This window comes from Aulonocara stuartgranti (genome assembly GCF_965226115.1).
Source record: "Aulonocara stuartgranti genome assembly, chromosome: 16".
NCBI lineage: Eukaryota > Metazoa > Chordata > Actinopteri > Cichliformes > Cichlidae > Aulonocara > Aulonocara stuartgranti.
Window position 1 is genome coordinate 21,169,501 of NC_138952.1, and position 141,527 is coordinate 21,311,027.

Consider the following 141,527-nt stretch of genomic DNA (forward strand, 5'->3'; position numbering starts at 1 on the left):
CTTGCGGCTTGTCCCGGAGTGGCAGACCCGCACAGCTTGGAAAGAGGCCCTGTCGGCCGACAGGACCCCTGCAGCCGGGGCACCTGAAAGGACCCTCATCATCCCGCCTGTGGCCGTGCGCCTGCACAGGGACAGTGCGGCTCTTCCTGGGAGAGAGTTCATGCTGCCAGAGGGTAGCAAAGACACAGAATACATGCTGTGAATAATACGGGTTCAGCTGATCCTGCACTGCAAGAGAGTCTGACCCGGGTCACCAACTAAGATAAACAACAGGTGCTCCGGTCTCAGCAGACCTCACACATACAGTGATAGCACTGAAATGAGTCAGTGATGAAGACTAAAGCCGCTGCGATAGGCATGTTTTTACAGAAACCTTGCTCCGTGGCGCTAAGCTAACAGCAGCTTTTCTTTACCGGCGGAATGCTGTCAAGCTGCTAATGCTAGCTAGCATGTGGCTAATACTTCGTTAGCCGCTGCCCTCACCTGAAATCTACGAAAAGCTGCTGTCCACCTGACTTCTGTCTTCACAGGCAGACGCTGTGTCTTCTCTGGCCGGGTACTCCGGTTGTTTTTTTTTGTTTTTTTTTACTTGACGCTGGGGAGGGTGGTGGTGGTGAGGGGAGGAAGGAGGATCGACAGCTAACAGCTGATCCAGACTCACTTCCCTCCTTCAGTCAGCCTCTCCAATCAGCTTGCAGCCTAACCCACTTTCCCCCCTCACAGTCTCCATCCTCACAGCCTCCATCTTCAGCATCTGCACATAGAAATGACACTTTAAGCTCCGTGGATTGGATTACCAAGGAGAACCGCAGTCTGTTTTTAATAGTAGAAGCATGCGCATAAAGTGAATGTTTGCACTTGATCTTCCTGATCACCTATACGCAAGTACATTGAAAGTCACTGTAAGCCACATTTATTGAAAAAAAAAAAAAAAAAATCAGTTCCCTGGCACCAACTGACATTTCAAAAGCCTTAGTCACGACCAGTGACTGTGTAAATAAATATACATGTTTTCAACAGTCACTGGTCATGACACCGCGCGAAAATAAAACATAGAAGATAAAACCATCTGTGGTCACAGGTCATATTAAAATGTGCTGGCTCCCTCTGCTGCAGCCTGACAGTATCTACAAATCTAGAGCACTTGGGAAAGACTTCATGTAGTGAACAACATGCTTTACCTGAGTGGTGATACCCCGGAGCACTGTTGCCTACAAGTACAAGATACACAGCAGTATAAATGGAATATTCAGACCTCCAGTGAAAGGATCTACCACCATTTTCTGGCTGCTCCTGGTAGTAAATGCTACAAGTAGCTCATCTGCCTCCATCCAGGCCTTGATGAGGGATGAGGGAAGGTTTATTTTGATTGGTATATTACCACTTTTGCCTTCAGAACTGCCTTAAATCTTTGCGACATAGAGTCAAAAAGGTGCTGGAAATATTTCTCAGAGATTTTGGTCCATATTAACATGACAAGATCACACAGTTGCTGCTCGTGTTCCACCTGATGACAACGGTGCTCTACTGGATTAAGGCCATTTAAGTACAATGAGCTCACTGTCTGAGATGATCTAAAACAAAAGCAGCCATTAGAAGATGGGTAAACTGCTCATACAGGGATGGACACAATCAGCAACAATCAGAAGTGCAGCTTGCCACCAGAGGAGGCAGACAACATCTTGGGACCCCAGGTTAGTGGGTTTGACTTTAAACGTCAGCAGTGGCAACATATAAAGTTTCCAAGGACAGTAGAAAAGACCTTAAGTGGGTTGAACAAAAAGATTGCATAAAAGTGTGAAGAACTAGTTTTGTCTTCAACAAGTGAAATGCATATTCAATTGGGTTAAGATCAGGTGACTGGTCTGGCCATTCAAGAATATTCCACTTTAATAAACTCCTGGGTTGCTTTGGCTGTATGTTTTGGGTCATTGTCAGTCTGTATTATGAAATGGCATCCAGTCAATTTGACTGCATTTAAAAACCTCAGAATTCATCTGGCTGGTTCTGTCCTGTGCCACATCATCATAAATACTAGTGTCTTAGTGCCAGTGGCAGCCATGCATGCCCAAGCCATCACACTGCCTCTGCCATGTTTTACAGATGTTTTGGTATGCCTTGGATCATGAGCTGTTCCATGCATGCTTTTTTCTTGCCATCATTCTGGTAGAGGTTGATCTTGCTTTCATTTGTCCAATGAATTTCTGTTTTCCCATCTTAAGGATGGCTTGTTTCACCTGCATAAAGAACTCCTTTAACCACATTTTTCACAAAATCTTCCAAATGCAAGCACCACACCTCAAATCAACTCCAGGCCATTTAGTTGTTTAATAGATAATGACATACCCTCAAATCAAAGCTGAGAGTCTACACATTATGTCCATTTGTTTTAGCATGTATTTAATGTTTTGGCTGCTCTAGGACAGTAATAATAAGGCATATTTTATTTCATTCATTTATTGTAGTGTGTACCATTTATGCACGCATGTACAGTAGATGATTCTGTGGAAAATTAAGTTGGAAAAAAGTTTGAATTCAATTCCTACTATGCTACATTTCTTTGTACAAACCTCAGTATCTTCAGTTACATTTGGTTAGACAAGTACAACTACAGAGAGCTGAAAGCCACTTCTCTCTGTCATATTTTCAGCAAACCTGCCTATGCATGCCCACAGTGGCCAGGTGTGGATGGGTTTTATGGGCAGGGCAAAGCCAAGTTGTCCCTCGCAGACCACAAATGGGTGTGCCCACACACAGCCCAGGGGTTTGTGTGGTTTTGGAGCCCCTGTGTAGGTTTTCTGTGGGCGCAAGTCAATATAGGCTAGGTCATGTTTTCCTCAATTTATTATGTTAAGATTAAAATGTTGTATTTATGTTAAGACCAACTTAAATTACACTATAACATAAATAATAACTGCAGCCAGATGCCTCTGGAATATTTTTACATTGTTGTAATATGAATGATCTGAGAACTTCTTCCACCACAGGCTTCAGTTTTGATTGAGAACAGTTGAGAAATACAGTGGGGCTTTTCAAAACAGTCCTCTCTGGTGACATCTGGTGGCCAAAAATATGAAGAACCGCTTGAATCCACAAAATAAAACCAACTGCTTCATTAAGATTGCCCGCTGTACAGAGTGGAATTCTATCTGATATTGGGCCGCCGTTGTGTTGCTTTGAACGTGTATTTTTTTTTTTTTTTTTTTTGGTGGTTAAAAAAAAAATGGTTTATTTGTTTAATAAATAATTTTGACCAGTAAACTCTCCTTGTTTAAACATGCACCATTGTGTGGTCTTTCTTTGCTTGAGACTTCTTGATGTTGGTAAATACAATAATTGAAAAATACCACGTTACATATGATAATGTACAACACATTATGGAGTATGCTTCTGCTGTGAGGTCCTGCCTCCATGCACTTATGCAATTAACCGCTAGACGGGTATATATATAAATAATATTATATTAGGGAAATTTTCCCAGACATATTTTTGACCTGGGGGTAGAATTGATTGTGAAATGGAAATTGCTTATGAACTTGCAAATGAAAAACATGATGCATTTAAAGTAGCCCTTTTTCATTTTTATTTAAGAAGAGAATTTGTTCCACTGTGCGATGGCCGAACCTGTTCCTTTTCGTGGCGATAATTTCTCCTGCCTTAAGGAAAATCCCTTCACATGGCCCAGAGGAGGCTGGAGCGCACAGAAACTGGTAGAGATGCAGTTATACAGTCTAACTGGGCCCCACCAACTATTAGCTAAAGAGAATAAATAAATTCAATCGCTGCACATTTGGCAGACTAACATTTTCAGATTAATTAAACAATAAAATATATATTTTACAACATTACATGTAAAGAGTCAAGTGAAAGTTTTTCTACCGAAGCAGTTAGGTTCTAAATGAAGCTTCGGACGTCACTGATCACATGACTCTGGCCAAACGAAGCAAGCTTCGACACAGTGCTTCTGAAGCAGTGTGCTGATTTTTTTGACACACGCACCGGAGCTTCAAGCGGGCCATCACTACCTCAAACAGTCAGACTCCAAACTCTGCCATGGCCAAGACCAAAGAGCTTTCGAAGGACACCAGGAAAAGTATTCTAGACCTGCACCAGACTGGGAAGAGTGAATCTACAATAGGCAAGCAGCTTGGTGTGAAAAAATCAACTGTGGGAGCAATCATCAGAAAATGGAAGACATACAAGACCACTGATAATCTCCCTCGATCTGGGGCTCCACGCAAGATCTCATCCCGTGGGGTCAAAATGATCATGAGAACGGTGAGCAAAGATCCCAGAACCACACGGGGGGACCTGGTGAATGACCTGCAGAGAGCTGGGACCAAAGTAACAAAGGTCACCATCAGTAACACACTACAACGGCAGGGAATCAAATCCCGCAGTGCCAGACGTGTTCCGCTGCTGAAGCCAGTGCATGTCCAGGCCCGTCCGAAGTTTGCCAGAGAGCACATGGATGATACAGCAGAGGATTGGGAGAATGTCATGTGGTCAGATGAAACCAAAGTAGAACTTTTTGGTATAAACTCAACTCGTCGTGTTTGGAGGAAGAAGAATACTGAGTTGCATCCCAAGAACACCATACCTACTGTGAAGCATGGGGGTGGAAACATCATGCTATGGGGCTGTTTTTCTGCCAAGGGGACAGGACGACTGATCCGTGTTAAGGACAGAATGAATGGGGCCATGTATCGTGAGATTTTGAGCCAAAACCTCCTTCCATCAGTGAGAACTTTGAAGATGAAACGAGGCTGGATCTTCCAACATGACAATGATCCAAAACACACCGCCCGGGCAACAAAGGAGTGGCTCCGTAAGAAGCATTTGAAAGTCCTGGAGTGGCCTAGCCAGTCTCCAGACCTCAACCCCATAGAAAATCTGTGGCGGGAGTTGAAAGTCCGTGTTGCTCGGCGACAGCCCCAAAACATCACTGCTCTCGAGAAGATCTGCATGGAGGAATGGGCCAAAATACCAGCTACTGTGTGTGCAAACCTGGTAAAGACCTATAGTAAACGTTTGACCTCTGTTATTGCCAACAAAGGTTATGTTACAAAGTATTGAGTTGTATTTTTGTTATTGACCAAATACTTATTTTCCACCCTGATTTACGAATAAATTCTTTACAAATCCTACCATGTGGATTCATGGATTTTTTTTTTTCACATTCTGTCTCTCACAGTTGAAGTGTACCTCTGGTGCAAATTACTGACCTCTGTCATCATTTTAGGTGGGGGAACTTGCACAATCGGTGGCTGACTAAATACTTTTTTGCCCCACTGTAGCTTTGCATTTGTTATAAGAAAGGAGGAAGAATAGAAGAATTGTCCGCTCGTTCACCTTGACATAAACAGATCACAATGTTCAGTTTGACTCAGTAACACCTCAACAGCTTCTAGACCAAAATGAACAATCTTGGACGCTATGGACAGGAGACACCTGGAACAGTTAGGGAAATATCCCCATCATCAGACTAGGGATTTTAAATTGCTTCCAGCTTATTAGAACTATTAGTTACAGAGTAAATAACACTGATTCTAAAAATCAACCATATTTGAGCCGACATATATTCTGCAGGACAGCAGCTTGATTTTTTACTTCTTTCACCATGACAACCTTCAAAAAAAATGACAAAAGGTGTTTCAGTGATGAACACATACCAGTAAACATGGATCTGTAGGGCAGAAACTGTTTAATGTATGAGCTATTGAGTTTGACTATAAGTATTGGGACCAATGAATGTACTACTTAAGCCTTTTATTTTTTAGCCAGCTGCTTATACTTTGGTGGAAAAAGTGACTCATATACAATAATGGATGCACAGCAGGAACAGGAAATAACAAGCTTATGGCAAATCTTATAATATTTGTCATTTGTTGTGAGAAGAACAAAAACACCATCTACATATTATTATTATTATTATAAACAGTTTATTGTCTTCTTTTACTAACAAATTGTCATTATTATTGCTTTTAATCATATTTTTTTTTTGCTATGTGTCCTTATAAGATACTGTATAAATAAAGGTTGTGCTGCATGATCCTTATATGACTTTTACACAGTCTCTGTGGGAATGACAGGCCACACATGAGTGATATCACTACAGTTAAACACAAACATATAGTATGCAGTAGTTACTCGGTTATTTAGCACACGGAGCGTCTTCTCTGCAGTCCCTTCTGCTGAGCGTTGATTGTAAAATTGCCTTATGGTGAATCAGCAGGGGTCGCTGTGGAAATTGCTCTCTGTGGCAAAGTATCCCCGTGTTATGAAAGCACACACGTGAGTTTGTAAACACGAGATAGAGAGAGAGTGGAGGAGGACGGCCATTCTCCCAGCTCAGTAATATGAGGCCTTCTTACTTTCCTTTGGCGCTGTTTGCCAACATCCTGTGTCTGTGTGAGAGCTACACCCTCAGGAGCTCCGTGTCCTGGGTGGTGTCCTCCAACGATGTGGTGGAGGACGGAGACTTGTCGGAGGAGGTCGCCCCGGCGCTGCTGGTGGACAGTGCGGGGCTGTGGAAGCAGGCGTATCCGTCCTCCAACGTCCTCGGAGACAGCGTGGAGAGCCCCGGAGAGCTGGTCAAGCCCGAGGGCGACAGTGCCGCACAGCTTTCCTCTCGCCTGTTTTCATATCGGTTAGAGAAGGTGAAGAAGTCCGCCAGCAGCACTCCTCCCCCGCACCAAGACACAGCAAAGACTGCCAGATACATATCTCATTACAGTGACTGGGGGTACCTGGCCACCATTTCCACTCAAGAAAAGGTAACGCACACAGAGGGGATAGTGGTCCCGGTTCAGGATTTCTTTGCGCATTTAAGCGTAATGGGACAAGCTGAGGAACACGCCCATGTTCTCACCATATTATGAAAAAGATACCCCTCTACCTTTGTGCGTGGACCCTTTGATTTTACACGAAACACGATCAGCTTTTTAAATACACTGATGAAGATTTGAAGAAAATTCACCAGTGAAAATCAAACGCATATGCAGGAAATCACACCGAGTGACAAGTACTGAAAATAGCCTTAAAAAAATCTCCTTACGCAAGACCAGAACTGAGATCAGCCCGAAGTGCCCTTGGGATACACCCTGCGTATGTAATGTGAATTTAACTGAGAAATAGCTTCAGTCTAATGGGTGAAGCTCTGCATGGATGGGTGTCCTTCTCGAGCTTCTCCCATCTCAACAAACGAGCTCCATCTGTTTGTTATTTTAAAATGGAGCTCATGAATTTGCTGTTGCACTAAAAACTCTTCCGAGTGATCTCAAATATCAAAGCTGAAGGCATAGCTGTTCTGTTAAGCTTTTGGAAACTGCTGATTTCTGGAACTGATTGGTTGTCATTGGGATATTTCATGTAAAAACTTCATTACATTTTTTAGGATCACGTTTATTTCATTTTAGTGTAATTTTATTGGTTTTATGCGCTAAAATTTACTTACTTAAAACAAGCACAAAGGATCTGTGTTGCTTAAAACCTATGTCTTTATAAATGCATAAAAATATAAGTTTCTATATACTGTAAAAATATAGCACATTTTTTTTATGTGTGTGTGTACAGATCAAAGGTCTTCCTTTTGGAAACATCTTCTCAGTGAGTGATGGACCACTGGACAACAGCACTGGAGTCATCTATTTTTATGTGACTCCAATGGACAACACTGTGGCAGACCTGAAAAGCAACCCCTATGCTTCTCTCACCTTCTCAGAGGCTGAGGGGGAATTCTGCAGGTAATCTAAATGTTGTTCTGTGGGGGGGAAAAACACCCATCTATCTGATTATTGAGATTCTCTAGCCAGATGCTCTTAGGTGTTGATTTAGACACAGAGGGGATTGGCCTTTTTTCACTCACAGCCTCTAGACTGGCACTTGATAATCGTACTGCACAGTCTATGCAGTCTTTAAAGTCCCATATTAAAGCTCACATTTTTACCTTGGCTGTTAATTTCAGTTAACTTTGAGTCTCATTAGGTATTCTTGTGTTGTTGCTTCTGTCAGTTTGTTTTAGTCACATTTTATTGTATTTGTTTTTTTTTATGAGTTATTTTATTGTATTTATTTTATTGATCGCAGTTTTTGTCTCGTTTGCATTTGTAAAGCATGTTGGTCAACCTTGTCGCTTTGAAATGTGCTGTAGAAATAAAATTGACATTATTGCTCATTTAATAAAACACAAAGTGAAATAACAGTTTTAGATATGAAAGAAGCTTTCTTAAAAATATGCCCTAATTACTTCAAGAGAAAGATCATGGATGTAGTGAAGCAGGACATGCAGAGGAGGATGGAGAGGTATAGAGTGGCAACCCTTAAAGAGAGCTGCTGAAAGAAGATGTTTTGAGCTTCAAACAGTTTCCACAAACTAGTTGACACAGTAATCTTGGGGATTTTGGGACAGTTTGCTTGTTTGGTCTAACCTCAGCTAAATCACTGCTGTAGCTTTCTGAAACACTACATACAGCTGTGTGTCTTGCAATGTTGAATGCTCTCCTGTGTGTGTGTGTGTGTGTGTGTGTGTGTGTGTGTTCTTTTTAAGGCAAATGGTGTACGATCCAGAGGATCCCAGATGTGCTCGACTCACGCTCACGGGCAAGATGATCGAGGTGGCCCCGGAGGAGCTTGCGTTTGCGAAGGAGGCAGTGTTCTCAAGGTAACAGAGCATGTAGAACAGGGGTGCCCAATCCCGGTCCTCGAGAGCTACTATCCTGCAGCTTTTAGATGCATCCCTACTCCGACACAGCTGAATCAAATGGTTTGATCTCTTCAGCATGCCATCATGTTTGGCAAAGGCCTGATAACAAGCCATTCATGTGATTCAGGTGTGTGGGAACAAGGATGCATCTAAAAGCTGCAGGACGGTAGCTCTCGAGGACCGGGATTGGGCACCCCTGATGTAGAAGATGTATTTTCCTTAGGGAAACACCATTTGGCATGCGTGACATGTATCCTGATATTTTGCACAATGTTTCAAAGGCATCCTGTTATGGCAAAGTGGCCAGTGGGACACAAGTGGTTCTTCATGAAGCTGGAGTTGATTCAGATCTGGCTGCAAGACTGGGTCGGGGGTACAACGCTCATTCCGCTGGAGGACTACTTTAAAGCTACTCCTTTCTGAGAATATCCCTCACAAATGCTATCTGCCCCACAGATATCACTCCAGTAAGGTGTTCGCAAATTCACAAAGCAGAATGTGCAAAGAATGTTTTACATCTTGTTTAAAATCCTGTTTCAATTCATCTGTAAGGCAGGGGTTGTTCTTCATGCCTACATTTTCTCTTCTTTCATATCTTTGTTTGTCACACAAGATCAGTTACTTGTGTTTGATGCGTGAATGTATTTATAGTCAATAAATGACTTAAACTCCTCACATCTGTGAATGCAGTTTGTATGAAACATAGATTGTTTGTTGATTGCATCTTGGGTTCACACTAAGATGCGTTTTCTTTAAAGAAATAAAATTAATATTGTGCATATTATTTAAAGTAAATATAAATTTGTTGTCTATTGTTAGTATTAACTGATTCACACTCCTAAACCTGTCATTTTCATTTTTAAACAAATATGGTGATTGTGTTATTAACAACAGAACATAGAAAACAAATCTAATGTTTAAATTGAGATATTTTACTGCTGCATGAAAAAAACCAACTCATTTTGAATTTGACAGCAACTTGTTTCAAAAAACATTGGGCAGCTACTTTTTGCACAGTTAAACCCTTTTAAATTTCATATTCGAATATGAATATACTTCTTGTAGTTTAAGTCTTATTATTTGCTTGCATTATGTTCTGCGTTGAGAGGGTGCCAGCTGAGGTTGCATACAAATACAAGCTAAAGTTTTGGGCACTAGATGGTGCACTTAATGCGTGTTGGGGGGAAAAAATAGCCGGTTGGTGGAAAAAGCACAAGTTTGACATTATAGAGTTTTCTAGTAATTTCACAACAATTCCCACGTCAATAATGCTGGTTTATTTTATTTTTTAGGTTTCATCTACAGTGGGGGATTTGAAACTTAAAAATGATTGTGTTAAAGTTGGAGTGAGAATTTAACAGATTTTTTTTTCCAGGTGCAGCAATGATAGCTTTAAACAAAGATATGAAAATACCAGTCCTTTCAAACGCCTGGAATGACTGCATGCTCGTCCCGTCGTGAGTTGCACCACTGTTGTCGACCACAACAGTGAGTCGAGTGAGTGCTTTATTTTGAAGGTTCTTACCGGAAGCCCAGTTTGCATATACTACCGTATGGGGCACGTTAATTTCCCTAAAAAAGCACCCAAGGTAGACCGGTTTATTTATATAACATGTAAAAAAAAAAATCATTTGCGCTTGGTTAATTTTAGGGGTTGTGTTAATTGAGGTGTGCCGTAGAACTCCTCCGCGACAGTCAGCGCAGAATGAGCCCCCTGTCCGCTTGGCTTTAGTTTACCCGGGTGGTTTCAACTTCGTGTTAGCTCGTCAGCTAAGTAGCTAACAGACGTTCTGTCGCAGTATGCGGGTCGACTAGCAGTGACGGTTAAAACTTGGTTGTTTTGTGGAAGAGGCTCAGTGAGTTAGCCGCACTCTACCGTGTTTATTTGTGTATGTTTTAACCCTGCTCTCCGTTAAAGCGAAATCAACGTGATTCGAGGCGTAGCCTTTAGGACACCGTCAGCGACCCATCAGCCTATCCCGGACGATCAGTAGTCACACTGTTGAGATGACATCTACTTGTAACTTGTAGCTTAACGGCTGGCTTTGAAAACACTATGGATTGTATTGGCAACTAGTTCGTTCTTTTTAAACCCACAATGTAAGCTATATTGTCTCACAAACAAAGCAGCCGACTGATAACCGATAGGCTAGGTTAGCACGTATGTTTTTTTAGTCCCGCGAACAACGAAAAGAGAAGACGCTCCGACAGGGCTACAGCAGCGCCCTTGTTTCCGTGCGGAGAAGTCGGTGTTCACCCTCCCCGTTAAGCGGAGCGTTTTTACGGGTTGAAGCACCCTATGCCCGTGCCTACGCCCGTCTCCACATCCTGAAGCCAGAGAGAGAGAGAGACGGAGGGAGGGAGGCAGTGGCAGCTCCGGGGTCCCCGACACTCAGCCGAGGAGAGGCATCGCTGAAATGAGATGAGGCTCAGAAATGGAACTGTGGCCACTGCACTTATCTTCTTCACGTCTTTCCTTAGTCTCTCTTGGTATACAGCGTGGCAGAATGGCAAAGGTAAGTTGGACATTTATGTCATCTCGGTTATCCCCCCCACCCCGTATAAAAAAATGTCAGAAGGATCGACGGTCTCTAGACGAGGCCTGGTTAACAAGCTGGCAGGCAGAAAGCTGAAGCATGACCAGCAAGCAGCATGTCTTAAGACACAGCAGGTGAAGTCACCCATCCCGTGGAACTGGTTTCAACGTGGTAATGCGTAATAACCCGTGTTATTGCTATAATAAATGGATGGAGTTCTTTTGTTTTAAGCTTTATTGTGCCCCATCTCCTGTCCCAGTTAATCATACCCAAAGTGCTGTTTCCAGCCATCCTCACTAACTTAGGGATAATCTAGTTTGCCCCTGCCAGGCAAAACCTCTAGATAATTACGCCATTCACTAACATTAGGTTTCTGCATACACGTCTTTTAATGACTCTCATCTGAGCATTACATGTCAGGCATCTGTGCCTGAGCTTATTACACAAGTGTGGCTGTGTTACAGTACACAGCTTATGGCTGAGTGCTTACTTTCTAGTGTGGTGTGGGCAGGAATATGGGCCTTGGTCTTGTTACCAGCAGGGTGTAAATAATTGCAGCCCGTATATAAATTTCAAACCAGGGATTCAGGTTGTGATTACTGCAGATCGTATCAGCTTGATGAAATGTTTTCTTTTAAATGGAGCAGGCTCAGACTGGTGATTATATGAAAGTGGGCGTATGGGGGGGTAGAGGTTATGAGATGATGCCACCATAAATGTTGCACCTGTTGATACAGTTAGTAAGTCTGTATGGGATAAAGCTATGGCAGGTCAGTCTGTTCAATTTGACAGTTGTCACAAGCCAACAAAATTATAATACTGGCTCCTGGTCTTTATATAAATCCTTAACATGTACTGTTTAATTGTGGCTCACAATGTAGATGATGTGCTCACCTGTACAAATTATAAACCATTAAGGTTGCCATTAAAAATACAGTGCATGTGTCCAACCATGGTTATCCAGTAGCAAGTGTATGAGACAATTTGTTATTTTAAATTTGACTTCACACTTGTCCACAAACCATCTCCACATCTCATCCCTGTGAACACAATAACTCAGCTGCTCTGTGAGGATATTTCCTCAAACTTGGCAGAAATAGTCTTGTATGCATGGATGAAGTGATTGAATATTTGTGCTCTGACAGAATAAAATAATGAAGTCACAACTTTTTATCCCAAAAGGTCACCTTCAATTTGACATAATCATACCCTGTATGAATACGTATCTGGACATTATACAACGGCGTAACTCAGGAAGACAAAGGTTGACTGTAAATAAATGTAGCCTGGGGTGGGCGGTTTAATTTGTTCAAACTTAAAATAAATTTTTTGCTTCTCAATTGGCTAAAATAACAGAAAAATACACAGATTTATTTTAGATAGTTAAAAATAGTTTTAGTTAAAATGACATTTTCCCTTCCCATTATCACCAACTGCGTACATTTAGGTGTTTGTCTGATTGTTGGAGTTTCACTTTTTATTTGTTATTCCAGGATTTTTACTGTACAATGAAAAGCGATTTGAGATGACCGTTGCTGTGATTTGGTGCTATATAAATAATTAAAATCCCAAATAACTATTTTGAACCTGGTAAATCTGTGATTGCTGCCAATAGTCTTCAATTGTAACACTGAAATTGTGGTAATTGAGTATTTGGTTGCGAGCCAGGTGTGCTTTAGAATTTGTAGCTTCCTTGCAGCAACACTCAAATCTGACATTTTTTATACTGTTATTGCCACAACTAAGTGTTCACACTGGGCTTTATTTGTGAAGCTTGTAAATACCTGCAAGGAATTTGACTTTTGTGTTACTCACAATAAAATCACTCCCTAATTGTAGACATACAATTAGAACAAGAAAAAAAAGCTCAGCAAAGTTATTTCCGGTGATTGTTCCTGTTTCACACATTAAAGTCTTAATATACAGTCAACGTCTGTAATGAAACAGAAAAATACAGATATGAAAATGTGACCTGTCTGGCAAGTTGAGCTGATAGTTCTGTTTTTCCTAGAGTCTTGTGGTAATGAAATCCAAACATTGCTCAGTATGGAGTTATTATAACATAGATTTGATCTTGTCCTAGAAGGAGAAGAACTGGTGTCACTTAAAACACAAACCATTAACTTAAGGGCGATCGTGGCTCAAGAGTTGGGAGTTCGCCTTGTAATCGGAAGGTTGCCGGTTCGAGCCCTGGCTTGGACAGTCTCGGTCGTTGTGTCCTTGGGCGAGACACTTCACCCGTTGCCTACTGGTGGTGGTCAGAGGGCCCGGTGGCGCCAGTGTCCGGCAGCCTCGCCTCTGTCAGTGCGCCCCAGGGTGGCTGTGGCTACAATGTAGCTTACCATCACCAGTGTGTGTGAATGGGTGGATGACTGCATATGTAAAGCGCTTTGGGGTCCTTAGGGACTAGTAAAGCGCTATATAAATACAGGCCATTTACCATTTTATTGTATTCAGCTCGGCCTTCGCAGCGGCAGTTAAAGCTCTATGCTCAAAACAAGGATCCTGAAACTGACCTGAACTCCGCTGTTGTCAGTTTTATTACAGCGCTTATGACTTTCTTAGTGTGAAAACATCTTTGTAGACGAGGGCTACACAGACGGATGCAGTAATGCTGCTATTTAAAGAAAAATGCTTTGAGCTGAAAGATCTCAACATGCTAGAGCTTAAAGGATCCCTGTGGAGCATTTGACCTCTGTGCTTTTTTTTCTTCTTCTTCTGAGTGGCTCCCTGTTTTTGTTTGTCACATGCACGAGCACGAGTGTGTATGTGCAAGACCTCTCATGCACAGTGTCAAATACAATTCACACAAGTCCACTCATCTATGGTTGCAGGAAGATGCCAGGAATGTGCCAACAAAGGCTGGGAAAAACAAGATTGCCAGCTAATAGACGTGCATGTAAACGGATGTTGGTTTTTAAGCTTTATTTGTGCCGTGGTGGCCTGGGGTTTGTGTGTTTGCTTGCAGTTTTGTATATGAAACAAGCTCTTCTTTATGCTTTGTTGGCAAATTGGCCTTTAATGTGATTGTGCTTTTATTATTTGGAGCATTCCTTTCCTAAATGCCGTCTTTGTGTTGAAGTTTTGTTTATGTCTGCATATGCTAAGCTACAGCGCAATAACATGATCCTGAAATAGGGGGGAAAAAATGCATATTTTAAAGAAAATTAGCCGTGACTTTGTTGTTTGTGTGCATCTGTCTCTCGTGTTCTATCTATTGTTAAAAACACCAAACTGTGGGAGTGGGACAGATAAAAGCTATTTAGTTAGAATTAATAAAAATAAATTGTAATTAAAAGCTATATAGCACTTACATGTACACTTAGATTTTTTATTTTTAGAAAGTGATCTAATCACTCAGGCTGTATAATATTTATCAGATCTGTTCCTATAGTGCATTTCATAGTATTAATTCTCCTGATTAGTATGTGGCTTTTACACGTGTCTTTAGGTATTTTATCTTGTGTTTCACTGGCTCATGGTCTCTGTCCTTTTTCTTATCTTAACACGTGATGCTTTAGCACAGATTGCTTTTCTGTTTTTAATCATATTTTTTATATCATATTATTTCTTACTGTGGGAATAAATGGCTTTTACTCTTAACTCTGGCCAATGTGAGCACTTCTAGTGTTGAACATGAACTCAGGCAGTGAATAATTTTAAAAATGTAAATGTTCAAAACCTCTTTAAGTACCGGTAAGTGTTTTTCAGTGGACTGGGTTGTATAGATAAATATTTGTAGCTCAAAGAGCAATTTCTTTATTGGAGTAGAAAGATTACCTATCAGTTGTTTTTTTTCCCTCTTTTTGTTTTGCATTAACCTTTGCTTCTGATAGCCTGTTCTGTTGCTGGTCACTTGACTGCTGTGAATGAGCACTGTGCCAGTCAGCTGTCCAAACACTCTACGGTGAATGACTCTCCAGAATGTGTACTTCTCTGTCAGTCTCCTTCTTTCCCTAGTGAGAAGCTGCTCTCTACTATCTCTTTGGTTATATCTCAAGTAGATCAAAACAACAAGAACAAGCTAGATAAAGACGAATAATATAGGTGAGCTTTGAGTTGCTCAAACAGTATGGTGAGGTCCTCTCTTTTTGTGTCAAAGAAGAAATGCGTATCCACATTTCTGTGTATTTCCTCACAATGAGCATGTCATTGTCGTTTGTTATCATAAATGGGTAGGGCTTTGCAAATATATATCATTTCCTTTCCATCCACAGCAAAGTTCACACACATTAATAACAACCTTGTTTGTCATGAACCTTAGATATGATACCATCATTGTGATTGCCCCCACATGTTGCTTTAAACATTTTTTTCCATTTAGTATTTTTTTTCCTTCAGGCATAGTCAAATCAAGGGGCCTTTGTATTCAAAAACTTTACATTTAGGGTGTTTATATAGTTTAATGCAGTTTTAAATACTGTTGGAAGAAAGGAAAATTAAAATCCTACTGATCTCTGTAAATGATTTAATTAATTCTGCTTGGAATATCTATGGAGGGAAAAAAACAAGTGATTTTTATAGTCTTTATAACTTTGTCTTGCATTTCATTCCTATTATTCATTCTTGTAGTATGTGACAGCAGTCTCCTTGTGTTAAGACATCACATGAGGAACTTTAAAAGCCATCTTTCAGAACCATCTGATCAGTGTTGTTCTCTTTGAAGCAAGTTGAGTGTCTTGGCTGCTTTTACACAGTTGAAGTTACAAAAATTATGTGTTGCAGATGTTTTAAAAGCACTCAGTGTTTCATACAGTTGTTTAGGAAGTAGTCCGTTATTTTGAGACTAGGATAGTGCCAGTTCTGTGCTTATAGTTTCAGCAGATTCGGTCAATCTTCAGTGTCACGCACAAAACACCCTTTAGTTATGGAAATGTCACTTCCTCCTTGCCTTCCCTGAGTGCATTCCCCTCCCCTCCTCATTGTTTAAAGGCATGACTTCTTCCATCATTGCATCAGTCCAAACACAATGGGACAAAAATAGCTTGTGCTAAAGGAGAAAAAAGCAGGCAGATTCTATAAGGTGGGCTAGCGATGTAGTTTATTAGTTTGATTGGGAGAAGATACGGCTTGCACATTTTGGTTCTTCTTTGTGATATCTGGCTGTGTGTGCAATTGTGTGTGTTTGCTTTTTGGCTTTTGGACTTTGTGAGGTAGGGCTGTCTGCCAGACAAAAGTAGCCTGGAAGGAAGAAGAGTATAAAGACTAAATCTTAAAAGAGGGAATAGAAAAGCCTGAGGTGGGCTCTTATTGTGGAGAAAAAAGGCAGATAGTGCTGACATAGCAGAGAAACAGTAAGATGCTTTTTTTTGTGGAAAGTTGAGTGTTTCTTGGGGGGGGGGGTGTTGAGCCTACAACTAACTTTCAAGATCACAAAACAGGCCTTTATATTTCTGAGGTACATAGCATTTTATTTTTTAGATATTGCAAATCCCCGATTGTCCTTAACTATAACATACACGTAATTTAAGCGTTGAGCTCACCCTGAAAGCACGACTCACAAGCACGACTGCAGTGTTTGCTACAGTCATCTTGATATCTTTCCACTTCACCCTGTAGTCCACTGATTACTGGTCAGACTACTTTATCAGATGCATTATAATATAAAATACACTATCATTTACCGTTGCCAAAGGCGGTGTTTTCAGACTAAATCTTTTGCAGTGCCAAGCTCGTTCAGTTTATTGTCATGTCGACTGTAGCACTGAATCTTAATAACATTTGAGAAGAGGTTCCAGTAAACATTTGCTTGAAAAATGAATTGATTAGACAGCAGAGTGTTTTATGTTAGTCAACTAATCTGTATATCAACATATTCTTTCAGCCCCCCAAAAAGCTTTTAATTGACTCGAAGCTTCAAGTCCCAATGGATATCATTAAAAAATTGATTGGACACGACTCTGAAAGTGGAGTTTCCAAAAAAGAGCGCTAGCCTTGGCTGAACGTGGCCTTAAAGCAGCCAAGAGGAGGCAGAGGAGTGGAAGTGAGCCGAGTAAGGCTGTGCTCTGAGTTCAACGCTGTCAGACAGCACGATCTTCCATTAAGAGAAACGACCGGCTGCCAGAGTTTGTCATGACTTTTAGCACAATGGAGGGAGAATAGTGGGTGGAGGTCAGGAGCAACTATGAGGCCATGGCGAGGAAGCAGAATTGAAAATATGGGTGGGAAAGTTGCCAAGGGGGCAAACATTTGTCTGGCTTTTTCAGATACTAATTCCCTACAACTTTTTTTTTCTTTTAATCCTTCATTTTAGTGAAGTGAAATGGGCTGTGGTATTAAAAAAAACACACACACCAAAAGGATTAGAGCTGTGCCTTCTTTTTGTCTTCTAACATTTGAAAACTGCTCAGGTAGTATCACTTGCCTACTCAAGGCTTGACTTGCAATTCTTGTCAGAAAAATACTGCAAAAAATCTATACTACAACTTTGTGTTTGTGTGCCAAGTATTTTTTGTGTGGCTGTGTGTGTGTGTGGATGTGCACAAACTGTTTAACCCAAAGATGTTTTAACTGGTGTTAACTAGTGTCACTTGAAAGTAACATCTGTTTGATCTGTTATTACCCTGGTATATATAAAAACAGAGCATATCATGCCTAATATGAATGTGGTCAAAACCTAAATACTCATAAGTTGTGCCAACATTCGGATCGCGTTTAAGCAAAGCCACAAAATTTTGTAATGTTGCCTCTCATGGCATCTGCCTCAGTGGATTTGAATTAAAGCAATCAAAATGAGATTTAAGTGTCGAGTTTTAACTTTATTTCAATGGGATTGACAGAAGTACTGTATTAAGTGTTTAAAAATGTGCTTTCTGTATTGTCCCCAAGTCCTCAAACTAACATTTTAGTATTGGTACATGGCTTGTTTCCTACACTCGTGAGCAAATTCTTTGCCATCAGTGGCTCATATCTTGAACTTGTGCAAATCACCAGATGTCAGGTTTCCTCCCCTGAGAGTATGCCAGGCATCTTATGCTGCTATGTTTTAGCCTAATGTAGGTAACTATGTAAGTAACTATGTATAATCAACACAAAAACACTCGGTCACCAGATTGATTTGGGTATTCATTTGTTTGTACACAAATCATCTTTTGATCCTGTTGACATGCGTATTTGTCATGTAGAAGGAGAGCCGTTAAGTTTGCTTTGACGATTTATCACACTGCTGTATTATCAGACATAGACTGCGTGTAATTTACAATTTGACCATATTCAGTTACTGATGGCAACAATCATGCCAGGTTTTAGTGACAATCTTTGTCGTGCTTGACAGTTTAGTTTTCCACTACAACTTCAGAATTTATGAACAACTTAAGTGGGCTAATGTTATCTTATTGGATAAAACGGTTGTTGACAGTTTAAATTTTAGAAGGATAATTTGAAGTTGAATAAAAAGTAATAAATTACAGTAATTGTTATTGCAAAACTCACCGAACCGCTAAACGTTAAAAATTGCAGTATTATGGTATTATGAGTAAAGTATTGTGATAATATTGTGTCGTGGGGTGTCTGGTGAGTCCCACCACATCACTGTTCAGATCTGGCTAAGTCCTTTGTCTTGCACACAGCAGCTGCAGTATAGAACCACATGGCTGACAGGTGCACCACTGCAGGGGCTTCATACATGCATAATGCAAGTAGACATGCTTTTCCCAAAGACTCTTCAGTTTGTTATGGTTGTTGGTTGTATAGCAAAATATGAATGAAAGCTAAAGTGCTTTTAAGGTAAATTAGCAACTGTGTAGAGACTGAATGGCCTGTGGGATGCTGCCCTTGGTTTTGTGGCATATGTGGATAGCCTATAATTGTACGCTGCTCTGTGGTTGGTATGGCACTTGTATACTAATGCTATACTGGTTATTCACCATTTTGTATTGCATGTAACTTAATAAGGGCTATACTTTCAAGGGAATTTTTGTTTTTTAGGAAGCAGTTCCAATGAAAACGGTTGATGGATGGATCCGTTTTAACAACTTTGGACAAGGCCAGACATGTTCACAATACTGGCAGCACTCAATGTTTAGACCAGGAAGGTGACTAGGTAGAGCATGTTGAAGGCAGCCCATTTCGCCTACTTGCTAGCAATACATGCATCTAACTATTAGCTGTGCTATTTGCACCTCGACACAATCTGTCATCACAGTCTTTGTGCTAGGGAGCTGTCAGTGTTATCCAATCTCAGGAACTGACGTGTCGGGTAAAGGTTGTGATTTTGTATATAAAAATGGTTTCGTTTTGAACATTAGTAGCAGGGAAGCTGCTTTTGTACTTTTGGTCCACAACCATATTTCTTTTTCCATTTCATTGGAAAGGGTTATATCCCTAAACTGCAGAAAATAAATCCAAACCATTACTATAGTGGGATATTGTGATGTGTGTGTGTGTGTGTGTGTGTGTGTATGGGGGGGTCTAACTGCACACACATGTGTAACTGTGTTAAATTACCCTTTAAACACAATTTCCTCTTAACAGCTGTTGTATCATCCTCTAGCTGAGCTTGTTTTGAGCAGAATGATTCACGACAAGCCTTTCAGTATTTCGCAGAGTCAGTTTCCACAGTTTCAAAAGCTCCTTTTATCAGCACAGAGTTTATCCTGTGTATGGATTTCTTGATTATTCCTTTATAAATGGTAAATGGCCTGTATTTATATAGCGCTTTACTAGTCCCTAAGGACCCCAAAGCGCTTTACATATCCAGTCATCCACCCATTCACACACACATTCACACACTGGTGATGGCACCAGTTTATACATGATTGCTGTTATTAAGTGCTGAACTGGGCTGCTGTGCCTTTCACAGTAAAAATATGCTTTAACAGGTGCATCTACATATAATGCACTGCAGTTCTCGTACTGGTGTGGACATAAACTGGACAGTCTCCTCATCAGCACTCCTGAATTCGCTGTTGGCAGCATACATCAGCAAGGGAAAATCAGGTCAAGGACAGCATCACTGTGAGGGCTTTTGATGAGCTAATAGACAGGCTGATAAAACTCTTTAACACTGCAGTGAGCTCAGGGATGGGTTTTTATGAAGTGTTTCTTAGCACTAAGATCATCCTTGCCCTCACTTAAACTGATATGTGCAGGAGTTCTCTCTCTTCCTCATGAATTTAGTCAGATGCTTAAATTACTGATGGCAAGATAAGTAACAGCACTGTCACAATAAATTCAACAATTATCATGTCATGACTGTGACTCGCTAAGTGCTGCTAAACATTGTTTCCAAAAGAGAGTTTTGAGGGTTTTTTAAAAAAGAAATATAATAAACTGCAACCTTGATGTAACTACTGATATTCCTTCATTAAACTGTAGTTATTCCTACAGAACCAACAGTATGTTCCTCTTTCTTGGTTAAAAATAAAAATTAATAAAGTTTAACATTTTTGCTGCTTGACATTTTCTTTACTTAACTTCTTAAACCCCATGTGGTTTAACGGGATGTTATTTAACCTCCTAGGACCTGGCGTCCACATATGTGGACATCACATTTTGGGTTATTTAGACCAAAATACTCAATTTTGCTCTACAAGGGCCTGATATCCACTTACGAGGACATTATACTGCTACTGTTCTATCAAAATTTTAAGCGAATATCCTCATATGTGGCTCTCATTTTTCTTAGAAACAAAAATTAGGTTAAAAAAATCTGGTAATTCTTTGTTTTTACATTTATCAGGTCCCAATCAGCCGAAATATCAAAGAGAAATGAAAAATACATGCCGTGTAAGAGTTCGGGTCTTAGGAGGTTAAATATAGTTGTCAAAATTTCAGCTTAAAGCTCACAAAAACCATTTCTATGTCCACCAAACACAGCTAAATAAACAATTAAAGTAGCAGGTAAACAAATTGCACAAATGGGTGTAAACACAAAGCACCGATTCCCCTGTTCGCTCAACAGCATGCACGCAGACAAACGATGCCGCTGCTCTCTGAGGTTTCATCACGCTCCAACCAAAACATATTGAACCAACAGCAAAAAGAGACCAACTCTTCACATTTGAAAAAGCGTAACATGAATTCTGTCCTGCCTCAAAATTATTATTATTTTTGCCTTATTTGCTTGTTTACATACTTGAAGCATTACTCACTAGACTACTGTTGTGCATAATGTTGGCCTCCAAAAAGAGAGGCTATTTCTTGTTACCTAAGAAAGTTCAGCTTTCACAGGTGGTGTTAAATTGCAAAATGCCTAGCTACATTATTAAAAAACCTCTGTAATTTTGCTCTGTTTCACTTCAGCAGCATCAGTCTTTCCACAGTAAATGCCCATGTGTTCATTTGTAGTTTTCTTGAGTTTACTTTGTGTTGCTTTAACACAATGGCACCTGCTGTGAAGCTTACACGTCTTATGAAGTCTCACAAGTGTTAGCTTTACTTTGATAGCAAGATGGTTTACACACTTTGTAATTGCTGAAAAATACTCAATTTTATGCGCTGTCAGTTTTGGCATGAAGTTTGAAGTCTGAACTGTCTTTTCTCTTTTAATTCATTTTAACACAGGGTCCTTTTTGTGTGTCTGTCTGTGAATGTGAGGGCTTGATTGAGTTAGTTTTAAAGAGTAGTTGCCAAATTTACATACACCTATGATTCATCCAGCATTTCTCATTAATAAATAATATAAACCAAGCAAAGGAATCTAGGATGACAAATCAAGACGATATCTCACAGGAAAGGCCATTACAAGAAACTGAAATATGAAAAAAATTGTATCAAAACATGAGGCAGGAATAAGAAAACAGAAAAAGGAGATCTTATTTAGTTCTCAGGCAGAGCGTAGCCCTACCCCCACTACCCATGATGCTAGAGAGCAGAGAGGAATAATGATATTTTATAGCTGTACTCCAGACCCCAGGTAGGTCTAATTATTTAATGCATCTTGTGCACCCGTCCTTCATCCAAAGGCTCTGTAGCATGGCTGTGAAGTATGTCAACCATTAACCCTGTAGACCATTTGACCAGTAAAAAATTAAAGTCCTTTCTATAGATTAGGCAACATTTTTGAAGCCGGGGCTAAATTTTCTTTAACAGTAATGAGATGTGTAATGAAATGTCAAGAGGGTTGTGTGAAAACTGTCTGGCGTATATATGCGTTACCTACTAGGTAATGTACTTCCAAATAAAAAAAGACCCATAGTTTTACCACCTAATACAACTGTGGATGAATAATCCAGTTAAATAGAAACCTTATCCACACCTTGTCCCCCTTTCTGAGGTATTTGGTGTATCTTTTGTCTGCACTGTGGGATTACAGGTGTGGTTTCACCTCAGCAGACCTGGAGTCCTCCAGTCAAAGAACTGATGTGAAGATGAAAGTCTTGTTTTAGTTTGAAGCTGCCCTATTCAGGAGTATTGGACCAAATGACAGCATCTGTCTGTGTGTCTTAGAGATCAACATTCAGGAGGAACAACATGGTTCTGTGCAACAGAGTAGCCAGGCCAGAGTGGATGGACAATAGCTCAGTGAGAGAGAGAGCGATGGAAAGGGAAAGATAAAGGCAGGGGTTTTCTTTTTTGTTGAAAGGGCACGCTAAACCTATGAGAAGAAGAAGATCAGAGACTAGCCGACGCGCACGCACGCACGCACACACACACACACACACACACAAACATGTTGGGTGTTGCTATCCTTTGACATAATGCTTTCCCTAGCCTCTTACCCTAACCATCAAAAATGAATGCCTAATCCATAACCCACATTTTGAGTCTGAAAAATGCCTTCAAACTTGTGGGGACCTGGATTTTGGTCACTGTGAGGCACAAATATAGTCAATTTCAGATTTTTGGTCCCCACCAAGAAAGGAAAAACCGGTACACACACACGCCAGATATTTTCTTTGTAGCCTCTCTCTAATCTTATAAATTTTGAAACAAAGTAAAGTCTTTACTGCTGCTTATACCAAACTATAGGACTTGCAATGATTGGCATAAATGTAGATTTTAACCAACCAACAGACAACTAAGGGTGTTCGCAGACTGACTAACTTGGTTAACTCTGTGCTTTAGTCTGATTGCACAATAGGAGGCATTTGAGTTAGAGAGAAACCTGAAAGTCAAGCTGGTGCAGAGTAAGCTTTGCACTGTGACTTCTGTATAATGTGGTCTCAGTGCAGTTTGCGGTGGACTTGGAAGTCTTCCTACACACCACTCAACTTCATTTGTTTTCTGAAAGCAAATGGACTGTTGTGTGCTGTTTGTGGGCGGCTCAAGAAGGGATCTGATCGATCACTTTCAGAGATGTTGATGCAAATCCTTTGTTACCGGTAGTTCTAAAAAAGCAGATGGCAATGTTATCTAAACCAGAACAGTCCCCATAAAATATAATGTAAAAACAGTAAACCTCGAAATACACACTGTCCTGCTGACAGTCAACCAGAATTAGATTTTCAGACACAGGTCCTGACCGTTTCCTGTTAAAGCAAGGGGTCATCACCACAACAGTCCAAGAGCATTACCTGTCAGTCTACATTACATCATGTCATACATACGTCATCTGTAAAATGTCTTTGTGAATCGGAAATTTACCAGAGGTATGGATCACATGAACACAGATTCTGGTTAAAACTGTGAGGCTTTGTCAGTGTTGTATCAAGAATGTTTCTTACAGACAGCTGTTCCCTTTTTCTTTCCAGCTTCTTGTTTCAAACTCCTACACACACTACTCAAAGTCTGCCCCATGATGAATGATTAGAAAGACAGTTCTGTTCAGTTTTTCGCAGTAAATTACCTCTAAACTTCATGAGTAAGCATGGGGGTATTTCCAGTAATGGCGTGATCATGTGTTGGTCACAGATTTGAAAGCTGGGTTCTTTTGCAAGTTCTTTAGGTCCTTGCACCATCGGAGCAAGCAATTTTTTTTCCTGATTTTGTTTTTGCTCTCGTTTTTATTTTTTTTTGTGGTGTCTCTTTTCCTTCCTCTTGAAACTTAAACATTCACCGACCTCTAAACCTGTTTGGTAAACCAATTCAGAAAATGATCAGATTAGATCTGTCTTTGCTGGTCAATTTAAAGGTTTTATGTCTGTAACTATGCACATATTTTCAGTTATTATTAACAAGCTTACCTCCTTGGTATAGGAATTGATGCCTGGGGTCGGCATTTACTCATTTTTAACATCAGTGCAGGTTCTTGCCTAGCTTAGCATTAGCATGTTGTCTGTGCAGATGTTTTCAAAGAGTGGAAGTTGTGTTAGCAAGTTGTGATTAATTCAGTGAAAAATTCATTACATTTCTGTATATTCTCACTTGCTAATGTCTCCTAATTTTTTCCCCTTCATGTAGAGAAGCTGATAGCGTACCAACGGGAGTTCCACGCTTTGAAAGAGCGCCTTCGTGTGGCAGAGCACAGGACGCTGCAGCGTTCGTCGGAGCTCAACAACATTCTCGAGCAGTTCAGACGCGCCATTGCTGAAACTAACAGCAGCAAAGATGCCCTCACAAACTTCTCAGGTAACAGAAGTAACTGTTTTTACTCATCAACATCCGGCTGAGCTTTCAGTCATTTGCGTGCAACAGATGTACGAGTGTTTGTGTGTAAAGTCTGGAAAATTTCAATAAAGCGTCACCTTTTATCTGCTCTGCATCTTCTGCTTATTGCGTTAAGCTTAAAATATCCTGCCCTTTTAGATGTTTTGTGTGATTATTATGACAGTGCTGTGGGAAAGTACCTTTCTTTGTCTAGCTCTAGACTTTTGAATGTCTCCACTCTTCAGGCTAGATTCCTAAAAAAAAAAAACAACAACCCCAGAAATAAAAAAACAAAACAAAACTCCTGCTCTTCTTGAGCACCACTAGTGTTAAGCAGGTTGGTGTTGTTCTGGCAACTGAACAAAAATGGGGAACATATTGAATTTTTACGTTAGTGCCACTTCACGCCCAAGCAAAACCAGCTTGTTGGAGTGGCTTAGCATCAGTTTCGACCTCAAGTGACTTTAGATTCATGGGCATGTGTTGGTTTCCTGTCTTAAGTTAGTGGAAATTTAATTTCCTCACTGATAGAAAGCTGCTAGACTAAAGTAACGTCAGACTTAAAATAGAAACTGAGTACAACATGTGAAATATTCTGAGATCAGGCTGTACATTTTCTAAGACGTACTTCATTTGTGAAATTTTCCTTGATCAATTTCAGATAGACAGACTCATCTCTCAAAACCACCAGGTGGGTTTAAAATCTAGGTGGGTGAAAGACAGCAGTCAGACAGAGAGATCCAATCATGTTGCTTATTTTATTTAGTTAAATAAGTAAGTGAAATTTGTTTTTGAAACACATTTATACATGGAAAAAAATCTGTCCAAAGGTGCTGTACAAAAGAATAAAAAGTGAGTAACGTACAAGATTACAAAAAAACCATGGATTAAATACAAAATAAAACAACATGGTCAACAGATTATGAACCCAAGAATGCCATAAAATACAAGTAGGTCTTTAACCTAGATTTAAAGATGGCAATATTTGGAGAATTTGCAGCTTTGTCAGTAATCCACATCAAAGTCATTTATTCTGAAGAGATGACGCTTCTGTTGCTTTTTTTCAGTCATTAAAGTGATTGTAATGGCAGAGATATGCTATCGAAGACAATCAAAATAAGGGATGACATACTCCCATCTCCCATCAAGAATATCATTGTTACATGATCTGTGTGTAAACAGTTGGGTCATGTCTCTTAAATGTTTCATGAAAATGAGGAAGAGCGCTTCACTTAATGTGTTTCTCTGTGCTTGTTTTCAGATGAGACACAGAAACTCCTGAAGGAGTTAGCAAACAGGAAACCTCTTCAGGTGCCAAATATCTACCACCACCTGCCTCATCTCCTCAACAATGAGGGCAGCCTGCACCCCGCAGTGCAGGTTGGTCTTGGCCGCACTGGAGGTGAGAAGTGCATACCTACACTGCAGATTCAGTTTAATGTTCCTAATTTACAAGGCTTTCTGTTTTGTTTTGTTTTTCTCTGCAATGTGCATTGCATGCTTATCCTGCATAAGCACAGCAAACCCTCCAGAGATCCTCATTACACCAGAGAGAAAATCAAGTCTCAACAAGTTTTCACTCTTTGACTAGTTCACAACAAGTACCCATCTGGACTGAGCTATGCAAAACAATATTTGCACAGTTGGAGATAATTGTAGTCCGTGTTTGATTTTTTTTGTAGTCTAACCGTTTAGATTCAAATAATTTCACTTTCACATTACCCTCCTTTGTTCCTCTGACTTATTTCTTCACTTGCTTACACATTTTTCCTGTTTACTTGTATAAGCCACCCGAGCTACATACATTCTGGGTTCTTATGAAAGAGCTTTAGAACAGTGTGAAGATGGTAATCAATAAACATGCCTGTGTGTATCAGCCCTGCCCCCGTGTGTGTCTGTGTGAGTACAAGGCGGATGAGTACCGTACATCCTGATGAGTAGGAACTGGAGAATTGTTGTTACTTTTTTACTTTCACTTATCTTTTTACTTTGGCTTTGTAAGTGTGATAGTTGGCCTGAGTGCCAAACAGTTCATTTGATGTTTTCACATTGCAGTTAATGGCTGGACAAATTTAGATTTAAGACATTTTAAAGGAAAACAAAACAGGGACAACTCGGAGAAATAGTTTACTTCTCTCTGGCTGCCTGCCAGGTCAGTGGTTAAGTAGCGGTAGGTATGGTGGCTCATAAGCACAAAGCTGATGGAACGCTAAAAGTACATTAAAACTAAAGCCATATGTTCCTTGATGCTAAACTACAGGAGAAAAGTTTAAAGCTGTTTTAATCTGCGTCCTTTGGCTGGTGAGAAGGTGACCCTCAAATTCCAAGTGCTGGTCAAATAAAGCACATGTTACATAATAAGGTACTACATTAAAGAAAAAAGTGCAAATTCTGATGTTGCCATCTCTTGGTTGTTACCACCCCATCTGATGTTTCACAGATTGTATATGTTACCTGCATTTTGGCTTTCTTTTAGACATGAGCCTTCCCACTGATGATGCTGAGTTTGTTGCTGCCTGTTGTCATCCTGTCACCAACTTTCCCCTCTAAAGTGCTGTCAGTTGTTTTCACTGGAATGCACAAATGAGCTGGAGTTGTTGCTGCTGGGAAGTAGTCGCTGATCTGTGCGGTTGGTGGGTCACAGAGACAAATGACTCCACACACGCTTTCTGCCCCTCCACTAACCATGCATGTCATATGGCATACTTGGCTGGCTGCTGAGAAGTTTTGTGTCACGATACCAACAATGCCTTTAATGCCCCTTCTTCTCTTAGTTTGTTATTTTTAATCTATCTTATCTTTTTTTTTTAACCCTTCCTTTTGTTTCTTTGCTACTCTAAGCATATCTGACATTGGGATAATTATAGCTATGAAAATTAGGACATGACACTGAGCGAGGATAAGAGATGAGGATGAGAGAAAGAAACCGTTGAAGGAACCTCTGAGACCTATATGATTGGAGTGAGACCTGCCTGAAATCCCTTCAGACAAAAGTCAACAAGAGTGTTACTGTAAAAGGAGCCGTGCCGGGTCACACATATGTAGCCTTTAGCAAGTCATCTGCTTGTCATCTTGTGCCGTTACACAATGACTGCTTTGTCCGTTGCTAAGCAACATCAGTTATACACTAGTATTTGCTTCTGCTGACCATCTATTTAACATGTCACAGGCTACACTTGAAGACCTCTTTTCATCCTTTTTTTCCAGAATGAGAAATTTCTTACAGTGATCTCTGTTGCTGCTCGGTTGTTGATCATAGGAAGTTATGTGTTTCTCTTAGCACACACGCTGTTGTTTTCTTCCTCACAACTGGAAAAAACAAAAAAGCAAAGTAAATTACCTCGAGGGCTAAACGTAACTTGCTTCACAGATCTCTCCGATACTGTTTGACGCTGCCCTGCTTGTCTCTGTAAACTAGGCGTGATGCAACAAAATGCTGAACAAACCACATCTTTGCATGTTTTATTCTTTGCTCTTTTGCCTGGATCACATTTTCATATAAACCATGTAAAGCGGTGGTAAATATCAAGTCTGTGTTCAGTGGGATCTTAGCTGGGATCGTAGTTCATTATTGTGGCTCAAGAGTTGGCAGTTTGCCTTGTAATCGGAAGGTTGCCGGTTCGAGCCCCGGCTCGGACAGTCTCGGTCGTTGTGTCCTTGGGCAAGACCACCAGAGGGCCCGGTGGCGCCAGTGTCCGGCAGCCTCGCCTCTGTCAGTGCGCCCCGGGGTGGCTGTAGCTACAATGTAGCTTGCCATCACCAGTGTGTGAATGTGTGGGTGGATGACTGGATGTGTAAAGCGCTTTGGGGTCCTTAGGGACTAGTAAAGCGCTGTACAAAATATAGGCCATTTGCCATTTAACATTTCATTAAACAACACAAAACCAATTAATTTAGTGTTAGCTCTAAAGATTTTTAACATCCTGTCATATCTGCTTCAGTCATATCCACTTTTACACCAAGGACTGGGGTTCAGCCAAAGTCCTTCTAAAGAGCACATCCTGTCACTTGGAACGTCTGCAGGCAGTTATTTTGAAGCATTATCTAAATTAGCTGATGAAAAAAAAAAAAACAGTTCAGGGCGTGTGCAGATTTTAACCCAAGGCAAGTGTTAAAAAGCTTTTTTTTTTTTTTTTTTCATCTGTCAGGCTAAGTGGAGACAATGCTATGGCATAGACATGCATGGCTGGCCCCAAAACCGTGCCATTGGTGTTTACTGATCATGCCGATAGAAGCAGCAGGATGAATTGTGAAGTATACAGGGCTATCCTGTCTGCACAGGTTCTGTCAAATGTTGGAAAAGTGATTGGAAGGCGCTTCTCAGTAAATGGATAATGACCCAGTGCATACTACAAAACCAACCCAAGAGTTTCCATTGCCAAGTCAGTCATCTTATCTCAAACCCAGTACGACATGCTTTTTAGTTACTGAAGCAATAAAAACCTGTAAACAAGCACCAATAAAAGGTGGCTGCAGTAAAGGCCTGGCAGAGGATCTTAAGCGAGGAAACAGAGCACTTGGTGATGTCCATGGAGTCTAGACTTATTTATTATTATATTTGTATTCTATATGTATCCTCTAAATAAAAAAAAATAAAAAAAAGGGGGAAATGACTGAAATCCCTGAATAGGTCAATTAAACATTTTGGGAAGTTCCTTGAATTAAAGCTTGAAGGCTTCACTTTGTCACATATTGATTGGTTGACTTTAAAGTTCACTATGACAGTGAACAGAGGCAAAAGTAGAAAAATTGTGCATTTGTCCAATAAAATATGGCCATAAGTGTACATATACCTTTTGTCCCAGACTTGGAGAGTAATGGAACAAATAATGCCTTATTTGTAGATATAGTTGAAGACCTGCTTTTCTTATATGCATGCTCTGTCATACGCAGTCCTTTCACTGCTGTGCCAGAAGCAGACAGAAATGCTTTTTTTACATGAAGGAGATGAAAGGGTGCCAGAATGATGCGGGCGAGCTGATCAAGGGACATGGGGAGGGGCGACGCTGGAGTCGGGCCTGTTCGTGCTGCACTCGCATGCATTATCACTCATTCACTGTCTGCCATCCTCTCTTATTCTGCCACTCTCTGTCTCTTTTCCTTCCTCCCACATTCTCCTTTCATCCTCGACCTACTTTCTTGGTAGTGGTGGTGGGTGTCGCTATATGACATGGAGCTCCATGTGAAAAACACAAAGCAGAACTGGGACAGATTCTCCACGCTCTGGAGCAATCTCACTCTGCTCCTCACTTATCCACACCTCAAGTTTGTTTTATGCTTTTGTTGTAGCCCCTCGTGTCCCCACATTGGCTCAGTTAGCATGGTGCTCCCTACAAATACACCCCTGCATACACACAGGTTCATGCACATAACATGACGTGCACTTCAGTCATAATTTTTTCTAAGAGGTCTCTTGTAACTTTCATGAGCACTGTAGCTCTCTGGGAGCTCCCAGAGAGCTCTGGGATGTTTTCCTCTTGGACATCATTGTACAGCTTATGTAAAATACCCCAAACCTCCTTTATGTGTGAACTTGGGATTTAAATGCAACATATGCAATATAGACATAGAAAGCTGAACATAAAAAAGGGGGCATACAGATGAATAGCCATTTTCGTGCTGCAGGAAAACACAAATTATTTGTCAGATAGCCAGCCTGATTACTTTCACACCAGTGTGGGCTTGCTGTACACTTTCTGCTCACTCATTTTATCATTATCATGTTCGCCAGAAAAGGTGATTCGTGTGTCCTTCAAAGTAAAATAAACTGCTTTCAGTCTGGTGTAGATATCGGCAAATATCTCGATAATAAAAAAATAACCCTGTTCAATATCAGCCATAAAGAGGTCATACAATTAAATTTCCTAATGATCTTAATGTTGTTAAGATATTAATAACAAATGTTAATAAATGTTTTAACGATTTAATTAATGTTGATCAGCTAAATGTAATGTTAGTTGATGTCATTTCTATTGTGGATGTCACGTCTCCTTCTAATTGAGGGCTCACTTAGCTTCATAATTTGTGACTGGTGTTTGTTTCTTTGTTTATTTTTAATCTTCTCCCAGCATATGTAGTAAATTAACTGATGACAGTTTAGGTTGGCTGCCATATATTAACAGACTGGATTTACCAGCTTATCAAAATGTGAAATTTTGTTTTTATATTACCATAACTATAACTTTTAGATTATTCATATAAAGCAAAACCCTAGAATATATGAGGTTATAAAAGTATATGATTAAATCATCAGCTCTACTTTGTGGCTTTGTTTCCTTATTTCTCTTGGCTTTGCCCTGCCTTACTTTTTTATTTAATGATTATTATTTTAACTTTAAGAGTGTTCTACAGATCCAATGTTGAAATTAATGTCACATAATAGAAGTTTATATATTATTTTAACCTATGTCTAAAGTCCACTAGTTTTTGCCTTCACACAGTAATTTGGGAAACCTTTGCCTTTGAGTTAGTGTTGATTAAAGAGAACATTTCGTTAAGAACACAAAGCATGGTATTGCAGATGCATTACAAGCCGTCTTCATCAGTCATCCTTCCCACTGACATCTGTCATTGTGGGCATGAAGTGCTGTTCATGTGGCTTCAGGCCAGTGTTGGCCTGTTGTCTAACAGCAAACTTTATTTGGTTTTGGATCCACTTGATTAAACCGCCACCTCTGCAGCCCTGGACTCTTCTTGTTTCTCACCTGTCTCCGTCTTCCTCCTAGTTACCATGGTGATGGGGATCCCCACCGTGAAGCGGAAGGTGAAGTCTTATTTGTCAGAGACGCTGCGCTCACTAATAGACAAGCTGTCACCGGAGGAAAAACTCGACTGTGTCATTATAGTCTTTGTTGGGGAGGTGAGATTTTCGCATTTATAAACCATGAGTCATAGCACCGTGTTCTGCACAGTGAAAGAAAAATTATTCTAAAAGGTCTCTGTCTGATATGTCTTTATGCTACGATCGATCCAGACTGACCTGGAATATGTTCACAGCGTGGTTGCTGGCTTGGAGAAAGAGTGAGTATATTTTTCTGCTTTTTTTTTTTTTTTTGATGGGTATAAACAAAAAAGTATAAATATTGTTAAGGACTGAAAAGACTGTAAATGCGTGTGTGTGTGTGTCCCATATTTGATGTCACAAATGGACTTCATTCCCCAGGTTTTCTACAGAGCTGAGCTCAGGCTTGCTGGAGGTGATCTCCCCACCAGCTTCCTATTACCCCGATCTCAACAACCTCAAAGAGACTTTTGGAGACTCCAAAGAGAGAGTCAGGTATGGAAGTCAGAGCTGTGACACTGAATGAGGGCAAAAATGTGATGGCAATTATTATGGAAACGGTGGAGAAATCAGCCCTGGGAGAATGAAATAGGGCAGAGCTGTGATGAGGATTGCAGAAAAACTATAAAGGATGAGTCAGGGGAAAGTAGGAGGGGAGAGAGCAGGCGAGAGCTTTTAGGTAGGTTGCGTAGGTACTTAGTATTCCACAGACATTTCTCAAAGTCAGATCAAGGTCATCAGCAGCAGCACCCTCTGCCTCTCTGTAGTGTTCAGCTCTTGTTATCCTCCCTACTCATCTTCGCTTTGTAGTAGGCTAACAACTGGCTTCATTAAAAATCTGTTCATGGTGCAGTTTGAGCCAACACTTGTGAAGACTTACAATACACACTTGAATAATAGGACTGTGTGTTAGGTTCATTTGTGGGTGTTTGTTAGCACTGATGCTTCTGATGGGGATATAAATAGTACAGTGTTGTTGAACATGCTCGCTGTGGTGTGTTGTATATTACACACTTATTTTCTGTGTGAGTGTGCATCCATGCCCTCAGCCTGTATCTTCTCTTGATCTTTTTATTAATAGTATGTGTATGTATATGTGACAGTGCATGTGCACCCTCAGGCACCTCCCACACAAGAACACCTGCTGCCTTCAGTCAATCTGCAACACCTTGTAGATCAAACAATTAGTGTGACAGTTTGGTTCATCAATTATTCAGAGTCTGCTGCTGCAACTTTGTGTGTAGCCGAGACTACAGCTTTGCTTTCTGCATGTAAAGCAAAGTGTCTGACATGCTGCGTGCACATATATGATATTCCTGAGAAGAAAATACAATAATCTGTTTGTTTGTTTTTAATGTTTTTTTTTAGATGGCGTACGAAGCAGAACCTGGATTATTCTTTCCTCATGATGTATGCTGTAAGCAAAGGAGTTTATTATGTCCAGGTATGTCTTTGGTGCAGTAGCATGTAAAGCTGAGCACACACTTTGTTCAGTTCTGGTATTGGTTTGTTACTGGTTCGGCCCGGGTTCGAACCCAGAACCTTTCGGTACATGTCCCTCTCTACTTTCCTCTCTACTTCATTGTTTTTATTAAACGTTAAAAATAGAAATATTTTTAAAAAAAAGTTCATCAGGAAGAACAGTGCAACATGTTCATATTGACCTTTGATTATCTGTTTTATCCAACAGTCCAGTTTGGGCTTTAGAATCAAAAGTGAGGCTTTACGTGCTCTGAAAGTCATTTAAAATTATTCTATTTTATCGACTTCCAAGACTAAACTTTCTCCTTTTCTCTGCTACGGCAACACTGAGGACACAGTCATCTTGGTTGAATAAACTTTATTGGAATTTCTGTGTAAGCCTTTGACCTCTTTCACTTCCACTCTGAGCTCCACGTCATTGTTGGTTTGTTGCCAGCAGAAAAGACTCCGGCTTTGGCCTTACAGGGAGGCCGATTAAAACGTGTAGTGTGTAATTAAAATTGGATGGTGTCTGCCCAGATTTAACAGTTAATCCTACTAGCATGCTATAGCTCATAGATAAGAACTGAAGCAGAGCGAATGACAGGGTGTACCAAAACAAACATGTATCACACTGGAAATATACTGTGCTCAACAATTTAGGCTGACTATGCAAAATGTTACACACTCAGTTCCCAGATTTGGATGGACTGCGATGTATTTTTTGCAAATGTGAAAGCCTGTTTTCATGCATAGTAAGGAAACAGGTTTTCTTTTATCAATGAAAACCAGGTCATTTTTCAGAGGCACTATGGTTTATTGTTGTAGCTAGGTTTACTTAGTAGGCTGATCCTCTTAGATTTCTGCAGCCCTGAAGTTAAAGTAGATGTCACATATGGGATTTGATTCTTATACAAGCCATTCAAAACTGAATGTAACTGCTGTGATCTTTTATCTCTGTCTTCTTTGTGCGATGTGTCATTTCCATACTGTGCTCTCACCTGAAGGCAAAAGGTACTGCCTAGCATAGCGTCGCGCTACTCTAGTTTAGTGCGCAAACTCAGAAGTGTTTCTTAACTGAGCTCAGAGAGCTGTGCTTGTGTGAAAATAGAAGAGTCTCCCTCCTACTATTCACCCTCTATGCCACAATTAAAGCCCTAAACTTTAAGGGTTTCTTCTGTTTTACAGTCTGATTTTCCTGTGTGTGTTTGTTTAGCTGGAGGATGACATTGTGGCCAAGCCCAACTACTTTGCCACCATGAAGAACTTTGCCCTGCAGCTGTCTTCAGAAGACTGGATGATCCTGGAGTTCTCTCAGCTTGGCTTCATTGGTACTACGCATTAAGCACTGAGCATCCACCAGTGTTCTGTCAAAACAAAGCACAGTCAGCAAAAACACATTTGTGATAAGGCATTTCCATCCTGTAGCACTTGATTATGACAACAGTGAAATGAAATGAAGCACATTGGGAGCAGCCAGTAAAGAAAGAGGAAAGTGATATTGATCACTATGGAAATTAGGTAGTTGCAATAAGCAGGAAAAAACAAAAGTAAATGAGGAGTGGGTACGTCTTTAGCTCATGTTGCATGCCTTTTAAGATTTTTAGAGAATTGAGGTTTCCAAAACAGTATTTTCACTTTCTTGCTGTATTAATTCCTGTTGATTTGCTCTGTTTTTCTCTTGTTTACTCTGTACCAGAAAGTCCCCTGAGCCCTTTTCATGCTTTAATCATCTTGCTGCAGATAATTTGTTGCTAATGAGCTTCTGTGGAGGATCAATGAATGTCTATAAACTTGTTTCCTACAGGAAAAATGTTCCAGGCTCCAGACTTGAACCTTATTGTTGAGTTCATTTTTATGTTCTACAAAGAGAAGCCCATCGACTGGCTGCTGGACCATATTCTGTGGGTCAAAGTCTGCAATCCTGAAAAAGATGCGGTATGCATTCTACTTCTACTACTTGTATGAATGAGAGAAATAGTCTAGCAAAAATAGGTCTTACCATTGTTCTCCTGCCACTTCCCCCCCAGAAACACTGTGAGAGGCAGAAGTCCAGCCTTCGTGTACGGTTTAGACCTTCACTATTTCAGCACGTGGGGCTCCATTCCTCTCTCGCTGGAAAGATTCAGAAACTTACGGTGAGTCACGGGTGTTTATTTTCCACAGCAGTTGAAATGTCTTCCTGTGTAGAAACACTTGTTTCCTCTTTGTGTAGGACAAGGACTTCCTGAAGCCCCTTCTGCACAAGATGCATGTTAACCCACCTGCTGAGGTCTCCACTTCAATGAAGGTATCACTCTGGAGTTTTGGTACCTTTGTATTCATTGTATAGTTACTAGTAATAATTACAGATAAAAATATAATTAGCTATTTGCAAAATGATGTGAGGAATAAAAGAGCGTGTCTCTTTCAGGTTTATCAGGGTCACACGTTGGAGAAGACGTATCTAGGGGAGGATTTCTTCTGGGCCATCACTCCTACTGCTGGAGACTATATCCTGTTCAAATTTGACAGGCCTGTTAGCATAGAGAGGTAAATAAAGAGCTGCTTTATTTGTGTGGTTTTTACCCCTTATTGCCCCAACAGGCAAGCCACGTGGACATCCAAATTTGCAAACAAGGTGTCATACTTTTCAAGTTTCAAATTAATACCATAGGTCCACCTAATAAAAATGACCTTGACCCCAAGGTTAGAGATCAAGTTTAGAGATAGTGTTTATTCAGATTTAGCTTTTGTGCTTTCTGTGCAGTGCAAATCCAAGGAACGGGATGAGCTAATGAGAGTACGAATGGGGGCGATCGTGGCTCAAGAGTTGGGAGTTCGTCTTGTAATCGGAAGGTTGCCGGTTCGAGCCCTGGCTTGGACAGTCTCAGTCGTTGTGTCCTTGGGCAAGACACTTCACCCGTTGCCTACTGGTGGTGGTCAGAGGGCCCGGTGGCGCCAGTGTCCGGCAGCCTCGCCTCTGTCAGTGCGCCCCAGGGTGGCTGTGGCTACAATGTAGCTTGCCATCACCAGTGTGTGAATGTGTGTGAATGGGTGGATGACTGGATATGTAAAGCGCTTTGGGGTCCTTGGGGACTAGTAAAGCGCTATATAAATACAGGCCATTTACCATTTACTCTAAATGAAGCATTTTCAGGCCGGCTTCCTACTCTCTGTGGAGTGAGGGTAGAAAGGGAACAAGGAGCTAATAACTATACTGGCAGGTTTAAGCAGAGCAGACAGAAATATTGCATTTTATAGTATTTAAAAATAATAGTAATGGCTTGAATATGAAATCTAAGTAACACCAGCCTGGACATTTTAACCAAGCTGGTGTACCCAGTTGTCTCAGCTCAGATATAGCGTGCAGCGGGTTTGTGTACTTTTGCATACCCAAATTCAGCCGTCTTGGCTCCCAGCTCCAATTTGACAGACTGTGTGCATCTGTGTGGCTGGTACCATTGGGGAGAAAGAAAGTGCAGGGATGCTTATCCATGAATGACGGCGCTAAAACATGTGCTTGATTTGACTGGCAGGTTCCTGTTTCGCAGCGGTAACCAGGAGCACCCAGGGGACAAGATCGAGAACACCACGGTGGAAATACTGCCCGTCTCGGTATGAAAACACCCACACACACACAGACTCTTACACACGTCTGCCACCTTTCTCTGGTGCGGTGTGTGAATGGCTCTGATTAGATTATATCGAATGGCTGCTCTGAGGGACGTGGGGTATTGATTATTGACAGGAATGTGAGTGTGACAGAATCGCATACTCTTCCAGAGGTGATTCATTCTGACACTGTGCGCCACGCTTTGAGAACTGTTGCCAACATGTCTTTGAATGCAGCTCAAATGAGAGTCATCATTAAGATTATAAGATGAGTGTTTTATTTCATTTCATTTCGCTGTCCATCTGTTGTTGCCCTCTTATGTTAGGAAAGTGGACTTCAGACCAAAGACAAGTACAAGCGAACTGAAGATCGCTTTTATAGGATCGGTATGTGAATGTAATGAATTGCTACATGCTGTTTAAATACATGTTTTCTAGTTAGCTTTAGCATATTGGTTTAGAAAATATGTGTAAATCAGTTAAGGTTAAGGATCGTTTTTGCCTCTGATCGCTTACAAGTTTTGAGGTGTGCCTGTTTATTTAAACACACAGGTCAGTTTGAAAAGGGTGTGGCCGAAGGGGCTGTAGATCCTTCGCTGAATCCTGTTGTTGCGCTCCGACTTTCGGTTCTCAAGGACTCTGCTGTGTGGGCCATTCTCAGTGAAGTAAGCCAATCACACTTGCCATCTGTTGATGTGTTGCACAATAAACAATGAATATCAATGCACTAACTCCATGGTTGTACCTGTTTCCCCACAGATACATATAAAAAGGGTAACAAGCTGAACGGTCCTGAGGGCCTACGTGAGTGATGGCCCCTGGGGAACAGAGCCCCCCTAGGCTGCTTATGCAGGGCCCCTGGCACCTAGCGACCAGCAGTAAAGTCATTAGGGCTTAGAGTTGCTCGTCCGAGCTTGTCTGACGAATGCCACCTGTTTGTCCCCCGCTCTCCCTAATATACTTTTGCTTCTCATCAGTCTGTTTCTCCCCTTCTTCATTCTTCTCTCCCTCACTCTTTTGCTCTTCGTTTATTTGTGAGAATGTGAATACTACTGTCTGACAAACAACAGCGGAGTGTGTGAGGACTTTTGATCCATGCTCTGTTGTTAAGCAGCTTTTAAAACAATCAGAAAAAAAATACTGGGACAAATTAATCAAGCATCTGAGGGAGAACCGGTCACCTGGCCACTGGTGTAGATGCTGCCAAATCCTTCAGTTACTCAATGCTGCCACCTTTTGGGCGAGCTGGGGCATTGCACTGTCACTAGCGCCTCAGCGAAGCCTGCCATGATCAAGAATGTTGTCATCACTAGTGGCCAGTTGCTCTCTGTTCTCTGCAGAGATGACGGAGCTCCAGATCAACACCAGCCCAAACATTAGAAAAAAATGTTTCCATCTAGAAAGGTGTGGGTTCCATTTAAATGCTCAGCTTATCCTGAAACACACACTCAGGATGAGCTTACCATTAAAAAGATCCTGCCTGTAACCAGACGGTGACACCTTTGACCACATGCCAGTATCAGTGGTAACTACCCTACTCCATGAAGACAATGAATACCAACACCTCTTATCTGACAGGCTGTGTATGACCTCAGTGTCCATTTATAGGAAATCAATCGGACATTGCCTTGGCACCATTTTCCTGAAGGAATATATTGTTATATTGATATATTATTACAGCTACGACTGACGATCTATGAAGGTGATTTAATTTATTTGAAATAAATCTTTAATTTGTACAAGAGGTAAAATATATTTTTATTCTATCAAGAGATGTTTATGGTAGTTCAGAGTCTGTGTCTTTGTGTACTTTTGTGCGTTTTTCTTTTCTAAATGCTATTGTACATATTATTTTCATTATAACAGCTACTTGCAGTTGCTTTCTCTGTCAGTACAAATAGCTTGGTTCAGTTTCTTATTGTTTCTCTCCTTTTGACGCAAAATGTCATAACTAATTTATTGGAACTGATAAAAAAAAACTTGATCGTAGGAAATCTGCTGAACAAAGCTGTAGCTGTGTGGGTCGAAATTGGTAATATGTGCCTTATATGTTGGTCCCTTGAAAGTATTTAACGTTATTCCCGCTCACGTTTGCCTACACGTCAATTGCTGGATATACTAATGTTTTGAATATTTTGAACCCACACAGTCCAATTAGTGATTGGATGTCAACGACAATAATTGTGTGTTGTGCTGAAAGTGGTAAATGAGCAGGGTTTGTGCCAGACGACCATCTGAAACGGCGTGATTTGCACTGCTTTCTTTTTTACAATCTTAGCCTTCATCGCTGTACCCAGTTTTCCATTTTTCCCACGTTTTTTTCCTCCACATTGCAATTCGTTTGTCCAGTCATGTGTCAGTTTTTTTTTGATTGGACATAATATTATGACTACTGATAATTGTGGAGAGTGCCACTGATTGTATATATAAATACAGTAACAATTTATGTCTCTCTATTACTTCCTCTTGCCTCTCTGATAGTTTCTAGAAATCAACTTGTATTTGTGGCTGATTTACTGAGTGGAAGCTGTTTTAAAGTGGAACTTCACTCATTTTTACTTGTTAAAAGGGTTTTTTTCAAGGGGGTAGTGAAGTGCCTTTTGGTGGAATCAATATGAATATTTTTTAATTGACTAATCACGCTTGTTCATGTGCATTATTATTATTTGTAATTCATTAAAAAATGCCTTTTGGGTCATAGCAGGCTCCTCTGCCCCCTGATCAAACCTGAGCTGACTAAAGAAAAGTGGTACATTCTTCACATTTACAGAGGAGATGGGAGAAAATGCAACTCAAGTTGCTCTTTTGAGAGTTTGCTGCATCCATATTTAAACAAACTGAATGCATGTAAACGGCATGAAACGGTCATTTGATCCTTAGGACCCCGCTCCTTCCTGCATTTGTAGAAAGTAGAAGGCAAACAGGAAAGGAGTGTTGCTTCACAGCTGCCGCTCACCTCCAAACATCCATCAGTTCATGTGCCTTCATCGTGTACATGCGTATGCCTGACTTGCATCATTTTTCATTGGACATCTTCCCAAATAAATGCTAAAGGTTGTTACGAGCCATGGCCATTTTGTGTTGATTTTGTTCTACTTGCATTATTCATGTCATCTGCATCACCGGGTTTAATTAAAGACATTGAAAACTTTGCAAATAAGACCTAAAAGTCCAGCGTGTTAAGTTTTCGCAAGTTGATGAATAAAAAAAACATACAAGGAAAACTACAATCGTTCCCAGCATGCATAGCTGAGTACTTCCGTTTTCCCATCATGCCATTTCAGAAAGATGGTAGCTTACAGCTTTCATAATAACGTCGGTTTTAGTGCTGTGAACTAGCTGATTTTTCTCACTTGTTAGTTTACTAGTACGGTGATAACTGGTGTTAAATTGAATTCCGAACAATGCCGAAATATTACGAAGACAAGGAGGAGGATAACAGAGCATGCGCAGGCATCAGAGAAGACTTTAAGGCATGTCTCCTTCAGCACGACTGTGTTGTTAAGGTAAGTTAATGTACCCTAGTTGAGGGTGCTTAGCTTAAAACCAAAGCAATCAATTCTGTTACACCTAAAAGACAATCTGGAGACAGAGCCATAAATAAAGCGCGGGAAAGAAATACTTGTGAAAGATTCCTGAGGTTAGCCATGCTTTGTAGCCTACCCACTGTCCTAGAGTACAGCCCATAGACAGTGCTTTAGTTTAACAGCTGCTAGAAACTATATGAATTACATATTACCCAAGATTATTATTGGTTGTCCTTCTTTCTTTCGATTGGCGACACTTGTTTACCTTAAAACTTACACCTGTCCTACGATCGTCATTTCGCTGGGTTGTCAAATGTTGCCAATAACAAGAATTAGCAGCACCACATTAGCCAAGTCGGCGCAGTCTCCCCAAAATACATGTTTGCTTGTTTTTTTTTGTGCCTTTAACTGACCGGAGCTGTGGTCGAATATAATAAATAAATAACAACTACTTCGTCTTTTTCTTGACCTCGATAAAAAACACCATGAGGTCGTGGAATAGCGAAAGACTTGGGTAAACAGGATCAGAAAGCCTGCAGGCTCTGCCTCCCATTCTACTTTTAAAAATACCTGTAATCACAAATTAACAGTCTGAGAGCCAAGCGATTCGTAACTTTCTGTGTTAAAAGGATTTAACGGGGAGCCAATGAAGAGAAGCCAGTATGGGAGGAATATCCTCTCTTTCTAGTCCCTGACAGTACCCTCGCTGCAGCAACTGAAAGCTTTTCAGGGAATTTTTAGGACAGCGTGATAATAATAAATGACAGCAGTCCAGCCTATAAATAATAAATGCACCCTGTGTCACCCTGAGACAGGATATTTTTAATTTTAGAGATATTGTGCAGGTGAAAGAAAGCAGTCCTACATATTTGGTCAGAAATGACTCCAAGAATCCTCACAGGAATCTTTCCCTGAGGCCGGGGTAACTCCTTCCATAGCAAGTATCATCAAAAAAAGAAAGCTCACAAAGTGAAATAAAATGTTTATCACTGTGAGGTTACATGAAAAAAACAGGTGGTGATCCTGTCCACTCTTATATGAGTAAAGAGGATCCAGTGTTTAATGGTATGTCACCGATGCCAGTTATACTTGTGTTTATATACAGTGTGGATATAATGTACATTTTACTAATAGGAAGGGCCCAGTGTATGAAGTGGTTTCTTATTTTTTCAGGAGGGAAAGAAACCCAGTGAGTGTCTAAAGGAAGGCCACTGCAAAGCCCTGCAGACATCCTTCTTTGAGTGCAAGAGGTCAATGGTGAGTTTTAGGAAACAGTCAACTAGTCATTAAAACAGAGAGCTTTCTAATTTCTGATAGGGGCTTATTGTGCAGTTAAAAAAAAAAACTTAACCAAGATCATCTGTTTACAGCTGGATGCAAGGTCAAGATTCAGAGGAAGGAAAGGAGAATGAGGAACCAGGCGAAATCTGATGCATCTTTTTAGGGTTCAAGCAGCTCCGTGTACGTGCATTGATGTCCAGGGAATGTTCCAGCGTTACAAATACCTGCTGTGGACATGTGTTGAGAAAGTTGGTGACGCACTGAAAACAGGATTACCGACTAATCAAGCGAAGTGCAGGACTGGGGACAAAACCTGTACAACTCTTCTGATCGATGGGAGTTTTTATTTCTTGGGAGAAAAATGTTGGATGAGTGTGTGTTTAAGGAAATGCAAACACTTGTAATAAATTAATGATTACAATGGACAAGATTTTGTTTCAAAACATTATATTGAACTTCTGATTGATAGCAAACTTGTCTACAGTATAAACATTATACAAATGAGGTGTCCTGCAGAGAGGCAGTGCTATGTCAGTCAGTTCCCAGGTGTAGCTGATGGAAGACTGGTGGTTTGATCAGAATACAGAATTAGAATACTTTATTAATCCCTAAGGAAATTATGTCAATTTTAATACTCGAACAGGGACTTGGACCCTCAATCATCGCATTCACAAACCTGGACGTCCATGTTACCCGCCCCATAAAAACAAACCTGTAAAGGTGCCGATTTAAATATTATTGTAAAGCTGCCATCATCATCTGCTTGAACTTCTCCAAGTCCACCTTCCTCATGAGACAAACCTCGCGAGCGTCCTTCAGGAAACCCGCAGTGTCTACTATCATCATGCCCCTGGTGTGCGTGCCTGACAGCTCCACGCTGACTGGGTATTGGTCGCTTTCTATGATGAACGAATCATCTATGGCGGCAGCCACTGCATACGAGTCGCAGGAAATGAAACCCGAACCCGCGACGCACTCTTTCTGCAAGCGTTCAGTCTGCGCCGCCTGGTAGCTGTGGTGGAATATCTTCTTCATGAAGCGAGCTTTACTGGTGTCCTGTGCCAACCATTCATCGCAGAACTCCTGTTGAAGTGCGAGCAGAGAAAAGTGTTTTGTTTTGGTCACTTGACGACAAACATGTAGCACGAATCAACTTCTAAACGCTAAAACGTGTAAACACAGGCATTACCCAGGTTAACTTGTTGTAGCAGGTGAACTCCCAGCCGGCCAAGTAGGTGGGACAGCGGTACTCTTTAAGCACGATGTATGCAGCTTCTGGATCCACAGCAAAATTAAACTCCCCACACACTGTGGTGTTCCCTCGAGCTGGATTACACAGGGTAGAGACAATAATGAGAACCCCACACAGACAAAGATTACAATTCTGGTGAAAAAATAATAAATTACCAGTTGATATTTGATGGACTATGTTGTAAACAAAATGTTACTGATAAATCCAATTACCTTGTTTTGTTTTGAGATTAATTTAAACTGAAAGGGTGGAAAGCAATACTTGGAAAACTTCATAAAGTTTGGTAATGAAAAGCAACAGCTAACGACTTAAATGTTCCATCAATTAAATAATTGTTTCTGCTGTTAGAATGGGTCCACTGGTTATTTAGTCACGTCTGTCTGGAAACACCATAGAATTCATTCTAACGTGTATTTCTTCATAAACAGTTTATATCCTCTGGCCCTATGTAGACTTATGAAGCGACAGTGTTTTACTGACATTCAGTGTTGCCTCCCATGATGTAGAGGCCTTTGAGTTTGCTCGGCAGAGATGGATCCATCTTCACAGCCAGAGCCAAGTTGGTGAGGGGTGCCGTGGCAACCAGAGATACCTGGGAGAAGACACACGGATTAAAATTTTGCAAAAAGCGCACTTGTGCAAGCGCAGAGAGCTTTCCCCCAGAACCTTTTACGTGATAAAGAAAATGTGATATTAATGACATTTATTGCTGACATAGCGACGTCATGTGTTTACTTTCCCTAGCGCACATGATGAGAGGAGCCCAGACATCTCAGAGAGCGAGACAGACTGTCATATTTGACAGCAACTTACAGGAGAAATATGGAAACTATCACAATCTCATTCTGAGGGTCTATCACTCACACATTCCTCACCTCTCCTGGGTTCTCGTTTACAATCCTGATCATAGCAATCGCAGCGTTTTCCTTCTGAACAAGCTCCAAACCGGGAGCCTTGGAGTCAGGAGCGTCACCCAGGCCATCCTTCCCGTGGAAGTGCCCCGAGCTGATGCCGCTGTCGCCGAGGATCGGCATAGCAGCGCCTTTAAACACTGGAATCTGCAGAAACATGCAAACGCAGAACCGGTTATAATTCATCCCTGCTTTTATTCCATCAGCATTCCCAAACCAACTTCAGCTTTTAGGCAACTGTAACATTCAGACTTCTGTTTCAAGCTAGAACATACTGCCACTAAGCAGCAGTGGCATTTTTATTTATAGAACACATTTCATTATGTTCAAACTCAATGTGCTGAACACAGAGGTTTAAATATAAAAAGCTTTTGAGTCTGTTTCTGTGTGTTGGCACAGATGTAATTGATCTCAGGTCAGCAGCTTGTTACAAAGAGCTGGAACACACTAACTGAAAGCACCTTCAGCACACTTAGATTTCATTCTGGGAACAGTTAAACCATCTGCTGATGACTTGAGAGGTCAGAGTGGCTCGTAAACAAGGTTGTAAACGGGGGAGCAAATCAGATTAGTCAATTATGAAACTTACGTGAATTTCAAGAAGTGTTTAGAGTTTATTACACCTTCTGTGTGCATGTGAATTGGGGTGGCTGTAGCTCGGGTGGTAGAGCAGGTCATCTGCTCATTAGAAGGTTTGTGTGCCAAATATCCTTGGGCAGGATACTAACCCCAATTTGCTAGAATGAATATTACATAGCAAACACTTAGAAAGAAAAATTTTTTTATAACATCTAATTTTCGGATTCATCCCTCTCAGCAGAGGTAAAACAGTGCTGTGAGTGACTTTCCACCTTCTGACAATGGTCATTCTGTGGTAAACATAATAAGAACAGTATGGGTTTACTTTAGCAGGGAAGCTAGTTAGTGCTGATCGCAAGGAAAAGCCCTCTCAGCTTTGTATATCAATAAAACCAAAATAATTATCTCTGGAGTAACATCTGAATATATTCTGTTCTTCTTTCTCCTAGAAAGAAAAAGCTGAAAGTATTCAGAGTGACCAGAAGCAGATGAGGGAGAGGCGACTACAGAGCTCAACCTAACATAGATAGAAGGATAGATAAAAATCTTTATTTCCTCCAAAGGGAAATTCAAATAAAATTTCAAGGAGCAATAAAAATAAAGGTGGGCTCACCACTGAGAGTACTATGCTCGCCATGCTGTGTGTATTTTAATAACAGATACAGCCTGGTACATCCTCCAGGGTAAAGAGGGTTAATAAAACACCTGATTTATGTTACTCATTTATCCCGAAGCCTTTTTGAAGCGGCCTAAACTGGCAGTCTTCTGTTTTGTATGTTTGGAAAAAAGTACAAAGGTACATCTCCATGTGGAAGGATTAACTTGAGAAATGGATGAACATAAATCCTGTAACTTTTGTGCTCATTTCTCTTTATTCATGTTATGAATACATGCATAAAAAAAAAACTAAGTAAATGTCAACAATTGACCACTTTGACAAATCTGAATTAACAAAAATATTCCTCTGAGTGAGACGAGGTGCTTTGTGTTTAACTTTGCCCAATTGTTTCCAAGCAGTAGCTGGTTTAATATAATAACTAATATGTGAGATGCTTGATTTCATTTTCAGAGAATTTGGACAAAACTAGAGAACTAAAGCCAACTCCTTCAAACTGTCCACTTTCTGCATCGGGTCATGTGGCATGAGGAACAACTCCTCATTGTTAGACAATTCTATAAAATGCAACCTCGCTTATCACATGAGGCCAGGAAATTCCAACAATGTCACACTACTTGATTTTAACACGAGTGTGCAACTACAGAGCACCCTACCTCGAGGTGACTGCAGGCTTGCAGGACTCGCAGTGCGTTTTTACACACATTCTCCACTGAGGTGTTTCCATGCACACAGGTAATGCCCAAGATCTGCACATTGGGGGCAGCCAGGGCCATCATGATGGCCTGAGCATCGTCCACGCCACAGTCCACATCCAACAGCAGCTTCTTCCTCATCCTGGACCCTGCGGTAAGAACACAGTTATCCAAGTGTCTGGTTAAACTAAGCTGAAAGAACACGGTCTTTGCACTGTGATAAAGAGGGCAGGAATCAGCTACACCGAGATCAGCTACACCATCTCAGTCAGTGAACCTGATATGAAACAGAAACGTATGCTATTTTCACATCATTACCTGTGTAACCCCTGGTCAGCTTCTCTTTCCAGCGCTGTGTGAATAAAACTCTCTGGACTCGAAGTGGGTAGAGCTCAGGCGTGATTTATTCCCCTGCAATAACATGGGACATGAATAACCATGGGTTTCAGCAACAGGATTCCGCCCAAACACAGCGAAAGCTTCATTGCTACTAACTATAGGCTTATGATCGTATAGTGGAACTCTTAGTTTTCCCAAATAAATAAAAACAAATATTGATTGAAAAATAAAATGGCAACAATACTTATCACGGAAAATAGAAACATTACTGCGTTGTTGTTTAGATAACAAAGAAAAATTAATTCACTTAAATGCACATTCATGTAAATATAAATAAACCAAAGCCAAAATTCCCTTTTACGTACAATAGTAAGTGGAACAATGCTGCCATCTACTGGGCAAACTTAATAAGCAATATGTCTTAAACAGAATTAGCCTGCAGCTCAACCATATACATGTTTCAAAGTACACATACCTGCAATAACATGGGACATGAATAACCATGGGTTTCAGCAACAGGATTCCGCCCAAACTATTGAGAGAAGTTTCAAAATTATTAGACACGACAGCCTCCTCTAGCTGTTAGCCGCTAGCTCCACGTGTCCATTTTTCTTACCGTCTAATCTATTAACTGCAAAACACGGTCATAAACCTGAAATCTACTCAAATACTACCGTATGGGCAGTTCATGCAGTTAGTGCACTGTCATATTAGCTTCAATGAGGATTTTCAAATATGTTTTAAACTCATGCTCTGTGAGAGCGGACGGAGAGGAACTTACCACAGCGAAAGCTTCATTGCTACTAACGATAGGCTTAGGGGGTAGCCCGTTTACCAGTAGCAGACTTCCGCTGCGGATTTTCAAAATAAAAGTTCCAAAATAAACCCATGGTTGCGATCCCAAGTTTAACAGGAATTTAACAACAACAAAACCATATCCATTCTTTTACATCGTTACATACACCCCCCTTAAATTCTGTTAAACTCCAAACCAGTTCAAGGGAGTATCAAGGGCCAGAAACAAAAGAACTATGAACAGCAGGTACTTCGGGGTAAAATCGATACACTAATATTAATCATTGTCGATACAGAATCCTTTTATATAAAAGTGTCGAGACATTGGGTGGTACCAAGCCCAATACCTTCAACAGACTAGAGAAGATGCCATCTACACCTCCTTAACATCACATATAAGAGCACCCGAAATAATACTCCAAATCACATCCTGGACCACACAAAAAAATAAGTCGAAAGATACATGAAACCAAGTCAATTCCCTCAGAGCTAAAACATACTAGTCAGAAATGCAAAAACTGACCCTGAAACAGAAGAAGTTTCCTCAACTCTCTGCGCTGCCATCTCACAAATCAGTCTCTTGGGAGGCCTAACACTTCTCCCATACCTAGTGATAGCTAGCCCATCCATGCCCGCCTGAATAGTCTGAGGCTGTGTGCAAATAGCAAGATCTAAGTCAACATCAGCCATGGGAACCACAGGAGCCACGGCAACAGGTTCAGAGCCTTGACGGAGAGCAGCATCACTGATCACGGGAGCAGGCAAGGGGAATTCACTAATGGAGTTTTCAAACACTTCAGCATTAACTTCAGGGGGTGGGTCCTCCGCTGCGATAGAGCCACTGCTGGGGTCCACAACGCAGAGAGAATGGTGTCCCACGTCGAGGGAACCTTCAACTTCCACCGGCTCATTAGCGAGACCCTGTATCTCTGGCGTTTTCAGCAGCCAGTCCAGTGTCCTGTCATGATGATCCATCTGTGTTGACCTCACAGACCCTTGGTCATCTCCACTGTTCGGGTTCCCTCCGTCCAAGTCAGCACGGGAGGCCAGACTCCCTTCCACACCTAAGCCCAGGAAGTTAACAGGGAGAAGGAGGTTCCTGTGTACAACTCTTTCCTTGCCTGTGTGGCTCTCTCTTATCCTGTACACATTGATCCCAGACCTAACTGACACAACATCATAAGGCGTGGGATCCCACTTGTCGGCTAACTTTCTTTTTCCCCTTTCACCACGACTGGCCAACAACACTCTATCACCTACAGCCAGAGGTGAGCCTTTGACTTTGCGGTTGTAGAGTCTGGCATGGCGCGCTTGCTCGTGAAAAGCGTGGTTCTGGGCAATCTGTGAGGCATCAAACAGGTCTTTCCGCAACCGTGAGACAAACTCATGGTGGCTGATCACATCATCATTTTGCAGCACATGTTGGAACATCATGTCAACAGGGAGGCGTGGGACTCGCCCAAACATGACATAAAAGGGGGCCAAACCAGTCGTCTCATGCACTGTGCAATTGTAGCAGAACGTGAGAGTGCGTAACATCTGAGGCCACCTAGCCTTGGCTGTAGAAGGGAGAGTCCTCAGCATATTCCCAAGTGTCCTGTTGAACCGTTCAGTGACCCCATTGCCCATAGGATGATATGGCGTAGTATGCGATTTCTGCACACCTGCCATCTCTAAGAGGTCCTTCAACAGTCTGCTCTCAAAGTTTGATCCCTGATCCGAATGAATCCTCTTGGGAAAGCCATAAACACAAAAGAAATCATCCCACAACCTGCGTGCGACATGTTTTGCAGACTGGTTTCGGCAGGGGAAGGCATGTGCCATCTTGGAGAAATGATCGGTTACGACCAGGACATCCACTTTCTTATTATCGCTGAGCTCAGCAGTCCAAAAGTCTATGCACACTAGCTCCATCGGCTCTGACGTCTGGATGTTCTCTAGTGGTGCACAGGCATGAGGTTCAGGTGTTTTTCCAACCACACATCTCTCACACTGTCGAACATGGTTGGTTATGTCTCTCTCCATCCCGACCCAGAAAAACCTCTCACGGGCGAGGGAAAGTGTTCGTGCCTGGCCCTGATGGCCTGCATTATCATGAAGGCTGAGGAGGACTTGAACCTTTAGGCTATCAGGAACAACAAACTGAAAAATCTTTCTACTCAAGCGGTGATGCCTTATCACCCTGTACAGGATGCCGTTCTGTACTTTAAGCTTCTTCCACTGCCTGAGAAGTCCACCAACACCACCTGGTTCTGAAGCTGCTTCTCGCCTCGTAGCCTTCCTTTTTCTTCGCACATAGAAAAGGACTCTGTTTATTGCCTGATCTTGTTGCTGAAGGCTCGAGAGCTGGCTTTGGGGAAGAGGAACGACCGGGTCCACCTCAGGGAGCTGTGATAAAGGTGGGTTGACATTGGTCAAACCATGGTCACACTGCGCACTCAGCACAGCTGACACCTCATCAGCATCGATCGAACCCCTCTCGCTCTGAAGGTCGCACTCAGAAACAGAGTCTGGTGAGTCTGGCTCTGTGTCTTGAACAATGTGGCAGTTGTTAGTCAGCCGAAAAGCATCCTGCACAGTACCTCTCACAACCCCGTTGACCTCATCTAGCAGGGCAACATAAGGTTCTTTCAGCAAACGATGACCAATACATGACTCGACAAATGGTTCACGGCTCAAAGCATCAGCAACTGTATTTCTAACCCCTGGCACATACTTTAGATCAAAATCATATGCCGCGAGCTTCGCCACCCATCTCTGCTCACAAGCATCTAAACGTGGCTTTGTCAAGATGTAGGACAAGGGGTTATTGTCTGTCCAAGCAGTGAAGTGCCTTCCTTTCAGCCAGTGGCTGAACTTGTCACACACGGCCCATTTAAGCGCCAAGAACTCTAGTCTGTGCGCTGGGTAGTTCATCTGAGACCGTGACAATGTCTTGCTGGCAAAGGCAACAGGTCGAGCCACTGTCTCGCCAGGAGAAACCTGTGAGAGTACTGCCCCGATGCCATCAAAGGAGGCATCAACCGCCAGGATGAAAGGCTCACTAAAGTTGGGATGAGCCAGGGTGACAACATTAACTAGTTCCATCTTGAGCGTTTGAAATGATGTGCGACATGCTGATGTCCAGTCACTTGGTGTCAGAGATGGTTTGGCAGAGGGTTGCTTCCTGAGCTTCTTTCCTTTCCTCCCATGGGGAATTGCCTGTCGTCCCGAAAGTAACCTGAACAAGGGCTTGGCCTTCGCAGAACAATCAGGGATGAAATGTTGGTAATAGAGGATCATTCCTAAGAAGGACCGGATCTTCTTCTGGGAGGGAGTCACACCATCGCTCTCCATAAGCTGTTCTTCCCTGATGTTGGTAATGGTGTTAACCTTGTCCTGATCAGTTCTCACACCATCCGCACAAATGACATGTCCAAGAAATCTAACTGACCTCTTAAGAAGATGGCATTTCTTAGCGGCCAGCTTAAGGTTGTGACTCCTCAACCGAGAGAAGACCATCTCAAGACGCTGAAGGGCAGTTGCCTCGTCAGGCGCAAACACCATCAAGTCGTCCAAGTAACAAAGCAAGCTGCTGAAATTCTCGTCACCAAAGATCGACATCATCATTCTCATGAATGTCGCCGGACTGTTCGACAGGCCCTGAGGCATCCGGTTGTACTCATGGAGACCAAAGGGCGAGGAGAATGCTGTGTATTTCTTGTGAGGCTCGTAGAGAGGCACATTGTAAAATCCAGAGGTCAAATCCATTGTTGAAAAGAGAACATTTCCACTGAGAGCAGCCAGGGCGTCGGCTTGGTGTGGCAGCGGGTGCGCGTCTTTAACAGTCTTTGCATTGAGCCATCTGAAATCAGTGCAAATGCGCAGGCTGCCATCCTTCTTCCACACCAAGACCAGCGGCGATGCATACTCACTGTTCGACTTCCGGATTATGTCCCTTTCTTCCATCTCATTCAGAGCAGTTCTTAGCTTCTCATACTGACTCGGCGGTACTCTGCGATAAGGCAAACGAAAAGGCTTCTCATCCACAAGGTGTATTTTGTGGACAAAATCGGTAGCTTCTCCACAGTCCATTTTATCCTTAGAAAAGATAGACTCATACTTTTCCACAAGCTGCAGAAGCTGATCTTTCCATCTGTCAGACACCTCACAACTGTCTAAGTCCAAGTCTTGTAGTCCTAGTCTGTGCAAGAGTTCCTTCCTTTGTTCAACAGACCTTATGGGAACAGAACCCTGTTCAAAAGAGTGGCTGTTAGACATGATCTTTTCAGGGGGAGACAGCTCTTCAACTGCGACACAGAGGTAGACATCAGCGATTTTACAGTTCTTCCTCAGAATCACACGCTTGTTGCTTGGGTTAATCACCTTGAGAGGAACCCATTTGTCACCCCACAATGATGAGACGGAGCGGCCAACCAGGATGTCTCTGGGTCTACACCGTGACTGTGTAGGCTCAACAATAACAGTGCAGCCTGCTGATAGAGGTGAAGAGGGAGGTAATTTACCCCACACAAGGTGTTCCTGAAGGGGTTCCAGCGTAACACGCTGTCTCAACTTCACTGTGCCAATCTTATCAGGCACCGCCCCTCCTCGCCAACGCTCAACATTGGAAAGCATGGATAAAAACTGTCTACAGTCATCATTGGTGACATCACCTGAAATAGATACAAGCCTCCAATACTCATCCGTATTCTTCATTACATGAATCAACGACTTAATAGCGTTACTGCCAATAATCATGTCGTCACTTTGGCCTGGAATAACCAGCGTGGGGATGAGCAGCTTGAAACCATAAAGAGTCACTTCCAAATCACAAACTGCTTTAGGTTGGAACTGGTGGCCCCCAGCACCAACAACAACAATGTCATTAGCTGGTTCGAGCTTCAGATCAGGGCAGGACTGTAAAAGCCGCGTAGCAGTAGCCTCACTAATAGAGCACGACATAGAGCCACTGTCGATCATGGCTCTCAGTGAAACTCCGCCCACAGTCCCCACAGTCGTATAAAACAAACTGTCAGATTTCTTAATTCTTTGCGTCATTTGGAAGACAACTGTCGTACCAGGTGGCGAAGTGGAGCACAGAGATTCATACATGGATCCCAGGTCATCGCTGTCGCAAGTGGGAGAGTCACTCAGATGATCCACACTTTCCTCCCTCAAATGTGGATCAACTAGTTTTCCGACCGTCGAGGGGCAGAAGACGACGAGGATCCAGGACAGGCACGCCTGGTGTGGTCAGGTGAGTGGCACAGAAAACAGAGTTTGTGATCTCGGCAGTGCATGAAAGCTGTGTGCGACATATCATGACAGACGGAGCAGGGCTTATCATGTAGGCCCTCAATCCTGGAACGTCTGGAGTTAGGCCGTGTGGTCAAACCAGGCTGAAAGGATCTTTGCAGAAGAACCTTCTCAAGCATGCCTATGAGCCGCTCCAAAGCAGCTGAATCTGTCGACTGTGGCTGAATGTGCTTCTCTGTTGGCTGGACAGGCAACGCTGTTGATATCTGCTGCGTATTCACTGCAACTCTCTCGGCCGTCGTGCTGCTTGAGTTCAACGTTCCTCCAGAGTGGGACTCACACAGGATTTCCTGGACCTCATTGGCTGTCCATTTATCAATTGTCTTTGATCTAAAGATCATGGCAAGCTCAGGGGAGGGACAGTTTTTGATGAACATTCGGGTGACCTCAGTGCTGGGGCTACCCAATGCCTGTCCTCGTTCCTTCAGGCGCTCAACAGCAAGATCAACAGCACGGTGCAGCCTAAGCCAGTAATCGAATGCACTTTCGCCTTTCTCTGGGAGAGTGGTGTAGAAGTCTGCCAGTGGAAGAGGTGAGCACTGAGCAGAGTCAAAGTGTCTCCTCAGGATTCCAAAAATAGCCTCAGGATCACGTGTGACATCTACGACACTGTTTCTAATGCCAACCTGGACCACATCCTTAGCCTTGCCTCTCAAATGAACAAGAATCTCCTCAGCCTGTTCTTCGGGTCTCAGACTCCCCAGCTTTATAAAGGCTCTCATCAGATCCTCCCACTCTCTCACAGAAATGAGATCAGAACCATCCCCTCTAAAGCATGGTGGGTCCTTAAGCTTCCTGTGGGACACAAATTGCACCGGCGCAGCATCAACAGCAGATGTAGATGACACAGCATGGAAAGGTGTGGCCGTAGGTGCAGGTAAGGGGGTACTAGCAGACGGGCTGAGCTGGGTTAAGATACTCTGCGCTACTCTCTGACCAACCAGTTGGATCACATCCCCCATCTGACTCACAATCTCCGTGGCAATAGTATCTGGGTTAGGAGAAGGTGAACTGTTGTTCTGAGACGTGTGTGACACATGGCTAGGGGGAGGGACAACAACCCCTTCACTGGACTGGGGCCCTGGGATCCCCTGACTATCCCCCCTAACAAAACCACGCCCACTAACAGGAGTGTCATAACGCAAACGCAAAGGGGAACATAACAACCCCCTACCCCTACCAACAACATTAGGAGTACTCGATCCCTCCTCTGTGATGTCCATCACAACAACTAGAATAAAACAAAAATGCTATATATGCTCCTTTTTAAAAAAAAATGTGTCAGAAAGAACAACAATGAATCACAAACGTGCAGCGCTGAAACTGGCCCACGTTGCTGAGAGGAGTCCACCGTCCAAACACTCGATTGACGGCTCACGGCACCAATGTAACCCCTGGTCAGCTTCTCTTTCCAGCGCTGTGTGAATAAAACTCTCTGGACTCGAAGTGGGTAGAGCTCAGGCGTGATTTATTCCCCTGCAATAACATGGGACATGAATAACCATGGGTTTCAGCAACAGGATTCCGCCCAAACACAGCGAAAGCTTCATTGCTACTAACTATAGGCTTATGATCGTATAGTGGAACTCTTAGTTTTCCCAAATAAATAAAAACAAATATTGATTGAAAAATAAAATGGCAACAATACTTATCACGGAAAATAGAAACATTACTGCGTTGTTGTTTAGATAACAAAGAAAAATTAATTCACTTAAATGCACATTCATGTAAATATAAATAAACCAAAGCCAAAATTCCCTTTTACGTACAATAGTAAGTGGAACAATGCTGCCATCTACTGGGCAAACTTAATAAGCAATATGTCTTAAACAGAATTAGCCTGCAGCTCAACCATATACATGTTTCAAAGTACACATACCTGCAGTAACATGGGACATGAATAACCATGGGTTTCAGCAACAGGATTCCGCCCAAACTATTGAGAGAAGTTTCAAAATTATTAGACACGACAGCCTCCTCTAGCTGTTAGCCGCTAGCTCCACGTGTCCATTTTTCTTACCGTCTAATCTATTAACTGCAAAACACGGTCATAAACCTGAAATCTACTCAAATACTACCGTATGGGCAGTTCATGCAGTTAGTGCACTGTCATATTAGCTTCAATGAGGATTTTCAAATATGTTTTAAACTCATGCTCTGTGAGAGCGGACGGAGAGGAACTTACCACAGCGAAAGCTTCATTGCTACTAACGATAGGCTTAGGGGGTAGCCCGTTTACCAGTAGCAGACTTCCGCTGCGGATTTTCAAAATAAAAGTTCCAAAATAAACCCATGGTTGCGATCCCAAGTTTAACAGGAATTTAACAACAACAAAACCATATCCATTCTTTTACATCGTTACACCTGCAGCAGTGTGACAGAAGGATAACCTGCAGTGGGTCACTCTCATAGACGGGAACCGGCCAAATTCAACTGGAAACAACCTTTGAACAGCAATAAAAACACGAAAAGCTGAATGGACAGTGGACCTTGTCCTAGTAGCAAAAGTTAATATTCCATCTACTTTATGGTCTGCTGATTAAAATTCATAATCTGTGACGGAACTACAATCAACCTGTGGAAAGACTGCTTCCTTAAATCCTTCCTACAAAGCGCTTTTTGCAGAAGAAATGTCCCTGAAATGACAGAATAAAGCATCGATGCTGTGTTTTCTAAAACTAAGCAGTCAGTTAAACGCAGTAAAATAAACGTAAACAAGCAAAGCCTGATTTGAGTCCAGCAAGAAAAAGTAACACGTTAATCCCTCACCTTTCCACAGAGGTCGACAAAACATCAGCCACTGCTACAAAGTCCCACAGAAACACAAATTGCTTCTGGGTCCTTATTCTTCGTCTTCTTCTGCCGCTGGTTCTTCTTCGGTGGTTAACACTAACAATCGGGTAGATTACCGCCACCCAGTGAGCTGGAGTGATATTCTGCAGCACGGGATAGCAGGTTCCCAGTTTATCTTTTTATTTATTTCAAATTTTATTTAATTAGTGACAAATTAAATTATTTAATTATGTATTTATTTAATTTATTCTGGCACAGCAGAGAGTTCAATTCAGTCTGCCAGACGGCTGTGGAAAATGTGAAGGAGGGCATAGATTTTTCATGTCTAACTGCAACAATTTTTTTTTTTTACAGCTTTTCTTGCTGAGAAAGATCTCTCTCGTGGGCTATTCATACCACGCCATAGTAATTACGTAATGAATAAAATATTAAAACAGAAAAATTCAATTTTTTTTCACTGTTTAGAAATAGAAATTTCTTTTTTTTGTACAATGGATCTATGTGAAGGAAAAAGGACATTTACTATGAATGATGTAGATTATACATCTCAGCAGTGAGCTACCAGAACTCTGTAATTTTGTATTTATTCATGCTGGCAGATTTCTTACATTTACTGCAGCAGCAGTTATCATCATTTGACTTCATCAGAGTCTTGAGAATTTAATTTCTCCCTTTCTATCTCATCCAGTTGCTTTTCTTTGCCCCATTTTTCCTGTATATTAAATATGCCTTCCCTCTGACCCTTGTCCCACCTCCAATGCTTTTACATTCATTTTACTTAGTGCCAGCTCCACTGTTCCCTGTTTAAGTGCCTGTTTTACCCCAGTGTCCCAAATTAGCTCAGTCACCTTGTCCTTTGTTTTTGACTAGGTGAAACTAGGTTGCTTCATACAGTAAATTTGGCTGGCTGTTTGAAGTAAACTGATGTAGGCTGGTTAAAGCAAAAGACCTCTTTTTCTTCATATGAGTTTTCTATCAATTTTTAATGGATTTTAATGGATGTCTTTTGACTGTGGGAGGACCAAGAAAGAACTCACCCAGGCACAGGAGCAGGCAACAGTGCTAACCACTGCACCAACATGTCACCGTACCATAAATTAACCATAATGCATAATTCACAGACACACCACTTTGCCATTGACAAGCCTTTATTCATTATCCAGCTTCAGTTCATACCTTTGTGGTGTGCAGGTCGCTGGTACCTGTTCATCCTGTTTGCACATACAACTGGTCAGATCAAAGTCATAACTTACTCGATAACAATGGATGAAACTAGAACAGCATTTGGCAGCACCAGCCATGTGAACATAAATAACATGGTCAAAATAAAACCCCTTTCTCTGCAAGTATTGCACATTATAGAATTTAAGCAAACAGCTAATAAACAGAAAACAAAAGAGGTGTTCGTTATCACAATAATGCAATATGCATTATTTCACTTGAGTCTAAAAACCTTTATCAACTTCTCATTGATAGTCAAAACTGCATATATCCCATACATCACTGCAGAGGTGTACAGCTGCAATAACATATAGCTGAAGATCTTTTCATGCAGGCAAAACGAATAAGATTTCTGATTCTAATCAAGAACTTCTGCATAATTTTTCAGAGAACTGAGAAAAACCAAGACACACATTGCTTTAATCAATAAAAACCTTTTCAAGTTTGAAGGGCTCTCAAACCACCATAGCGCTGCATATGATCCTGCAGAAATGTTTCCTTAGACATGTTAGAGTTGTGGAATAAAGTGATGGACCACTCTGAAGCCCACCATTTGTCCACAAGTTCTCCTTTAATGCTTCCAGTGTAGCATCAGAAGAACATCAGAAGTTAGGTAAGACATCATTTCAATAAAAATGCCAGAGTCGTGTCAGATATATGCCGTACTCGTCAAAGAACTGTGCTTGTATTGGAGTGATGTGGTGCAGAATATTCACGTGTTTGTAGAAAGACAAAGAGATGGCTGCTTAAGGAAAATAAACAAAATAAGCTCTTTGATTTTAACAACTCCTGCAGATTCTGCTGAGCAGCTTATCTCCAGAGAAACATCTCTAACAAGTGACTACACTTGCTCTGATGAACTTTATTGACCTGTATGTTGCCTAGAGTGGATTTAAAGTTAACAGCAGGAGATAGGTCATTAGCATCCCGTGACATCTTGCTAGCTTCTCTTGTCTTTTAAACTTGTCTTTATATGTTGATCAAAAAGAACAAACCTTAATATCTGTTCCCATATTATTCCCTGTCATTTGCCAAAATAAGTAGGACAGAGGACAAAAATCTATGAGATGGAAATTGTTTTACGTAGTGGATTTATATTGTACCTCAGTGCTTTAGGCTTGGCTTGACGTGAACCACACATGCTGTGTTTGTGGTGAGGCACAGATCAATATGCACATAAATTTAATGCCCCTTTCAGACATGCACTCCTTACAGTCTGGCAACATCTGAACCTTAGGCTTCCTGCCTAAGAAATAGCCAAGACAGAATCCAGAAATCAGCAGACTTCAGTTGTTTTAGGCTTTGGTTCACAACAGTGACTTCAGAAAAGAAGATATCTCCTTTCAGCTGACAACCTAAAACACCACAGCAGCATCTCCACACTGGTACACAAGCTCTGCCATGCAAATCAATTTATAATTTTTTATGAGTTTTTTTCTGGATTTTTGGTTCATATTCTGTCTCTCTCCATTGAGCAAGGGATCAAATGATTATTACCCCCACAGTATGTCTGAGGCTCTGTTAGTGTGGTGGTTTACACATGTGTGCTTGCCAAGCAAAATGTTTCAGATTCACATCCAGCTGGTGATACAAACTCCTCTTTGGAATTGAGTCAGGAAAGAAAACAGATCATACATCCAGAGCTACCTGCTGTGGTGAACCCTTTGGGATAAGGGACCAACCGAAAGAAGTGATTTATGTGATGAACATGAAAAGTAAAATGACTTTTGCGTCAATGACACACTAGGTAAAGCCAGTGGGAATCCAATGTCTGAAAAGGGCTCAATGCGTTTTATGTTTTGTAGATAATCAGCAGTCTCACTTCTTAACTGATGGTGTGATAGCGTCAACAAAAGCTGCTCTGCTGAGTACAAATACATCTGTGTGCCACATCTTTTTTCTTCTAAAACTAAAGGCTTTTGCACGTCTCCTTAAAATAAATCCAGAGAGACTGTACGCTTCCCGATGCTACAACTGGTACAGCAGCAAACACTGTCTGCACACTGGCTACGAAGTAACACAGAACGCCGACTGTGGCTGTGAAGTATGTGTGAAAAGTGTTTGAATCTAATACTACTGAGAGGAGAGGGGAGTCTGCTAGAAAATGATCTACAGTGAGCACTGGCACTTGGACATTTATTATCTTAACAATGACTAAGCACAGAACAAAGGGCTGCTGTTCCAGTTTGTGTTGGTGCTTTTGTTTGTGTGGTGCCATCTTCTTCATCCCCTTACAGTCTTTTGGTTTCTGCCAAATAGCAGAGTCCACTTAGGTTTCGACCTTCCCATATGTCCCCTCTGGAGGGCGGTATTGTTTGGGAAAGGCCTTAAGCTGGAGGGCGTTAAAGGCATATTTACGACATCCCACATTCTTCATGGTGTTCTCTCTCCTGCAGCCCTCGCTGTGAGACAGAAGTCATACTTTTTTTTTTCTTTTCCCTTTTTTGGCAAATTACTATTTTTCCAGTGTGTTTTAGGTGTAGATACTGACCTGCGCATACAGTCCAAGGCCTGATAGAAGACCTGTGGGGCCAGGGCGTGCTCCTGCTGCAGGATCTGACACTGTTCCAGGGTCACAGACATGGCTGTGCGGTCCTTAGCGCTCTTACAGCTGGTAAAACGCACTCCGTTCAAGCGGCGACACACCTTTGGGGATTCGGAGGAAGAGATTAGAAGAAGGAGACAGAGCTTTTACGCTTCAGGGGCTAGAATTAGAGGCAGTGATGATGAGTCTACCTCAGCTGCTTGCCACAGGATCTCCACGTTCTTGTTCTTCTTGGTGTTCACGTTCTGGCTCAGCAGTTTGAGCAGCTCGGGCACGCTGGTGGTACTACGAGAGCGAGGGAGACCTGAGGAGATGACAGAGGACGAGTGGTGAGCAAAGAACAAAAAAAAGGGAGGAAAATACACTTTTCTCACTAATAAATTATGTATTTCACTCACAGTCTTCTGGAAGGACCTCTTTAAACTGGTCGTAGTACGAGCTGAGGCGAGTCATGCTTTCCATGTTGATGACATCTTGCAGCGATGTGTCTCCGAACCTGCACACACGCATGATTTAAGAGTTAAAAGTTTTCATTAATATAACACATAGCCTGCTGCTGTCTGGCTTTTCTGTACTGAAGGAGGTTCACTTCCAGCACAGCCATTCAAAGTTTAATGCAACATCAATAAAAACGAGCACACATATGTATCAACCCAGTTTTTAAAAGTTAGTAACTTAAAATCTCGTCTTTACAGTCATTTTTTAAGAAAAATCTAAATTTGTTGTCTTGCAAGAGAGAACATTTATGCAGTGACCATGCAGTGAACAAGCCTCATTCAGCCAGAGGTTTAAAAATATGCTTTAAAGCCGAATGTGCTGCTCACTGGCCTTTTTGCGACTGACCTATCAAGCTTGGCATGGGTATCTCTTTCTACCTTTCCTGCCCTCTAGTCTCAGTGACTCACTTCTCAGCCAGAGTCTGCTGTTCGTTAATGCCAACGTTGAACAGGACGGGCTGAACTCGCAGCAGCATCCCGTTTTGGATCTCTCGTGGCAGCATGTCAAACATCGCCCCGGGCATCGGGACCCTGACGTTAAAGCCGCTCCTGTTCCCCGTAATTACCGGCAGCATGTCGGGGCTGAAACCAGAAGTTGCCTGGGTAACTTTAAAGGTGACATTTCTCAGGTCCATCACTCCGACGCTCATGTCCTCCAACATGGCCAGCTCCTCGCCTTCATTTATGTGGCAAAGGAAGAACAAAATCAGGGCATGGACAGGGAGTCAATTCTGATTGACTTTTAATATTAAAAGACATTAAAAACCACAAAACTTAGTTTGCTAAAGGAAGCTTTGTAACCAGTTTTATATTAGTTTTTCAGCAGCTTTTGAATTTTTGTACCTTTAAACAGATCCTAAGTCAACTACTACCTTTAAAAAAATTATACTATAGAAATTATAGTTTTTTCATTCTCATTATTATTTGAAATGCAATGCTTTAAAAATAATTTTACTAAAAATAATAACAATATTTTCTGTGTAATTTCATGGAGATCATTAGTGGAAGATGCACACAGTCTTTTGTGATTTTACATATTTCTATATACACAAACATGCACAAACAAAGTTACCATAAGTGCTGAGCAGGCCCTCATACTGCACCAGCAGGCCGATGGTGTGCAGCTGCCTGAGGAAGCCTGAGTCACAGAGGCAGTTCCTCAGCTTCAAAATGAAGCCGCAGATCAGAGCGGTGAGCTGTAAACGGCACACATCACATCATCACAATCGTTGAGTAAGGACAAACGTCCAAGCCTACACGTGCACGGGTTTCATGCACTGTACATGTAACAGTCATAGCAGTTAGCGGCAGACCGTCTGGCAGAAGACGACGTCGCGGCGGTACTGCAGGGTGAGGCTCATGGCGATGGTGGGGGCGCTGTCCTGCATTAGCAGAAACACCATGGCTTTCTTGGCTTTGTCGCTCATCAGAGACACGCAATCTGTCAGCGTGGTGAGGAGAGGATACAGGGCGTCGCTCCACTCACCTGCAGGGATTTGAGAGGACATTTCTATCAGAAATCCTGAAATAGCCTGAACAAATGGCTGAAGTAATAGCTATACACACAACCCCACAGTGTCTGCAAATTTAAAATGATTTGTGCAGTTTTCATTAAACATCTTTCTTTTTTATGGTTTATTTAAAAATAGCAATAATTTGGAGGACGAACAAAAGAATTACAGAGAAAATTTTTTTTTTTTGCCTGCATCAGTCAAACATCAGTGTAAAAGTGAGAGATCTCTCCTGATTCTATCAGATGTTGCTGCTTTTTGCAGAAACTATCACATCGCTGCTATCCTGGCTCTCTCCACAGTCTCACTATAGGCTTTTATCATTTAATTTAATACTGATCACTCTCAAAGCAGGTCTAGATCTGGGCCCAGGCTATGTAGCAGAAACATTTTATTTAACCAGTTAGCAGCCTCAGGTCCTGCAGCACTCCTGGCTGTTCCAAAGTTGAGACTGAGAATGTTGAAGACACCGTGTTTTTGCCTCCTCTTTTAAAGATCTGCTTACATGTGACATTACATGTGATGTCTTTTTCCTTCTAATTACAGTTGTGTGTGTTTTTTAATCTACTCTGCCTCTTTTTAATCATCGGTTCTTGCACTGTGATACTTTTTCATGTACCTACTGTTCGTAAAGGAAACAGTGCTCCTACCTGGGGATGACTTTTCAACCTCTGGGCTGCTTTCTGCAAATGAGAGAACATAAAAATGTTTGGATACGGACAGATTTCCACTTGGACTTGTATCTTAAAGATTTATTTCAGCTGTTAAACAATAGAGATGATTAACATGACTGAGACAGCATGCCAGGGTCTGCTTCAGGATAGTTGAGAGGGATGATAATGATGATGACGTCTGGAGACTCCTGAAAGTTTATACCTGTACCTTTGTTCGTATTAGACGGCTGAGCTCACTCAGTACGTGGATTCATGCAAAAATCTTGTCTACGTGCGTTTACCTTTCTTAGCGTTACCCGGCTCGTCACTGGCGAGCAGGAAGACGTCCTCAGAGCTGCTGTCACTCTGGAGTTTGTCCCGCTGCAGCAGCCTGTCCACTCTCTGGATCACACACTCCAAGCTTTTATCCACGTTTAGCCAAATCTTCTCCTGCACAAATAACCATCAATCAAATCAAACATATATACATGCATATAAAAAACATTATTAACCAAAAGTGGCAGATGGACTCCTCTCTTACCCACTCCTCTTCATGCAAATCTGCCTGCATGGAAGCGCGCTTGTTTTTAGTCCCTTCACTGCCCTCCAGAGGAGCTGTGTGGCGAGAGGGCGAGGTGGTAGCACGAGAGGGCGAGGTGGGGTGACGAGAGGGGGAGCGGGACGGAGAGCGAGAGGAGGGCGAGAGGGAGGAGGATGGCGACGGGGTGCTTTGCTGAGAGAACTCTGGGCGGGCTGCTGCCAGAGCCACGATGGCTGTGGACAGCAGCTTGGAGTCGCACACGGTCACGAGCTGACGAGTCTACAGGAGCAGCGGTGCAGGACAGACGGAGACGGATAAGTTATACTGAGAAATGTTACACTACAGACATTACATGAAAGCACGTTAACACATTAACATTTATTAACTGGCTCTTAAAGGTAATAAAATGAAACTGAATTAATTTTTCATCCTGGTCAGTCTGTGTTTGTGTGAGTCAGAGGTTGCCTGGCAGTCACAGTGCTGTCAGCATTGTCGTGATATATAGTGCTAGTGCACTGGCTGTAATCTGCAACATCATTCATTTATTATTTTTTCATTTCTCTGTGGTTTCAGTGCCCTCTCCTGTGTGTCTCTTCCAGTCACTTCCTGTTTTATTTTGAAGGTTTTTTCTTTACGTCACCTTTTATGTTTTTACTCTGTGCTTTTCTCTGCTTGGTGTGGATTTAATCTGTGTGAGTTCCCTCAGTCCTTGTTAGTTTGTCAGGTTTTTAGAATCCTTTCCTGTATTTTCTTTTAATTCTAATGAATCTTTAACTCTAATGACCTTTTTATCTTGATGTTGCAATTTTTATTAACTGGTCTTCAAAAATAGTTCTCCAGGCTTTCTGAAAGTCTTTCAAAGTATTTCTTTGGAGACTTTCAGTCCAGTCCTTGTACCTGACTGTTGACAGATGAATGTGTTTTTGGTTGTTAAGCCCATTAACACTGACCTATTAATCATTCAAGCACAAAAAAGGAACATAAATCAAGGGATGAACCGGTGTTGTGTTTACATATAACATAAAACTGAAGAGCTGATTCTAATTCGCAAATTTAGGCACTAATCACAAAACACATAATTTCTTTCCATTACTTTTGTTAAATTTTTCAATATGCCAAATATAACACTGTTTGACAGGCATAAAATAGCACTTTTGAAAATCTTATATGATTATATGGTGGCTTAAGACTTTTGCACAGTACTGTACATATTAAGTATCCCTGCAGTTCAGTCTTACCTTCTCTGTTAGGATGGCCAGAGTTCTCTCCAAAGCATTGGCTGAGCGCTCCTTGGCAGCTCGGGACAGACGTTCAGTGTAGTAACACACTTGTGTCTTAAGAGTGTTAATCTGACCAATCAGCTCCTTTGCTTTTACAACATCCTGAGGCTGGTATGCCATTGCTTTAGAGCTGGAGCCAGGTGTGCATTGATGCGTGTGCAAGAAAGAAAAAGAGGTTACTTGAGAAACAAGTGTGGTTTGGTTTTATCCACTTTTAAAGCTTGTAATAGGATTTAGAGAACCTTACCCCTCCTCTCCATGGGTTCTGATTGAATTTAAAAAAAAAAAAAGGTTTGTTATAAACTTCAAATGAAAAACAACCACCAAATCCTCACGCAAGCTTCAAACAACTCACTGTTTCCTGGCTTCTTCGAGCTTGTGCAGCAGCTTTCGGAGACCGCAGCCTTTAAAGCCTTGATGATGTGCTGCAGGCGCACCAATAGTTACTACGTCGTACGTCCGGTCTGATTAAAGGTTAGAAAATAAAATTAAGAAGGGAGGAAATCCATGAAAAACGTGAATATTAAGTTACAGAAAGCATGCATTAAACATTTGTGGACAAATTCGTACCGTAACCAGACTCTCCCTGTACTCTCATCCTCTGGATATGTAGGTTAGTGGGGATGAACTCCAACTTCCTCTCAGCTTTCAAGGTGCTAGACTTAAATGACGGACCTGTGGGGCAGCAGAAATGAGAAAAAGCAGTTGTTTGTGATTCTGTGTAAGGAAGATGGAGAAAATAATGATTAAAACCCGCTAACAGCTGTACATGATGTCAGAAAGGCTATATTTTCAATGTTGTAACATTTATCTTATTAGGGGAGTTAATGCTGTTTACTTCCTGACATCAGGAAACATCCCCAATTGTAAAACAATACATTTTGGTCACATTGTGCAAGACTAATTTTGACATTTAAAATCAGTGTGATGGCCCTTTACAATGTATATTATGGAACTAACCCTTATATTCATGCAGGTCACTTATGGTCTCCTGGTAGGTGAGGATGATGGTCTGGTACTGAGTAATGATCTGCCTCCTGAGGTTCTCCCAGCATGGAGACAGCTCACCCAGTTCTTCCAGCTCGCACACCCTGCACATGCAGTAACAATCAGTGCATCCAGCTGACGCACGGAGCAGCTCACAGAGTGCGTTTTGTGCTGCTCATTCAGTTATAAACTGAACGAGCAAATGAACATAACAGTAAAGCAGTTACAGACATTAAAGTCAACCATTAAGGGAAAGCCTGCGGATATCTCTTCAAACCATTTTCTCTAACCTTTGCCATTTTTGGGGTTCGGAGTACTAAGCAGCGTTTTACCCTCAAGCAGTTATTATTTAATCGAAACAATCTGTGAAAAGTACACGCTTGGTTAGATTCCTCATAAGTGTCATTTCTTGACAGGGAAAAAGGTTGTAAAAAAAAAAAAAAGTAAGATGCATCTAGAAGAGCTTCACAAATCTAACAAAAACACAATAAGAATGCAAAGTTAAAGGAGCAAATAACACCACAAATAAATAAATTACAGTAATTAGTAATTTACATGGACTAATTTATATGGGATGACCTGTGTCACCTTTATTGGCTCAAACACAAGTACCCCGGATCCTACAGTATCAGAGAGAAAACCCCCAACAATCAAATCCCCTTTTAACAGGAAGAAACCTCCAACAAAACCAGGGTCAGGGAGTAGAAGCCATCTGCTGTCACGTCACCAGTTCGGGTTGAGGGGAAAGAAACAAAGAGAGGATACAGCAGTGGCATATTAACATATGGGGAGTCTTGCAGCAGTCTGAGGATACAGCAGTATAACTAAGGGATGACCTTGTGAGGAGAAGGACTTTAAATTCAGTCGTCGGTTTAGAAGGAGCCAACGAAGAGAAGCAAATATAGGAGAAATACGATCTCTCATCCCTGTCAGTACTCTTGCTGCATCACTCTGAGAAAGGATGTTTCTAATTTTAGCAGCATTGCATAGGTGAAAGAAAGCAGCCCTGTATATTTGTGCAATGTGTGCAATGAAGGGCAAATCCTGATATATAAAAATAACTTCAGGATTTCTTACAGTGTTACTGAAGGTCAGGGTAATGTCATCCAGAGTAAGTATCTAGTTAGACGCCATCTTTCTGACTCTTTAGGGTCGAGTACAATCAAGTCATTCTTGTCTGAATTTAGCAGAAGAAAATCACAGGATGCATTTATGTCTTTAAGACATGCCTGTAGTTAAATAAGTGATTTGCATCGACTGGCTACTGCATTATCTGCATATCATAGATGATACTTACATATTACTGTGTATCATCTGCAAAATGTGTGCAATGTTTTCTAATAACACTGCCCAAGGGAAACCTGTATCAGATGAAAAGAAAACTACCTGTTTACATGCACAAACTGGAATCTATCAGATTTTTCCCCCCCAAGTGTCTGTATTAAATAGCTTTGTTTCATGTCTTAATATTTATGACCTAAACAAACTGTGATCTTAAAAGACTGCTTTGACTTCAGCATCAAATTACTGCATTTTTAGAGAAGGGGGATAAAAAGAGATGTATTCATATAAATTCATCAAGCTGAAGCCAAATCACTACTTACAGCCTTCAGACGTGAATGCAAAATTTATTTTGTGTGGATGATTACATTTTATATGTGCAGACGATTGTGTCCGCTACATAGCTTTAGGTACTGCTGGCTACATAATATGACCATTAAAAAAAATAAATTACATTAACTTACTTGTACAAGTTTAAGTTTTTCTTACACAGAGCAAACAAACTGGGTTGCTACGACAACTACAGCACTTTGATCCCCTCAATCAAACAGGACATAATAATATTTTGATGTAAAATTGTGAAGAATTCCATCAATTACAGTCTGAAGTCCAAACCAGAATCAAACCATTTGAACAATTACAGAAATAAGACTGAAGAAAATAACCAGGAGAAACACTGAAGCAGTACTCTGACTTCAGCAGGTCTACACTGTCTGTGTTTAGCCAATATGGAGAAAAGCGACAATGCAACAGGCGAAGTAACAGTTTATTGCATCATCTCAGGCCTGAATGCCTTTTTATTTACCTACAGTTTGTATGACACAACCTTGTGACTATTATACAGACGCTTGCTAATATTTGTTCTCAGTGTTGAGTGACTGTATTTACTGAAACAGCTAAAACGGTTCAGTTGTGTGAGTTAAGACCTATGTTTTTGAGTGTTTACAGCATTAGGATGGGTCAGTATTTTTACCTGTCAGATGTATACTTTGTGTTTTTCAGTCACTTGAAACAAATGAGCCTGATTTTTCTGCCCAGCAACACGCATATGCTCCCAACAGCATGCTGCACAGCCTGCAACAAGCCCTTCTAGACTCAAAGAAGGAAAACCAGGAGGTGGCTGCAGAAAATGCTGCTTTGAGGCAGCAGCTCACCAGAAAAGAGATCAGCTGGGAGAAAGAAAGAAAGAAGCTGCTTAAGTTGCTAGGAGGCATTAACAAAGAAATAGCCTCTAAGACTGAGGATATTGGGAGACAAACTAAACCAATCAAGAATCTTCTCAGTCCATGAACAAAATGATTCATTGCAAACAAAGACACTGAAACCAATAAACTGGCTTAAAATCATTCACTGATCAATGCGTGGGTACCAGAGATGGGCCGTAACTGTAATCTGATTACTTTTTTAAAGTAACGAGTAAAGTAAGGGATTACTATTGCAAAAACGGTAATTAGATTACCGTTACTTTCCCGTAGGAACGCTGCGTTACTGCGTTACTAAAACCGTGATTTTTTTTGCAAGAATGTCTCATGACAGTGACGTAAGCGAGTGCGCCGTTAGTGACAACAGCTGTGTGCAGATCAACAATGGATCACATATCGAGTGCGGGAGAGAGTATGAGCGTGCAGCATTTAAAGCGTGGAAGTACTGACCTTACTTTGAGTTTGATTCCATAAAAAGTGACAAAAATATTAGCGTCCATCGTGCGTGGGAAGAAAACTTCTTTTTACAGCGAAAAAACCCCTAAACTTCCAAGCAAGCACCGAGTGCGCAACGACGTAATGGGAAATTCACAGAGAAATTCGTGGATTCTTCAACTGACCGCGGCACACCTGCACCAGGGTAAACCTCCGCCTACCGTAGTCCTGCTTTACAGGTGAAAATAGCGCAACAGGACCGCTAGTCTTTGACTTTATTTATTTTCTGCTGTGTTTTACTTGCATCTATTTGAAAGACTGAGTGTAAACACAAAAAATATTTTATTTTATGTGCTGGAATGTGTAGAAAATAGGTTTAAATGTTAAACTAATTTATTCAAGTCAGAGAATGTTGCATATAATTAAATTTTTGCTTGATGCATAAAGTTAAAAGATTAAAACTGATAAAACAAGTTTAAAAAAAGAGACTTTTCCATTTGATTACATTTTGTATGATGGATTATGTAGAAAAAGTAGAATTGGGCTGAAAGATCTATCGCTTTATCCCCTCTTCAGGTTGTAAATCGTGTTTTTAAAAAGTAACTAAGTAACTAAGTAATTAATTACTTTTGAAAATAAGTAATCAGTAAAGTAACGGGATTACTTTTTTGGGGAAGTAATCAGTAATTAGTTACTGATTACTTCTTTCAAGTAACTTGACCAACACTGGTGGGTACACAGATAGATGGATGGCAAAACATCTGCTTACTAGGCATCACCTAAGCTAATTTGAATCTCTGCTCCTACACGTGTTTGTGAAGTTGTGGAGTATTTAAAATGTAAAAGCTAACTGTACAAACAAGAAGCATGTGCCAACCAAACATGCTAGTTTCACCTGATAGCTTAGCGATCCAGCCTCCTATCCAAATGTGATCACTTACAGCTTCAAAATGCCAAGAAGGTAAAAACTAAACCAGAGGCTTCAAAATCCACAAACCAACTGGCGACAATACGGAACCACGTCCATCTTTTATATACAGTCTATGGTAGCACGCAGAGAACGCTTTCTTAAAAGGTTCGCATTTATTAGACGTTGACATCACTTCAAAAAGCATCAACACATCTTTCACATTATACCTGACAGCATCCTCCTCCAGCAGCAGTTTGACATACTGTCGAGGAATATGCAGCGAGAGGACGCTCTCTGCCATCTGCTCCAGGATCCGCAGGTGGTTACCATCCGTAGTGGGGAAACGGTACGTCCGTGACATGACGCCGCCAAACACTAAAACAAGGAAAAATATAAATGAGCACTGCCATTGTTACTGCCAGCAAACTACATGTTACTGGTTGTGAAACTTTCCCATAACTCGGAGTAGCAACAGCTCACATAAGAGTTCACTCACCAGCCTTCAGCAGCGGATCTTTACACAAAGAGGACGACTTGGATTTGATGCCCATGGATTCAGTTAGGCTTTCATCCACAGGCAGAACCATCTGATGCACACATAAACAACAATGTTTGCATAAAGAAGGATGTGCTGCTGACCTTTACATTACCAAAAAAGTCAGAAAAAGCAGGAAGTTCAATAAAATTGTTTTATATTGTTTTAATGAATTCAAGCACATTCACAAGCCCGTGGCTGTTATTCCTGGTATGTTTCATGTACTTTGACATCAGGAAAAAATTAAAAGTAAAACAGGAAATTGTCTTAATGTATCAATTAACAAAAAATAATACATTTTCATACTTTAATTTCAAATATTGCCACAAACTATAAAACAAAGTCTCATTCGAAAGTCATTTTTGTGAATTCCTACCCTTCCATTAACAGTATCCCCCCTCTGTAATCTTGCGACAGGAGCTCTCTGCTCACGTTTCTCCTCTATCTGCCAGGCAATGACAGTGATGTTGCCCACGCGCTCGTTCTCCGCTGACCTGACAAATCAAGCGATAACCAAGTGAGTGCAACGTCCCCAAAAACCCAAATGCGACCTGCAGTTCGTAACACAGAAAAGTCACATTGTGCTCTGCGTGCCTCTTACCTGAGAGTCAGGTGCAGTCTGTGGTGCTTGTCCTGCAGCAGCTCCTTCACGGAGAACATGGCAGAGCCGAGCATGTACATCTGTCACATAAAAACACACAAACCGAAAGGATTTAGAGGGTTCTACCCAGATGAGCATCAACTACGAAGGATTTGTTAAAGAAGAGCATTATTTACTTTTGCAATGGAAAATCTAAAGACAGTTTATTGACTTTGTAAGAAATTGTCTTGGCGGGGGTGGGGGGGTTACCGTGCCCTGTGAGCGGTCCTTTACGTCGTAGACTGAAAGCTTGACCTGCGTCTGCTGAGTGATCAGAGAGTCCTGAAAGAAAGCTATACTGCTCAGGAAGATGGGGTTACTGGTGCCCTGAAGACAGAGAGACGAGGGGAAAAGGCTGTGTAAGCATCCAACGGCAGGCAGGAAGTGACAGTGAGGTAGAAGGTAGCATACCTCTATGATTTCAGTCTGAGCGTGTTTAGTCCAGAAGGCCTGGGGCGGAGTGGTGCAGCTGACGGCCACAAAGCTGGTCGGCTTACGGTCCAGTGCAGGAGTCACCAGCTCACTGCAGGCTGCAGGGACATTTAAACACAGGCGATTACAAACTGGGGGATTTAACAGTGGGATGGTCTGTAATCTGTAGCAATGGGAGGATTTAAATATAGTATGTTGGAGTAGTTAGTACTTGACAAGCAGCAGCTGTTGAGTAATTCTTTAGTGGATAAAAAATAAATAGGAGCCAGTAATTATGGGGACACATCATGTTTATGAGTTTTTCTTAAACTGACTGAGAATGAAAAAACAAAAACACAGCATCGCAGTCAAATCATCATGTTTTAAAGTAGAATATTTAAACATTTTTAGCCAGTTAATGGTAGTGAGGCAAAATATTTTTTTAAAACTGCTGAACTATTATCCCCTTAGTTTCTGTTTCTGGCCTCATTTCTCTCTCTGTCTTATTTTTTGCTCTCTTACTGCTTATTAGGGAACTTTCTGGCTCTTCAGATGCGAAACGCTCTTAAATGTTCACTAACTAGCTGACTATCAGCGTTCACTGAAAACAGTGAGCTGAAAACTCACTGCAAAAAAACAAAGATAGTATTTTGGATATAGAGTTCTTATTCAAGATGTTCTCCTCCTTGTTGTTTATCATTTTTCACCTTGACTTTCATGTGTATTAAATCTTTGGTTCATAGTTTCAGTTTAATACTGCTCCTCAGTATTTTCCTGTACCATTCTGTGTCAACTCCACTATTTTAAGTTCATTCATGTGTCTATGTTTCACTTCCTGTTTTATTTTGATACTTGTCTCTAGTGTCCCATGTTTAACTTTATTTCATTTAACTTCCTCGTCTATCTCATTGTCTATGATGATGTTCACCTGTATCTTGTTATCTTAACTCTGGGTTTCAGCTTCCTCACCATCTTGCAGACTTTGTAATTCTGGCCTCTCAAATCATCCTAAATAAAGGTTTGTTTTTTGTCTATGTCTGCCTCACTGCATCTAGCAATTTATGCTGAGCAGTGGGACAATCTAAAAAAAATGCTTAAATGCTGCACAGAGTTGAGGATAAGCAGCACCTTACTCCAAAGTTTTAATGACAGATTAGTGTAGCTTTGTAGGATGATGCATCCCTATGTCAAAGGAATCATTTTGAAACACCCAAACAGTGCATTCGAGAAGAGTTAACCAGCTGTGGACTTCAGATAGCTGCAGACATATGATGCATAAATGAGTTTTTGGTTTTGGAGTGTTGGCAGCACTGTGACTTGTTAATATGCTTTAGAGGATTAAGGAACATCAACAGAGACAAAATCCAGAGACAGCAGTGGAAGATGATATGTGGTTTAAGAGTTAAAAAAAGTTTCAATATTTCCTTATTGTGGGGATTTTTATTGTGCTGTGACTAATTAAATTAACTGCCAAATGAAGTGCTTATGGGTGTCTCCAAGATGGCTGCTGAGTGGTGAGTCTTGCTTCTACAGGGACTCTGATATCAAGCATTAGCTGCATAAATGCTCGTGCATTTGTGGATCGATCAAAATAAAATAATTTGAACACTACCATATTAATTCTAGTAGAACATAATAAACAGTCTGGTGCATCAGTAAGGTGCAGCAACAATATCTACAAACACATTCTGAACATACCCACGCTGAACTCCAGCACGGGCTCATCTGGGTCCTGACTGCTGCCTGTGGGGAAGAGAGCGAAACAGAGATGAGCAGAAGCTCTTTACAGTTTTGTTATCAATGAAGTAAGGTTACCATGGTAGCAGTTACTTGGTTACCTGAGAGAGCCAACCCCATCATCTCAGCAGAGAGATCAAACGTATTAGCCCGGTAGACCGACCATGGCCGATGGCGGGGGCTGCGCTCCTTCCCAGACATGGTGGTTTCAGGTCAGGGCTGAGGATTTTGTTTTTGAGTAAAAAAGGCCTGAAGAGCAGAACAATGTCGAGCAGGAACAGAGTCAAAACTCTTGCGTAAGCCTTCTTATGACGTGTGTGCGTGTGGATCTGAGCAGTCACACTTTTGTCACTGCGGAACCTGACAGAAAGAAAGAAAACGAGGCAAATCAGACAGAACTGGACATCTTCAGTTCTTTGATACTGACATCAAACTCATCATCACGACAGCAGCTGAGCTCCGAAAAATAGCAATGTGCTCGCAGTTAGTCACATAAAGGAAGCCACTTTGCAGCACACATGCTCAAAATCCGGTTACATTCCTCTTTTTTTTCACAGGGTTAAAGGATGAATAACTAATAATAGCTCGATGATGTTTCCACAGATGCTTCATTCTGAGGCGAACGGCGCTGTAGGTTTTGCAACTCTGTGTCATTGCTCTAAATATTTTTATCCCCATGTTAACGTGCTAATATAGGCGGCGAGAACATTTTCTGAGAGAAAAAGTGAGACTTCACACAGCTGTAGAAAAAAAACAGCACTGCAGCACACTGAATTGACGTCCTGATGCTATTCGTGCTTTCCTGGTTTTAGACAAACCTAATAACCAACACAGGAACAGGGAGTCAGGTAAAGAAAATCAGAAATGCTCACATAGAAAACAGACGTAACAGAAAAACTCATAATCTCCACAACCTCTCAAACCACGTTCACAAAACTGGCTTGTAGATGTGATGCACTTGTCTAAATCAAGTGATAGGTCTGTACACTGATAATTGCACTATACAATCAGGTTTTAATAGCAACAATGCTGTTTACTTCACTCTAATAGCATTTTATTCATAGTTTAACTGCAAATACAACAATCACCATTTCACTGGGGCTGACAATACAAAAGAAACAGCACGTAGGGTTTGTTGATTTCCTGCTGACGCTGCACCTGCCAAAATTATTCACTACAGCAGGAAACTAAAGCTGTGCCAAGTGTGCCAGCAGAGGAGATCTGGCTCCAGTGCAACATTAACAATCTCCCCCTGACTTCATCTTCTTCCAACTAACAGAAAGAGACAAAAGATTAAACCACTGCTGATCTAGATCTGTTGGAGACGTGGATCTACATTCACGGGTTATTTTTTATTATCAGTTAATCTGGAAATTATTTTCTTAAATGATTAGTAATAAGTTTATTGTTTGGGTTAACTGTTTTCTTTAACTTTCAGTTTGAAAAACAATTTTTATTCAGGCTAAATGCTTAAAGAAATCAGTGAAACCACAAAAATAATAACATATGGTTAAAAAAATAGAGCATTGTCAGTATTTTAAGTTAAGTTTTTTAAGCCATCCCTCATTTTTTTATAGTTTATTCACAAGGATCCAGATTTTATTTTAATATTCAACTTTGCAATTGTTCACCAGGCTTTGAGGAAGCCTTTCAAATTATTTCTTTGGACCTTTTTTCATTCGTTTTCAGTCCGGTCTTTGTACCTGATAATATTTAGAGGAAGATTTCTTTGTTTGTTAAGCAATGTTAAGTCATGTCCTTAAGAAACAGGAAAAAATCCAGCAAAGAATGACACAGGGCCTGAGAGATGCATCTGCCTTCAGTTGATCCATGTGCTGCTCACTGGTAGCAGGAGGAGGGACAGTGAGCGTCCACCGCTACCTGTAAAACACGGTGGAAGCTCTGTCGTGGTTTAGGATCACTTCAAAGGATCTTGTCAAAAGGGGTGGATTCAGAAAAATACTGTCTGATTTTGATCAACGCTGCACATATTTCAGTAAATCACAGCACCTCCTCTTCCTAGAAAAATATTTTAGAAAAGAGGGCTGACACAGTTCTCCATAGTGAGTACACGTCTCTTCTGGTGTGCAAGTAATTAAAGCTGTTTCTATATCTATTTTTGTCCTGTGAGCTGACACACTGTCGCAATATTGTTTTCTGCAGTAAGCGCTCTCCTTTCAGCAAAGACAGAGGAGAAGAGATTTGAAAGCAAAAAGCCTCGGTAAGGAATACTGTATGCCAGAAATGCATGAAGCAAACGTGTAATGTTAAAAGAAATGAAAAGGATTCAGCAAGTGGTCCGATGAGCTGCTTCAAATTCCTGTGAGATGTCAGACTCCGTTAACCTCTCTGGTATATGTTTGCTTACACAACTATACAACCTGCCTTTGCTCAGCGCGATCACTGCCTCCTCATACACAGAGACGAGGGTCGTATCAACGCGTTCATCTGTCTCTGTGTGTTGCTGTTTATTTGATGCTACACTGATGAGGGGAGAACATCTGTGTGTGAGTGTTTCTGTCCATTCATGTGTGAAGACCTCTGCAAAGGAAGTCTATTTTTACACATGAATCCTCTCTGACGTCACACGACACGTGCAAATGAAAACGCGGCGTCCCGGCGACACACACGCACAGCGCTAGAACTCACCTCACACACATACAGTTTAGTCAGCGTGATTCTCCGTGGTAGTTTAATTCCTGTCTTCACACCTTCATGTGAGATCTAAACAAATGACAATTACAGCATGGATGCTCTGCCTCATTAGGCTGTGTAGGAGTCATTGACAGTGGGGTTGGCATTTAGCACGCTGTAATCGCCACTGCCTGGGGCATTGTGGGAAGCTCTCTAGGAAACCAATAGAGGATCTAATGCAAAGCCACAGGGAGCGAAGGATCATCTTCATTTCATCTGTCTGACGGTCATCAGATACACTCAGTTCACATATGTGGGGCTGGAACTAGTGCTGAAACAACCACTTTCCAATCCAATTAAAAGACTTAATCATCATTAGAAGTGATGAATGATAATCACTTACTAAATATTTACGTTTTTACTTTTTCAGCTGCTGTTTTGGCAAAAGATGCTATTTGATGCTGTGAATTTTCCCCATTTTCCCCCACAAATTTCTGCTATATCACACAGAAGGTTCCATTTTCTGAACTTCAGGGTTATATTTTTAAAATGTTTATAAATCCAACCAGCAGTCTAAACCTTCATGTCTGTCACATCTGTCACAGCTCATAGTATAGCTATAGTAGAAAAGTGGGAAGTAGAATAAGTAAGTAAATTGTAAATTGCAAGTAAAGTTTACTAGCAATTTACAATCCATACACACAAAATGAAGTGGGAATTTGGTGGTAAGCTTCACTAAGACTTCCTTTGGATCCTGTTACATTATTTAATTAAACCATTATTTAAGTAGCTTTTCACTCCTTTTCACTCGGTTTGAACTTCAGCAGGTCGCCTCGAGCTAGATCAGCTCATTTATGAAAAGCCACTTGATGTAATGCAGCTGAACCTGTTCACTGACTTGACGGGGAGTGGAACTGGGAGGAGACTTGACAGAAATTGCTTTGTTTTTTACTTTATTGTTAGTTAATTGTTGAATGTAGTAGCGCAGCAAACACACCAGACTGGGAGAGCTGCAGGAGTTCTCATTTTAAACCTAAATAACTGCGAGTCAGCCATGAATTATCAACAGCAGGTAAGTTTCTATCTATCTATACTGACTGGACACTTTTACCTTCAGAGCTGCTTTGATTCTTTAATTCCTCCTGCCATTCAACAAGGTGCTGGGAACATTTCTCAGAGATTTTGGTCCATGTTGACACGATAGCGTCACACAGTTCCCCATCCATGAGGTGTCCCCGAATCCCAAAGATGCTCTTTTGACTGAAATCTCGTAACATTTAGTTCAGAGGACTCAATATCATGTTCATGAAACTAGTTTAAGATGATTTGAGCTTCCAGATTTATTTTCAGTAGTTGGGTACACATGCTGGTTGTGGTGTTTAAACGGTGCTTAGCTGGTGCTTAGGTCCAAAGTGTGCCAGAAAAGATCCACCACACCATTACACCACTAGAAGCCTGAACTGTTGGTTTATGGAGGATGGATCCATGCTTCCATGCTGTTTACGCCAAATTGTGACCCTAATACCCGGATGTTGGAGGAAAAGTTGAAACTCACTGAATCAGGCAACGTTTTGCCCATCTTCTCTTTCTCAGTTTTAGTGAGTCTCTGTGAACTTTAGCCTCAGTTTCTTGTTCTTAGCTGACAGGATTGTTACTCAGTGCGGTCTTCTGCTGCTATAGCCCATCTGCTTTAAGGTTTTATGTGTTGTGCCTTTAGAGGTGCTCTTCTGCATACCTCTGCTGGTATTTGAGTTGCTGTTGCCTTTCTATCAGTTCAAAGTATTTTGACCGCTACTTTGAAACAGGGAACCACCGCTCACACTCTCTGTAAACACTAAAGACAGCTGTATGGAAAAATCCCAGAAAATCCGCATTTTCTGAAAAACTCAAACCAGCCTGTCTGGCAAATAATACAAATACAGTATAATAGTTCTGCAACATTAAATGTATTCAGATGCTGACTGAAACTGGGTAAGTTTTACCTCTGACAAGCAGATTGCCTGTACTAAAAAAACAAATGTGTCAGCCACTTTCTGTAATGTAGCTGAACCTGTTATCTGGGTACACGGGGAGTGGTAGTGGGTGGAGATGTGTCACTACTTGCTTCTTTTATTCTAATTATTAACTGTTATTAACACAGATTGATAACATTGTATCCACTGCAAAATTTGGAGACTTGATTGAGTTTTCCTACCCACTCGGATATTCGCACTGGGCCATCTATGATGACGATGGACATGTAATCCATTTTGCGGTTGCAGGTGAGTAAAACATGTGTGTTTATTGCATTCATTAAACAGGCAAATTATAACACTAACATTTCTTGTTTCCTTTTTTTTTCCAAGATGAGAAGCAACTAATGACAACTGTTCGTACTTATCTGCAAAAAATCATGCCAGTATGTGGGGACCTTCTCCTTGGAGAAACCAAGATTCGCAGAGTCCCTGTTGGTGAGGTCAATGTCCCACATGGAGCCCATGCGTTGGTCAGTAACAATCGCCATGCCTTCACACCTTCAGCACCTGAGGATATGAGGCTACGCCGTGACGCCCTTCTCAATCAATCCCTTCCATATAACCTTTTTACTCTAAACTGCGAGCACTTTGCCACTTTCATACGCTACGGGAAAGCTGTCTGCAACCAGGTAATGCCGTCACTCGAAAAAACTTCTGATTATCATTTAAGATGTGGTAATACACTGGCCTTCATGTGCTTGAAATCATGCATGATAATGTTGGGACATGCTCCTAATGAGAATATGAACGGTTTCCTGGGGGATCTCCTCCTAAATCTGGACCAGAGCATCACAGAGGACAATCTGAGGTGCAACCTGACTGTGTTGGATGGACTGAAGCATATTGTCCCACAGGTGCTCTACTGGATTTAGGTTAGGTGAGCATGGGGGCCAATCAATGGTACCAAAACCTCCTTCCAGGAACTAGCTGCATTCTCTAGCCACATGAACCCAGACACTGTTTGCAGCAGGAGGAACCCAGCACCCACTGCACCAGCAGAGGGTTTTACAGTGGATCCAACGACTCTATCCCAATACCTAATAGCAGTCATGTGCCGTTGCCCAGCCTTTAGAGGTCTGCGTCGCTCCAAGAATATACCTCCCCAGACCACCACTAACCCACCACTAAACCGTTCATGCTGAACGATGTTACAGGCAGTATAATGTTCTCCACAGCTTCTCCAGACCCTTCTCTCATCTGTTAAAAGCACAGCACACAAGTGGTGGATCTGCCAGTATTATATGGAAAGTACCAATGTGGCTCCACAGTGCTGAGCAGTGAGCACAGGGTACACTAGTGAATGTCAGGCACTCAGATCACCCTCATGAAGTCTGATTGTGATTGTTTAGTCAGAGGCATTCACACTGTGTCCTGTTGGACATCACTTTGTAGCTTTGGCAGTTCTCATTCTGTTCCTCCTTCTACAAAGGAGCAAACAACAGACCTGCTGATAGGTTAACGACTTTCTGCAGCCCTGTCTAGCTCTCCTAGAGTAACTGCCTGTCTTATAGAATCTCTTCCATGTTCTTGAGATTGTGCTGGGAAACATACTGATGTGGACTACCTATGCAACCTCTGTAGGGTCCAGATAGCACTTCATGCTATGAATAACGACACTGACCCCAGCCAAATGCAAAAACCAGTGAAAAACCAGTCAGAAATAAGGAGGAGGGGAAAAATTCCAGTAGTATACCTGTAAAACCATTCCTGTTTTGGATGTTGTCTCATTGTTGCATCTTTAATGCACCTGTTGTCAATTTCATTAACACCAAACCAGCTGAAACTGATTAACAACGCTGTCTGCTACTTAAATAACCTGATCAGTATCCCAGATGTTAACAGACTTCATGCAGTACTCTGATTAAAAAGTCTTCCTTTAAGTTGTTTGAGCAGCGTACAACATGAGAGAACATCAACAGCTTTGTCATCTGGACTGATTTATGAACTGCACTTCATATATCAGTCGGTACTGGAAATTTTACAAAACCAAATATGTTTTATATTAACAGGAAAATGGTCAGATTATTATTAGCAGTAGTAGAAGTATTGTGAGTATGAGTGCTAATCGTATTAATAACACGGTTATTCTTTCTTTAGATCCCTGCAAAACCCAAGAATGAAGAGTGCACAGGAGCAACTACAGTTTTCAAAGACATTGTCAACTCAAAGCAAACTGATTAGAAACCTTTTCATTTCTACATATATGAACTTGTGCGGTGCCTCGGTTTGGTCTTTCTGAGTCACATCACCGTAAATATCCAACATGTTCTCTTTGTCTGGCCCTTTATGGAGCTTAGCCTGATTATTTTTTTATGAAGCCACTTATGGGATTGGCAGTATGTACTGCAAGGTTTAAACTTACTTGTTTTTTGCCCTTATTTATTCATTTGCAAATGCTTAGTTGAAACCGATAAATATTTTTTCTCAGCAAAATATCTTTAATAATTCCTCCAGAGAAAAAAACAATCTTGGGATTCATAATTTGGCCGAGCAAAAGCCCTGAAGCTATAAGGTTCACCACGACAAACCACACGCTGGCAAGCTGAAAGCACGTGATGATTATAACGCCAAAAGATAACGTGTGATAAAAAAAAATGTAGATACTGATGTTCTACTGATGTTCTCATATAATATCAGATATATTTTTCTGTTCAGTCACAAAACATGAACAAATTCACCTAACATTTGTTATTTGTATTTATTTACTTGTTTACTTGTTTACGCTCTGAGGCTGCTTCCAACAGAGAAGCTGCAGGGAGCCCTCTGGTGGATGAACTATGCAACATCAACACTCAGTGTGGTGAAGGGTGTTTCTCCCATCTTTTCTTAACTTTGAAAAAAAGAAGAAGGTTCCTTTAACAGCTGTTATAAATACTGATACCAATAAACATATATTGGATTAATGACCCAAGAACACCAATGGGTTGTTTCTGGTCTCAGGGATGACCACAGTGTATAAGTAGCTGATTTCCTCTCTTTGACATAATTTTATGCTGACGTTAAAAGTGTGTGCAGCTTACCTCGCTGTATAGCTGCTGTCAGTAAAGGTGGTTTTATGCATATTTTATCTGAAAGCAAACTACCTGAAACAGTGTATTAAGCAAAAGTCCACTCCAAGATCTCAAACATCCACCAAAGCTGATGACAACAACAATCTTGCAATGTTAATTTGGTTTTACTGGAGTTCAGCTGAAGAAGATGATAATGGTCAAAATGAATGCAAGTTTCTGTCCTGCACCAGAGGGATGAAGTCAGACAGCGCGTCAGCTAATTCTTCATCGTCATCCTAAACTGAGCAAGAGGATAAATCCAGCTGCTGTCCTGAAGGTGACATCTGACCCCAATCACACACTAAACAGACCCTGTTTCTGTTTTCTAGCTGAACAGTGTGGCAACAAACATGGTGAACATGCTGCAGGGAAGCAGGTGAAATGGTGTGTAGTAAGAGTGCGGAGATTCGGGAGCTCCTGAGTCCACTGGGATGCTTTGGAGACAAATGTGTCCCAGTTTGTTGGTCTGGCGGCTCACCCCCTGCAGGTGCTGTCAGCACCGGCTGCACTGCAGCGCTTCCACAGCTTCTCCTCCTTCTCCTCATCCCTTTGTGATCAATCCTGTGTTTTTCTTTTGTTTTTGTTTTCTTTTTGTTATTTAAGCCAACTTCCTTTCCCTTGTCCCTCTGTAACCTCAATGTTCTTCTTCATTTCCATTTATTGATTCAGATTCAGTCCAGAGCTGGCCTGTGCCTCGCTGCTCTCCCTTGAATCTGGTCTACAATCAGCTTACCTGGCATATGGAAATGTCTGTCACAGCCACGTGCACATGGATGCACCAATAATCATGGAAGCTGAGCCGTAAAATGCTCTCTGATCAAACTGATTGAAGAAGACGAGAATATATGAAGAGAACATTTAGAAAGCGGGAAAAAGAAGTCTTCTTCAGAGAACTGAGAATTATAAAGGAAGCTCAACTGAGATGAACTGCTTTAGGTTATGTTTCAACCAAATGGATTCTCGGGAGAATAAGTCATGGATTTCCCTCAACACACTAGGCAGAACGTGGCAAATCTGATTTGTTCAATCAAAAATACTCCTCTGAAACACACATGAGCACAGGACAGAAAGGGCAGACAGAAGTGAATCCCCAAAGAACCCAGTGCCTGCTCTGTTATGAAAAGAGTGGCTCAGAAGATCAAATTTAATCCTTTCCCTGCCCCTTGGGAACATCAGGGAGGACTCTGGCTTCATAAAGCAGTAAATATGACACTGGATGCAACCAGTGCATTATAAAAAAAAAAAGCCCCCAACATATAACCTCATAATATCAGATACACACTCTTTCAGGCTTCAGCAGAAAGCTGGGTGTTATTCAGCAGGCAGTCTGCGTGGAAATAAACAACAGGCCGAAGCTTCCCACTACAAATCTATTTATGGAAGGTTTAGCCAATGACAGGCCCATTGACACCATACTTAAAGCGTGGATATATGCTCATTCACCGACACTACCAAATAATAACAAACATTGCGTCATTATGTCTGCTGATGCTCACTGAGGGAGGCAGCAGCACGGCGCTGCGGGTTGTGACCCACAGCTCGTTTAGCACTGTTTTAAATTAAAAACAAATCAGCTGCACACATTTTATTTTATTCATTTGTTTTTTGCTACGACTGTAAAACACGTATTATTGTGATCCCGCTGCGAGGCGGTGCTCTCGCTTTGAGACAGCTTTCATATCCGGGAGCAAAAACCCTCGAGAAACCGTGAAATAATAATACGAGGAATTAGAAACAAACACAAATGTCTAACCTTCAAGAGAAAAGCGATGGTTTCTTGTCATGCTGATGAGCATCCTGCGCGCATCGACGATGTCTGCAGTCGAGACTCGCCCTGACTCCCTCTGACACATCAGAGACGTAATACCTACATAGATGGTAATGCCTCCTCCGTCCACTGGGGGGAGATGTCGGCCAGGATTTATTCTCTCCAGGCTTCGTTAAAAGACATTCAAAGCTCTCTTTTAAACGTTGGCTGCCTTTTCCCTTTTTGTTGTGCGTTCTGTCAGAGTTTCTCTGTGTTTTTCTATCCAGGGACAGTTTTACTCCATTGGCAGTGATCTTGAGATCACTGTCATCCTGAGAAATGAAGCTGCTGCCAGTCAGGACATCCATGAACTGCATCTCACAGCTGTACACAAAACAATCCCAAATAATGTTTTTGATGATTAACTAACAAAAAATTTTTCGTTTTCGTTAAACAATCTTTAAACTATCCCTCTAAATTAAATTCAGTGAGTCCTTCGGTGTCATTCAAATCAGTTTCCTCTGCAGGATATATATCAGAATCAGAATCAGAATCAGAATACTTTATTGATCCCTGGGGGAAATTATTTTTTGTTACAGTGCTCCATTTTAAACCAACATTAAGACAAGACAGACAATACGCTAACTAAGAATAGTACAATATATACATATATATACATACATACATACATAAGTCACTTATAAATAAATATTTGGAAAAGAAACATGTGTAGTTGTAGCAGCAAACAGTGTATATATATATATATATATATATATATATATATGGTGGCACCATTCATTCTTTTTTTAATGATCAAATAATGCAATTAAATGTTAATTTATGGGAAAAAAAACATTTTGCAATAGAAGGAATCATGAGGGGTGTTGTGATCTTTCGCTTGAGTGCACCCATAGACCTTTGTTATTTGTCATTTACACGTGATTTATACGTGAAAGCTGAAACTTCTGTCACCGAAACTCGCCACTGGCCCCTGAATCGCACAGAAACGCCTCGTCCCACCTTTTTTATCTACCTCAGGTGACGCCCAATCAGAGCAGGGCTCGTGGTCTCACCCAATGAGTATCGAAACTCGTGGACTCAGGTAGATCGCAGGTGTGTCGTAGTCCGGCACTGTGAAGAAGACTCGATCATCCGGGCCAACTTTTGTGAAGTTGGTTAGAGTTATTGAATGTTAACAGCGCTGATATTCACGCCAGTTTGGATTACTGTGAGACTATTATTTAATTTTTGCACTATGAATTTAGTTTTTATCAGACAAGCTGGGACTCTGCTGTTTATTTGCATGATTTTAATTCTTCTGCATAGCTCCAGAGGCGAAATACCTTCTAAACCAATTGCAGCCACGATTTTGCCATCGGTTAAGCCTAATGATGGAGTCCAGACTTATGCAGAGGACCAGAAAAATAATTTACCCGTGTTTACAATGAATTATCCAAGAATCCAGATTCCCTTTGAAATTACTCTTTGGGTGCTGCTGGCTTCTTTTGCAAAAATTGGTGAGTAACAGTCCCATATGTGCCAACAGGTGTGGTTTCTCATCTTGCTGCTCCCTGTGACCTTTTTTCCTCCTCTTTTCAGGTTTTCATGTGTACCACAAGATCACCATCTGGGTGCCTGAGTCGTGCCTTCTCATCAGCATCGGCCTGATAGTGGGCGCTATCATGCACTCTGTTCACGAGGAGCCCCCTGCTGTGCTCACCAGTAATGTCTTCTTCCTCTACATGCTGCCCCTAATTGTCCTGGAGTCAGGCTACTTCATGCCCACCAGGCCTTTCTTTGAGAACATTGGCACGGTTCGTTTCAAATCAGGCACTGTTTCTCTAACTCTGGTCAGCTTCCTGCTCAACTTTGACAGTTTTGTTGCTGTTTTCATGCAGGTGTTCTGGTTCGCCGTGGTGGGGACGCTGTGGAACAGCATTGGCATCGGCATCTCTCTGTTCGCCATATGCCAGATTCCGGCCTTTGGCGTGCAAGACATCAACCTCCAGGAGAACCTGCTTTTCTCTGCCATCATCTCGGCCGTGGACCCCGTGGCTGTGCTTAACGTGTTTGAGGACGTGTCTGTGAACGAGCAGCTCTACATCGTAGTGTTCGGAGAGTGCCTCTTCAATGATGCTGTCACTGTGGTGAGTGAGCGGACTGCTATTTGTTATTAAAACACTTGACTGTGAGCAAGGGGCAATTGCAAACTGTTCTTGTGTGTCAATTGTTTTGTTCCAGTGACAAATACACAGCCAGGTACCCAGCACGGCAGTGCAGTTTACTCTTCTGCATGTGCTCCACAAAGAGTATATATTTAGCATTTTACACTGATTTAAGAATATTTTTTGCTATTTCTCTCTATGTCACAGTCTCATACATGTAGTTTCCTGTGGAGACCATTTCAACCACCACCCACCATTTACAGACATGGTTAGGCATTTAATTTCATGACTATTACAATAAGCTCAGGTTTCATGAAATACTGGTCATATTTGTGTTTTCCCTTCTCTTCTCCGGGTTGCATGTACGAGGACAGAATGTGTGGGAGAGAACCGTCTGTGTGCTGGCAAGATTTCTAAACAGAAATTACCCAGGGAGGAAAAACTGAACTAAGGGAATGTTATACACATTAAACAAATGTGTCTATAAAGCACAATTCAGTCCGTTTGCTCAGATGCTGTCAAACCAGTTTCTGGTCGCAGTTACATTTGTTTGTGTGGGTTTGTCCACATGTAGTTTGTCCACAAACTCAGGGATTTAATAAACTCAGAGGAAAGACTCCCACAGCCATAAGAAGCAAACAAAACTTCATTTGCTGTTAATGTTTTCTCCCAAACAGAACAATAGTCTGACCTTGTTAATCTCAGAACTAATCTTTTACAGACAGGCCTACGTGTGAGCCTCTTTGTTAGTGGTGGCTTTTCTATGTGCAAAGAATCTTTATTGTCTGTGTCTTGAACTGGATCTGATGGTCTAGCAGAACTTTTTCCACTTCATCTTGCATTTAAGTCGTTAATTATCTGCACACGATGATCCCTTTTTATCCAGTTTTGGTACACATCATGCATTTAAAGTTTAAAGTACTCAGTTTTGAGAAATGCAGTGAAATGGTGTGGCTAAATACGCCATCGGGTTCATGCGAGTCGATGTTAGTCATGTGTTTTCATGTAGCAAAAGCTTCATATTGCCCAGGCAGGAATGGTAGATTAAGGAGGAACAAAGCTGGTTACTTTACCTAATGCACCTTTTCCATGACTCAGTCAGTATGTTTGGTGAAAATCTGATTATCAAGTTGCAAACAATGCAGAGTAAATATTTCCAGTAAATCACTCTTATCTGGAAAGGCGTCATTAGAGGCCACAGCGCCTGACACCACACCTGACCTCTGACTAGCATATGTGGGATATGGTGCATAGGTGCAAAAAAGAAAGAAAGTGTGCATATTTATTTATTAATTTTTTAGGTGTTGTACAACATGTTCAGCTTTGTTGCGGAAATGCCGGTGGTGGAGCCGGTGGATGTGTTCATTGGAGTGGCGAGGTTCTTCATTGTGGGGCTCGGTGGGATGGCATTTGGCATCCTGTTTGGCTTTGTGGCAGCCTTCACCACAAGATTCACCTCCAAGGTCCGAGAAATCGAGCCACTCTTCGTATTCATGTACAGCTACCTGGCCTATCTGGTGGCAGAGCTGTTTGCCATCTCATCCATCATGGCGTGAGTAGGTTTTATAACATTTACAGAATTAAAGAAAGAAAGAAGAATAACAAAAAGTTTACCCAAATACTCCCCACAAACCCTCTGTGCCCATGTGCTTCTGCAGCATTATAACCTGTGCCCTCACCATGAAGTACTACGTCGAGGAAAACGTCTCGCAGCGTTCCTGCACGACCATCAGACACGTGATTAAGATGCTTGCCTCTATCTCGGAGACGCTCATCTTCTTCTTCTTAGGGGTCGTCACCATCACAACTGACCATGAGTGGAACTGGGGCTACATCCTCTTCACGCTGCTGTTTGCTTTTGTATGGAGAGGTCTGGGTAAGGAAATGACCGGCGTTATCTGTGTCGTGTTAAAGCTCAGGTTTTTGTTTGACTGCAGTTATCTAGTGGAGCAAAGGCTGAGAGCTACTGCTGCTACATGTGCAAAGAAATGCAAGGAAGACAGAAAGTGCTGCTAAGAAAATAAGCTGTGAATGTAAAACTGACAGGTAATCTTTTAATGTTGAATCTAGCCAACCAATATTGAGCCCAGTATGTCTTCTCAGTCTGTTTTGGTTTCCACCAAAAACCACCAAAACTTTGGTCAAAAACCGAGAGCTTAATGTTGTCAAAATGCTTGTTGAATCTGAAAGGAAATGTCCAGACTTCTCTGCAGATTTATCTCTACAAACAGAGTTTTTGGCAACATAATATAATATGCAGAACAGCTTTAAACTTGTTGATAATGAAACCTCTGATATTTTCTTGCCTCTCCCTCTCAGGTATCTTGGTGTTGACTCAGATCATTAACCCTTTCCGCACCATCCCATTCAACATGAAAGATCAGTTTGGTCTCGCATATGGAGGTCTGCGAGGTGCAGTTTCTTTCGCCCTTGCCTTCACGCTTCCTGATACCATTGGCCGCAAGCAGCTCTTTGTCACTGCCACCATTGCAGTTATCCTCTTCACCGTCTTTCTTCAGGTAAGGGAACATCTGTGTAGGTATATTTTTAAGTCTGTATGCTCTGAATAACTTGAATGAAGGTGTTATTTCTTTTGTCCCCGCAGTGGAATGAGATAGAAAACGATTTTTTCTTTAAAATCACATTTAGGAGTGAGACAGAATCTTGGTGAGCTGTTTGGTGTCATTTATTTTTGTCCAGTTAAAAAACAAACAAACTGAGACCCGATTCAAAATTATATGTATTATATACACTGATAAACTCAAGCTTTTAATTTCTAATCATATACACTGTTATCCTTAGAGAAGAAATACAGAACATTTATTGTATGATATATAAAATGCATGTATGCATCTGAACTTTTACCTTCCAAAAAAGACATTTTACAAAGTTCAACCTCATGGCTGCTAAAATGAGGGGAAATTACTTTGGTTCTAAACTGTGTCTCTTATACTTGTAATCAAAAGTTTACACACAGTCATTATGAGCATGAATGCCATTATAATTTTGGGAATTTATTGATTTCTTTGAACTCTTCTTTTTCCAGGGTGGAATGATTGTACAGCATACATCTTTATTGACTTAAACAAATAAACAATAAAAAGGATTGGCTGCACAAGTACATACACCTTCACTAATATTTAAATGCCCATTACAAAGTTGTACGTCGACCACTTTTGGTAGCCATCAACAATTCTAGCTGGATATTTGATCACTCTTCTTGGCAGAGCTGGTAGAGATCATTTAAATTGTTGCACAGACCCGGCTTTTAAGTGTAGTCCACAAACTATCAATAGGGTTGAGGTCTGAGCTTTGAGGAGACTATTCCAGAAAGCCCGTTAGCCTCCTTTATCGATCCATCCAAAACCTGTTTTGATGTCTGTTTGACGTCAAAGGAGCTTGCAAAGAAAAGCGTCTGGACTTCTTTAAGTTACTTGAAGACGTTTCACCTCTCATCCGAGAAGCTTCTTCAGTTCTAAGGTCAAATGGTGGAGAGTCCCAGATATAAACCTAGTGGGAGTATCCCCCCACAGAGGGACAAAAGGACCCCCTGATGATCCTCTAATCGCCTGAGCCAAGGTGTGAAACTGGGTGTGGGTCCCAATCAGCCAGAGTTTCCGGTGAGTTCATTGTGAAACCTGGCTCCACCTTATCATGCGAATTCCTGAGGTCAGATGGCCCAGGATGTGAGTGGGCGTTAAGGCGTCTGGGGAGGGAACTCAAAGCTGGATTATAGATGGCAGAGAGTTGGTGTCGTAAACCACCACCTCTGTTCAAAGATGGTCGCTCACAGTGGACATAGATGGCTTCTTTCAGAGGTGAAATTGAGAGGTGAAACGTCTTCAAGTAACTTAACCCTTGTATGGTGTTCGGGTCTGTGAGACCCGTGTTCAGTTTTTTTCAAAAGAAAAATTAAACAATTAATTATTTTTTCACGTGTAAATGTGTTGTGTCTTTCCACTCACTCCACTTGATTATAACTGATTTATTTATAACATTTTATATAAAAGAAAAACGAGAAGCACATTAATTCATAAATGTGATCTAACAAAGGTAAAGGGAAAAAATTAACCATGTTTGCTGTTCATATGTCTTGTAATTGGGATGAAGTAAACATCTGTTGAGTAATTTAACATAAAATTGTTTGATAGTGTTAATTTGGAAAGCCAAAACTCTAGCGGGTCCACCAGACCCATGAACACTGGCTGAGTAACAAAAATACGAACACCACACAAGGGTTAAAGAAGTCCAGACGCTTTTCTTTGCAAGCTCCTTTGACTACGATGACCTGGATGACTGAGAACCTTCATAGACATGTTTGTTTGGCATCATTTTCCTGTTATGAAACCCAGTTGTGTCTAAGTTTCAACCATCTGTTGATTTGAGCTGAGGTTGAAGAATTTGGAGGTAGTCCTCCTTTCTTAGTCCAGCCACTTTGTGCAGTGAACCGGAACCACTGGCAGTGAAACAGCCCCAGAGCATGATGCTACCACCACCATGCTTGACAGCTAGTACAGTGTTCCTATGTTTGGAAGCCAGTGCTTTACTTGTCCAAACATGCCTCTTGTCACTGTGGCCAAACACTTGTCCAGGAGCCATTTGGCCTTCTGGAGGGATTTTTAACTATCAGTCAAACTTGAAGGTGTTGATTTTGGAGTAGGGGCTTTTTTTTTTTATCGGTCAGCACCCTCTCATTGTGTCTCAACGCAAAACTTCCTTCACTGTAGAGAGTGAAGCAGCCATTTTTTTACAGCCATTTTCATTTCGTGGCAGGCTTGAGCCTCAGTGGTTGTTCCTGAACATCCTAATTTCATCTCATCTGAGGATGACAGTTTGGGTCTTCTTCCAGACCTCGTCGAAGCTGTGACACATGTGAATAACTTGACTTAACTTTAATCTGCTGCTTTTTAGAAATGAGAGACGTTTCTAACTTGTAGCTGTAGCTACAACTACAAGTTGTAGTTAATAGAGATGGCACGATACCACTTTTTTATGTTCGATACCGATATCATAAATTTGGATATCTGCCGATACCGATATGAATCCGATATAGTGTTTTTTAATCAACAAAACTGTTTTTTAAAATATCTTGCTGCATTTTGCAAGTCTGCAAGTTCATACTCAAGTTTAAAACAACAACTACACTAAAGCTATTCTGTTATACCTGTATACAAAAAAAATATTTCATAGTTCAGCAATACTGATCAATCTAATAAACTTAAACCTACACCATCCTCCCTATTCTGGTATTTTAAAGAGTACTTAGCATAAATATTAAGCAGCCTAACTAATAGGGTTCCAACTCCCAGCAACAACAAAAATAAATAAATAAAAAATAGGGAACCACCCCTCACGCTCCACCTCATGATGCTTAATCAACGTAATCAACCTTAATTTGATGCAGTGTGAAAAAAAATGCACAGAAATCAATTATTTTTCAAGAAATATTAAATAGATTCAACATCTTTCTTCAACAAAATTGCAGACTGCACAGATGGTACCTTCCCAAAGGAAAATGTACTATAGCTTACTAGGGTATATATATTAGACTTAATAGTCACTATATACAGTAATGGACTTCTATTCATTTTACATCAAATTAAAACTTTGGGTGTCAGATAATTATTTATTAAAAGCTAGACATTTTAAATGAGAATAAGAAAGAAAAGTATGTCTTTGTGCCCCCTTTTCCCAGTTAATGCCCTATCGGCCCCCCTGGCTAAACTTTGCTAGATCCGCCCCTGCACAGTTACCAGCCGTCAGCTACGTAGAAAAAGATCCTGGTGTAGAAAGTAATGTAGTGGCAATTCCTTTACTTTTGAATGATCAAACGTCCCACAACTTAAAGTCCACAAGCCACTGCTGCATTGAGGTAATATTTCGTACGCAGGCAAAAGAAGTCCATTGTCCAAACCTTTTAGTTGAGCGTTTTGGTTTTGGTTTATTTATCCATTTGGCAAGCAATAACAAGATCCTTCCTACTGCTTCTCCTGCTCTGGTAAAAAAAACCATAGGCCCACCCCAATGCATGCTGGTCCTATACCAGTCTCTTTATTTATAGAAACAAAATGGCCCTACAGCTCTTACTGACTAATTTAACAAAATAACAACAAACAAAACAAATCATTTAAAACAAAATATTAACCAACAAATAAACCCCAAAATATAAGTAAACTAACAACAAACTTTAACTAATTTCAAAAATAAGAACAAAAACAAAAATAAAGAACAAATAGCTCCAACACTCCGGCCCCTAATTGTGCATACAATCACAATTACTTTAAAGTCCCAAAAGGAGGAGCTATTCCCTTAAACAAATCCTTAATTTTCATTGAGGATTTTCTTCACGATGAGGTTTCCAGTAGCAAAATAAGTTTTGTCACTGGCCTTTCCAAAACACTGGTCCTTGTTTGTAGTCTCACAGAACGCACCAAGCCTTTTGCATCCTGGTTTACATTTAAGACTTTCGCCATCATCCATGATCCTCTTGGAGCTGTAGCGTCTGCAATTAAAACAACATCTCCAGGTATAAGACATCTTTTAGTCCTCATCCATTTTTGTCTTTCTTGCATCAAAGGTAGGTACTCAGAAAGCCATCTCTTCCAGAACAACTCTGCCATGTACTGTACCTGTTTCCACCTTTTCCTGACATGCAAATCACTTGGATGAAACAGTCCTGGTGGAAAAACTGGTTTATTTTTCAGCAACAACAAGTGATTGGGTGTCAGTGCTTCAAGATCATTTGAGTCATCTGAAACTTTAGTAATGGGTCTGTCGTTCATTATAGCTTCAACCTCACAGAAGACTGTGTGGAGTCCTTCATCATCCAGAACTTGCTCCTTAAGAACTGAGGCTAAAATATTCTTTACTGAACGAATGAGACGCTCCCACACACCGCCTTGGTGAGAAGCTGCTGGGATGTTGAAGTTCCATTTCATGCCATCCTGAACAAAAGCCTTTTGAATTTTGGCATGGTCCAGCTCAGTCAAACTTTCTTTCAACTCTCGATTCGCCCCAACAAAATTTGTAGCATTATCAGATCTGATGATCGAAACTGGGCCTCGTCTACAGATGAACCTCCTCACAGCATTTATACAAGAGTCTGTATCAAGTGTACATGCAATCTCCAGATGTACTGCACGACTGGTGAAACAAGTAAAAAGAACTCCATACCTTTTAAGGAGACTTCGTCCTCTTTTAACACTTATAGGTCCAAAATAGTCCACTCCAACATTTGTGAATGGGGCTATGTCTGGCAGGACTCTCTCTTCAGGCAGATCCGCCATCTTTTGTTCAACAAACTTTCCTCTGTTGCGTCTACACGTGACACAACGAGAGATGATTTTCCTGGCAGCAGAATTTGCATTTAGTATCCAGTAATTTTGTCTTAGTTTTGACAGCATGTGTGCTCTTCCTGCATGTCCCAACCTTTGATGGATATGGCGTAAAATCAGTGTTGACACATGCATATCTTTTGTCAAAATTACAGGATGCTTTAATTCCATAGGCATGGCTGCTTTATTCAATCGGCCACCCACTCTGAGGATTCCTGCATCCAACACTGGATCAAGTTTATAGAGACAATTTCCCTTAGAGACTCCTTTGAGGCCATTGCGGATTAAAGCCATTTCAGTCGTAAATTTCTGTTGTTGTGCATATTGAAGAATAGCTTGTTCTGCCTTTGCCAAGTCTTCTGGAGTGAGATTTCCTTTCTTCAAAGTGGTCTTAAATCTTTCCATTCTTATCTCCACTTCTTTCTGACCTTCCAGATCCTTCTTATTCAAACCTGCAGCAAGCAACTCTTTCCTCTTCTGTGCCAACAACACCAAGACCTCTTTCATCTTTAAAAGCCAGGCTACAGAGATTTTAAGTTTTGCCCAAGACGAGAAGTAGAGGATAAAATAGCTGGTAGGATTTTGTAATTCTCTCACAATGGCATTCATTGTCAGGTCCCTTTTGACCTCTGGGTCATCTGCAGAAATTACACTGTACTCCACATCCAGTTTAGGCCATTCCTTTTCTGACTCATAGAGAAATTCTGGCCCTTTTATCCATCTCCTACATTTGAGGAGATCCCCAGCTCTCATACCTCTGGATGCGTCATCTGCAGGATTCTCCTTAGAAGAAACGTATCTCCACTGATTCACATCTGTTGCTTCCCGAATAACAGCAATTCTGTTTGCAACAAAAGTATTGAATCTTCTGGTTTCATTGGAGATGTATTTCAGTACTGTTGTGCTATCAGTCCAAAAAACTGATTTTTCCAACCTGACTTGCAGCTCCTTTTGCAGAAGCCTGTCCACCCGAACTGCAAGAACTGCAGCCGTCAATTCCAACCTGGGAATTGTAGTTTGCTTGAGAGGAGCAACTCTAGCCTTTCCCAGGATAAAAGCAACATGCGTGACGTTATTCTTTTCCAACTTTAAATATGACACCGTTCCATACCCATCTTGACTTGCATCAGAAAAATGATGAAGTTGTGCCCTATCTGGTCTTCCAAAGCAATTTGGTTTAATGCAACGTTCCACTTTAAACTTTGAAATCAGCTGGAGATCCTCCAGCCAATCACGCCACCGCTGGGAAAGAGAGTGGGGAATAACTTCATCCCACTTCAAATTTTGTCGGCAAAGCTCTTGTAGCAACAGTTTAGCTGGCATACTGAAGGGAGACAAGATTCCCAAAGGATCATACAGTGAGCTGACCACAGACAAAATGCCCCTTCTGGTTGTTGGACGGTCCTGCAGGGAGGTTCTGAACTGGAACTTGTCTGTTGCTATGCACCACTGTAAACCCAGTGCTCTCTCAACTGGAAGTTGATCTGTGTCCAAATCCAGATCCTTAATTTCCTTTGCTCTTCTTTCCTCTGGGATTGACATGAGCACTGTGCGACTGTTGCTGATCCATTTTGAAAGCTTAAATCCTCCTTTAGCGCAGATATCTGTCAGCCTCTTCACCATGTGCACTGCCTCCTCTTCTGAAGCAACAGATTTCAAACAATCATCCACATAAAAGTTTCTTTTGACTGTATCAACCACTTCAGCTGGAAACTGTTGTGCATTATCATCGGCAGTTCTCTGTAGAGCATAATTTGCACAACTTGGCGAAGATACAGCTCCAAACAAATGCACTTTCATCCTGCATTCCTGTGCAGACCTTGAAGTGTTGCCATGTTGCCACCACAGGAAACGGAGAAAGTTGACATGTTTTTCTGAGACGTGAACTTGGTGAAACATGGAATCAATGTCCGCCATTAATGCAACAGGCTCTTGTCTAAATCTGATCAGAACCCCAACCAGCGAGTTTGTGAGATCAGGTCCCTGTAGAAGCTGACTGTTCAATGATGCTCCTTTATAAGTTGTTCCACAGTCAAATACAACTCTTAATTTGCCCTTTGTGGGATGATACACTCCATGATGAGGGATGTACCACACCTTTCCATCATCTTTGTGCAACTCATCTACAGGCACAAACTTGGCATATCCTCGTTCAAGCATGTTGTTTACACATTTAGTGTATTCATCCTTATAATGAGTATCCTTTTCAAATCTCCGTCTGAGACTCTGGAGACGCTGCTCCGCGACACAGAGGTTATTTGGCAAACTGGAACCTTCTCTCCTGAAAGGCAAATCAATGTGATAATGATTTCCAATAAGCTTTATTGAACTACTAACAATATCCATGAAACACAGATCTTCTCTAGACATTTCAGTCTGCTCCGCTGATGATCTTTCATTAAAATCATGATTGTACTGTTTAATCAACATGTCTTCAAGACGCTCAACAGAAATCCTATTGGCTGTTACAGCAGTGCAGTTGGTTTTATTTCCACTGTTACTTCCAGTGCGCAGGGGACCATTTATGACCCAGCCAACTTTTGTTTTTACAGCATAAGGTCCACCTCCCACACTGTTTATCACCTTCCATGGCTCCAAAACATTGGAAGCATCAGTGCCTATCAGTAGCTCCACATCTGCATTAACGTTGTACAGTTTAACAGGTTTAAGATGAGGCCACTGATCGATGTCGCTTTGCTGGGGAATATTAACTGTAGAAACTGGCATAGTCTTTTGAGTCAAAACATCTGGCAATGGCATGAAATCATTTGCTTCCAAACCAGACACTTCCAAACCAGACAGAACTTGTGTACTAACAATCTTACCTTGACTCATTGTTCTCAAAAAGATATTGGTCCTTTTACCTTTTACATTCAGCCTTTTTGCCAAAGTTTCTGTACAGAATGTACCTGAACTTCCAGGATCCAAAAACGCATAAGTTTGCACAATTTTATTACTCTTTTGGCTCTTAACTTGAACTGGAACTATAGAAAAAATTGCATCAACTTCATGACCAGCCCCAATATACCCACATGTCTGAGTGGTTGCAGTTGAAAAGTTGACATTAGAGTTTGTCCTCTGTTGAGTTTGTTCCAAAGACGCACCTGGATCCTTTCGCTCTATATGAAGAACCCCTGGGTGCCTTTGGTGACACACGTCGCAATCCAAACGACTCCTACAGTCTTTGCTTGTGTGACCAACTTTTAAACAACCAAAACAAATTCCCCTTTCCTTGATAAAAGTCAACTTATCCTGATGCGTTTTAGCTTTAAACTGCTTACAATTCTCTAGTAAATGGTTGCTGTGTGAACAAAACAAACAACTATGCAGAACGGCGGAAGTTGTTCTGCTTCCAGTTGATTGAGTTTTGATTCCTGGCACTGTACTGACATTAGTGGCAAAACTACTTCCCTTTTTTCTTTGCTTGGTAGAACTTGAAGCTTTAAAGCTGCTTCCAGATTGTGAGTCTTGTATGTTGCCAAACACTGGATCTGATGCTACTTTTACCTGTTTTATTATAAAGGCAACCAGATCAGTGAATACTGCTCTGTAACCATTTTGTTCCTGCAGTTCATAGGCAACAAATCTCCATCTTTCTCTCAATTTGTATGGAAGCTTCATAACAACCATTCTCATATTTGAGGGCAAATCCAACTCCTTCATATAAACAACTTGCTGCATTAGATTCGAACATCCTTGAAGAAAAAGAGAGAATGACTGTAGACCTTTCACATCCTCACTTTTAATAGGTACCCAACTCACAATCCTCTCCATATATGCAGAGGCAATTTTATTTTCGTTCCCAAAATGTTCTTCAAGAAGATCTTTAGCTGTGGAATAGCCCTGCTCAGGAGGTAAGTGCTGACAACTATGCACCAAATCCCTAGGCTGCCCCCTAGTGAACTGCTCTAAAAAATGCAAACAGTCGCTCCAGTTATCAGTTTTAGCTTCCACTCCATTTTCAAAGGCATTCATAAATGATCTGTACTGTAAAGGGTCTCCATCAAACACAGGGATGTTTCTGGCGGGGAGGACAGAAGATAAGTTTTGTTTTACAAGCAAAGTAGTGATGTCATTTTGTTTTTGCATAATATTTACAATCTCCTTCGTGCAATTCCCAGTCAAAGTAGGAGACTGAGGCTGTGTTTGCTGCGTCACTTGAGCTGAATCATCAACCTGATGTTGGGTTTGACTTTGTCTAGGTACGATTACTTGTGATTCAGATGCAGAATTTATACCAGAGTAATCTCTTGATGTTGGAACAAATGTATCGGCACAAGGATTTAAACTAGGCGCTTCTTGTACGTGCCCTCTTTCAAAATAAGAGTTCATTCCATCAGAATGCTCAGAGCTACAAACTGAATTTATTTTTAAGACACGAAGCTTTGCATTAGTGGCTGCCAGCTCTGTTTCCAAGGATAATGTCTCCTTTTCTTTTCTCAGTTTCTCCTTTTCTTTTCTCAGTTTTTCCTCTTGCGCTTCGATAGAATGTTTTTTCTTTAATGCAGCGAGTCGCTCCATGAGCGCTGCCTTGTCAGCCGCAGCTTTAATGCATGCGGAAGATGTTGATGAAATTCGACTTTGCTGTGACAAGGTTTTTGAAGGTGGTTTTACACTTGAGATATTAGAGACACTGTCTTCAGGTTTTATTTCATCCAAACTTTCAACAGCTTTATCATTGCGAACAGTATTGTTTTGTTCAGTATACGGCTCGCCCGCCTCCTGCAACCAAACCTTTACTTTGTCCATAAAAACAGAGAATGCTGTCACCTTCGACTGAAAATGTGCAACTTGCCTTTTCACTTCATCTTCTGGCAGTGGCAAACTTAAAAAGGATTCTTGCAAAGCGTTTGCATCTTGATAGCATTTAATAAACTTCCCAAATTCAGAAGACACTTCCTTAACGTTTTCATGTGAGGTCATTAAAGCGGAAATTTTCCCCATGTACTTAGATGCTTGCTTACACATTGAACTGCGCTTTTCTTGGCATGTCTTTATATACAAATCCAAACCTTTTGGCGTAAATTTAACGCTTCTTTTCTCTGCTTGCATCTCAGTGTCATCCTCTCGTTTACTCTTAATATCCGACATTTTTATTGTCCTCTTGGATTATTTAAAAAACTTCATAAAGATGTACAGCACACTGAGAATCCATAGCCTAAAGTACAAACATGACATCCATTTACCTGCCTTTTGCAGCGGACAAACATTTCCACAGAGGGCGTTGGCATGTTTCAATTAGCGATCCAATTTTGCACCAATTTAGTACGTCAAAACTCAGTTCATCAGTCTTTGTAGTGAAATAATGTCTTTAAACTCCAATAGCTTCACCGTTTTCCTTTACGGCTTAAACAATATTATCACTCACCAGCTTTGATGAACGAGTGACATGTTGATCCAGGCCTCAACATCAAATCCGTCTGGATTACTCACCAGACGATCCAATACCTTTTATTCGAGTTCGACGGTGATCCTTGAAATCCTTATATCCATTAATGAAGAATTATTCCTTTGTCCACGGGAAGGTTTTTTACTTTGTGTAGTGGCAATTCCTTTACTTTTGAATGATCAAACGTCCCACAACTTAAAGTCCACAAGCCACTGCTGCATTGAGGTAATATTTCGTACGCAGGCAAAAGAAGTCCATTGTCCAAACCTTTTAGTTGAGCGTTTTGGTTTTGGTTTATTTATCCATTTGGCAAGCAATAACAAGATCCTTCCTACTGCTTCTCCTGCTCTGGTAAAAAAAACCATAGGCCCACCCCAATGCATGCTGGTCCTATACCAGTCTCTTTATTTATAGAAACAAAATGGCCCTACAGCTCTTACTGACTAATTTAACAAAATAACAACAAACAAAACAAATCATTTAAAACAAAATATTAACCAACAAATAAACCCCAAAATATAAGTAAACTAACAACAAACTTTAACTAATTTCAAAAATAAGAACAAAAACAAAAATAAAGAACAAATAGCTCCAACAAGTAATATTAAATAAATTGTAACAACAGCTTATCAAGCTTAAACGTGCTGCTGTTGTTCAGCCGCTGTTTTCCTCTTTCTGGCGCAAAGTGGACCAAAAACAAACAAGAGAGACTCACGACAGAAAAGCCGATCAGCTGATCATTAGCAGTTTCACGATTGAAGTAGCAGCCGGAGAGCGAGAGGCAGTCGCTCGTTAAGCTTAACGTGGGAATGCTTTACAAACATTCAGAGATGGACTTACACACTTGCTTTACTTCTCTCGGGGATAACTTTGTCGGAGATGAAATGCCAGGTTGCTAGCGAAGCTCCAAATGCTATCCAGACCACCGACAGGTCCCGCATGCCACAGCTGCTCTATCACGTGATGCATACTGCTCCGACGTGCTAACGTTCTGAGGCGAGTTACGGCGTGTTGCAAGTTTTGTGAGGTGCTTTCGTGATATTTAATGGATCGGATTACATTTTTTTTTTCTCCGATATCCGATCCAGTAATTTAGGTCAGTATCGGACCGATACCGATACGTAATATCGGATCGGTCCATCTCTAGTAGTTAATAACTAATTTCTTGTTTTTCAAAGGGTGTGTATCCATGTATGGGTAACCCTGGAAAAAGAAATTATTAAAATCCCCAAATTACCATAACATTCATGTCTATGATGAGTATATGAACTTCTGGCCACAACTGTATCTACAACTCTAGTGTTCGAAGTAATTTGTGTTTTTCTTTTTTCCCTCTTCCCCACAGGGCATCAGTATCCGACCTCTGATTGAGTTCATCAACGTCCGAAGAACAAACCGCAACCTTGAAACCATTAATGTAGAAATTCACTGCAGGGTAAGTCACAGACTGCATGCATGTATCGGACAGTACATTTCTGCGCACGGTGCTGACAGATCGCGCTTTGCTCGCAGCTCATGGAGCATACAATGGCAGGCATAGAGGATCTCTGTGGGCAGTGGAGCCGCTTCTACTGGAAGGACAAGTAAGATTTTTTTGGTGTCGCGGTTTAATCTTTTGTCAGTAAATTAGCAGATATTGCTCATCAGATCTAATGAGTAGTGAATAATACTGTATGATTCACAGTAACAACAATAAAACAAACCCTCACAAACCCTCCTCATTCCTGCTTCTTGTTACCACTGTTCTTTTATGCCACAAACACTGTATGCGAAAGTTTGAGTCCATCTGATTTGCAAAAATTCTATATGTCAACTTGTTTTTACTATTGACTATTTACTATTACTATGCTTTCATGCATACTTAGCAACTGATCAGCAAAAAAGGGCTTTCTGAAGGTTATTCATATTAATACTTTATCTACAGTCTTTCAGGCAGTTCAGCAGGATGCTGATGTCAAACTTAGAATACATAATTAGGCATAATTATCTGCAACTGGCTGAAAATACAGTAACTCAAATGTGTTGATGGGATGCTGGGAAAGTCCAGTAGCACCACATATACAGATAAAACATACCTCATAATTCACAAAAGATTCTTTACATTACATGCCTACACAAATTTAGCGGTTTTGACAGTTTGACTGATATGCAAATTTCAAAGCTGAATGTTTTAAATAATAAAGCCGGTAATGCCTTATTTTTCTTGTTGTCCACAACTTGCATGAAAACACCAAAAACTATATAAAAACCGTCCGTGAAATTCTTCTTTCTCTCAATGTCAGGTTTATGAAGTTTAACAACAGAATCCTGCGTAAGATCCTCATCCGAGACAGCAGAGCAGAGTCCAGTATTGTGGCGCTCTATAAAAAGCTAGAGCTGCAGAATGCCATGGAAATCCTGGACACGGCGTCCGGAGACATCAGCGCTGCTCCTTCCATTGTCTCCCTCTCGTACGTATGACTTTTGCACTGATCACATCACTCTCCCTTCTACCTGTCAAGACCAAATGTAGAGCTACTAATGATTGCTTATTATTTTCTAAAATCAAGCGAGGAAAAGAAAAGCTCTTCTAAACTCCAGAAAAAGTTCCTGGCTGCTGACCTGAGGAACATCCACGACATCCTGTCCAAGAACATGTACAAGATAAGGGAGCGGGTAAGATGAAGAAAGGATCTTTGCTGTATGCTCTTTTTTTGGTTTCTGTTTAGTTTGTCTGTCACTGTGTCAGAAAGTAGCTGCGAATTTTTAATCAAATACTGCACTTAAATAGTTGATTTATGCTTGTGGTAGTTCTTCCACTTTCTTTTCACTTTGGAGCAAATGTTGTGCTTAATCTTTGCAACATTTTATTGAAATGACACTAAAGGCCTATACAATAAAAAAACTATACCTATAGTTAAACAATAAACTCATTAAAACAGCAAACTAGTTGGAAGCACCTGTCATATTTGACATGTTTGAGTGCTGAGCAGAAGGAGGTGAAGAACAGAAGAAGCTGTTTAAATTCCAGACAGGTTAATATAATATATAATGTATAAAAAGCTTCCTTTTTACAATAAAGCAATTTTTGTATCTTTGATTCATTTAATTACTTAATCTGAATTATTACATTTTGCTGATATACTTTTTGCAGTTTGAAATGTTAAGATCTGTACATGTCATTCATTTTTACATCAACGTTTCTTTAGTCTGAAGTTGGTGACGGATCTCTTCAGTAACGATGGAGCAATTTCCAGCTACACTGACATGAATAATACACAAAAACTATCACTACCATAGTTTGATGTTAGCGGGGGTTTTTTTTTTAATATCAATGGTTATTTGTAGAAAATGTAATTTAATGTATAAGTTTTCCATTTGCGTTTTAAGCGTTGTCATTGTCAACTTTTGCCAGATGACGGCACATCTCAGAAGTGTGAAACTCGAACCTTTGTTTGTTTTGCATACATGGTAACGTAGTTCAGCATCAGCTTTGCACATGCTCAACTGCTTAAAAACGATTAAAATCCCCGATAAAGATGACTAAAATAAAGCCACGTGCAGCTGCACCTCTTTGCATTTTACTTGAAAAATGTCCGTTAATTTGACACAAACAAGAAAAGCACCCCTCGATGTTGTTCTGTTTCTCATACCGACGATCCCACCAAGTGAAACTCGGTGCTGTTTTGCATAGCCACAGGCAGTGGCCAGCAGTACTTTTCCATTAGTGGCATGACATCGCCCTTTTAACAGACTCTTTGATGCTTTGATGGAGTTTCTTCTGTGGTTTCACAGTTTATCACATAGCTTTATCAATAGCTCCTTGTTTCAAGTCTTTTTTTCACATATTTGTGATTCTTTCACACTAAACTGACGTCACCGTGTCACTATTAATTTATTTTTAAAATGCATTATATTTGATAAAAATGCTAACTGTAAACCGTGTTGGCTTCTGGTGACATCATACAGGCCCATAATATTGTCATGCGACCTCTTTATAAAACACAGTGGTGACCTTTGGAGGGTTTTAAAGGCAGCTGTGTTTGTTTTTGGTTTAACTAATGGCTGCAGGTCAGAACCAGGGGTGGGTTTACTGCATGGAACAGGTTAAGGTAGCAGTCCACATACAGACACCTACCCCTGCCTCAAACGGGTGTTTCCAGTTTTGGTGGCGTAACCTGAGCTTTAAACAATGCAGTCCCCACTAAGAGCGTCTGAACCGTCCATTCGTGGGAACCTCTGTTGTCCCAAGTCCCTGGCATTGACAGTGGTCATGGATTTTGTTTATGGAGTTTTTAAGTCTATGTCTTCACTGTGTGTTTTCCGTGTGTGGTTCTCTGACTTTCTGTTATTTGTAATTAGATAATTAATTTATGTATTTGGACTTAGACGGTGGCATACAGAGGAAAACATGCTCTGCCCAATGACAGCCAGACCAGAGAGATACTGATCAGGCGCCATGCCACCATTCGACGAAGCCTCCGACCTCGTAGTTGTCAGTCATCGGTAAGCTACCTTGCCCAATTTATTTGTATTATTTTAATTAATTATTTATTTTGTTGGGAGCGTGGGTTGGGATTTTCGGTACATCCCCGGGGTCTTAATTAGAAGTACTTTGGGCAAATAACAGTCACAAATGTTCTTTTTGAGCTGATTATCTCACACATGAAATTCAAACACTAGATTAAATGTTCTCACCACTTTTCATCAAGTTTTTTCCCGATTGTTATTCTTAGAACGTGCCCAGGACACACAAGTATTTCTCGCTTCCTGCTGGAAAGAGTCTGGAGTCAAGATTTGATGCTGCGAGGTGGCACTACACAGGTAAACTGAGATTATCTTTGAAATCCCTTAACACAACCTTACCCTTCATATAAATGAGAATAAATGATGAAAACGTCACTTCCTTACAAAGTTTGGAATTTTTCAACCTGATTCGAGCCTTAATTCATCAGAACTGAAATGAATTGTCTTTTCTCAGCAGTGTGCACAGAACAAATGAAGTGCTTTGTCGATAATTCATCTGAATCTTAGGAGCGGGACTCCCTTTACAATTCTGTCTGTATATGAAACCCCTGCACTACAAGCTGTTTTCATTTTCTTGTCCCACTCTTCCTTTTTCAGTTCATCTCACTCTCATTACTACAGAGAGATCTGTCTGGCCCGGAAGCTGCCGCCAGTCCCCCTCCGAGACCTCCCCAAAACCGCTGCCTCGATTCTTGCTTACGCTATCTGCCATTATCTACTAGAAATGGAGTCAAATATAAATGAGGATGTGGTCCAAGCTAGTAAATGATCTCCCTGGTATCAGAAAACCACCCCCAAAACTATTAATAAGACTTTGTCAGTCTCATTAATGTCACAGTATGTGTCTCCTGAAAAAACAGAAACCCCCTCCCCAAAACAGAGCGATGTGCACATATAAGAATGAACCAAAAGGGAGAGCTTGTAGATATCAATCTACATTCAAGACAGCAGCTTGACAACTAGATTTTTATCACAGAAGCGTAACGTTTGTGGTTCAACAGCAGCTTTAAGAGGCTGTTCTTCAAAATGTTGAGTTTTTACCAGCAGGTTATGGCATGAAATTGAAAACAGGTTCAGGTTAGTTTGTTCTTGTGGTTAGATTTGTTCTGCAGCAAGCCATCCATCCTACCATGTACACTCTCAGTGCAAACACAACAGACAACAAATAAGCATAGTACAAAATACTGGAAACAACAACTAATAATAAGCATTGTGTAACCCACACAGTAACAAAGCTATAATTTGTCCATTCGACCAATGGCAGCTAGAACAAAGCACTTGTAATGCTCATTTGAATGATTTGTACCACTTTGTTGGTTTCTTGAGTGGCTGGTTTGTGTATTGCTAGAATTTGTAGGATGGCATCATTTCACCTTCCTTTCATAAAGGTAGGTTCAGTGGATCCTTTGCTAAAGGAAACGATTGAAAAGCACTGAAGCCTTTTTCCTTATGTTAGGGTTCAATTCAAGCAGCAAGGCTTTTTGAGGACTTATCTGTGATCCTAAATTGACTGTAGGAATAGATGTGAGTGTGTGTGGCTGTTTATCCTCATGGGTTAGCTCTATGATGGTCGCAGAATTGGGCTTCAACCAGATGAATGAAAATGGATGAATAATTTACCCACATTATTCGTGGACAACAAAACTTGAACAGTTTTGCCTTCCTCATGAAGCGTATAAACCGGCACTTGTCCAACACCACTATGAGGTCAACATTTATGATGTGAGTGCAAACGCATTGCCATGAAATGTTTAGCTCCACGATCAGGTCAGCATCTGATTTGTGAATCAGCACAGGTAAGGTTTAGGACATTGACTTTACCTGTACTTTGTGATTGAGTCTACTTGACAAGTTGTTGGTGTCTTCATTGAAGGTGTCTTCATTACTCATTAAACATAACCATGTTGTCATAGTGAGCGTGTTAGTATGAGTGTACTTTACCATTTTATTTTTTGTTTTCAATCTCATCCCAGATGATCATGAGACCCTATCAGAAGTTGCCTACCCATCTCAACGCTCCCGGTTTGGCAAGCCCGCACGCTCCTCCTCCTCCAAAGCCATGATACCTCTGCACAGGCTGGGCACTCTGGAAGAAGTGCCATCTACTGATGTTCTGAATGAAGAGAGCAGCAGTACGGGGGAGGGTGTGTTCAGGACAAACTCCTCCTACAGTGATTCCCGCGTGCCTCGTCCTCGCCGCTTAAATTCCTCATTTGATGATAACAACAGTTCGGTGGACGACTTAAGAAATGTTCACGAAGAAGACGGCGTAGAGCAGGTGGGGCAGCGTCAGCCTTCGTCTCCAGCGCCAGGCTGGGAGGCTGAGTCCAGAGAGACCACGGCTCGAAACCCTCTGCTCAGGCGGCCTCAGTGGAACCCCAAGAAGAAATAAAAGTGGTGCAGCTGGACTGTCTCCACCTAATCAAGCAGCTGGAAGTTTCTGCTTATGACTGTAAGCTCAAATAACTTTAAAGACATTTAGAATAACATTGAAGGTGTCTTCATTACTCATTAGAGGTAAAACGGTCTTCAAAATGAGCCAAAATGGACTAACGCTTCAGTGTCACACTCCTCAGAAGCACAGTGAACTGTAGCAACTGTACTGTAAATAAACTGTGAGACTTTTTACACATGTACTTATTTTAACTAGTCTTAGAAAATAATTTTAAATGTCTTTTTTTCTTCATGTAGGAGTTTTTAAATGTGGAAGGTGAGGTTAATTAAACTATGTTATTATACATTTGCCCTTTGTGTAAATAGGATAGTTTTTTGTATTTTATTGTCTGTCTTGTGTGATAGTTACATGACTGAAGATGTACATTTTGTGTGTATATAAATGTTTTTTAGTCAAACAAGCTGTTGCTGCGCAGTACAAAGTACTTTTTGAATGCCTGACAATGATAGTCCCTCTGGCCCAGCTGCTTTCCTTTATTCTGTAATAAATTTTCTTTGTTGAAAGTTCTTATAAGTTTTAAGGTTTGTGACACTGAATAAAATGATGTCAGATATTAAAAGTGAATGTTTTTAATATGGTTAAAAAATACAATTCAGGAGACAGACACAAAAGTACAAACTGTTTATTTGCTGTAACAGTTTTTTGGGCCTTAGTGTGGCAGGTCCTTCATGGAGCCTAGAGATAAATGAGATAAATGTATAAGAGAGCGTTTCCGATTGTTCCAGAGAGGTGCACTATGAAGGAAGTTCAACACAGCCAGGCTTTCTCTGAGTTAGCTGGCTTGACAAAACCTATGATGGCGGTTATTAACTTTGTCTGCCAAGTCGGACTTTCTGCTTCAGGCTCCGTGTGCAGTTACATAAAAAGGGGTGTTTCACATGTCACATGACACTCATCCCGCACAACAGGATCCCTGTGAGCGCCACCTACTCCAACCAGAAACGACATCAGATGATGACTGACTAGTGATGAACAATCTATAAACAATACCAACATGTAAAAGTGAAAGACAAGACAGGAAATGAATGCTGCAGAAAATCTGCTTATTTAGTGCAGAGAGTGGTAGAGTACACATTTTAATTCAAGTTAATTCTTTTAATATTGAGTGCACTCTCATTTCTAAAGTGATGGCTGCACGTTAGAACTGTGAAACTTTTCAGTTTATTGCTTGAACAGGTAACCTTGTTCTGTGTGCGTGAGAGAGTAAAAGAGGCTAAATAGATTAAAACCAAGTATAAAAAGGTTGACATTTTCTGCATCATGAATGCATGCACAGTGACATTGAGTTATGTGTTTCATCTCACTTCATATTACACCTCTCTGGCTCTGGTGATGCAAGTAAACCGGTGTTGAAAATAATGTTATAAAACTTAAAAATAGTGAATAACAAATATGCATTTAAGCCTCTAATTAGGTAAATTAACAAATCTCTATTCTTTATGATCAGTCAAAGAGGAACATTAGATCAGATACTGCTATAACGACCATTTCGGATACTTTGCATTAGAATAAAAAACAAAAAAACCCATTGAGGTAAAATGTGTAAAAATCAAACTCATACCAAAAATGTAATAGCCTGCCTTTGACAGTCATCTTTTTAATTTTTATTTAATGAATTAAGTATTATTTCAATTAAATCACCCTCCTCTTCGGGCATGTAGTGCAGACCTGCTTTCATCAACTCCAGCTAAATTGCAGTGGTTACAAAACTTCATTAAAAACAAAGTCATAAAAATACAGTCATAATCCAGTAGTTTGTGCCCAAAGGTTGCTGTCAAACGTCAGCATTTTGCAGCAGTGTCTTCATTCCTACAGTGCGCGTGACTTTTGATTCACCTGTCCCCGAGACGAAGACTTCAGTGCTGGTGTGATTGAAACGTCACAATATTTCCACCCTGTGATGTCATCGCACCAACAGAAGGGCTATCCTGTTTAAGAATAACACGTTCGAGTTGGCTTCACCGTTCCCTCGAGGAGTCTGCTGTTCATTGTCCCAGCTGGTCTCCTGCAATTAAGAGCACTTCTTTGTGATTTCAAAATTCATTTAGAGTTTCTGAGTTTGGCTGTTTTTGTCATCTCCCTCGCGTCCCATTTGGGAATTCTGATGAGTAGTAAAGCCACAGCTGCGAGGGCCAGCACCACTCCTAGACTTGGGGGGCCGCAAGGGCTGAACTCTTGCGCCAAACCAGACAGGAGAGGAGCCAGGATTCGACCCACAGCTGTAACTGACTGCCCGGCTCCAATCAGAGTCCCGCTGGCCTGGACCCCGCCCCTCTGCAGCTCCAAATCTGTGATACATGTCCGTCCGATAGTGGTAGAAATGGCAAAGAAGGTGGAGGTGAGCAGCACTTGCCAAACATTCGGCGCAGCAGCATAGAGGAAAATAAGCGTACAGGTGAGCACCGTCGAATGGAGCAGTAAAGCGGGCATGTTGTTCTTATACAGCTGCGTGACTGGCCCCACCAGGAACCCAGCCAGGGCCCCTAGAGTGCTGCTGTAGCTGATCAGGTAACCGGTCATTTTTGGTTTGAGTGAAAAGCGCTCCTCCATGGCCAGAGAAAAGTTACTGTAGTAGAGCATGATAGCTATGGCCATCAGAAGACGCACAAGGAAGAGGTCCCACATGTCAGATGAGGCCACTATGTGGATCCTGGAGCCTACTGAGGACAGCTGTTTCCAGACTGGCTGAAGAAAAGACACATCCCTCCACCTGAAACCACCTTGATGCTTTCCAGGAGATGTAGACTCTTGCTGCGTCTCTGCTGTCAGCAATGGGTGGTGGCTATTTGTATGAGAACCATTCTGTACAGATTTACTAAAGTGGTTTTCGTGATACCCTGCACTCGTGTCGTTTCTGCAGACAGTGTCATTACGGTCAGCCAGAGTCTCACTCTGTGGTATCATCCATACGAGGCCTGCAATGACAGACACGCTGTATTGACATACATTTTAATTTTTACCTTCATGAACTCAGTTTATTAATCTCATTTTCCAACTCACCAGCATTAATAATGAAGATGGCTGCACAAGTAAAAGAGGATGTATAAAAGCCTCCTTCACGCTCAGTTAGGTAGCCACCCACCACAGGGCCCAGGATGAAGCCCACGCTGGAGGCGGCATTGAAATGTCCCATCACTAGAGGGCGCTCTGAAGCAGACACCAGGTCAGACAGCAGAGCTCTGCAGATGGAGAGTGAGTGCTTGAACAACCCTGAAACAGAAGACACACTGAGAAGAGGCAGCAAAATAACAGTCTACTTAAAAGGCTCTCAAGCCACACAACTGTTAATACGTAATCTAAGATTAATTTATTAATCGGATTATATCTAATATAGGTAAGTGGACGTGATAAAATGTGCTGAAACCAAGGTGCAGAGAGCCCTGCCGTTTTCTAATGAAACTAAGCAAACAAAAAAAGCTGCTAAGCATTTATATTTCTGAGTATATGGTAGGTTTGAGTTCATAACATGAAGCTTTAAAGCTTGGTCAGTGGAAGGATGCTGATAAATATCCTTCAATGCAGGACACTGGAGATTATATGAAGAAAAAAGCAAAACAAAACCTCAGGCATGTTATGTAGAGCTGTGAAAAAGTACTTCACCCCTTCCTGCCTCCTGCATATTTGTCACACTTACATGTTTCAGATCATCAAACACTAGAGGTGGGAATCACCATACATCCCACGATACGATATTATCACAATACTTAACGCACGATACGATATTATTGCAATTTTTTTTTTATATTTTGCGATATTCAGATTCTGTACATAAAGGTAAACTTTATCAATATTCATTTTATCTAATATCAAAGTCTCGCACTCAGTCTTTCTCTCATTTCAGTCAGTTTTATTGTTGACAAACTGAACGGTTTGTATTACAGTCTAGTCCAACTTAACTGAATGCAACCATCTGGTACAATTATAGCTATTCTGAACTATGCAATTTATGAAAACTATGCAGCCCCTTCAGCAACTGAAGAATTTGAAAGTAAAATAAAACAAAATATAATTTTACATTAAATAAAAAAGTTTTAAACTTAATTAAAATAAAACATGTCTTAAATTAAAATAAGTAAACTGACATGTTTATTGCTGCCAAAAAAAAGTTAAACACATTTGGACAGTGAAGGAATGTCAGGATTCTTGCTCAGAAAAAGGATCAACATGCTCTGAAGTCAGAGCATGTTCCAGTCCACAAAAACTTTTTTTGCAACAAAATATCGATTTCTGCTGACCCTGTATCGATATGTTATTAGCAAACAAAATATCACGATACTACACAGTATCGATTTTTCCCCCACCCTTATCAAACACAGTTTAATATTAGACAAAGATAACCCCAGTAAATGTGAAATGCAGTTTTTATTCATTGAGGGAAAAAAGGTATGAGATAAATCCTTTTCTAAGGTATGGATATGTGACTTAGCTGATAAACACCAGTGATGCGCCCCTTTGAGGTTTCCGACTTACCCACAGGTATCCGTGCAAGTACAAACAAAGCGATGCTGGTGGACATCCCCAGCAGGCCGTAGCCTAGAGCGCTGAGCTGCAGGCAGGTCAGCAGAGAGTACCTCCGACCCACCACGTCGCTCCAGCTGCCCTGCCAATCACACAGAGGAAATGAAACACAACCACAGAAAACATGTAAACGTTTATAATTCCCGAACTCATTTTCAGCAGTGAGATGACAGATATTTCCACAGCCCTGCCAAACATCTGAAAAGAGGGAGTTGATGCTAAATTGCTCGAAGATTCATGACAAATACTGAAAAACCGAAACAAACAGAAAGCAGACAAAAATATACCAAATTAAATTCTGTTTCTGATCTGTGAATGTTAGTCTGAAAGATCAGCTGACTTGAGAAATATCCTAAAACGCTGCATTTCCTCCATCGAGGCTGTCACACAAGTCTTTATTAGATTCTCGCCCTCTCTCACACACGCATACAAGCATCTGATGAAATAACTCAATTAGGGCCAGTTGAGATGGGTGGGATTATCATAGAGACCCAGCTGTTCACATATCCCTACATTTATCAGGAATCAGCCGGTCTGAATACAGGAACTAACAGATGACTCCTTATCTGTTTAATTTGTCCCATGACTCCTGAGAATTTAAACCAATTTCAAGACCTTTGGATGGGCAGGAAAGCTGCGTGTCCAACTTCAGATACGACGCTTATTGTGTGGCATTTGAATGTGGTTCTGATTTGATTTTTCATCATGGCACCCAAAGGACTGCACAGATAAAACAAAGTCTCTCCCCCAGTATTCAATTAGCAGTGGAGAAAAAGGGTAAAAATCTATTTCTGTGTGTATATAAATTTGTACAACTGGGGCTAAGTAGGAGTGTCTTGTGTGTATGAAGGGATGGAGACTGGGTGCATTGTGTGACCTAAAACAGACAGTGTTTATTGTTTTCATGAAATTCCAGGGATGACAAAGAATGTCTCGACCAAAATGGTTGCAGAGTTAGTACTTACAACTATAGTGCTCGAGAAAAGCTGCAAGATCCCATACGTAGATCCTGCAACAGAAGATTTGCTCAAGTTTACATTTTAAATATAAAAAACACAGAGCAGACATCGCACGCGCTGAGATCCAGTGAGTCTAATGCCACTTTTTGCAGATACTAGACATAACTTCTTTTTTAAAAAACATAAGCAGACAGTGACACATGGGGAAATTTAGAAATATTGTGTCAGAGTTTTCCCCAGCATAGCGACTCTGAATCCAGTGATATCTGCAGCATAAATGGCACAGCGACATCACAGCTGTGCAGAGGAAGGCCCAGAGTCAGGGTAAGTCTTTACAGTAAATCACTCTGTATATACACTACTGCACTGGCAACTTTATTAGGTATGTCTACTTACTAGCAAATATGTAATCAGCCAAACTCATGGCAGCAACTCAAAGGCATGTAGACATGGTCAAGATGACCTGCTGAAGTTCAAACTGAGCACCAGAAAAGGTGATTTAAGTGACTTAGAATGTGGCAACTGTCTTGAGGGTTTACAGAGGATGGGCCGAAAAAGAAAATATCCAGTGAGCGGAAGTTCTTTGGGTGAAAATGTCTTTACACCCTGTCTGTCTGTCAGAGGAGAATAGCCAGACTGGTTCAACCTGAAAGTATAAGACTTTAAGCAAACTTGAAGCAGATAGGCTACAGCAGCAGAAGATCACACTAGGTACCACTGCTGTCAGCTAAGAATAGAAAACCAGGGTAACATTTTGCACAGGTTCCTCAAAATTGGACAACAGTTCAGGTGGTGGTGGATAACACACCACGTCATGAAGTTCAAATCATCTAAAACTGGTTTCTTAAACATAGCAATGAGTTCAGTGCTCTCAAATGGCCTCCACAGTCACCAGATCTGAATCCAATAGAGCACCTTTGTGGTGGAACGGGACATTCACAGCACAGATGTGCAGATTTTGGTGTATTGTGCCAAGACAGACCAAAATCTCTGAGGAATGTTTTCAGCTGCTGTTGAATCTGTGTCACGAAGAATTAAAGCACTTCTGAAGGGTAGTAGAAAAGTGCACCTAATAAGGGGCCTGATGACTATGGCTATTATTATTCGGCTCATCTTTCAACAACACAAGGTCCTGACATACTGCTAAAAAACTATTATTCAATTGATGTATAACAATAAAAATAATCACAGAACATGGCACTGGGACATTCCCATATTATATTGTGCATACAGTGTGCTGAAGTGAGGATTAAACAATATATTATTGAGAGTGTTTGTTTGATTGTTTTGTCACTTGTAGTCTCCACAGCCTTCCAGTCTGCTGTAGATTTATTCACTTTTGTGTCACTGTAAGGTTGGTGCTTGCAGTACACCAGCTGCATAATTTAAACAAATGTATGTTATGTATTGCGGAAACAACATACCTACAATACCGGCCACAGTGGGACTTGCTCCAAGAGCCTTCACGTGATGGCTCAGCAGTGGGATGATCATGCTCACCCCAAACAAGTCCTGTAAAGAAATATGGAGGAACAAAGGTGGAGTGAGGCCGACAGGAACATGCAAATCAAACATGGTGTCCAGCATACAGCAGTCTGTGGCCGGATTCAGCAGCCACGTAGAGTTGTTGCTCATCCTGTTTTTCCTGCACCGCTGAGATCAGAGCAGCTCTCCGAGCCAAAATCTTGATTGAAGTCACACAGCAGCTCATACAGTGTTCCTGACCCAGTCCATTACAGAAATTACTTAACCTTCAGTAGCTTTACTGTGCCAGTGCTGCACAGTGCCAAATAAATCTGAGCTGACTGGATCCCTCTAGTCATCTCTAATTGGATGCTTGTTTAGCCAGGTATGACAAAGTTATTTCTCTAAGGCACGACTACAGGCGAGCTCTTAAAATAACACCTTTAGAATGATCTAGACTTGTAGATCAACTTTGCATTACAGTACTGACAGCGATGCTTTGAAGAGGTAACGCCAAAAACATTAGGAAATACCTTCATCTTAATTTCTTTTAGTAGCCAAGCATTACAATGGTTATTATAAAAGGTCTTGTAGATACATGACAGCTGTCTCCAGCAAGGATTTCCAAGAGCACCACAGTCGTGCTGAGTCTAATGCTCTATAAACAGACTTTGGACCGACACTGTGCTTAATACATTCACATCCAGTCAAAGCAACTGAGTGCAGAAGCTCTAGAGTTTCCTTTCTTTGGGCTTCAAAAATTATAAACGTGGTGCAGAAGTTAATTTTTCAGTACGGGACAATTATGACGCGTAATAAGGGCTATTGTGAGAGTTTGATTCAGGTTAAAGAGCTCAGGTTTATTATTTGCATGTTGGAAAACTCATTTTAGCTTGCAACTTCCTTGAACTTTTCCCCCTTTATTATTTGTATAAATAATAAATGTCTTAATGTATTCTATTTTTTTGCTAAAATAACAAAAAACAACAAGTAGGCATTATACAGAGTTTTAAATATGAAAAGGAAGGGATTAAAAAGCCCCAGCATGTTTTACACCATCATACCTGAGTTACGAAAGCATGACTAGGAAACAGCACACCTAAAAAAAACACCGAACTGAGTGGGGTCATCTCTCAGTGAGGCACTCACCATGAAGCCCACCACATAGATACATTTTATAATCCTCCTCCGTCTTCTGTCTTTCAGTAATAAAGTGCTACATTTCTGGTTGATCATCCTCCCGCTTTGACAGCACGGCTACAGCCAAGGCGGAAGCGCTCATCCGCTCTAACTATCCAAACAGAAGCGGTGGTCTCATAAGGACGGGGTGATCGCAAGCTTCCGGGTTTTATCTGCGTGAGAAAACGTGTCCGATGTGTAAGCTGGTTGTCTGTAAATAAGACTATCGAGTTTTCGACCTACGATAAACTTGACTTTTTAAGTCTGGGTTCATTTAAGAGTTGCTGAACCGACGCGTTGGCTGGTCTGAAACACCTATAGATGGTATAACCCACTGACGTCACAAAATATGAGCTTTCCCCGTCATTTTTCCCAATAATTTGTGGAAAATCATAAAGCGTTTTTATTTATACCTGTTTAGAAAAAAGGTTTAGCCTTTATCTTAAATTATTTTAATTTGTTTTGCATTTGTTATGTTGTATATTTGTTATAGCTACTAAAAAACGGCAGATATTTTCAGCACTGTAGATTGTAGTCTAACCCACCTAATGTTGTTACTTAACTCACAGCAACACTGCGTCTCGTATCGGATAGATAGTATTAACAGTGTCGTAGAGTTTTGTTGAAAGATGTTTAGACGTTATCAGAGAGGGAGGTTTACTTGTACGCCACCTGCTGGGGTTTCCAAAACATTGCAACAGACACTTCAGCAGAATTTAAATTAACGTTTAAAAAAATGTGAACGAGAGACCTATTGACCTATTAGACAACGTCTGGCCAGAATGAAGAAGCTAGCTGGTAAAGTATGCAATTCACTATATGTAGTCATTAAATTCAATAATGATTGAAACTTGACTATAACTTATTCAAGTTTCCTGTAATATTTGTAAGTGTGCTTGGATATTACTTTGGTAATTAAGCATTGTTAGTTGCTATATTTCCATATAACAGCCTTGCTCCCACCTTATTACCTTATTATTAGAGTGCCACCAAAAAAATCGCTATAGATCCATGTACAGATAGATCTATATACATGTACATGGTTACATAACCTACAAACTTTTCTAGCACATTGTGCAAACATAGACTGGAAATTGTGCTCAGAGGCTTCCAAAACGTCAAAAAACACCCCCAAACCAAAACCAGTACATATATATCTATATATTTAGGTTTCAGACAAGAAATAATGATATCTGATAAAACTCTGATTTGAACTTTTGATCTTTTTGATGCTAACACACATACCGAACCTTTGAGTGAGTGTGGCCTGGATCACATCAGTGTGTAAATTAGACAGAGTCCCCTTATAGTTTTACTGCTAAATATTCCCCCCAGATGCTAAACCGGCACTTCCTCTCAACTCACACTGAGCATGAATACAACAAAATTATATTTCCGAAAACATCAGTGGAAGATACATTTTAACTTACATTTTAGCACAGTTAAAAGAAGTAACCGTGTTATTTACTTTTACATTATTAAAGGCTGCATATACTTTTTATAATTCCAGTGTAATAGAAAAAATGAGATCTGTATCAAAATGTCTAAAACGATGAAAAAAATAGTTGCTTTAAAGAGTTTGTGTGACCTCCTTTGTGTGATCCCTTCAATTTGTATAAAGTAATTTTTAACTTCCTATTGTGTCTTATTGCATGAGGTCTGGTTAGTAAAAGTCATTTTTATATAGATTATACTTGTATGAATCAACTGAAAATCAGCAAAGAAGTTGCATGAAAGGCTTCATTTACAGTAATTTGTAACACTCTGTTGGCGTTAGCCACTGTTGTGTGTGTTTATGTGTGTGTGAGTGTTGGGGGAGACTTTACTCCTCTTCTGTCCTTTCGGTCTCACCCTGCCCTGACATTCCTGTGCAGAGACTGGGTGTCCAGTTGCCACCGGTTATTTTGGTGTTAATTCCTTCCCTTCATACTCTCCAAATGCTGCACACACTCTGCTCCATAGTAGAGTGAAGCAGCCGCTTAGAGCCAGAAACCAAAAATAGCACAGGGGTAGGGGGGTTCAGACCCCAGTGGAGGATCTAAAGGTGTCACATGGACAACTTTGTCGCCCCATAACACAGACAGAGAGACGGGAGTGGTGTTAAGGTCCAGCAGCCCAACAAAACCTAGCTGAACTTATCTCACTCGCTGGATATAACACATAACAAGAGGAGTGACTGGATCTGACTCAGCTTGTCACATGCACTAGTTGGAGGGGAAAGTCAGACTGAGTGTGGGCATCCTGTAACTAAGTGGCTGATCAGTCCTGGACCATGAAGCTTAGAGTGGCGTTGTTCTTCGCAGGGCTCTTTGGGGCGTTGGCAACTGTGTTCATCCTTCTCTCTTTTGGAACCGATTACTGGCTGCTGGTTTCAGAGAGCTGCCAGTTAAGGCCTAATGAATCTGCTGGCCCAGGTGGCGTGACCATAAAGGTGAGTTTTTGACCTTAGAAGAGAGTCCGGTATAGTTTATTTTAAGCTGAAGATCAGGTATGTGTTCATAGCTTTTACTGTTTACATGTGAAGTCTGTGGAACCAAAGAGAAAAGAGTTGTTCTTCCTTTAAGACAAGAAATAAATCCAGCAGATTGTTGTTTTGCACCATATTTAACCTCTTAAAGGTGAACTGTGTATTTCCAGTCTATACAGGTTAATGGTGGATCTTTAAATTCAAATTTGATCAGTTGTTTCAATAAGTCTTTCAGTAGTAGGATTGCAGGGTGGAAAGGCATCCCCGTAGGACCTACTTGTGTAATAAGACACTGTTTAATGTGGCGTGTGTGCAGCTATGTAGTGATTGAGTCACCGAGTGTAACATTTGGCCCCCTATGATTGAAATACAAATACCAGCAGTCTCAGTTAGTGTATTAAATATCACCGACTAACAGCATACTTAAGTTTTCAGGGTTGGCACTGTTGCTGGAATCAAGACATGATGGCAACACAATAAAACCAACATGTTTATATATACAGATATAGCTGCCCTGTATGTCAGCTATTTGGCCTTCTGGCAACTCCAACCTTTCAGCCTGGATCACTTTCCTTATTTTTGCAATCATTTGGCCACACACTTACTCTGCATGACATCCCTATGTCCTTGCTTTAGAGCCTGGTGAGTTGGATCAGTGAGTCATTATCTCACTCATTCATGGCATATCCAGCTTGATGTCATCCATGTTGAGGAGGTGGTTCGTGGTTATATTCGTATCCACTCTGGCGGTGAGCTGGTTCAGGGGGTAGAGTCCAGTGAGTTTTTCTCACTCGTTAGACTTGTTTGTGCGGTATCACACACCTTATTTTGTGTGACAGTTTGTGTCAGTGTGCTTGTGATAGCGTCTGATGCCTATAATTGTATTTTGACACCTCTGATTTATCATCACCTGCCTGTGGAAACTTAAAGCTTTGAGTGAGAACCATCTGCTTTCCTTTAAAAATTGCAGAAAAATAAAATGTTTCAAATGTTTTGTAAGGCTAATTTTAAAGCCTGGCTGGATACGGCTGATTCTTCCCAGCTCCACTTTCATTTCCCTGAGAGCCATTCAGTGAGCATCAGTGAAGAGCTTGGTCTGTTGGCCTCTACACACATTTGGCACCAATTCAGTTTTATTTATATAACCCCAAATCACAATAACAGTCACCTTAAGCAGCTTCATATTGTACAGTAAAGACCCTAGACCCTAGAAGCCCAGCTAAGTGCGCTTGCTGGGCTTGACCCTTGATCCTTGACCCTAAATATATTAACCACTCTGTAACACTTTGGCAGCAGTCTGAGCACCTGCCTCACATAATTTTGACACATCTCTTATATACTTTAATCCATCAGCTAACAAAATGGCGTGCATACATATCTGTCCCATATTTGTAAAAACCAAATGGTAAAATGGATGATAGCTTTTCTACTCTTATTGAGCACTCAAAGCATATTTTATTACCCAGTCACACACATATTCATCAAGCACTTCTTTATTCCATGCCTAAACTCCATGGAGCGATTCAGGGTTTGGTATCTTGCCCAAGAATACTTTAATATGCAGGCCGGAGGAGCTGGGGATCAAACCACCGACCTTCTCACTGGCAGCCCTCCCACTCTACCTGCTGAGCCTCAGTCATCCACTCCGCACTTTATTGTTCTTCTCCATTTCAGCCTGGAGATGTGGTGCTGGAGGGCAAGGGCAGTAGTGATGTCACTCTATACCACGAGGGTTTTTTCTGGAGGTGTTCCTTTAAAGGCGACATGGAGGATGACGACCTGCTGAAGAGACTCTGGTTCAGTAAGTAAGACTTTATATTGCTTTATTTTGAATTTGATTAAAGTTCATGTCTAATGTGCTATATGCACTATTTGTAAAACCTTTTAACATCCAACAGTTTCCCTGTGACCAGTTTAGGGGTTTAGGGTTACAGTGACATCCACACACTTTTTTGTGGTGCGTTTTGCCTCTTCGGTACACAGAGATTTGATCTGAAAACTTCTTGCTTAATAAATTTCGGCCGCTCTTCCACTTTCTTCACTCCCAAAAATGAATTCATAGACAGAAATGTCCAGTAATTTAATGCCTTTGTTTATGTTGTTTTTGTTTTTCATATTTAGAATTATTTTGACCCCCAAAAAAGTCTGACCTTGTGAATGTGAACTGGGTAGTTGTGCGTAAAAATGACTAGAAATACGAGAGAGGAGATTTCAATTGTATTTCTATTGTTATTTTAAAATTATGAATAGGGCTAGTGAGCCTGTCACATCCATGACACCAAACAGAACCCTGGGCTTTAATTAGTCCTGCTGAGACAATCCTTTGCAGGTAAAAGGCAAAATGTAAAGACAATGTGAGCACAAAAAAGAAAAACCAAAAGCTTCAGGTAAAACAGAGAATACACTGGGGGAAAACACACACTGTAAATGGGACCCCCCCCCCTCCCAAAATGGTAACAATTCACATGACTAAATAAGCATTAAAAGAATAATAACCCAAGACATCGGCTCGAATGAAACCAACACAAGTGTTCAAAACACAAGAATCTGAACTTTAGAAATTAGACTAGGATACAGAAAAAGCATGAGCAGTTCCACGGATCATGACAGCAGAGTGAAAAAAATGAGGACACACAAACAAGAAAGATATTCTTGCATTTTTCTTCTGAAACTGATGCTTGTTTAAGTGCAGTAAATTGCTCCCCTCAGATGTTCTGCTGCCACCATCACATGACAGCTCTACGACCGCACAGTTTTTAACATGCTGCTGCTATGGCTGTTAATATTGTATGACAGCATAGCCGTAGAAGCCCTTTCATGTGACTGTTTTAAGGCCATGCCATGTGATGTTATTTGGTTGTTTTGTCAGGTGATTTTGTGTCATCTTTTTTTTTCCAATGGCGACTTTGAATGGTGAGCCATTGTCAGGAATAGCCTCCAGAAAGAAAAGGGCCTCGTGACGATCTGTGGAATTTCATATGTTGGGAGCAAAGAGCAAGAAAAGAGAGACAAAAGCACTTGCATTGTACTTTTGTAGCATAATTGCTGAAAAATATACATGTAATTAAATTAGATAAAGTCACAATTTTGGGCAAAAATTATTTTTTAATGTTGTTTTGTCTGTTTAGTTCCAGTGCTGAAGATTATGTGCAAAATCTGCAAATTAGAGCATTTTCCCAGAATTTACATGAAAATATTCAAAACAAATTCCAAAATGTAACTCTCTCTGTATTTTCTGCAATACACAGGATGCATTTGTATCTAATTGCTAAATAATTCAGTTAATTTGTTTATGCGGGTCTAGTGTGGCATTAGGTCAGGTATGCCACAAGCCATCCTCAGCTCAGCTTGATACATTTGTGTGAGTTGGCGAGTTACATAAAAAGCTTCAGCTACTTCAGCCTGCCTGCAGTTGCTGCTCTCACTGCAAGCCACTTTGCAACCCACCGCCAACTGCTCACTCTGGCTTTTCCATATATGCTCGTATAGACAAATAGAAATGATTTCTCTGCAGATGTAAATAAAAATCAGTATTTTTCTCTTTCTGTTTGCAGCCAATCAGCCTGACTCAAAAGTATGTATGCCTGCCTACCTCTTCCCATTCCCTGTGTCTCGTCAGACCCACAATGCCACAGAGTACGAGTCTTCCATAAGTAAGTATTTATTCACATCTGTGTTTTTTATGTAGTGATTTCATTGTTTAGTGTCACAGAGCTGATTAACATCCCTCTTGTTCAGCTTACAGAGGTTTCTGGAGCGTCTTTATGCTCATTGCTGTAGCAGCTGTGGTGATTGGCGGCTTCATCATCATCTGCGCTGCTCCGTTTGCCGGCCACCGCTTGTATAAAGCAGGGGGTGGCCTCTTTCTGATAGCTGGTAAGTAAAAACCAGGTGACACTGTGTTTGTTTGTTTTTTTACACTGCCAGCATTTAAAAAAAGAATTCTGACTAAAGCAATGACATGAAATGTACAACTCTTTTATTTTTTCCATGGTTAAATAAAGTTTAAATAAATAAATAAAATAAAACTAATCAAAGAGCTCTAGCTACAGGTGGATCTTCAGATGCAGATGTTTTTTTAAAAACAAATAATAGGCTAATGACATTGAGATTTAAAATGAAACCTGTACAATTCTGCTTCCCCACAAATGCAAACATAATTTACTATAGAACATGTACATGTCTCTCCCACAGACGGTTAGATTGTTGATCTTATTAATCTGATTTGAAGCACATGTTGTCAAATCTCACTACCCCTCTCCACACCTCTAGGTTTTTTCCTGCTGTGTGTGGTGGTGATGTACGTACTGTGGATGCAGGTGTTGGATGTGATAGACCTTTACATAGACCACCAGCGTGCTCTGTGTTCAGACTTCCGTCTGACCTTCAGCTACGGTCTCTCCTTCATGTTTGCCCCAATCGGCATCTTCTTCTGCCTCCTGGCCGGCCTTCTTTTCCTCCTCATCGGCCGAACCATCCAGATTCACTCCCAGTGACTTACCAGCAGTAGAAGAAGAGCCCGAATGTCGGGATTGTATGAGGGTTTTATACTTTTCTCAGTCTTTCTGTCGTGTAAAAGCTGGAATCGGTTTGGCAATTATGTGGCACATGCTTGAATATTTTCAGCTGTTGTTGAGCTCGTCATGCTCACTCAAACCTGAGTCATTTTCAGCTCAGCTAAGATAGCACGGAGACTGCGGAGGACCAAAAACATTTAAAATGAAAAATAAACAAGAAATTTAAAAAATGCACGAAAATGAATATTAAAAATAAACCGAGGCGCTAATTTCTGAAATGTGCCATAAATTAATATTTCTGCTGGTCTTCTATTTATTTACCCTTCTGTTAATTTGTCTGCTTTCATATTTAATATTTATTACTTATTTAATTTCTCTTGTATTTCTCATATCTATTAATAATGAATATAAAAGATTTTAAATGTATATATAAATTAATTTAATTATCCCCTAGTTTTTTCCCTGAAACTTCCCCCAAAATTCACATTTTCTTTATCAAAGAAAAAAATAAATACAGAAGCAAATGAAAATAGAAATATAATATAAATTGATCCGTGTTTATTTTGATGTAATTCTTAATGCATTTAATGGCACATTAATGCATTCATGACGACATTTAATTATGCTTTTATTTATTTTTTTCATTCTTGAAGTTTTGGTCCTCTGCTGTATGAAACATTCACAAGAACAATGATTATGCTGAAGTATCTGTGGAGCACAGCTTTATTAGAGTCTCGTGTGTCTGTGATATTTTGAGGTATTTTCTGAGTATTTTCATGAAATTCAGGCACCAGCAGTGATATGTTAGTATGGAAGAGTGCTGTTGGAAATATTAAAGGATTGTGTATGGGTTGAAAATGTAATTAAAAAATATAAAAGAGTTTGTAAAATTATCTACAAAAAGCTTCTAAGGTGGCATCGTGATCTGTGTGTATAGTAATGGGAATCAGTACTGGGAAATAACTTCTGCCAGCTCATTGCTTTAAAGGTTAAAGCTGGTAATTCTTGATATTTGTTATCCTCCATTAAACACATGTAAGCACCAAAACCATCAGTATTTTCTCAAACTGCTGTTCTCTGACTGTAACCTGACTGTGAGGACAAAAAAATAAGTTTAACTGATCCTTAATTATTCCAGTGATTTTAGTTTTTATTCAAATATGACTCGAAGAAGAAAAAAAGTTGAATTTTATTCTGTTCAGAGCTGAATATAAATACACTGGTGAGTATTTACACAAGCAGGTCAGCAGATGTGCATCAACTCAAATGAACCGTTCACGTCAGTGCAAAAGGTATCCCTAATTTCTGTGTTTTAAATAGTTTCTGGATAACAGTGGAGCTCATGGTATAGATTCATAAGCTACTGAGCCTCAGATTGTGGGTGAACATTTTTATTGTTGGTTTTGGTGCTTTTTGATCATCAGGTGATTGCAGGATCATATTAATGCATCTCATTGTGTTATCAGATATTTATTTGTCACTGTGTGTCAACATTTGCTTATTTGTCACCTAAAAGTGTGCATTTTTAGCTTTGACCACATTATTGGCTCGGCACAGGCAACAGTTTTATGTTAACGCTGTTCACAGTTCCCTTTCTTTTTGTGCTGTTCTGAGTGCGTTGCGAGATATAACGTCATGTCTGTCAAATATATGTACATATATATATTTTCTGTGATCTGCTTTTGCTGCCAATTAAAATCCTTTTACCATTGTTACAAAGCAATGGTGATTGTGCATTGTGTCAGATGCATGTAAATAAAACTAATAATAAAACAGTCCTTCTTTATAATAAAAGAAAAATGGGAGAAAAAAGGAAAGAATTTTAATTTGCAAAAACAATCAGTTTATTTCACGTGCATGAGGCGGCAGAAATTGTAAAAATGTGTAAAATAGGACCGATGTAGCGCAACTTACAGATTTGTGACACCAGTGGCATGAATAAGCTAGGGAACTAACAACAATAATCAAACAGGATTCACTGATTCTTTAAGCATCTCTTAAGCACTGCACTAAAACCATAAATATATGTATATATATATATAAACTAAATGACCACAAGATGGCACTGCTGCCTCACTTGAATCACACACCAACCGCCACCTTGAGAGACAGAAATCCCATTTTGCTTATCTTGACTCTATGTGGAGTGTATGTGGCGTTATGCATTTAATCACAACTTCAGAGGCAGAATCTGTAGATGAAAGAATTCACACCTTGGCTGACAGACGGATGGTAATTTCACTCATGAATGGAGCATTTGATCAGGATCTGAATGGACTCCTGTGTTGATTCTCGTGTGTCTGCATCAACTCTGTGCCTTTCGAGACTCATAATGTACTTATCATACATAGGGAAATGCATCTGCGCTTTGCCTCAGAATGCAGGAGAGAGTGACACAATGTAAGGCATTGATTATTTGCGAGACTGACTTGGGCTTCACAGAAGGCTCTAATGATGGAGTTTCACACTTCCAAATTCCTGAAATTTCAAATGACTATCCCCACACAGAGTCCATCAAATTTGGCTCAGATTTATGAGAAGCCACACTGAGGGAAAGCCCCCCTGCAGGTCATGAAAGGAGGCCCAGCATTGGTGGGCAAATGCTAATAAATTATGAGATAAGATCACAGGATTTGTCCTGTTTGAGGTTGCAGCAGTCTTTTCAGCCAAGTCTCCCCTAAGAAAGACATTTCTTATCTGGTGGACTTCCTGGTTTAAATGAAATCCTAATAAGATTAAAAAAAAAAAGAAACTTTAATCATTTCTCTATCCATATCCAGGAGAGAGTGTGTGACGAAGAGAGAGAGAGGGAGGTGTAATGCAGGTGTGGAGCAGGCTACCTCCAGCAGTAGCAGGGCCTTGCAGTCAGTAATGTCATCAGAGTGGGAGTCCCAGCTGAATTCAGCGCTGTTCTGCATGATTGCCCATGATAATTGTGTGTTGATAGGGAGCGCCGGAGATGGAGTATAATTTCCACCGAGAGATTCCTAAACAAATACCTGTGCTCAGCAGAGGGATGGAGTGCAGCAGGAGGTGAGGAGGAGAATAGTGGATGAGGGGAGATAGAGGATGAGAGGGTAACACTTTCAGAGAAGGGGGAGGAAGAGGAGGAGGAAGCAGTCACGCTGGAAAGGGTGGACAAAGTCCCTGGTTTTAAGCCAGGGCCAGAGAATACGCTTTAAACTTAAAAAAAGAATTAGACCCAAATCTGTGAATTCCTGACAGAACAGAACAGAAAAGCACAAAGAAAACATACAAACCTCTTTCAGACAGGCTTTAAAACATATAAACACTTTTTTTCTACTTTAAATATTAATCCGTGTGATAGTTTTTCCACCTCGTTAAAAATTTGTAAAATTGTATTACATCAACGCCGTATATAGTTTAACCCCTATGTCCTGACTATTATCAGCAAAATGTGAGTATAACTCGGTATAATTTACTTTCTCAGTGTACTCTGTGCACTGTAGGCAAGCTGCATATGGACGCAACTTTGATTGTATACTGGTTGAGTTTTTACACTCTTTCTAATGATCAGATACTATTTGTATGCATATACGTATGGGCAAATGTCTCAAAACTTTCAACACAATAACCCTGAAACTGTAAAACAAACCCACAAAAACATTACACACTTCTTACAAAGCGGTTTTTACAGAGTCTTGTAAAATATAGTTTTTATCATGTTATCTCATGAGACCTTTAATTTCTCCTAGATGCCTGGTATTAGTTGGACCTAATAGCTAAAACTGAAACTAAACATGATCTTTGAGTAATTTCTGCTTTAAAATGTGCCTTATATGGGGACGAGGATAAAAGAATACATATACCCGTTAAGAAATAAGGTCACTCTCAGGTGACGGTTTCCTCGTGGCTGCATGCAGCGGGGCTAGGGGAGGGTCTGTGCTGACGGACGTGGGTTACTGACCTGGTAGCCTGGCTGCCCCTGGGTGGGTCTGGGATGGGCGTGAGGTTCTGGGGGTGCTCTGTCTCTGGGCTGGGGCCCTGGCCGGGCCTCGGGGGCTTGGGTCCTGGTTGGTGTGTTGCCGGGGTTGTGGGCGGGTGGGTGCATGGGGGCCCAGCCCTGGCGCAGGGTGCCGCCGGTGCGTCGAGCCACCTGGGGGGCTCTTCAACTGGTGAGGGAGGTTGTCACATCTTGCAGGAGCTTTCCTCTCTTCAGGAACTCTCTCTGCAGGAGGGGGAGATACAGGAGAGGTGGAGGAAGATCTCAGCCTGGGCGTCTATTGTCTTATGTAGTCTGGAAGATGAGTGGATGGTGGGGTAGGTGCAGTTTTCTCTGTGGTGGGGTTGGGTGATGCATCCAGTGAGGATGCTCTCAATGGCACAGTGATAGAAGGTCCTGAGGATGCGGGGGCTCATGCCAAATCTTTTCAGTCTCCTGAGAAAGAAGAGGCGCTGTTGCGCCTTCTTCACTGTTTTGTTTGTGTGTACTGACCACGTAAGATCCTCAGCCAGATGTACACCAAGGAACCGGAAGCTGCTCACTCTCTCCACAGCAGCGCCGTTGATGGTGATGGGGGCGTGTACTTCTCTGCACCTCCGGAAGTCCACTATCAACTCCTTTGTCTTTGCGACGTTGAGGGTGAGATGGTTGTCTTGACACCAGTGGGTCAGGGCGCTGACCTCCTCCCTGTAGGCTGTCTCATCACCGTTGGTGATAAGACCCACCACTGTAGTGTCGTCCGCAAACTTCACAATGATGTTGGAGTTGTTAGTGGCTGTGCAGTCGTAGGTGTAGAGTGAGTACAGGAGAGGGCTCAGTACACACCCCTGTGGAGCACAGGCACAGCTGGCTGCCGGGCGCGTCACTGCAACCCCCCCTGGCTTCTGCTCTGCGGCTGCTGAGTGAGCCCTCATCTGGGACTCTCCTTAGCTCTTTCTGGGACAGTGGCGCGGCTGCCCCTCTGTTGGTCTTCCTTGGTCTCTTGTGTTCTGAGGGCCTCTGGATATCTGGAGTTTTGATCTCCTCCATACCTGCTTCATGCCCTGGAGGACGGGGCTGTGGCCCCCCCACACCCTCTAGCAGATCATTACATGAAGGAACCTTTTAAAAAAACAAGCGCGTCCATGCTCACAGGTGTACACCAGTGTTGGTCAAGTTACTTGAAAAAAGTAATCAGTAACTAATTACTGATTACTTCCCCCAAAAGTAATCCCGTTACTTTACTGATTACTTATTTTCAAAAGTAATTAATTACTTAGTTACTTTTTAAAAACCCAATTTACAACCTGAATAGGTGATAAAGCGATAGATCTTTCAGCCCAATTCTACTTTTTCTACATAATCCATCATACAAAATGTAATCAAATGGAAAAGTCTCTTTTTTTAACTTGTTTTATCAGTTTTAATCTTTTAACTTTATGCATCAAGCAAAAATTTAATTATATGCAACATTCTGACTTGAATAAATTAGTTTAACATTGAAACCTATTTTTTGCACATTCCAGCACATAAAATAAAATATTTTTTGTGTTTACACTCAGTCTTTCAAATAGATGCAAGTAAAACACAGCAGAAAATAAATAAAGTCAAAGACTCAGCGGTCCTGTTGCTCTATTTTCACCTGTAAAGCAGGACTGCGGTAGGCGGAGGTTTACCCTGGTGCAGGTGTGCCGCGGTCAGTTGTGAGTTTCCCATTATGTCGTAGCGCACTCGGTGCTTGCTTGGAAGTTTAGGGGTTTTTTTTCGCTGTAAAAAGAAGTTTTCTTCCCACGCACGATGGACGCTAATGTTTTTGTCACTTTTTATGGAATCAAACTCAAAGTAAGGCCAGTACTTCCACGCTTTAAACGCTGCACGCTCATACTCTCTCCCACAATTGATATGTGATCCATTGTTGATCTGCACACAGCTGTTGTCACTAACAGCGCACTCGCTTACGTCACTGTCGTGAGACATTCTCGCAAAAAATCACAGTTTTAGTAACGCAGTAACACAGCGTTCCTACGGGAAAGTAACGGTAATCTAATTACCGTTTTTGCAATAGTAATCCCTTACTTCACTCGTTACTTGAAAAAAGTAATCAGACAGTAACGCGTTACTGCCCATCTCTGGTGTACACACGGGTGATCACACCCACAAACTACACCCTTTTTGGCTCCTACCTCAAAGCACACTGTGTTCTGTTGATCTTATGTGCTGCACAATAATGTTTAATATTTAGTATTTACTGTCATATTCCCATATATCATTGTGATGTTGTTTATTCTATTACTCTTGTTCTCTTCTGCTTGTTTTCTTTTTTCTTTCTCAACAGGTGATCGATAGATGCATTTTTTTTCTTTTTTTTCCTCTCTGCCCATTCTGTTGGTTTTTGTTTTTTGCCCTTCTCCCCCGTCCCTCTTCTCAGCTGTTTCTCTTTCCCTCTGTCTTTCTCCCCTTCTTTCCCCCAGTCAAGTCTGTCCCATATTCAGCAAGTGAAAATAAAATAAACAATAAAAGGTGAATCAAATGGACCATTACGGCAAGGCTGGGATGGTCAATTTGGTAAAGTAAATCCGTTGGGCATCTTTCTTTGCCTTTAGACAACAATTCTGATGGCAAAAGAGCCAAACGGGACAGGTGCAAAAAAAAAAAAGAAAAAAAAGAAATAAGGTCACTTTCATTAAGCAGAATGAAGTATAAGGTGAAGAAAAACGAAAATATAATGTTCCTCTATGAGGATGCAGGGTCTGCAATGATTACTTTAATTACAATACTTGTGTAAATAGCATATAATACTACTATTATAAACGTTTAGTACTTTATGAAATGAAAAACACTGCTTAACTCTTTCCCCCATTAAGACTTGGTGGCCTCCCCTGAACCCTTCATAACGAGATTTGACATCTCAGTTTATATGAATAAAAATGTGTTTTGGCGACCATTAAAACAGGTTCCAGGTTGTTGCAAGAGTAGACATAGTAACCACTGAGTTCAGAAGAGAGAAACAAGGGTTACGCCTAGTTGTTGGAATAGCTGTTAAGCTTGGTCATACATGTAATAAATATTCAAATTTGCAATGTGTTATATATAAAATATAAGATACTATCAATACAAATAAGTGGAGAAAATATATATTTTTATTGTATTTCTAAATCCAACACCCTAAACACCCCTCGCACAAAGCACAGTACAGACAGAGGTCTCGCCTTCTTTCATGAGATGATGTTTTGGAACATTTCCAGCATGGATGTTAATTCCTGGACCGTCTTACACGAGTCTAAGTAGTTGCTAAGTATAACAATTTTTATTTAAAGTTTTGCTTTAAAATTAGTGTAAAGCAGAGAAGGTGCATTCACTGTAATGTCAATCCTCAGCGCAGCGGAGGAAAGCTGTATCCACAGGATTTTGGAAACATGTAATTAGTATGTACTGATTTAGGGTGAAAGCACAGACAAATTTCCATGCCTGCGTGTTCTACACAGCAAAGCTCCAATATCACAGGGAACAGTAAGGAACACACTGGTGAGACGAGGAGGACTTTAAGAGAAGAGAAAGCGTAATAATTGTAAAAATCAAAAAAAGAAAAAACCAACGGTTATGAATAAAAAACTTGTTCAACATTTTCAGGGTCCTGGAGTCTACCCTGATAGTAATTTTTGTTGGGTTTGTGTTTCATTGGTGCAGATTTTCCAGCAAATTCTGGATCCGATGGCCTCTGTGTTAGATTGTTATACATTTGCGTTTGCACTGGGATCTGAAAAGAAAATCTGCAGAGAGACATTACGAGACAGGTCCTCTTCTCGTCTGGTCAAGAAAAGAAGATGAGTTCGACTCTGAGTCAACACTTGTATATTTAACCTTGAGGGAGGTTTAAGTTAATTGGAAAACACTCTTTGCCTGAGTGCTCTCACCTAACGGCGCGTAAGTAGAGTTATCATAGCTTATCTTCCAAATGTATCATAATCCCACATGACATGCAAGTCAGATTTCATTTAAATCTGATTACTTTCAACTCTCAGAAAAAGCAAAGTATTTGAATTGCATGAACAATATGGCAAGTCATATTACACGCTGCTTTCCTCTTTAGAGATAGTTTTACATAATTTCCCATTCGTTTTGAAATAATGAATAGACAATGGGCTGTATAATTGTGAGAATTTACAATTCAGAGGACTACGTCGCATAATCACCATGCATAATTCAGTGGGCTGAGCGCATAGGTCACCGGTGGCGGTGGCGCAAAAAGTAACTCGGGTCGTCAAACAAACAGTTGGAAATCTACACATTTATCCGTGTGCGACTTGAAACGTTGAGCAGAAATCTCTGTGATGAGGCAACATATACCTTAAAGATCACACAGCAGATACAAGAAAGCGCACGCACAGCATCCAATTATCTACACACCTCTGATGTGACTTTATTCAGCAGTGAGATTGTTTCAATAGAGACTGTAACTTCAGAGGAACTCGGCGATGTGTAAAGAGGCCCTGGCAGTATAAAAACGGTTATTACATTGTTGGCCAGTGAAAGCTACACCTGTATTGAGTGGATCCCTTCTGCCCCTCCAACGTCCTCTGGCCTCACACCTCAGTTTGTGCATATAAATTACATTCCAAAGTGTGTATGGATAGCCCTTGTTCATACCCAAGGTCTCTTGTTTCAAAGGCATGCTAATGTCTTTCACAGTGAAACTCCTCTCAGCGGCTCTCTTCTAACTGCCAGAGCAACTGTGTAGGAGATGATTGGATGATCTTTAGTCATCTTTGCACATGAATATTCAGACATTTTTAATGGCACATATGTAACCACACATCCTAAACAAAGAAGGATTCGGTTCACAGTGTTCCCTTTTTTTCCTCCTTTTACTTCCTTTTACTTAAAACATTGTATGCTTGTGTTAATTGCTAAATGAATCTTTCAGTACACTCCTGCGCTATTTGAAAGATTCACAATGTGTTAGCGCTCGCTAGTTACGCACTTATCGCTTTCTTGTTCTTTGGGCGTCCTGTGTTTCATCATCGAGGAGTTCAGCTCTGTATTTGGGTTTAGCGTCCCCTCAAGCAATTAATTAATGCTACAGTGGAAACAGCCGATGGATTTGGTCATGAATATTCAATTCTACTTCTTGCATATCATTTCTCATGCAGCGTTGTAACACTGCACTTTGGTGAGGCAGCCATCAGGGCTTCAAAGTCAGTGGAGACAGGGAGTTTGTATGGTTCATATCTGCCCCTGTGTGAACAGTATAGCTGTTTCCTGCTGTGCACGACAAACCCAGAGTTAACACGATGTCAGTGTGAAATATTATTGCGTTCTAATGTGACTAATTTTATACTTTATTAGTGAAGCTAGTTTTTCCTTTGTTATTAAATGCACCTTCCTTTGCTTTATACTTAACATCACATAATTATTTAAATTATATATTTACTTTCCTTAAGAAAAGATCAACTGAGACAAGCTTCATTCCACTTTAAAATGTATTCTTAACATTTAAGTTATTTTTTTCTTAAATTGCTTCTACAACAGCAAATAAATAAAGTATTTGTTTAAAGTTTAAGATCTGTTTTTTTTTTTTTGACTCAGTATTGCTCTACACATTCTCGCTACTATGGACTGTGGAGCATAATGTGAAATGCATTAAGAACTGAAAAAAGAAAATACAGAAATTGAGACATAGAGAGAAACTAATAGAAAACAGGAAAAAGAGTTTGGAAAATTAAAGGTAAAGTGAACACATTTTGGAATTATTGCAACAACTGAAAACAGCTTCATCATTTTATGAATAGTTACATAAAATAACATAAAAGTCTATACATTTTATGATTTTGGGTATTTATTTATTCCAAACATTTATATATTTCCTACTTTGAATTTTGTCAGTTTTAACCCTCCATACACACTCTGCTTTAAAATGTTTTGAACTATAATCCCAGAGACTGTTTTAATGTTACGCATGTTTATTAATGGCATGTTTCGAGAGGGGGTGCTGTCATATCTGTTAGGCTTACGCATGTCACAATGTGGTTAAATACATTCAGGAAATAGCAGGCACAAGCACTGTTTACCATATCTAATAGAAAATAAATATACAATTATAATGTAACTATTCAAATGACTTCTACCTTCTTTGTTCCCCTCTTCATGTGCATTCATGTGTGTTGCATTGGTAGGCAACCTCATTTCATTAGTGTAGCATTTATGAAAATGATATAATGAAATCACTGAAATGCCAACACGGGCCTGTTAATAACGCTTGAACTGCATCTGTACAGACATTCGAGTCACGTCGCGAATGAAGTTACAGCAGATCGACTTGACGAACTGACAAAAGCAGGAAATCCTTCTATTGCTGGAGGTGTGTATGGCTTTGATTAGGAAAAGAAATGGTTTTTAAAAAGTCTGAAACCTGTGAATGTGGCTTTTTAAACTCTGTAAAGAGGTAAGTTTAAGCAGCATTACTGAAAATATTGTTGTAGTTTAACAGCAGTAGAGTAGACAGTGAATGAATCAAAAAGGCATACAGAGCACACAACAGTGAAGGAAACAAATGAAAAGTAAACAAACCTGACAAGCCAGTAAGAAATACTGAGTTTGGATTGAAGCTGATTAACTTACCTGCAGATTTGCTATTTTGTAGCCACCTAGTTTCACTCGCCTGAAACACAATCCTTTCTCGGCTGACGTTTCAAATCCTTGTAAGCGAGAGTAAGAGTTACAGTCCTCTTACTTTACCGCTGCAACCAACAGGCTTCACGTGTTGTCATCATCCCGCGGCTGCTGCTGTGCTTTTATACCGGTTTCAACTTGCAAAATTATACCTTTGACCTCAAGTAAGCCTGACATTCCTTGAAAGTAAAATCTTGTATGTGGAGAGCAGTGCTTTGATTTTGCAATGGTAAAAGAAGACTTTGTATTAATAAAAGTTTAATGGAATCCCTAGCATGGATGTTGAGGGAGGGGAAGAAGAAAGCAGTGAATAATGTATCTCCATGCAGAAGATTAATGAATATGTTCATATATTCATTTATTAATTTATACACGTGATTTACAATTTAACTTGCCCTTATACTTGCCATTACTTAAAGCATATCTCTTTTAGCCCGTCATTAAATCTGTAACATTAAATCTCTGCACAACTTTCTCAGCTGTAGGATTGTGATTGTTTAAGCTTTTGCAGCATAATAAGTAGTTTACGTTATTTCTGTCATAGTGAAACCTTTAAAAGTAGATCTTTATAGTCTAGTTTTTTAACAGTTTGAATCACCTTATGTAGCCTCCTTCCTTTATCTCCACCTCTGTATTCCTATGTCTCATTCACATCTGAAGATGAACCAGGGGGAAGCCGGATAAACAGAGCAAAAAAGTTCTGCAAAGTTTCGCAAAACAAAGGAGAAAAAAAGAAATGCCAGTTGAGGAGCTACTGCTCGTGCTTCAGGCAGTTGGGGTCACATGCCAGAGGGACTAAACGTGGGCTGAAAAATGTTACCGGTGATAAATAAACATTATTTAAAAGATCTGTCAGCTCCTGTTAGAACGTAGCCGTGGTTCATTTGTTTCGCTGCTCTGAGGGTATAAGGAATATTTAATCACTCTTCTGAATGACATGAATAATCACAGATACCGTTCTCTGGGAGCCACGCACACACACACACACGGTGATGACTCGTGCACTGGTGTTTAAAATTTGCATGCTAACTATTTAAATTTGTGTGCATTTGAAAAACAATGTGAAGTTTAAATGTTACATACTCTTACTTGAGAATAATTGCACATAGCACAACAGTTATATTTTAATAATAATGACCAAGTGAAAGGACATTTGCAGAATCCTCAGTGGCCTATTAATCTACGTAGATAGTTGTGGTATCAATATTGTTTTTCTGTCACATATAAATAATACTTCTACAAACAACTTTATACTCCATGAGTCTAAATGTTAAGACTCGGCATGCTAATTTGTTGCGATAAAAGCACTGAAAGCAGGACTATAACTAACAAAACAGGAAATAAAAGCATGCAGCCACTCCGCTCCATATTGATTTGGATGCGCATCGTAAACAAATCTCTAACAATAACAGCAAAGTGAAGCTAATGAGCTGAAATATCATAAGGATTAATATAATTCACATATGTTCCAAACCATAATATCTGGAAATCTCTAATAACTTTAAAGACACTTATGATACTAGTTGTCGACACTTCTTCTTACTGTCACCGGTGATCTGACAAATCTCGGATTTCCTTTTGCTGCCAGTCTGTTCAAGTTTTGGTGGAAATGTTAGTACTCCCAGCGAGTGAAGAAGGTGTTCAGGCAACAAAGACTAAAGTGAACATACTGTACCTTAGGCTGATTACACCAGTGCATGTTTGCGCTGCAGCTGCAGTAGGTTAAAGTAAGGACTGCTAGTGACAGCGATCCTGTGGCAGGAAAAGGAGCCATGTTGTAATGTGAACCCCCTAAGATTCGACTTAGACTTAAGCACATGATTCTGGAGAGCAGGTAAAAGTTCTCGAGTCTTTACTTGAAAAAAGAAAGGTTCAGTACACTGACTCTAAATTGAACAGGTCAAACAAAACCACAGGGAGCAGGCGGAGGCAAAGACCAGGAGAACAGTTAGAGCGAGTGAGAATCGGAGACTAAAACGAGAGAAGAAATGCTGGAATGCTTGACATGTGGGAAGAAGACGGTGTGGCGACTGGAAAATTGGAAGGAGAACTAAATTAAGGTGCAGCACAGCAATCACAAAAGTAGGAAATACAAGAACAGGAAGTGAAGGACCTGAAATAAGAAAGTAGTACTGCCTTCAGCCCAAATACAATGTAGCAAAGCTTTTTAAAGCAGAAAAGATGGTGAATCAGAGACTTTGTTATGACACCGATGTGCATCATACAGCTCATTTACTGCATGCACTGCCTTTTTAATAAAGCCGTGTTTATATATACGCCAGTGTTGATGGGTTAATGGGCTGGCATTACATAGTGCTTTTCTACTCTTAGTGACGCTTTAATCTAAAAGATTTATTCAATTGCACATTCATTCAGTGCTTCAGAGAGTTTATCCACCTCTCATCCAGAGCTGATTTAGAATCGCCAATTAACCTAACATGCATGTCTTTGGACATAACACACAGACAAACCCGATACGGAAAAAAATAATACAAAAAGAACAACACACGACATCGGCTCCCACGTGAGCGGGCAACGCATTTTTGCTTTCTTTGCACTAACTTTTGTCCTCGTTGCATTAGCCTGAGTGTAAACCCAGTCCAGTCCCCGCTGTGCTCCTCCACACTCAGCAAAAGATGTCATGCCAGTCTCTTGCCCATTGGCACACATGACACCTGCTAGTTGGCATGGTGACATCTGAGCCTCTGGGACGACCAAAGGGGCATCTGTTCAGCAGACAGAGGGGCTGAACGGGTTGCCCTTGACAACAGCCTTCTGAGAAGGCCTTGGCATCTGCACACAAACTGGAAAAATGAGAAGGGTTTTCACAGTATGACTGGGAAATGATTTGCTGGTGTAATCCTACAATAGTCTGTGTTATGTAACATTCTATCTATCTATCTATCTATCTATCTATCTATCTATCTATCTATCTATCTATCTATCTATCTATCTATCTATCTATCTATCTATCTATCTATCTATCTATCTATCTATCTATCTATCTATCTATCTATCTATCTATCTATCTATCTATCTATCTATCTATCTATCTATCTATCTATCTATCTATCTATCTATCTATCTATCTATCTAGTCATGCACTCACAAAAACTCTCACAGGGCTGGACTTCAGTTTCTTCTCTTACAGACTTGTAAGACTGGGGACTACTATGATAAACTCTGATTAATCTAATTTGCAGTACATCATGTTCTCCCATAACCTCAGTTGCAAAATAATGGATTTATGCTGTTGGTTTAAAGAGAAGGAACCAAAATAATTTATAATCATGCTGTCGTAAGTGCAAACACACCAACAAGGATTTTGAGTATTTGCTTCGAGGACACAGCGTGCCCACTTAACTCTTTCTTTGCTTCACTCGCACCTGGTCCTACAGATTTCCTATTGATCCATTGATTTAGCAGCCTTGTACTTTGTAGAACACATTATCCTGATGTATCGCTGGATTTTACTTAATTTTATGATAACTGCAGAAAGATTTCATCAGTTAGTTTGATGATTTCAACATTGAGTTATAAGTTAATTACTTTCTCCTAATTTGTTACAGCAGGAGTTTGTTCTTAAAAATATTTATACGCGATCATTTTCAGTAAAATAAGCATCAGGTTCTGATTAAATCAATATTACAGATGTCTATATATAAGAGAATAAATGTGTTGTAGTTTTAAGTGTTGCACATGCAGTCTTCTCCTTTTTTTAACCTTCACCAAGTGCTTAAACAGCATTTTATTCTTATTTCAGTCCCCGGGAATCCATTCACAGTGAGTTTAATATCTTTTTTTGCAATATGTGGCACAGTGATGGATTATCTTGATTGTAGATTCAAGCGTTGACAAGAATAAGAGTGGGGGTGAGAAACAGGATAAACCATCTTCTGGTGGCGTTTGTCCAACTTCCCAGAGCTACTAAAGCAGGACAATAAATCTTCTGAATGCATATTTAACACTGAATCAATATACAGTGTAGCTTGAAGGTAACCTGCTTTTTGTTTAAATTTGTTATTCAAATGCAGGCTGGTGTGGCAGCATTTGTCCATCCACGACTCTTTTTTATGGTTCACTGGTGATCTGTGAGCTATGGTAAAAAGAGGAGAACAAACACAACTGTGTTCCTATATAAAGGTCATCGCTTTAAAGCAAATTAGTTATCACAAAAATGTCATCAAAGTACAAAGCTCAGCTGATCTTAAGGTGTTAAAGTCTTTTAACCTTCAAACTCAAAATGAAAGTTTCCAGGCCTAAGCAATATTTTACAAAAAGCAGAAAAAATTAGTAAGCGTATTATTATTTTTTCATTAAGATGCCAAATTAAAGCAATTTACTTGCGTTCCTCTATAGAAAAAAGAGTTGAGGTGGTTAAATGTTATGCTTGATAACCCTCTGGAGTTAATAGATGGCCGATGCATCCAAATCACATACCTGATTTGTCTAGCTGTGTCTCTAGCGACAAAGCTAGAGAGGCTAAAGAAGTGATAGCGGATGTATTCGACAAAGGATGGGGAACATGGAGCTGCCTGGCAAGAGGAAAAGAGGAAGATAATAGGAAGAACTGATGGGAGATCAGTGTGTGAGGCAAGCTGCTTTTGGTCTACTTTCGCTGCTCTGAGATCAGTTACTGTGGTGGTATGAAAATGCAGCTAGCATTAGCAAGTAAACAGGTTCAGTAATTTAGCATCGCAACAGATGAGTTTCCTCTTGCTAATCACTTATGTGACGTAGAGGAGATGGAATGTGAAAACTTGTTCATTAAATGCACCCCAGTTACACTTGTTGATCCCTAATTATGCGATAAATAAAACTAAAGTTTCCATCATTGTTATTTTATTGACTTTGGATTGAATTCAGACCTGTTGCTCAGGGTTATCTTTCTAGGGATTTTCTTAAAAATGCAAATCAAAAACCATCTATACCTTGAAGCGTTGGGTTTCACACTTTCACACTTAGCAACCTACATCCCAGAAGACTGCTGCTCATAGAGGAAGACGTGTGAAACATGCACACTGCACACAGAAAGGCTCCAGCTGAAGATGCCTGCAAAATTAAGAGATAAAACTTTTAAAACCTGAATTGATACGAAAAGAATCTTTTGGGGATAGAATATGTGAAGGGCCGTATATATTTCTTGTATTCATTTCCATTTTATTTTCTGTGGATGATCAACACAGAGGTTTTGCACATACAGTGTATAAATGATGAGCTGATATAAATGACACATGATCAGTAATTTATAATCGGTAAGTCCTAGGAGTACTGCACCCCCTGGACAAATCCCTTGATGAGACATTTTCTGATGTTCTTTTGTCTCAAAACATGCTTGGGTTCAAATAAAGAGAAGAACCAGCTAGTTTCAATTTAACAACTGCTACCCAATAAATACTAATGTTTAGCTGAGTCACTGAAATTCTAATTTGTTTTATTAGATGTGCATCATATAATGCACATGCACACACTGTAAAATTAACAATGCGGAAACATGAATATTTTTTGCACTACAGTAATTTGATAAAAGACTCCGGGAGGAATTTCTTTCCACCCGAGCATGGTGTTGCGGGATTATGATGACCTGCTCTGTTAACAAGGTGGTGTGGCGACAAATCAGAGCTGCTAATGACTTAAGGAGCATATCAGCTATGGCTCGTTTGCTGAACGGTAAAGAGCGCAGTGCCTGGAATTTCTGCTTTAATTAGAGGTCGGCTAAAACACCGGTCCCCCTGGTACTGACACATTACCACTGCTCGTATGCTTGGGTCTATTAGTGCTTAAAACACCTCCACACGGGCTGCAGGTTATCCCACAGCTGTCTGGTAAATGATGTATATTAGAGCAATGTTTTTGAAGTATTCTAATGACATGGCCTGTCCGTGTACATGACAGCTGAGGAGTGTAATGCACGTCCTGCACTTTGCAATCGCTCTATGAAGGTGTAGGCTGAGATCTGCGTGTAGGTCATAAGTTCACCTTCATTTGTGAGCAGATGTTCACATTTTTACACGGGGGGGAAAAAAGGCAGTCAGAGATCCTCTCAATCAAGCTCTGATCAAGCACAAAGTCGGATTCGACTGTAAATAATACATGACTTGCCTTCTAACATACATTCCCCACTGGGACACTGAAGAGAGGGAGCAGGTTCAAACATCTTTCCTCGCCTTCAAAAGTCCTGCCTTCATCTTAGCTACTGCCAGAGTTTCTGACACTACTTGGAAATATCAGGAAGGAGTGACTGTTAAAGGGCAATGTCACTCATTTCAAAGCAAGTTTTTCTCTCCTCTGGAGACCATTAAATAAGTATTTTCTATACATTACATGGAATATAGGCTAAAGGACTGCTGAACCATATTTAGAGAATTTTAATGAATGGTTTTATTATCAAATTCATGCTTCTGACACAGGACCGCCAACTTAACATAAAAGCACATCTTTACAATGACCCTTGGACTATTGTGTTTATTAAGATTATCTATAAGCACCATTTCCAGTTAGTCTCAGACAATCTCGATTGATGCGGCATGGTAAACGGTGTAATAGATGGCAGTTTATGTAAGAATATGGTTAGTAAAGCCTGTGAATGGTCCCAGAAAGGATGATAAACGGTTGGGTGAAATGGTGTGCTAATTTACAAACGCTAGTGAAGCAAAGGGCCGACCCAGTGATGCTGAGAAGACTTGGTTTGGAAATTGTCCTTCTGTTACTGCTCTTCTGTAAGATGATGTTATTGAACCTAACCAACTGAGCAGTGGTGAAAAATGATTTCTTCCCTGCCAGTGTAGTAACTTTGCAAAGAATGCAAAATGCTAATTGAAGTCTATGTTAACTTTTTTTTCTGCAAATCCCGGTCATTTGATTAGAATAACATAATATCCCCTCTTCTTTGACTGTGAATGGAGTCTCAAGCACAGAAAGCAGGCGGCACAGTAGAAGTCACAGTGCTGCTGCTCTTTGGCTGGTGATAAAGATTCAGCCTGTTCCTTTAGCTCCAAGTGTAGCCATGTGTATAATTGCTCTGGGACTGGAAATGCACCATGCGTGAATATAAAGGAAGAGCCATTTAATAGGAAACACTGTCCAAACAACATAGCTCCGGTTTGTCTAAATGTCCCATGTCACCGAGAAGCTGCAGAGGACGGAGAAAGGTTCATGATAGCAGAAGCAAATGGTGAGCGTGATGGGAGAAGGCAGAGAAGAACAACAGGCAACGTGAAAAGTGATGGAGGAAATCTAATCAACACAGACTGTTAAAAACAAATAATATGTTGGTAGATTTAAAGTATGCACTGTGCTCAGTGTTTAACTCATTGTTCTCCTTTGCTGATATGAACATTTTCTTGCTCCCCAACATTGACTCTCATTTTAGCCATGCTGTAGGCGTCGCTAAACCCTCTTAGGAAATAGGTTTGTAACTGCTCAATATTACACTGACTGAACACTTTATTAGGTACACCTTGGATCACTGGCCCCCTTTTGCCTGCCTAATTATTCATACCATAGATTCAGCAAAGCGCTTGAACCATTACTCAGAGATTCTAGTTGTTTAGTTGACATGATAACATCACGTAGTCGGTGCAGATTTGTTGGCTGCACATCCATGATGTGAATCTACAGTTCTACGACTGTGGAGGCCACTTGAGTAAAGTGAACGCACTGTAGAGCCAGTTTGAGCTCTGTGTGCCATCCTGCCGAAAGCAGCCCTCAGAGGACCATTACCAATAACAGTATTTTATAGGCAGTCACTATCTATTGTGAGTATAAATAGTAGGTCGGTGAATGCAATTAGCCATCACAGAGAATGACAAACATTATACTACCTATAGATGCTTAATATAGCATTATATCTGTCATCATCATATTTTAGAGATGTTACTTGGTTGACATTTTCAGCAGCATTAGAATAATTTCAAACATTTCATATTAGTTTCTTCCTGAAAACCCACTCATATCCCAGCCTTTAACCTGAGGAGGGCAGTGCATCAAACTGTTGATCTCTAAAAATTTAAATAAATTAAACCTCACCTGAAAAGAACAAATACAAAATAAACAGGAGAGATGAATGACAGCGAGTACAGGCAGTGGATTGTAGGAGTGGGAAACGTGGGCTTAGTACGATTTGTGTCGAGTGGCTGAATGTAAATGTGTCATCGATCGTTTGATCCAGGCAAACGGAGAATCTGCTCATATTGATCTGCACAAGGCCAAGGGCAGGATGAGGTTAAACCTAAGACACTGACCTCTGCCACCTTGACCTTGGCCCAAAGCCAGAAAACTGCCCTTTAACCTGTATCGCGTGACCTTTGACCAGCCCAGATGTGACCTGAACACAATGTTTTGGTGGGTGGCTTTGCTGCCTTTCTCCCTGACGCCGCTACCTGAGCCGAAAGGAACATCTTCCGAAAACCCGGGAGGAACGAGGGGGTGTTAAAATAGGCAAAGAGGTTTAACTTGAGTGCAACTTCCCCCACAAGATGTGATCACAGTCTCAGAGCCGAGAGACAATGAGAGAGAAAGGGTGAGAGCACAAAGAGGTAAGAATCTCTTCTCCACACTTAAGAGGCACTTGTAAGGTTACTAGCTGCTCAGTGCTATTGATTTGGTAATTTAATTACAAGACCATGCATTAAACAGACATACACAAGCACCGACATGGTGATGGATCACAGCATCAAGCGGCTTTCACATCCTTAGTTAGCGCACTTCAGAGGACGATTCTTCAGCAAATTGCTCTCACTCAGTTGCGCTTTGCTGAGTCCTTCAGCTCTCACACTACAGCGAGTCGTGTGATTACTTGTTTGAGACATTTTGAGACTTTAACCTGACCCAGTATGAGAGTGGATGAGGCTGTTTAGGGGTACTTGATTATAGTTCACTTTCTGTTTATATCGTGCTGTGTTTTGAGTTTTGTGTCTCTTATTTTGAAGATTGTTCATATTGTTGTTTTGTTTCTGTGTATATCTAAAAAAGTCCAACTCTTAACTCTGTTAAGGGAGAACGGGAGAGGCTCGACATTCTGTTAAATATCTAGACAACAATAACTGATAAATATAATGGTACTTACTGTAAATGGCATCCTTCTATTCAATTTGAGCACTTTCTACTACAAGACAAGGCAAGTTTCTTTATATTGCATGTTTCAAATGCTACAGTCAGTCACTGTGTTTTACAAGATAAAACACCCAACCAAACAAAAGAATAGTAATAATAACAGGAACAACCATAAAATGAATAATTAAAACAACAGCAACACTGGTGGTTAATTAAAAGCAGCTGTAAAAGCTTCGTTTTAAAAATAGCTAGGTTTGGAGATGATCTGTGAAGGTGATCATGGAGACCTTGGAGACCTTTAGTCTCATCTTCCTCCCCTCTCTCCAAACCAGTCACAGCAGATGGCTGCTCATCCCAGAACTTGGTTCTGCTTGAGGTTTCTTCCTGTTAAAAGGGAGTTTTTCCTTCCCGCTGTCGCCAGGTGATCTCACAGGAGGTCGTCTGATTGTTTTACTCTACTGTAAGGTCTTTATTAAAATAAAACTATTTGGAGCTATGTAAATAAAACTGAAACTGAATTAAATTAAACATCTCAGATAACTATGACTATAAACAATTACCTATACTTTTAATTCATTTCTGTATTTTACTGGAAGCCAATGCATGGAGGTGGGAATATGCTTTTCAATTCAATTCAATTCAATTTTATTTATATAGCGCCAAATCACAACATAAGTCGCCTCAAGGCGCTTCATAGATACAGAGAAAAACCCAACAATCATATGACCCCCTATGAGCAAGCACTTTGGCAACAGTGGGAAGGAAAAACTCCCTTTTAACAGGAAGAAACCTCCGGCAGAACCAGGCTCAGGGAGGGGCGGCCATCTGCTGCGACCGGTTGGGGTGAGAGAAGGAAGACAGGATAGAAGACATGCTGTGGAAGAGAGACAGAGGTTAATAACAGATATGATTCAATGCAGAGAGGTCTGTTAATACATAGTGAGCGAGAAAGGTGACTGGAAAGGAAAAACTCAATGCATCATGGGAATCCCCCGGCAGCCTATGTCTATTGCAGCATAACTAAGGGAGGATTCAGGGTCACCTGGTCCAGCCCTAACTATATGCTTTAGCAAAAAGGAAAGTTTTAAGCCTAATCTTGAAAGTAGAGATAGTGTCTGTCTCCCGAATCCAAACTGGAAGCTGGTTCCACAGAAGAGGGGCCTGAAAACTGAAGGCTCTCCCTCCCATTCTACTTTTAAATACTCTACTGTAGGAACAGCAAGTAGGCCTGCAGAGCGAGAGCGAAGTGCTCTAATAGGGTGATATGGTACTACAAGGTCATTAAGATAAGATGGGGCCTGATTATTTAAGACCTTGTATGTGAGGAGCAGGATTTTGAATTCAATTCTGGATTTAACAGGAAGCCAATGAAGGGAAGCCAAAACAGGAGAAATATGCTCTCTCTTTCTAGTCCCTGTCAGTACTCTTGCTGCAGCATTTTGGATTAGCTGAAGGCTTTTCAGTGAGTTTTTTGGACATCCTGATAATAATGAATTACAGTAGGCCAGCCTGGAAATAATAAATGCATGAACTAGTTTTTCAGCGTCACTCTGAGACAGGATATTTCTAATTTTAGAGATGTTGCGCAAATGGAAGAACGCAGTCTTACATATTTGTTTAATATGTGCATTGAAGGACATGTCCTGGTCAAAAATGACTCCAAGGTTCCTCACAGCGTTACTGGAGGCCAAGGTAATGCCATCCAGAGTAAGAATCTGGTTAGATACCATATTTCTAGGCTTTTCAGGGCCGAGTACAATAACCTCAGTTTTATCTGAATTAAGAAGCAGAAAGTTAGCGGCCATCCAGGTCTTTATGTCTTTAAGACATTCCTGCAGTTTAACTAATTGGTGTGTGTTATCTGGCTTCATGGACAGATAGAGCTGGGTGTCATCTGCATAGCAGTGAAAATGTATGCTATGTCTTCTAATGATGCTGCTTTCTCTTCATGTTTTTTTTTTTAAATTCTAGCAAGTCTCATTTACCCAACATCACACACACACACACACACACACACACACACACACACACACACACACACACACACACACACACACACACGCACCACATTTATGGAGCGTTTTCTTCTATGCTGAGTGGAGGAAATACCAACTGATCATCTGACCTCCTGATTGTCTACCATCTGAGCCACATTTAAGAAAGTTTACATCAGCAGAAATCCAGAACTTTATAGTTTGTTTATATTTATATTATTTTCATTCTAATCACCCTTTGCGTATCGGGACAGGTTGTAAGGTAAATGTAGGTGAGGCTGACATTAATTTTTCTTAAATGTTGTTTTATTTATTTATTTTTTTAATGAAGTTTAAACTCTATAGGGTTTAATAGGTATATTATGTTTAATCAAGTGTTAAAAAATAACAAATTTCTTCACCTCCTTCTGCCTAAAGACATGCTTCTTTAATATCTATTTTTACAGCTCACTGGTGCCAGAAAACAGCATCTGTCTCTAATGTGGGGTCACATCACTATACCAAAAGACACAAGACTGGTATCAATCTTGTCAGTGCCTTTTGTTAAGAAAGCACGTTTACTAAAACTTGAAACTGTTCTTTTATGTTGGGGCAAATTTTCGCCTTTAAAACAAAATGGCAGTTAGACAGACACCATAGACCGTGAGATCCAGTAAAGCGAGAAGGACCTTCTCATTGCCTCTGTCCAAGTATATGTGCAGTACGTGTTATGTGATCGTGCAAGACAATCTTCTTACCTGCATGAATTCAGCGTGAATGTGTTTTTTTCCAAGAAAGCTTTAGGTTGCTCTGTGTAGGTGTGTGTAGGTGGTGGGTTATTGATTGCTACCACCACCACCAACCTTAGCCAAGGGAAGGAAACGCCTGAGTCTTTAATAAATGACAGTAATAGTAAATGAATTTGTTAGGTAAGAACAGATGATGACCACATTAAAAGGGAAAATTTGTTTCAGTTAGTGAAATTACGCACTCACAGGCTGCACTTTGATTATGCTAAGGCTCGCTGCATGTGGTATAAGGCAGTAATGACTAAGGCAATTAACTCAACTGATCTTTTCAGTAACACCTGCAGCACAGGGGGCTCAATCACATTTTTTTCTGTACAAAACAAGGAACAATTTCCATGCTACTAATTGTCTAGTTAGGAGGTCCCGGAGTGCTCAAGTCTTCGTATTGTAAGTTCACAGCCCCGTCCCATCTCCAGTCGTTCCACATTGTGTGCTTATTGCCTTTATCAATCTACAGGAGCCCAGAACAAAGACCTTCGTGTTCAAACAGCAATTACTCGCTCATCTCCCGAGGCATCAGCACAGGCCTAATTGGATTTAAATGAACCCCCAAATTTCCCTTTGTTACAGAAAATAATATGCAAGGCTTTTTAATTAAGATCCGATACAAGCCCACGTGGAGGGCCAGCAGTTGCTTTCATGTCCTGCTCTTCAAATAGAAGCCTAGGCTTGGCATGGTGGACAGTTTGGTGCAGAATATGTCTCAGTGGGAGGTTGCATGAAGTTTGTGTGTGATGTATATGTGTGTGTTGTTTGGTCTTGTGAGAGAGGTGGATAAGTTAATTAAAAGAGCCCTAATTTGATTGATCAAGTTCTTACAGAACTGTGAAGATAAGTTGTTCTGTATCAGACCAAAACTTTGGATTTGAGCTTCTTAGAGGAAGCTGTTCTGGATGTGGCATGAAGAAAGATTTAATTATGACACACAATTGTTGAAAATGACTTTGATATAATAAAACTGGCTTTTATTTGCAAAAGGAGTACTATCAGTCAGTAGCAAGAATGTTCTACATGCTGGATATTTTTTTTAAGTGTTTTATTTCTTTGTTTGTTTGTTTCTGTCAGAAACAACTGTTGTACATGTGTACACATAGGAGTTTTTCCACTTTAAGCAGGCTGACAAATGAGGTTAGGGAGGAGTGTCCGTGGACTGATGTTTGCAGATGATGTCATGATCCGTAGTGAGAGTAGGAAGCAGGCGGAGACGTGGAGGTATAGATAAGAGGAAAGTAGGTAGAAGGATGTGTGTGAATGAGAGGGAGACAAGTGTAACAGTGGAGCTACAAGGAGCAGAGGTTGTGAAGGTGGATAAGTTTAAACACCTGAGGTCAACACACACAAGGAAGGACAGCAGACAATCTGACAAAGCACAAGGGAAAGAAAGCACTATTTATACTCACACGGACACACAAAGGGCTAATCAGTAAAATATGACACAGCTGGGAGGATGATGAGACACAATTGCACACAATATACATGATCAGAGGGGAGGAAATAAAACTAGATACAAAACATACAAGACAAAAGAGTACCAAAATAAAAGAGGAAGCAACTAATAAAATAGGGTTAAGACACACACCTGCACACACCAACTTAACACTAAGGGAAACACCGGGAGAGGCGAGAAAGCTTGTATCATGACCCAAATCATGAGTGGTGGTGGT

At 40.8% G+C, this 141,527-nt stretch overlaps 10 protein-coding genes and 1 long non-coding RNA gene across 14 annotated transcripts in view; 6 read left to right on the top strand and 5 right to left on the bottom strand.

Moving 5' to 3' along the window:
- Positions 1-792, bottom strand: part of me3 (malic enzyme 3, NADP(+)-dependent, mitochondrial) — a 13,610-nt gene extending 12,818 nt beyond the window's left edge. The window contains exons 1-2 of the mRNA XM_082509075.1: positions 484-792; positions 1-163 (exon numbers count right to left, since the gene is read on the bottom strand). The exon at positions 1-163 is cut by the window's left edge and continues 60 nt beyond it. Coding sequence (XP_082365201.1) covers positions 1-162 — 162 coding nt within the window. The 5' untranslated portion in view covers position 163; positions 484-792. The remainder of the gene's footprint in view (positions 164-483) is intronic.
- A 5,216-nt stretch (positions 793-6,008) lies between these two features.
- Positions 6,009-9,379, top strand: creg2 (cellular repressor of E1A-stimulated genes 2). The gene is made up of 4 exons (XM_082508202.1): positions 6,009-6,776; positions 7,576-7,745; positions 8,549-8,662; positions 8,986-9,379. The coding sequence occupies exons 1-4, from the start codon at positions 6,360-6,362 to the stop codon at positions 9,125-9,127; spliced, it is 843 nt and encodes a 280-aa protein (XP_082364328.1). The 5' UTR covers positions 6,009-6,359; the 3' UTR covers positions 9,128-9,379.
- Positions 9,380-10,231: 852 nt separating this feature from the next.
- mgat4a (alpha-1,3-mannosyl-glycoprotein 4-beta-N-acetylglucosaminyltransferase A) lies at positions 10,232-39,608 on the top strand. The gene is made up of 16 exons (XM_082508765.1): positions 10,232-11,220; positions 24,523-24,690; positions 25,970-26,110; positions 31,434-31,567; positions 31,682-31,728; positions 31,871-31,984; positions 32,858-32,933; positions 34,167-34,281; positions 34,758-34,888; positions 34,981-35,088; positions 35,166-35,240; positions 35,364-35,482; positions 36,469-36,547; positions 36,871-36,931; positions 37,097-37,209; positions 37,304-39,608. Exons 1-16 carry the CDS (start codon positions 11,127-11,129, stop codon positions 37,328-37,330), a joined length of 1,602 nt encoding a protein of 533 aa, XP_082364891.1. The 5' UTR covers positions 10,232-11,126; the 3' UTR covers positions 37,331-39,608.
- A 182-nt stretch (positions 39,609-39,790) lies between these two features.
- On the top strand, positions 39,791-41,780 carry coa5 (cytochrome C oxidase assembly factor 5). Its single transcript, XM_082508768.1, has 3 exons — positions 39,791-40,050; positions 41,245-41,328; positions 41,442-41,780. Exons 1-3 carry the CDS (start codon positions 39,949-39,951, stop codon positions 41,481-41,483), a joined length of 228 nt encoding a protein of 75 aa, XP_082364894.1. The 5' UTR covers positions 39,791-39,948; the 3' UTR covers positions 41,484-41,780.
- Positions 41,781-41,782: 2 nt separating this feature from the next.
- On the bottom strand, positions 41,783-54,736 carry LOC309691174 (inosine-uridine preferring nucleoside hydrolase). 2 transcript variants are annotated; one of them, XM_082508766.1, is made up of 8 exons: positions 54,607-54,735; positions 54,413-54,473; positions 54,202-54,281; positions 45,367-45,554; positions 43,480-43,662; positions 43,085-43,196; positions 42,542-42,678; positions 41,783-42,435 (listed from the first exon to the last, which is right to left on the bottom strand). In XM_082508766.1, the coding sequence occupies exons 1-8, from the start codon at positions 54,629-54,631 to the stop codon at positions 42,088-42,090; spliced, it is 1,134 nt and encodes a 377-aa protein (XP_082364892.1). In that variant the 5' UTR covers positions 54,632-54,735; the 3' UTR covers positions 41,783-42,087. The 2 variants fall into 2 exon arrangements, with proteins under 2 accessions (XP_082364892.1, XP_082364893.1); XM_082508767.1 differs by lacking the exon at positions 54,413-54,473 and having other exon boundaries at positions 54,607-54,736.
- LOC309691177 lies at positions 45,792-54,195 on the bottom strand. The gene is made up of 2 exons (XR_014271909.1): positions 53,147-54,195; positions 45,792-46,276 (listed from the first exon to the last, which is right to left on the bottom strand). It is a non-coding gene; the product is annotated as an uncharacterized lncRNA (long non-coding RNA).
- Positions 54,737-55,766: 1,030 nt separating the features above from the next.
- inpp4aa (inositol polyphosphate-4-phosphatase type I Aa) lies at positions 55,767-80,940 on the bottom strand. Of its 2 annotated transcripts, XM_082507606.1 has the most exons (24): positions 80,469-80,940; positions 71,118-71,376; positions 70,978-71,022; positions 69,280-69,398; positions 69,079-69,195; positions 68,830-68,909; positions 68,605-68,722; positions 68,190-68,280; positions 67,921-68,068; positions 63,839-63,969; positions 63,449-63,553; positions 63,234-63,342; positions 63,126-63,143; positions 62,837-63,008; positions 61,599-61,877; positions 61,360-61,507; positions 61,055-61,087; positions 60,207-60,379; positions 59,966-60,089; positions 59,302-59,569; positions 58,795-58,892; positions 58,588-58,700; positions 58,343-58,497; positions 55,767-58,253 (listed from the first exon to the last, which is right to left on the bottom strand). In XM_082507606.1, the coding sequence occupies exons 2-24, from the start codon at positions 71,215-71,217 to the stop codon at positions 58,121-58,123; spliced, it is 2,877 nt and encodes a 958-aa protein (XP_082363732.1). In that variant the 5' UTR covers positions 71,218-71,376; positions 80,469-80,940; the 3' UTR covers positions 55,767-58,120. The 2 variants fall into 2 exon arrangements, with proteins under 2 accessions (XP_082363732.1, XP_082363733.1); XM_082507607.1 differs by lacking the exon at positions 61,599-61,877.
- On the top strand, positions 74,555-78,571 carry LOC309691433 (phospholipase A and acyltransferase 2-like). The gene is made up of 4 exons (XM_082509076.1): positions 74,555-74,722; positions 75,791-75,911; positions 75,996-76,294; positions 77,763-78,571. Exons 1-4 carry the CDS (start codon positions 74,705-74,707, stop codon positions 77,844-77,846), a joined length of 522 nt encoding a protein of 173 aa, XP_082365202.1. The 5' UTR covers positions 74,555-74,704; the 3' UTR covers positions 77,847-78,571.
- Positions 80,941-81,355: 415 nt separating the features above from the next.
- slc9a2 (solute carrier family 9 member 2) lies at positions 81,356-102,771 on the top strand. 2 transcript variants are annotated; one of them, XM_082508028.1, is made up of 14 exons: positions 81,356-81,690; positions 81,795-81,979; positions 82,062-82,276; positions 82,361-82,609; positions 83,929-84,179; positions 84,286-84,503; positions 84,947-85,146; positions 96,696-96,785; positions 96,863-96,933; positions 97,633-97,800; positions 97,900-98,005; positions 99,719-99,835; positions 100,066-100,153; positions 101,830-102,771. In XM_082508028.1, the coding sequence occupies exons 2-14, from the start codon at positions 81,907-81,909 to the stop codon at positions 102,246-102,248; spliced, it is 2,265 nt and encodes a 754-aa protein (XP_082364154.1). In that variant the 5' UTR covers positions 81,356-81,690; positions 81,795-81,906; the 3' UTR covers positions 102,249-102,771. The 2 variants fall into 2 exon arrangements, with proteins under 2 accessions (XP_082364154.1, XP_082364153.1); XM_082508027.1 differs by having other exon boundaries at positions 81,356-81,979.
- Positions 102,772-102,917: 146 nt separating this feature from the next.
- On the bottom strand, positions 102,918-110,565 carry mfsd9 (major facilitator superfamily domain containing 9). Its single transcript, XM_082508412.1, has 6 exons — positions 110,402-110,565; positions 109,213-109,300; positions 107,795-107,838; positions 106,782-106,911; positions 105,312-105,521; positions 102,918-105,226 (listed from the first exon to the last, which is right to left on the bottom strand). Exons 1-6 carry the CDS (start codon positions 110,486-110,488, stop codon positions 104,352-104,354), a joined length of 1,434 nt encoding a protein of 477 aa, XP_082364538.1. The 5' UTR covers positions 110,489-110,565; the 3' UTR covers positions 102,918-104,351.
- A 1,810-nt stretch (positions 110,566-112,375) lies between these two features.
- tmem182a (transmembrane protein 182a) lies at positions 112,376-119,149 on the top strand. The gene is made up of 5 exons (XM_082508895.1): positions 112,376-112,862; positions 114,573-114,699; positions 116,453-116,551; positions 116,637-116,774; positions 117,171-119,149. Exons 1-5 carry the CDS (start codon positions 112,704-112,706, stop codon positions 117,392-117,394), a joined length of 747 nt encoding a protein of 248 aa, XP_082365021.1. The 5' UTR covers positions 112,376-112,703; the 3' UTR covers positions 117,395-119,149.
- The last annotated feature ends 22,378 nt before the right edge of the window (positions 119,150-141,527 follow it).

What these genes read in the sequence shown, in the direction of transcription:
- creg2 (XM_082508202.1), top strand. Translation starts at nt 6,360, where the DNA reads ATGAGGCCTTCTTACTTTCCTTTGGCGCTGTTTGCCAACATCCTGTGT. An exon ending in CCATTTCCACTCAAGAAAAG is followed by an intron (nt 6,777 to 7,575) that starts GTAACGCACACA and finishes GTGTGTGTACAG; the next exon opens with ATCAAAGGTCTTCCTTTTGG. An exon ending in AAGGAGGCAGTGTTCTCAAG is followed by an intron (nt 8,663 to 8,985) that starts GTAACAGAGCAT and finishes AATGTTTCAAAG; the next exon opens with GCATCCTGTTATGGCAAAGT.
- LOC309691174 (XM_082508766.1), bottom strand. Translation starts at nt 54,631, where the DNA reads ATGTTTTGTCGACCTCTGTGGAAAG. An exon ending in TTGTCGACCTCTGTGGAAAG is followed by an intron (nt 54,474 to 54,606) that starts GTGAGGGATTAA and finishes CTGTCATTTCAG; the next exon opens with GGACATTTCTTCTGCAAAAA. An exon ending in AGGAAGCAGTCTTTCCACAG is followed by an intron (nt 54,282 to 54,412) that starts GTTGATTGTAGT and finishes TGCTGTTCAAAG; the next exon opens with GTTGTTTCCAGTTGAATTTG.
- tmem182a (XM_082508895.1), top strand. Translation starts at nt 112,704, where the DNA reads ATGAAGCTTAGAGTGGCGTTGTTCTTCGCAGGGCTCTTTGGGGCGTTG. An exon ending in GCTGAAGAGACTCTGGTTCA is followed by an intron (nt 114,700 to 116,452) that starts GTAAGTAAGACT and finishes TTCTGTTTGCAG; the next exon opens with CCAATCAGCCTGACTCAAAA. An exon ending in AGAGTACGAGTCTTCCATAA is followed by an intron (nt 116,552 to 116,636) that starts GTAAGTATTTAT and finishes CCTCTTGTTCAG; the next exon opens with CTTACAGAGGTTTCTGGAGC.
- coa5 (XM_082508768.1), top strand. Translation starts at nt 39,949, where the DNA reads ATGCCGAAATATTACGAAGACAAGGAGGAGGATAACAGAGCATGCGCA. An exon ending in AGCACGACTGTGTTGTTAAG is followed by an intron (nt 40,051 to 41,244) that starts GTAAGTTAATGT and finishes TTATTTTTTCAG; the next exon opens with GAGGGAAAGAAACCCAGTGA. An exon ending in TTGAGTGCAAGAGGTCAATG is followed by an intron (nt 41,329 to 41,441) that starts GTGAGTTTTAGG and finishes ATCTGTTTACAG; the next exon opens with CTGGATGCAAGGTCAAGATT.
- LOC309691433 (XM_082509076.1), top strand. An exon ending in AATCCATTTTGCGGTTGCAG is followed by an intron (nt 75,912 to 75,995) that starts GTGAGTAAAACA and finishes TTTTTTTCCAAG; the next exon opens with ATGAGAAGCAACTAATGACA. An exon ending in GGAAAGCTGTCTGCAACCAG is followed by an intron (nt 76,295 to 77,762) that starts GTAATGCCGTCA and finishes TTCTTTCTTTAG; the next exon opens with ATCCCTGCAAAACCCAAGAA.
- mgat4a (XM_082508765.1), top strand. Translation starts at nt 11,127, where the DNA reads ATGAGGCTCAGAAATGGAACTGTGGCCACTGCACTTATCTTCTTCACG. An exon ending in GTTGCTGGCTTGGAGAAAGA is followed by an intron (nt 31,729 to 31,870) that starts GTGAGTATATTT and finishes TTCATTCCCCAG; the next exon opens with GTTTTCTACAGAGCTGAGCT. An exon ending in TGTGGGCCATTCTCAGTGAA is followed by an intron (nt 37,210 to 37,303) that starts GTAAGCCAATCA and finishes GTTTCCCCACAG; the next exon opens with ATACATATAAAAAGGGTAAC.
- slc9a2 (XM_082508027.1), top strand. Translation starts at nt 81,652, where the DNA reads ATGTTAACAGCGCTGATATTCACGCCAGTTTGGATTACTGTGAGACTA. An exon ending in TTTTGTATGGAGAGGTCTGG is followed by an intron (nt 84,504 to 84,946) that starts GTAAGGAAATGA and finishes TCTCCCTCTCAG; the next exon opens with GTATCTTGGTGTTGACTCAG. An exon ending in CGCTTCTACTGGAAGGACAA is followed by an intron (nt 96,934 to 97,632) that starts GTAAGATTTTTT and finishes TCTCAATGTCAG; the next exon opens with GTTTATGAAGTTTAACAACA.
- mfsd9 (XM_082508412.1), bottom strand. Translation starts at nt 110,488, where the DNA reads ATGATCAACCAGAAATGTAGCACTTTATTACTGAAAGACAGAAGACGG. An exon ending in TCTATGTGGTGGGCTTCATG is followed by an intron (nt 109,301 to 110,401) that starts GTGAGTGCCTCA and finishes ATTTCTTTACAG; the next exon opens with GACTTGTTTGGGGTGAGCAT. An exon ending in ACTTGCACGGATACCTGTGG is followed by an intron (nt 105,522 to 106,781) that starts GTAAGTCGGAAA and finishes CTTCTGTTTCAG; the next exon opens with GGTTGTTCAAGCACTCACTC.
- inpp4aa (XM_082507606.1), bottom strand. Translation starts at nt 71,217, where the DNA reads ATGTCTGGGAAGGAGCGCAGCCCCCGCCATCGGCCATGGTCGGTCTAC. An exon ending in TGACCTGCATGAATATAAGG is followed by an intron (nt 63,554 to 63,838) that starts GTTAGTTCCATA and finishes GCTGCCCCACAG; the next exon opens with GTCCGTCATTTAAGTCTAGC. An exon ending in TGGCCATCCTAACAGAGAAG is followed by an intron (nt 61,878 to 62,836) that starts GTAAGACTGAAC and finishes CTGCTCCTGTAG; the next exon opens with ACTCGTCAGCTCGTGACCGT.